Source organism: Salmo salar, chromosome 14, assembly GCF_965601325.2.
Source record: "Salmo salar chromosome 14, fSalSal1, whole genome shotgun sequence".
Classification (NCBI taxonomy): Eukaryota; Metazoa; Chordata; class Actinopteri; order Salmoniformes; family Salmonidae; genus Salmo; species Salmo salar.
The window spans coordinates 2,026,182-2,170,360 of record NC_138304.1 but is presented as its reverse complement, the minus strand read 5'-3'; the positions used below and the strand labels follow the sequence as shown (position 1 = coordinate 2,170,360).

At 43.9% G+C, this 144,179-nt stretch overlaps 1 protein-coding gene across 3 annotated transcripts; it reads right to left on the bottom strand.

Moving 5' to 3' along the window:
* Positions 1–60,916: 60,916 nt before the first annotated feature.
* Positions 60,917–117,329, bottom strand: fam49ba (family with sequence similarity 49 member Ba). 3 transcript variants are annotated; one of them, XM_045693790.2, is made up of 12 exons: positions 117,145–117,329; positions 90,107–90,225; positions 87,661–87,750; positions 85,649–85,770; positions 84,797–84,902; positions 77,309–77,445; positions 67,437–67,514; positions 63,548–63,664; positions 63,082–63,161; positions 62,669–62,795; positions 62,170–62,240; positions 60,917–61,411 (listed from the first exon to the last, which is right to left on the bottom strand). In XM_045693790.2, exons 3-12 carry the CDS (start codon positions 87,731–87,733, stop codon positions 61,342–61,344), a joined length of 981 nt encoding a protein of 326 aa, XP_045549746.1. In that variant the 5' UTR covers positions 87,734–87,750; positions 90,107–90,225; positions 117,145–117,329; the 3' UTR covers positions 60,917–61,341. The 3 variants fall into 3 exon arrangements, with proteins under 3 accessions (XP_045549746.1, XP_045549747.1, XP_045549745.1); XM_045693791.2 differs by having other exon boundaries at positions 90,130–90,225; XM_045693789.2 differs by lacking the exon at positions 90,107–90,225 and having other exon boundaries at positions 117,145–117,315.
* Between the last annotated feature and the right edge of the window lie 26,850 nt (positions 117,330–144,179).

Genomic DNA, 144,179 nt, shown 5'->3' with positions numbered 1-144,179 from the left:
TGACTGCCCATACAAGGCACTTCTGTCCTCAACAACTATTGTTCCGGTGCCAGTCCCTGCATAGACCAATGCCAGGAGAGGGCCGGAAATCACTAATCTATCTTGGCGATAAGGCACAACTGGCATCTTGGGTACACAAAGAACAAAGCCCAGGTGCCAACTTTGTTTCCTGTTTCTAAACTTATCTCTGCCATAACCCTTATCACCGACAGAGTGGTGGATTGCACACTTTTATCAGCATACACAATGCAGGTGGAGAGCAAACAAGCTACAGTTTGATCAGTGAAACTCAAACAGTATGCAGGTGTAGGAGCCAGGGTCTTAGGAGCGACTGACATTAGGGAAGAAACAATGTTTTTTTAAAATGGTTTTAAGCTTCAACATTGATAATCTTGTTCAGTACATGAGGGCATATTTACTCCACAGGTTTTTTTATACTCAGGACTTTACAGATTTTTGTTCCAGCCCTTCACTAACACCTAATTCAACTAATTGTGGTCTAAATTCAAGACTTTCCCACAGTGCTATCCCCTGGGACAGAAATCACATCATTATTTTAGAATGAGCTACAAGTTACAATGTCCTGACAAATCTACATGATAAACAATAACATGGGTAAATCTATTTATATCTAACATTGTGATGTTGCACACTTCAAATCAAATTGTATTAGTCACATGCGCCAAATACAACAGGTGTAGACCTTACAGTGAAATGCTTACTTACAAGCAGTTAAGAAAAATACAGATAAGAATAAGAAATAAAAGTAACAAGTAATTAAAGAGCAGCAGTAAAATAACAATAGCGAGACTATATGCAGGGGAGTACCGGTACAGAGTCAATGTGCGGGGGCACCGGTTAGTTGAGGTACATTGTACATGTAGGTAGAGTTATTATATTGACTATGCATAGATTATAACAACAGAGAGTAGCACTGGTGTAAAAGAGGGGGAGGGGGGGCAATGCAAATAGTCTGGGTAGCCATTTGATTAGATGTTCAGGAGTCTTATGGCTTGGGGGTAGAAGCTGTTTAGAAGCCTCTTGGACCTAGACTTGGTGCTCCGGTACTGCTTGCCGTGCGATAGCAGAAAGAACAATCTTTGACTAGGGTGGCTGGAATCTGACAATTTTTAGGGCCTTCCCTAAAGTAGTTCTAAACTTGTGACTGCCTCCTGCCTACTCCTCTCTACACCAGTGACAAATATGCTGAATAATATCCTGGGATATGGTGATTATCCTCGTGGCTGGGAGGTTCACAAGTTCTTTACATCTCTGTAGGCTGTCAGGGTGGGATGTCCTTCAACCTGGAACAAGCAGAGGCAAGGGAGGAGAAATAAACCTCACTGCTCAAATTTCAGTGCTGGTTCAAGTTGCTGAAGCCACAACTACCTTTTAATGTGCAATTGTTTTATAAACAGTTTTGCATATCTTTAGGCTTGGTCAAGTTGTAGAAGTAATAGTAGAACAACATCCTCTAATTTTAACTAGTAACAGCAACCCCAAAGGTGCAACAAATAAGGTGAAATAAATAAACATTTAACAGAGCACAGCATGGCTGCATTTCCTGCATTTTTCATCAGATGTTAAAATGTTTTACCTCCGAAAGAGTCGGGTAGGACTGTTTTCTCCTGCCAAGCCAGGTGCCAACTTTAGTCTCTGAAAACAAATGGGGAAAAACTATTTACTATATGTCTTCAACTGCAAGTTCCCCAATTCATGATTCACCAATTCATTGCTGAATCTACAATGAGATAGTTAAGTTGTTCATCTCTAAACAGCCAATAAGCAGGATGAAATCGCTGGCTAGCTAGCTATCGTGGCCGACGTGTTAAACACCACTTACTCAACATTTGAATTCACAATTCATATGAAAGTAATTTGTAGAAAATGTTTAGATAATTTGGTGAATAAATAAACGTTATACTTACGTTTCGCAATGTTATTGCTTATTCTTCTAGAAAATGGGACTTCTGTCAGCCATTAACTGTAATATTTGTTTTTCATTTTCACTGCGCCACAAGGTGTTATGGGATAGCCTCCCCAGCAAAGGTTACATGGAATTTGGACATGCCGATTTTGACGTCCTGCATAGACATTCTGCCTCAAAAGGCCTCATCCTTATTATCGCCAGCTGATGTCTCGTTAAACAAATTCACCCACACAGCTGATCTCAATTGCAACCATTATTGCTCACCTCATTACCGCTCACTAAAATGGCTACCCAGACTATTTGCATTGCCCCCCCATCCTCCCCTCTCAACACCACTGCCACTCTCTGTTGTCATCTATGCATAGTCACTTTAATTAACTCTACCCCCACACATTGACTCTGTACTTAGCTTTTATTACAGGAAAATAAACGGATTATTTCTGGCTGGGTACTCTGCTGACATAATCTAATGTTTTGCTTTCGTTGTAAAACCCAGAAGACAGCTAAATGCAGCACTAACCTTTGATGATCTTCATCAGATGACCCACCTACGACATTATGTTATACAATACATGCATGTTTTGTTCAATCAAGTTCATATTTATATCAAAAAACAGCTTTTTACATTAGCATGTGACGTTCAGAACTAGCATACCCCCCGCAAACCTCCGGTGAATTTACTAAACTACTCACGATAAACGTTCACAAAAAACATAATTATTTTAAGAATTATAGATACAGAACTCCTCTATGCACTCGCTATGTCCGATTTTAAAATAGCTTTTCGGTGAAAGCACATTTTGCAATATTCTAAGTAGATAGCCCGGCATCACAGGGCTAGCTATTTAGACACCCAGCAAGTTTAGCCCTCACCAAAGTCAGATTTACTATAAGAAAAATTTTATTACCTTTGCTGTTATTCGTCAGAATGCACTCACAGGACTTCTACTTCAATAACAAATGTTGGTTTGGTTCAAAATAATCCATAGTTATGTTCAAATATCCTCTGTTTTGTTCGTGCGTTCAAGACACTATCCGAAGTGTAAAGAAGGGTGACGCGCCGACGCGTTTCGTGACAAAAAAAATCTAAATATTCCATTACCGTACTTCGAAGCATGTCAACCGCTGTTTAAAATGCCATTTTTCTCGTAAAAAAGTGATAATATTCCGACCGGGAATCTGTGTTTTAGTACAAAGAGAGAGAAAATAAAAACATGGGGTCGCCTCGTGCACACACCTCAGTCTCATTGTCCTCTGATAGACCACTTACCAAAGGCGCTAATGTTTTTCAGCCAGGGGCTGCCTCGACATCATTCAGCTTTTTCCCGGGTTCTGAGAGCAATGGGAGCCGTAGGAAGTGTCACGTTACAGCAAAGATCCTAAGTTTTCAATAAAAAGAGTCAAGAAGCCCAAGGAATGGTCAGAGAGGGCACTTCCTGTACAGAATCTTCTCAGGTTTTTGCCTGCCATATGAGTTCTGTTATACTCACAGACACCATTCAAACAGTTTTAGAAACTTTAGGGTGTTTTCTATCCAAAGCCAATAATTATATGCATATTCTAGTTTCTGGGCAGTAGTAATAACCAGATTAAATCGGGTACGTTTTTTATCCGGCCGTGTAAATACTGCCCCCTAGCCCTAACAGGTTAAAGCTTGAACTGACATCCATTCCCTGTCGGATCGTTAGCAACGAACAGTATGTTGTGCCAGCGTATCAGCCTCATGTTTCCTGAGCTAGTTTGGTTGTTTTGTGCTTGTTACTGGTTACTCACTCCCGTTCACTCTGTCTACAGTCATTCTCCCGGAACATTCAACTCCCTTGCCTGGCCGTCGGTGGATACAATGACTTCATTGGATCAACCCATTTACTCTCATCAACTCACCTCCGCTGCCGCTCCGTCTCCTGGATCACTCAAATTACACATCAAGACTACCAATAAATACTCACCTTCATTTTACTCACCTTGTCCTGGTCTGCTTCTGGGTTCTGTCTTAGATAATCGTGACAGGTTATTTGTTATTGTAGTTTGGTCAGGGCGTGGCAGGGGGTGTTTGTTTTGTGTGTTTCGGGTTTTTGATTTATGTTATATATTTTCGATGTTTATTCTAATTTTCTATTTCTATGTTGTGTTTTTCAATGATCTCCAATTTGAGGCAGCTGGTTGTCGTTGTCTCTAATTGGAGGCCATATTTAAGTGTGTTCTTTTTTCACTTGTGTTTGTGGGTGGTTGTTTCCAGTATAGTCTGTGCACCTTATTGGACTGTTTTCATCGTTTGTTTTGTTTACCGTAATTTCCGGACTATTGAGCGCACCTTAATATAAGCCGCACCCACTGAATTTAATTTTGAATTTAATTTAAATTTTGAACATAAATAAACCGCACATGTCTATAAGCCGCAGGTGCCTACCGGTACATTGAAACAAATGAACTTTACACAGGCTTTAACGAAACACGGCTTGTAACAAAAATAAATAGGCTTTAACGAAACACGGCTTGTAACAAAAAATACTAAATTAGCAGTAAGCTTTAGTTGTCTTTTTGCACTGAGTCAATTCCTCACGCTACTGTTTCCTACGTCTTATCATCAACTCATTAAGACCAAGCTCCCGTGCAGCAGCTCTATTTCCTTTTCCAACAGCCAGATCAATCGCCTTCAACTTGAAAGCATATGCATTTCTCCGTGTCTTTGCCATGATGAGGGTGACAAAATGACTACCGTAATCAGAATGATGGGAAGTTTGAGAGCGCTCGATTGAATCTAAACAGTAAACAAAAAAGTTGTTTGACCTTAACCCGTTCGTCAATTTCATTGGTCTAATGAAAGCTTCATGCCGCCAAAAAACTGAGCACGTCACAGAATGTGTTTTTTTTTTGAAAAAAATTGGAAAGCAGGAAAAATCCATATATTAGCCGCGTCATTGTTTAACCTCTATGGGCTAGGTGGGACGCTTGCGACCGCTGTTTAAAATCAATTTTTACGCCATTTTTCTCGTAGAAAAGCGATAATATTCCGACAGGGAATCTCCTTTTCGGCAAACAGAGGAAAAAATCACAAAGGCGGGGGCGGTCGGGTCACGCGCCTAAGCCCAGTGTCCCTTGATCGGCCACTTGAGAAAGGCGATAATGTGTTTCAGCCTGGGGCTGGGATGACGACATTCTGTTTTTTCCTGGGCTCTGAGCGCCTATGGACGACGTAGGAAGTGTCACGTTAGAGCAGAGATCCTTAGTAAAAGATAGAGATGGAAAAGAAGTTCAAGAAATGGTCAGACAGGCCACTTCCTGTAAAGGAATCTCTCAGGTTTTGACCTGCCATTTGAGTTCTGTTATACTCACAGACACCATTCAAAGAGTTTTAGAAACTTTAGGGTGTTTTCTATCCATATGTAATAAGTATATGCATATTCTAGTTCTCTTTCCAAAACAAAGGATCTCTGCGGTAACGTGACACTTCCCACGGCTCCATAGGCTCTCAGAGCCCGGGAAAAAGCCCGGGAAAAAGCTGAATGTCGTCATTCCAGCCCCAGGCTGAAACACATTATCGCCTTTGTCAAGTGGCCGATCAGGGGACAGTGGGCTTAGGCGCGTGCACTGGTCGCCCCCGTCTTTCTTTTTTTTCCTCTATTTACTGAAACGCAGATTCCCGGTCGGAATATTATCGCTTTTTTACGAGATAAATGCATGAAAATTGATTTTAAACAGTGGTTGACATGCTTCGAAGTACGGTAATGGAATATTTAGAATTTTTTTGTCACGAAATGCGCCATGCTCGTAACCCTGATTTACCATTTCGGATAGTGTCTAGAACGCACGAACAAAACGCCGCTGTTTGGATATAACGATGGATTATTTGGGACCAAACCAACATTTGTTATTGAAGTAGAAGTCCTGGGAGTGCATTCTGACGAAGAACAGCAAAGGTAATAACATTTTTGTTATAGTAAATCTGATTTTGGTGAAGGCTAAACTTGCTGGGTGTCTAAATAGCTAGCCCGTGATGGCTGGGCTATGTACTTAGAATATTGCAAAATGTGCTTTCACCAAAAAGCTATTTTAAAATCGGACATATCGAGTGCATAGAGGAGTTCTGTATCTATAATTCTTAAAATAATTGTTATGCTTTTTGTGAACGTTTATCGTGAGTAATTTAGTAAATTGTTAGTAAATTCCCCGGACGTTTGCGGGGGGTATGCTAGTTCTGAACGTCACATGCTAATGTAAAAAGCTGGTTTTTGATATAAATATGAACTTGATTGAACAAAACATGGATGTATTGTATAACATAATGTCCTAGGGTTGTCATCTGATGAAGATCATCAAAGGTTAGTGCTGCATTTAGCTGTGGTTTGGGGTTATGTGACATTATATGCTAGCTTGAAAAATGGGTGTCTGATTATTTCTGGCTGGGTACTCTGCTGACATAATCTAATGTTTTGCTTTCGTTGTAAAGCCTTTTTGAAATCGGACAGTGTGGTTAGATAAAGGAGAGTCTTGTCTTTAAAATGGTGTAAAATAGTTATATGTTTGAGAAATTGAAGTAATAGCATTTTTAAGGTATTTCAATATCGCGCCACGGGATTAGACTGGCTGTTGCATATGTGGGACGATTTGGTGCCACCTACCCTAGAGAGGTTAAAAAGTTTTATATTGCAAAAGGTACATACTGTATACAGAGCAAAAGTTACGGTAATGTATGGCAGTTGGCTTGGAAGTATATTTGTCACTGGTGTAGAGAGGAGTAGGCAGTCGCAGGTTTAGAACTACTGCGTTTATTTAAACACCATAGAGCAAAGCAGAATGAAACCCAAATACTGTTGTGATCAAAATATATCTTCATAAACAAGAAGGCACAGGGCGAACCCAAAGTGCAAAGTATAAAGTACTCAGGAAGTAGTAGGAGCGATTCCTCTCAGGAAAACAAGTAACATTTACAATGACAAATGGCAGATGGAGTATATATACAGTGATAGACTGGGGATTGGTACCAGGTGTGTGTAATGATGACGAGACAAGTCCGGGGTTGATGAGTGAAGGGCCTTTGCCAGCAGTAGGTTTGGCAGCTTCTAGAAGGCCGGCGACGCCGAACGCCTGAGATGGACAGGAGGGGGAGCCAAAGCGAAGGCTGGTGTGACAGTACCCCACCCTGAGGCGCTGTCGACCTTGGGGGACGACCGCAGAGGCGCGGGTCGGTCGGGATGATGCCTGTGGAAGTCCCAAATTAGAGAACGATCCAGGACATCCCGCGCCGGAACCCAGCACCGCTCTTTGGGACCGTACCCCTCCCAGTCAACCAGGTACTGGAGAAGCCCCCAACGATGCTGTGAGTCCTACAGGCTGCGAATGGAGTACGCCGGGGCCCCTGTGATGTCCAAGGGAGGGGGGAGGTGCGTTGTGGGGTCCAGCACTAGCCAAGGGACCAGCTGCCACTGGCCTGAGGAGAGATGCATGAAAGGAGGGTGAGATATGGTAATTGACAGGGAGCTGTAATCTCTACATCACCTCATTGACTCTCCTCAGGACTTTGAACAACCCAACAAACTGCGGCCGCCGCTTCCGGCAGGGTAGGCGGAGAGATAGGTCCTTCGTGGGAAAGCCAGATCCTGTCACCAGAGTGAAAGACCGGGCCAACACTCGGTGACAATCGGCCTGCGCCTTCTGCCAGAGGACGACGCACTGGAGACGGGTGTGCGCGGTGTTCCATAGCTCCTCGGCACGCCAGAACCAATCGTCCACCGCAGGAGCCTCGATCTGACTCTGGTGCCAGGGCCGGCTGATAGCCTAGAACACACTAAAAGGGTGTGAGGTTAGTGGAGGAGTGACGGAGGAAGTTGTGCGTATTCTGCCCAAGGCAGGAATGCTGCCTTGGGTACCTGCCCATTTGATTGGGGACGGTACCCAGAGGTGAGGCTGACCATGACCCCCAGTCATTCCATGAAGGCCTTCCAGACACGGGAGGTGAACTGAGGACCACGGTCAGACACGATGTCCACCGGGATCCCGTAGTGCCGGAAGACGTGAGAGAAGATGGCCCTGCAGACTGCAGAGGCTATTGGGAGACCAGGCAGAGGAATCAAATGACAGGCTTTGGAAAACCAGTCCACAACAACCAGGATGGTGGTGTGCCCCTCCGAGCAGGGAAGGTCTGTGATAAAGTCCACAGAGAGATGAGACCAGGGTCCTTGTGGAACCGGTAGCGGTTGGAGTTTGCCATAGGGGAGGTGTCTCAGTGTCTTGCTCTGTGCACGGGTGGAGCAGGAAGAGACGTAAACCCGGAAGTCCTGGGTGAAGGTGGCCCACCCGTACTTGGCAGAAAGACAGTCAATAGTATGGGCTGTACCAGGGTAACCTGTCACAGGTGCTGTGTGTGCCCAGGTGAGGAGACAGTCCCGCCATCAGAGGGCACGTAGATACGCCCCTCGGGACAGTGGGCAGGTGAGGGATCCTGTCGCAGGGCTCGACGGATGTCTGCATCCACATTCCACACGACAGAAGCCACAATGCAGGACAGGGGAATAATGGGTGTCACTTTCTCCCTTCGTTCCTCTGTGTCATGCACCCGGGACGATGCATCGGCCTTATCGTTCTTTGATCCTTGCCAGTAGGAGATGGTAAAGTCAAACCTGGCAAAGAATATCGCCCACCTGGCCTGATGCGTATTCAGCCTCTTCGCTGCTTGAAAGTACTCCAATTTCCTGTGGTCCATCCAGACAAGATGTTTAGCACTCTCCAGCCAGTGCCGCCATGCTTTAAGCACCTTCTTGATGGCCAACAACTCACGATCCCCTACGTCGCACCAGGTTGTAGGCACTGCGTAAATCCAATTTAGTAAAGTACCTAGCACCGTACATCTGTTCGATATCAGTGGGATCACAGTGGGTATGAGAGGCAGGGTTGTGATCAAAATATATCTTCATGAACAAAAAGGCACAGGGCGAACCCAAAGTACTCAGGAAATAGTAGGCGCAATTCTTCTCAGGAAAACAAGTAACATTTGCAATGACCTACAAAGACTAATGGCAGAGGGAGTATATATACAGTGATAGAGTGGGGATTGGTACCAGGTGTGTGTAATGATAACGAGACAAGTCCTGGGTTTATGAGTGAAGGACTTTTGCCAGCAGTAGGTTCGGCAACAGCTAGAAGGCCGGCAACACCGAACGCCTGAGCTGGACAGGAGGGGGAGCCAAAGCGAAGGCTGGTGTGACAATTAATGTACTGACCTCACATTCACCCTTGTTTGAGAGGGTAAGAGAAAGTGTGTGTATGAATATGTTAGTGAATGAAGTGCATGAATGGTCATATTCATGTCATATATGAGCATTGATTACTACTCAGAGCAGCTGCCACCTGACCCCAGTGAAAACAAGATGAAACTATCTTATTGCTGAGGGCTCCTAACCGCGCCTTCAGCTCTGTCTGTGACATCAAGCTTGCTTTAACACCTCGCCTAGGGGGAAATGAACGTGGTTGAGGCTAAAACGTAGTGTTTCTCTGCTAAGACAGGTTAGCCCTTAGCACAGTGTGGACTAGAGAGGGCCTAGGTGGGGAAGAACGAGTATGTCGGCTTTCAGACTTTGACTGACAACCTGAGTTATACCCTTTTCACACACGAAAATCAAATGTTAAAATTATTTTCCAACCTTTTCTACAACAGCTTTTTTGTCTTTCTGAAAAGCTAGTCGGCTGCTTTTTCTGAGCTGGAGAGGGTCCGTAGATCTTCTGTCTGAATGCTGTGATAAAAAGTTCACAAATCGGAGGACCTCGATTAACAATTGCAATACAACAGTGTCCTGGAATGAAGAATATGTTTTGATGGATAATTCTATAGGCCTATACACTGAGCATTCCAAACATTAGGAACACCCTCCTAATATTGATTTGCAACCCACTTTTTGCCCTCAGAACAGCCTCAATTCATTGAGGAATGGACTCCACAAGGTGTTTGAAAGCAGCCTCTTAAATGGTACACATACACAATCCATGTCTCAGTTGTCTCAAGGCTTAACAATTATTATTTTACCTGTCTCCTCTACACTGTTTTGAAGTGGATTTAACAAGTGACATCAATAAGGGATCAAATCAAATTTATTTATAAAGCCCTTCTTCCATCAGCTGATATCTCAAAGTGCTGTACAGAAACCCAGCCTAAAATCCCAAACAGCAAGCAATGCAGGTGTAGAAGCACGGTGGCTAGGAAAAACTCCCTAGAAAGGCCAACACCTAGGAAGAAACCTAGAGAGGAACCAGGCTATGAGGGGTGGCCAGTCCTCTTCTGGCTGTGCCGGGTGGAGATTATAACAGAACATGGCCAAGATGTTCAAATGTTCATAAATTACCAGCATGGTCAAATAATAATAATCACAGAAGCTGTTGAGGGTGCAACAGGTCAGCACCTCAGGAGTAAATGTCAGTTGGCTTTTCATAGCCTATCATTGAGAGTATCTCTACAACTCCTGCTGTCTCTAGAGAGTTGAAAACAGCAGGTCTGGGACAGGTAGCACGTCCGGTGAACAGGTCAGGGTTCCATAGCCGCAGGCAGAACAGTTGAAACTGGAGCAGCAGCAGTTGTAAAGATGGAATGGGGACAGCAAGGAGTCATCATGCCAGGTAGTCCTGAGGCATGGTCCTAGAGCTCCGAGAGAGAGAAAGAGAGAAAGAGAGAATTAGAGAGAGCATACTTAAATTCACACAGGACACCAGATAAGACAGGAGAAATACTCCAGATATAACAGACTGACCATAGCCTCCCGACACATAAACTACTGCAGCATAAATACTGGGGGCTGAGACAGGAGGGGTCAGGGGACACTACTGTGGCCCCATCCGATGATACCCCGGACTGGGCCAAACAGGCAGGATATAACCCCACCCACTTTGCCAAAGCGCAGCCCCCACACCACTAGAGGGATATCTTCAACCACCAACTTACCATCCTGAGACAAGGCCGAGTATAGCCCACAAAGATCTCCACCACGGCACAACCCAAGGGGGGCGCCAACCCAGACAGGAAGACCACGTCAGTGACTCAACCCACTCAAGTGACGCACCCCTCCTAGGGAAGGCATGGAAGAGCGCCAGTAAGCCAGTGACTCAGCCCCTGTAATAGGGTTAGAGGCAGAGAATCCCAGTGGAGAGAGGGGAACCGGACAGGCAAAGACAGCAAGGGCGGTTCGTTGCTCCAGTGCCATTCCATTCACCTTCACACTCCTGGGCCAGACTACACTCAATCATAGGACCTACTGAAGATATGAGTCTTCAATAAAGACTTAAAGGTTGAGACCGAGTCTGCGTCTCTCACATGGGTAGACGATTCCATAAAAATGAAGCTCTATGGGAGAAAGCCCTGCCTTCAGCTGTTTGCTTAGAAATTCTAGGGACAATTAGGAGGCCTGCGTCTTCTGACCGATGTGTAGGTGTAGGTGTGTACGGCAGGACCAAATCGGAAGATAGGTAGGAGCAAGCAAATGTAATGCTTTGTAGGTTAGCAGTAAAACCGTGAAGTCAGCCCTTGCCTTAACCTCTCTAGGGCAGGTGGCACCAAATCGTCCCACCTACGTAACAGCCAGTGTAATCCTGTTGCGCGTTATTCAAAAACTTAAAAAATGCAAAAACTTCAATTTTTTAAACATATGACTATTTTGCACGATTTTAAAGACAATACTCTCGTTAATCTAACCACACTGTCCGATTTCAAAAAGGCTTTACAACGAAAGCAAAACATTAGATTATGTCAGCAGAGTACCCAGCCAGAAATAATCAGACACCCATTTTTCAAGCTAGCATATAATGTCACATAAACCCAAACCACAGCTAAATGCAGCACTAACCTTTGATGATCTTCATCAGATGACAACCCTAGGACATTATGTTATACATGCATGTTTTGTTCAATCAAGTTCATATTTATATCAAAAAACAGCTTTTTACATTAGCATGAACTAGCATGTGACTAGCATTCCCACCGAACACTGCCGGTGAATGTACTAAATTACTCACGATAAACGTTCACAAAAAGCATAACAATGATTTTAAGAATTATAGATACAGAACTCCTCTATGCACTCGATATGTCCGATTTTAAAATAGCTTTTCGGTGAAAGCACATTTTGCAATATTCTCAGTAGATAGCCCGGCATCACAGGGCTAGCTATTTAGACACCCAGCAAGTTTAGCACTCACCAAAGTCAGATTTACTATAAGAAAAATGTTATTACCTTTGCTGTCTTCGTCAGAATGCACTCCCAGGACTTCTACTTCAATAACAAATGTTGGTTTGGTTCAAAATAATCCATAGTTATATCCAAACAGCGGCGTTTTGTTCGTGCGTTCAAGACACTATCCGAAAGGGTAAATAAGGGTGACGAGCATGGCTCAATTCGTGACAAAAAAAATCTAAATGTTCCATTACTGTACTTCGAAGCATGTCAACCGCTGTTTAAAATAAATTTTTATGCCATTTTTCTCATAAAAAAGCGATAATATTCCGACCGGGAATCTGCGTTTAGGTAAACAGACGAAAGAAAATAAAGCATGGGTTCGACTCGGCCACGCGCCTAAGCCCATAGTACTCTGATCGGCCACTTGCCAAAAGCGATAATGTGTTTCAGCCAGAGGCTGCCTCGATATCGTTCAGCTTTTTCCCGGGCTCTGAGAGCCTATGGGAGCCGTAGGAAGTGTCACGTTAGAGCAAAGATCCTCAGTCTTCAATAAAAAGAGCCAAGATGAAACACAACTTGTCAGACAGGCCACTTCCTGCATGGAATCTTCTCAGGTTTTGGCCTGCCATTTGAGTTCTGTTATACTCACAGACACCATTCAAACAGTTTTAGAAACTTTAGGGTGTTTTTATCCAAAGCCAATAATTATATGCATATTCTAGTTACTGGGCAGGAGTAGTAACCAGATTAAATCGGGTACGTTTTTTATCCGGCCGTGTCAATACTGCCCCCTAGCCCTAACAGGTTAACAGGAAGACAGTGTGGGGAGGCTAGCACTGTAGTAATATGATCACATTTTTGGTTCTAGTCAGGATTCTAGCAGCCGTATTTAGCACTAACTGAAGTTTATTTAGTGCTTTATCCAGGTAGCCGGAAAGTAGAACATTGCAGTAGTCTAACCTAGAAGTGACAAAAGCATGGATTAATTTTTCTGCATCGTTTTTGGACAGAACATTTCTGATTTTTGCAATGTTACATAGATGGAAAAAAGCTGTCCTTGAAACAGTCTTGTGACTGTTAACATTATGTTTTCGAATGACATCGCCAAGAGGTAAAATATATAGTGAAAACAATAGTGGTCCTAAAACAGAACTTTGAGGAACACCGAAATTTGCAGTTGATTTGTCAGAGGACAAACCATCCACAGAGACAAACTGATATCTTTCCGACAGATAAATCTAAACCAGGCCAGAACTTGTCCGTGTAGACCAATTTGGGTTTCCAATCTCTCCAAAAGAATTTGGTGATCGACTGTATCAAAAGCAGCACTAAGGTCTAGGAGCACGAGGACAGATGCAGAGCCTCGGTCTGACGCCATTAAAAGGTAATTTACCACCTTCACAAGTGCAGTCTCAGTGATATGATGGGGTCTAAAACCGGACTGAAGCATTTTGTATACATTGTTTGTTTTCAGGAAGGCAGTGAGTTGCTGCGCAACAGCTTTTTTACATTTTTTTGAGAGGAATGGGAGATTCGATATAGGCCGATAGTTTTTATATTTTCTGGGTCAAGGTTTGGCTTTTTCAAGAGAGGCTTTATTACTGCCACTTTTAGTGAGTTTGGTACACATCCGGTGGATAGAGAGCCGTTTATTATGTTCAACATAGGAGGGCCAAGCACAGGAAGCAGCTCTTTCAGTAGTTTAGTTGGAACAGGGTCCAGTATGCAGCTTGAAGGTTTAGAGGCCATGATTATTTTCATCAATGTGTCAAGAGATATAGTACTAAAACACTTGAGTGTCTCCCTTGATCCTAGGTCCTGCAGAGTTGTGCAGACTCAGGACAACTGAGCTTTGGAGGAATACGCAGATTTAAAGAGGAGTTCGTAATTTGCTTTCTAATGATCATGATCTTTTCCTCAAAGAAGTTCATGAATTTATCACTGCTGAATTGAAAGCCATCCTCTCTTGGGGAATGCTGCTTTTTAGTTAGCTTTGCGACAGTATGAAAAATACATTTTGGATTGTTCTTATTTTCCTCAATTAAGTTGGAAAAATAGGATGATCGAGCAGCAGTGAGGGCTCTTCGATACTGCACGGTACTGTCTTTCCAAGCTATTCAGAAGACTTCGAGTTTGGTGTGGCGCCATTTCCGTTCCAATTTACTGGAAGCTTGCTTCAGAGCTCGGCTATTTTCTGTATACCAGGGAGCTAGTTTCTTATGACAAATGTTTTTAGTTGTTAGGGGTGCGACTGCATCTAGGCTATTGCGCAAGGTTAAATTTAGTTCCCCAGTTAGGTGGACTTTTGTCCTCTGACGTCCTTGGGTAGGCAGAGGGAGTCTGGAAGGGCATCAAGGAATGTTTTTGGTTGTCTGAGAATTTATAGCACGACTTTTGAGGATCCTTGGTTGGGGTCTGAGCAGATTATTTGTTGCAATTGCAGAATCTTTCACCTGTACTCACCTTGTCAGTCTATGTCATGGAAAGTGCGGTGTTCTTAATGTTTTGTATACTCAGTGCACGTCCCTTGCATATATACACCCATCATTGCTAGTTGAGCTCCAATGAGTGTATCTCTGCCTGACAGCTGCAACTGACGACTGTTTCTGAGGAGACATGCAGACTGACTGACTGACTGATTTGTTTTGACAGTTGTCACAGGCCGGCTCATAGCCTGTGGATAAAATGAGGGGACATGAACAACAGGTATAGGCCAATCAAAAGGTTCTTTATTGTAAGCCAAAAAACTATTAAATTTAAACAAAGAAAAATGATTGAGGTGTGGAAATATCATAATGTAGGGTGTATGTAAAGTGCATGGATACATGAATCTGTGTGTGTGAACATGACTGAATGGAAACTAAGTAAACCTACAAAGGAACAAACAAAACAGGATCATACCTGGAGGAGCAGGGAGAGAGAGAGAGTGGTTAGTGAAGCAGCAGGTTTAAATACCCTGAGCCCAGGTGGCTCCAATCACGCCAGCTCAAATCACTAACGACCCTCCTCTGCCTGCAGGAGGAACCGACCCTGCACTGCAGAGGAGGGGACGTGACACAGTCCTTGGAAAAGAGTTTACTGGAATGCGGATTCTGTAGCATCGTACTGACTAACGATTCCTTGGGTGCCGAAGTGACTATTAATTATTTATAATACACAATCATTTCACAACCTGTTTTCTTAACACAAATACACAAGCACACAACTATGGACCACATAATTATTGACCAAAACTACTGACCACAGCAACACATTTAGAGACCATAACTACTGATGACAACTACTGAACAAAACGAATCACAAATAATGACCACTATTTACCAAAACTACTGACCATTACTGACCACGACTACTGGCCAAAACGACTGACCACTACCACTCAACTGCTAACCACACAACTACTGAACCACACAACTAATGACCACAACCATACAACTACTGAAAACAACTACTGACGACAAATACTGACCACAACAACAAAACTACTAACCACAACGACAGAATCACAACAACTGACCACTATTAGTGAACCTACTTACCAAAACGACTGACCAGTACCTACCACAGCTACTGGCCACAACTACTGACTAAAACCACACAACTGCTGACTAGACAACTACTGAACTACACAACTACTGAGCACAACCACACAACTACTGACCACAACTAGTGAACCACACACCTACTTACCAAAACTATTGGCCATTACTGACCACAACTACTGGCCAAAACTATTGACCAAAACAAAACTACTGACCACAACTACTGAACATCACAACTATTGACCACAACCACACAACTACTAACACCAACTACTGACCACAATTACTGACCACAACAAACCAACTACTGCCCACACAACTAATGACCACAACCATACAACTTCTGAAACAGCTACTGACCACAAATACTGACCACAAACACCTATCTACTGACCACAACCAACCAACACAACAATGGTCAGTAGTTAGATCAGTGGTCAGTAGTTGTGTGGTCATAATATGTGGTTGTGGTCAGTAGTCATGTGGTTGTGGTCAATACATGTGGTCAGCAGTTGTGTGGTTGTGGTCAGTAGTCATGTGGTTGTGGTCAGAAGTTGTGTGGTTGTGGTCAGCAGTTGTGTGGTTGTGGTCAGTAGTCATGCGGTTGTGGTCAGAAGTTGTGTGGTTGTGGTCAGTAGTTGTGTGGTTGTGTTCACTAGATGTGGTCAGAAGTTGTTGTCAACAGTTGAATACCAGTAGTAGTGAGGTCAGAAGTTGTGTAGCTGTGTTCAGTAGTTGTTTGGTTATGGTCTAGTTGTGTTGTTGCGGTCAGTAGTGTTGTGGTCAGTTGTGGTCAGTAGTTGTGGTCAGCAGTGCTGTGGTTGTGGTAAGTATTTGTGTGGTTTAAGTCAGGCATTGTGTGGTTCTGGTCAGTAGTTGTGTGGTTGAGGTAATTATATGTGGTCAGCAGTTGTGTGGTTGTTGGCAGTAGTTGTGGTCAGAAGTTGTGGTCAGCAATAGAGTAGTCAATAGTTGTGTGGTCAGTAGTTGTGGGTTTACAGTCAGACATTGTGTGGTTCTAGTCACTAGATGTGGTCAGCAGTTGTATGGTTGATGTCAGACATTCTGTGGATGTTGTCAATAGTTGTGTGGTCAGAAGTTGTGTGGTTGTGATCAGTTGTTGATGTCAGTAGTTCTGGTCAGTAGTTGTGTGGTTATGGTATAGCTGTGCGATTGCGGTCAGTAGTTGTGTTGTGCTCAGTTGTTGTGTGGTCAGAACGTTACTTTGTTGTGTTCAGTAGTTGTGTGACTGTGGTCAGTAATTGTGGTCAGTAGTTGTGGTCAGTAGTTATGTGATTGCTGTCAGTAGTTGTGGTCAGTAATAGAGTAGTCAATAGTTGTGTGGTCAGTAGTTGTGGATTTGCAGTCAGACATTGTGTGGTTCAGGTCAGTAGATGTGTGGTTCAGGTCAGTGGATGTGGTCAACAGTTGAGTGGTTGTGGTCAGCAGTTGTGTGGTTGTTGCCTCAATAGTTTTATGATCAGAAGTTTTGTGGTGTTAGTCAGTAGTGGGGGTCAGCAGTTGAATGGTTGTGGTCAGTAGTTATATGGTTGTGGTCAGAAGTTGCATCCTTACAATCAGTCATTGTGGTCAGTCATTGTGGTCTGTTGTTATGTAGTCAGTAGTTGTGTGGTTATGGTATAGCTGTGCGATTGCGGTCAGTAGTTGTGTTGTGCTCAGTTGTTGTGTGGTCAGAACGTTACTTTGTTGTGTTCAGTAGTTGTGTGACTGTGGTCAGTAATTGTGGTCAGTAGTTGTGGTCAGTAGTTATGTGATTGCTGTCAGTAGTTGTGGTCAGTAATAGAGTAGTCAATAGTTGTGTGGTCAGTAGTTGTGGATTTGCAGTCAGACATTGTGTGGTTCAGGTCAGTAGATGTGTGGTTCAGGTCAGTGGATGTGGTCAACAGTTGAGTGGTTGTGGTCAGCAGTTGTGTGGTTGTTGCCTCAATAGTTTTATGATCAGAAGTTTTGTGGTGTTAGTCAGTAGTGGGGGTCAGCAGTTGAATGGTTGTGGTCAGTAGTTATATGGTTGTGGTCAGAAGTTGCATCCTTACAATCAGTCATTGTGGTCAGTCATTGTGGTCTGTTGTTATGTAGTCGTGGTCGGTAATTGTGGTCAGTAGTTATGGTCTGTAATAATGTGGTTGTGTTCAGTAGTTGTGGTCCATAGATGTGGTCTGCAGTTGAGTGCTTTGGTCAGTAGTGGTGTGGTTGTGGTCAGTACTTGTGTGGTTTTGGTAAGACATTGTGTTGTTGTGGTCAGTAGTTGTGTGGTTATTTACATTTACATTTACATTTAAGTCATTTAGCAGACGCTCTTATCCAGAGCGACTTACAAATTGGTGCATTCACCTTATGATATCCAGTGGAACAACCACTTTACAATAGTGCATCTAAATCTTTTAAGGGGGGGGGGTTAGAAGGATTACTTTATCCTATCCTAGGTATTCCTTAAAGAGGTGGGGTTTCAGGTGTCTCCGGAAGGTGGTGATTGACTCCGCTGTCCTGGCGTCGTGAGGGAGCTTGTTATACCATTGGGCTGCCAGAGCAGCGAACAGTTTTGACTGGGCTGAGCGGGAACTGTGCTTCCTCAGAGGTAGGGGGGCCAGCAAGCCAGAGGTGGATGAACGCAGTGCCCTTGTTTGGGTGTAGGGCCTGATCAGAGCCTGAAGGTATGGAGGTGCCGTTCCCTTCACAGCTCCGTAGGCAATCACCATGGTCTTGTAGCGGATGCGAGCATCAACTGGAAGCCAGTGGAGAGAGCGGAGGAGCGGGGTGACGTGAGAGAACTTGGGAAGGTTGAACACCAGACGGGCTGCGGCGTTCTGGATGAGTTGTAGGGGTTTAATGGCACTGGCAGGGAGCCCAGCCAACAGCGAGTTGCAGTAATCCAGACGGGAGATGACAAGTGCCTGGATTAGGACCTGCGCCGCTTCCTGTGTGAGGCAGGGTCGTACTCTGCGAATGTTGTAGAGCATGAACCTACAGGATCGGGTCACCGCCTTGATGTTAGTGGAGAACGACAGGGTGTTGTCCAGGATCACGCCAAGGTTCTTAGCACTCTGGGAGGAGGACACAAGGGAGTTGTCAACCGTGATGGCGAGATCATGGAACGGGCAGTCCTTCCCCGGGAGGAAGAGCAGCTCCGTCTTGCCGAGGTTCAGCTTGAGGTGGTGATCCGTCATCCACACTGATATGTCTGACAGACATGCAGAGATGCGATTCGCCGCCTGGTTATCAGAAGGGGGAAAGGAGAAGATTAATTGTGTGTCGTCTGCATAGCAATGATAGGAGAGACCATGTGAGGATATGACAGAGCCAAGTGACTTGGTGTATAGCGAGAATAGGAGAGGGCCTAGAACTGAGCCCTGGGGGACACCAGTGGTGAGAGCGCATGGTGCGGAGACAGATTCTCGCCACACCACCTGGTAGGAGCGACCTGTCAGGTAGGACGCAATCCAAGCGTGGGCCGCGCCGGAGATGCCCAACTCGGAGAGGGTGGAGAGGAGGATCTGATGGTTCACAGTATCAAAGGCAGCAGATAGGTCTAGAAGGATGAGAGCAGAGGAGAGAGAGTTAGCTTTAGCAGTGCAGAGAGCCTCCGTGACACAGAGAAGAGCAGTCTCAGTTGAATGCCCAGTCTTGAAACCTGACTGATTAGGATCAAGAAGGTCATTCTGAGAGAGATAGCAGGAGAGCTGGCCAAGGACGGCACGTTCAAGAGTTTTGGAGAGAAAAGAAAGAAGGGATACTGGTCTGTAGTTGTTGACATCGGAGGGATCGAGTGTAGGTTTTTTCAGAAGGGGTGCAACTCTCGCTCTCTTGAAGACGGAAGGGACGTAGCCAGCGGTCAAGGATGAGTTGATGAGCGAGGTGAGGTAGGGGAGAAGGTCTCCGGAAATGGTCTGGAGAAGAGAGGAGGGGATAGGGTCAAGTGGGCAGGTTGTTGGGCGGCCGGCCGTCACAAGACGCGAGATTTCATCTGGAGAGAGAGGGGAGAAAGAGGTCAAAGCACAGGGTAGGGCAGTGTGAGCAGGACCAGCGGTGTCGTTTGACTTAGCAAACGAGGATCGGATATCGTCAACCTTCTTTTCAAAATGGTTGACGAAGTCATCCGCAGAGAGGGAGGAGGGGGGGGGGAGGGGGAGGAGGATTCAGGAGGGAGGAGAAGGTAGCAAAGAGCTTCCTAGGGTTAGAGGCAGATGCTTGCAATTTAGAGTGTTAGAAAGTGGCTTTAGCAGCAGAGACAGAAGAGGAGAATGTAGAGAGGAGGGAGTGAAAGGATGCCAGGTCCGCAGGGAGGCGAGTTTTCCTCCATTTCCGCTCGGCTGCCCGGAGCCCTGTTCTGTGAGCTCGTAGTGAGTCGTCGAGCCACGGAGCAGGAGGGGAGGACCGAGCCGGCCTGGAGGATAGGGGACAGAGAAAATCAAAGGATGCAGAAAGGGAGGAGAGGAGGGTTGAGGAGGCAGAATCAGGAGATAGGTTGGAGAAGGTTTGAGCAGAGGGAAGAGATGATAGGATGGAAGAGGAGAGAGTAGCGGGAGAGAGAGAGCGAAGGTTGGGACGGCGCAATAACATCCGAGTAGGGGCAGAGTGAGAAGTGTTGGATGAGAGCAAGAGGGAAAAGGATACAAGGTAGTGGTCGGAGATTTGGAGGGGAGTTGCAATGAGATTAGTGGAAGAACAGCATCTAGTAAAGATGAGGTCAAGCGTATTGCCTGCCTTGTGAGTAGGGGGGGAAGGTGAGAGGGTGAGGTCAAAAGAGGAGAGGAGTGGAAAGAAGGAGGCAGAGAGGAATGAGTCAAAGGTAGACGTGGGGAGGTTAAAGTCACCCAGAACTGTGAGAGGTGAGCCATCTTCAGGAAAGGAACTTATCAAGGCGTCAAGCTCATTGATGAACTCTCCAAGGGAACCTGGAGGGCGATAAATGATAAGGATGTTAAGCTTGAAAGGGCAATGGTTATTACCACTAGATGTGGTAAGCAGTTGTGTGGTTGTTGTCAGAAGTAAAGTGGTTGTTGTCAGTAGTTGTGGTCAGATGTGGTAAGCAGTTGTGTGGTTGTTGTCAGTGGTTGAGTGATCAGAATTTGTGTGCTTGCTTTTGGTAGTTGTTTGGTTATGGTCTAGTTGTGCTGTTGCAGTCAGTAATTGTGTTGTGGTCAGTTGTGGTCAGCAGTTGAGAATTCAGTAGTTGTATGGTCAAAAGTTTTGTGGTTGTAGTAAGTGTTTTATTGGTTTAAGTCAGACATTGTATGGTTCTGGTCAGTAGTTGTGTGGTTGTGGTCATTATATGTGATCAGCAGATGTGTGGTTGTGCTCAGAATTATTTGATTGTGGTCAGTAGTTGTGTGGTTACGGTCAGTAATTGTGGTTAGTAGTTGTGGTCTGTAGTTATGTTGTTGTGGTCAGTAGTTGTGGTCCATAGATGTGGTCTGCAGTTGTGTTTTGGTCAGTAATTGTGTTTGTGGTAAGACATTGTGTTGTTGTGGTCAGTGTTGTGTGGTTATTGTCACTAGATATGGTCAGCAGTTGTGTGGTTGTGGTCAGTAGTTGTGGTCAGTAATTGTGTTCAGTGGTTTTGTGGATGTGGTCAGCAGTTGAGTGGTCAGAATTTGTGTGGTCAAAAGTTCTGTGGTTGTGTTTAGTATTTGTCTGGTTGTGGTCAGACATTGTGTGGTTGTGGTCAGTACTTGTGTGGTTGGGGTCAATAGTTGTGGTCTGCAGTTGAGTGGTCTGTAGTTGTGTAGTCAAAAGTGTGTCAAAAGGGGCGTTTGGACAATGATAGTTTGTTGATGATGTGGACACCAAGGAACTTGAAGCTCTCAACCTGCTCCACTACAGCCCCGTCGATGAGAATGGGGGTGTGCTCGGTCCTCCTTTCCTGTAGTCCACAATCATCTCCTTTGTCTTGATCACTTTGAGGGAGAGGTTGTTGTCCTGGCACCACACAGCCATTTCTCTGATCTCCTCCCTATAGGCTGTCTCATCGTTGTCGGTGATCAGAATCACCACTGTTCTGTCATCGGCAAATGTAATGATGGTGTTGGAGTCGTGCCTGGCCACGCAGTCATGAGTGAACAGGGAGTACAGGAGGGGACTGAGCATGCACCCCTGAGGGGTCCCCGTGTTGAGGACCAGCGTGGCGGATGTGTTGTTACCTACCTTTACCACCTGGGGGCCTTTCCGGAAGTCCAGGATCCAGTTGCAGAGGGAGGTGTTTAGTCCCAGGGTCCTTAGCTTAGTGATGAGCGTATGGTGTTGAATGCCCTCCGAGCATCACTACTCTGGACGGTTCTGACTTAGAATATGTGGACAACTATAAATACCTACGACTAGACCGTAAACTCTCCTTCCAGACTCATATTAACCTGTTGAGGACAGACGTTCCGCTAGCTGCGGAACCCCTAGCCAACAGCAAATGGCATCGCACGGCGCGAAATACAAAACCAACTAAAATACCACAATTACATTTTCTCAAACAATCAACTATTTTACACCATTTTAAAGATAAGACTCTCATTAATCTAACCACATTGTCCGATTTCAAAAAGGCTTTACAGCGAAAGCAAAACATTAGATTATGTTAGGAGAGTACATAGACACAAATAATCACACAGCCATTTTCCAAGCAAGCATATATGTCACATAAACCCAAACCACAGCTAAATGCAGCACTAACCTTTGATGATCTCCATCAGATGACACTCCTAGGACATTATGTTATACAATACATGCATGTTTTGTTCAATCAAGTTCATATTTATATAAAAAAAACAGCTTTTTACATTAGCATGTGATGTTCAGAACTAGCATACCCACCGAAAACTTCCGGTGAATTTACTAAATTACTCATGATAAACGTTAACAAAATACATAACAATTCCTTTAAGAATTATAGATACAGAACTCCTTTATGCAATCGCTATGTCCGATTTTAAAATAGCTTTTCGGTGAAAGCACATTTTGCAATATTCTGAGTACATAGCTCGGCAATCACGGCTAGCTGTTTTGACATGCGCCAACTTCGGGGTCACCTAAACTCAGAATTACTATTAGAAAAATTGGATTACCTTTGCTGTTCTTCATCAGAATGCACTCCCAGGACTTCTACTTCAACAACAAATGTGGTTTTGGTTCCAAATAGTCCATAGTTATATCCAAATACCTCCGTTTTGTTCGTGAGTTCAGGTCACTATCCGAAGGGTGACGCGCGAGTGCATTTCGTGACCAAAAAATTTGAAATATTCCATTTCCGTACTTAGAAGCATGTCAAACGCTGTTTAAAATCTATTTTTATGCGATTTTTCTCATAAAATTGCGATAATATTCCAACCGGGCAACGTTGTATTCATTCAAACACTGAAAGAAAAACATGGCGAGTTCTCGTGACCGCGCATCTCCAGTCTCACTGTCCTCAGGCTGACCACTTACAAACTCTGCTGCTGTACTTCGCCCAGAGACAGCAGACACCCCATTCCACTTTCTGGCGGCTTTAGAGAGCCAATGGAAGCCTTAGAAAGTGTCACATTACAGCACAGATGCTGTAATGTTGATAGAGATGCAACAGAAGGACAAGAAATTGTCAGACAGGGCACTTCCTGTATGGAATCTTCTCAGGTTTTGGCCTGCCATATGAGTTCTGTTATACTCACAGACACCATTCAAACAGTTTTAGAAACTTTAAAGTGTTTTCTATCCAAATCTACTAATTATATGCATATTGTAGTTTCTGGGCAGGAGTAGTAACCAGATTAAATCGGGTACGTTTTTTATCCGGCCGTGAAAATACTGCCCCCTATCCCAAAGAATTTAAGCATCTCCAATCCAAAATTAAATCTAGAATCGGCTTCCTATTTCGCAACAAAGCATCCTTCACTCATGTTGCCAAACATACCCTCGTAAAACTGACTATCCTGCCGATCCTTGACTTCGGCGATATCATTTACAAAATAGCCTCCAACACTCTGATCAGCAAATTGGACGCAGTCTATCACAGTGCCATCCATTTTGTCACCAAAGCCCCATATACTACCCACCATTGCGAGCTGTATGTTCTCGTTGGCTGGTCCTCGCTACATATTCATCGCCAAACCCACTGGCTCCAGGTCATCTATAAGTCTTTGCTAGGTAAAGCTATGCCTTATCTCAGCTCACTGGTCACCATAGCAACACCCACCCATAGCACACGCTCCTGCAGGTATATTTCACTGGTCATCCCCAAAGCCAACACCTCTTTGGCTGCCTTTCCTTCCAGTTCTCTGCTGCCAATGACTGGAACAATTTGCAAAAATCAATGAAGTTGGAGACTTATATCTCCCTCACTAACTTAAAGCATTGGCTGTCAGAGCAGCTTACTGATTGCTGCAGCTCTACACAGCCCATCTGTAAATAGCCCATCCAACCAACTACCTACCTCATCCCCTATTTGTTTTTGTTTTTTCTGCTCTTTTGCACACCAGTATTTCCCCTTGCACATCCTCATCTGCACATCTATCACTCCAGTGTTAATTGCTAAATTGTAATTACTTCGCCACTATGGCCTATTTATTGCCTTACCTCCTTACTTCACTTGCACACACTATACAGATTTTCTATTGTGTTATTGACTGTATGTTTGTTTATCCCATGTGTAACTCGGTTTTGTTGTTTTTGTCGCACTGCTTTCTTTTATCTTGGCCAGGTCGCAGTTGTAAATAAGAACTTGTTCTCAATTTGCCTACCTGGTCAAATAAAGGTGAAGATTTATATTTTTTTAAATGCTGAGCTGTAGTCACTGAATAGCATTCTCACATACACTACCGTTCAAAAGTTTGAGGTCACTTAGAAGTGTCCTTGTTTTTGAAAGAAAAGCACTTTGTTTGTTCATTAAAATAACATCAAATTGATCAGAAATACAGTGTAGACATTGCTAATGTTGTAAATTATTATTGTAGCTGGAAACGGCATATTTTAACCTCTTACATCTAGACGTTCCGCTAGCGGAACACCTTCTCCAATATCCAATGATGGGCGTGGCGCGAAATACAAACTCCTCGAAAATCCGAAAACTTCAATTTTTCAAACATATGACTATTTTACACCATTTTAAAGACAAGACTCTCCTTTATCTAACCACACTGTCCGATTTCAAAAAGGCTTTACAACAAAAGCAAAACATTAGATTATGTCAGGAGAGTACCCAGCCAGAAATAATCAGACACCCATTTTTCAAGCTAGCATATAATGTCACAAAAAACAAAACCACAGCTAAATGCAGCACTAACCTTTGATGATCTTCATCAGATGACACTCCTAGGACATTATGTTATACAATACATGCATGTTTTGTTCAATCAAGTTCATATTTATATCAAAAACCAGCTTTTTACATTAGCATGTGACGTTCAGAACTAGCATTCCCACCGAACACTTCCAGTGAATTTTTCTAAATTACTCACGATAAACGTTCACAAAAAACATAATTATTTTAAGAATTATAGATACAAAACTCCTTTATGCAATCGCGGTGTCCGATTTTAAAATAGCTTTTCGGTGAAAGCACATTTTGCAATATTCTGAGTAGATAGCTCGCCATCACGGGCTAGCTAATTTGACACCCACCAAGTGTGGTACTCACCAAACTCAGATTTACTATAAGAAAAATTGGATTACCTTTGCTGTTCTTCGTCAGAATGCACTCCCAGGACTTCTACTTCAACAACAAATGTTGGTTTGGTTCCAAATAATCCATAGTTATATGCAAATAGCGGCGTTTTGTTTGTGTGTTCAAGACACTATCCGAACGGTGACGAAGGGTGACGCGCGGACGCGTATCGTGACAAAAAATTTCTAAATATTCCATTACCGTACTTCGAAGCATGTCAAATGCTGTTTAAAATCAATTTTTTATGTGATTTTTCTCGTAAAATAGCGATAATATTCCGACCGGGAGTCGTTGTTTTCGTTCAAAGACTGAAAAAGTAAATTGGACTCTTCACGTGCACGCGTGCGCCCGTCTCATTGTTCTCAGATCGACCACTTACCAAATGCGCTACTGTTTTTCAGCCAGTAACTGCAGAGTCATCATTCAACGTTCTGGCGCCTTCTGAGAGCCTATGGGAGCCTTAGAAAGTGTCACGTTACAGCAGAGATCCTTTGTTTTGGATAGAGATGACAAAGAAGGCCAAGAAATGGTCAGACAGGGTACTTCCTGTACAGAATCTTCTCAGGTTTTGGCCTGCCATTTGAGTTCTGTTATACTCACAGACACCATTCAAACAGTTGTAGAAACTTTGGAGTGTCTTCTATCCAAATCTACTAATTATATGCATATTCTAGTTTCTGGGCAGGAGTAATAACCAGATTAAATCGGGTACGTTTTTTATCTGGCCGTGAAAATACTGCCCCCTATCTATAGCAAGTTAACGGTGTCGCTTCTTCACTGTTGACATTGAGACTGGTGTTTTGCGGGTACTATTTAATGAAGCTGCCAGTTGTAACTTACCCCTGGGTAGGTGTCTAGGAGCCTTGCACTGAGCGCACACTGAGCAGGAGGAAACATAAACCCTCACGTCCTTAGCTAAGGTGGGCCACCAGTACCTCCCACTAAGACAGCGCATTGTCCGACCAATCCCAGGATGACCAGAGGAGGGTGACGTGTGAGCCCAGTAGATCAATCAGTCGCGGACAGCGGATGGAATGTACATGGCCCACCTTGCCTGGCGAGGATTCAGATTTATAGACTGGATTAGTTTAGAAAAAGTTCGGTTATTTGTGTAGTATAAGATCAATTAATAAATAAATGTGCATCCTGAAATATAGATATTAAAACAAACTATTCTAAAAAGCAACCTGCAACAAAGTATGCTGGGAAATATGATAATGAGGCCTCTCCAATATCTTTTTCCCTCTGATAGAATTAATGGAAATTAACTGAACGCAGTCGAGTATCAACAACGCAATGTGGCGTTGATTCCACCGTGATTCAAAGAACACTTCATATATTCAACGCAGATGGCATCAATTTCAAGCCTACTGGTGTTAACCCCACTAGAATCAACACTCAGATATAACACTCACAACCCTTTTTACTTCAACATCGAGATTTTATTAATACCTGCAATTTTGTTATGTTACTTCAAGATGGCCAAAGTTGCTCCCCTCCTCAAGAAACCAACACTCAACCTCTCTGATGTCAAAAACTACAGACCGGTATCCCTTCTTTTCTTTCCAAAACACAAAAAACTTGAGTGTGCTGTTTTTGATCCACTCTCTTATTATCACTCTCAGTTCAATCTTCTTGACACTAACAAGTCAGCTCACTCAACTGAAACCGCTCTCCTCTGTTTCACGGAAGCTCTCCGCTCTGCCAAAGCTGACTCTGTTCTCATACTCCTAGATCTATCCGCTGCCTTTTACACCGTGAACCGTCAGAACCCGCTTCCCCCTGAAGCTAGAACAGTCCCTGCCTATCTTCTGAAAACATCTGAAACCTTACCCTCCGCCCACATAATAAAAAGCATGTTCCTACTAGCATTGACTTTGCTGATAACTACTTTATTGAGGGAAAATGTACTTGCTAAGACTGTGATATGTGGTTGTCTCACCCAGCTATCTTAAGATTATGGACTAATTGTAAGTTGCTCTGGATAAGAGTTGGGGCACGATACCAATACTACTCAGTGTCTTCTATTGTGTGTGCATGTGTGTGCACATGTATTACTTCCCAAAACTACACACATTGCAAAAATTGAGGATCACTTGCCGAAGCTGTTCATCTATGGCTCTGGCTAGACATCCTCAACATAACTGCACCGGAACTCTCAGCACATAAAAGGGGGTTTATGAGTAGCCATAAAATGTTGATCTTTAAAGGCTTTCGTTATCTGCGATAATATTAGCGTTACCTCTACTTACGGGCCCCATCAGTCTCTTAGCCATAAAAAACTAAGAGCTGTGCAATAAAGGTGAGAATCTAAGATGATACAATGTGATGCTTTTTATATAGTCTCAACTCAAAGTTGGTGAATTGCAAGAGGCCTTAAAGGGATAGTTTACCCAAATAACATCAAGCTGTTTTGTAGTTTGGTTGAACTATCACTTTAAGGTGATTAAAATAGTGTGACTGAGAAACAGTTGACATTAGGATGGGAGTCATTTCCATTTCAACTCAGTAAAGTCATGAAATTAACTATGATTATATTAATGAGTTGCAGAAATAGCTTGTTATTTTGGGGCGATTAGGAGAAAACATATTCAGATGATTTTTCCTTTAAAGGTATTAATATAAATAATAATTCATCACATCTCTAGACCTACAGGTAAGACCAATTAACAAGTGACCATGCTTACAGTCTGACTGCAGTGATTTAATTAATGCTGACTCAGAGAAAGAGAGTGAGTGTACAAGAATATACTAGACCATATGGTGAGATGCTGACTGAATAAAAGCTGATTTTGGGCCAGTAGATACAAAATGTCCTAAGAGAATATCTCAGCAGAAGCAGTATACTGCACAGACAAAATAGTTGTTATTACAGACAAGGGTGAGTGGCTGGCAACCTGACACAGAGTGAAATAGACTATTATGCAGTGAAAGGCCTGAGGGCTATAGAGAGTTGAGATGTGTGTCCTTGTCTTTGTCCATCGAGGGAAGAATCCAGAGCCATAGCTGATACTACTGCTCCACCTGCAGGATCTTGAGGGAACAAGAACATTGTGTACCTCAAGAATGAACACAGACCCCTAGTATAGTAGTAGTTATATAGTAATATAGTAGTAGCACAATATTTATAGTGCCTTCAAATATACAAATAACTTACAAATGTAAAACCTTATCATTAAAATTGGGTAATCTCAACAAATATTATCATTAAGATTGGGTAATCTCAACATATATTATCATTAAGATTGGGTAATCTCAATATATATTATCATTAAGATTGGGTAATCTCAACATATATTATCATTAAGATTGGGTAATCTCAACAAATATTATCATTAAGATTGGGTAATCTCAACAAATATTATCATTAACATTGGGTAATCTCAACAAATATTATCATTAACATTGGGTAATCTCAACAAATATTATCATTAAGATTGGGTAATCTCAACATATATTATCATTAAAATTGGGTAATCTCAACAAATATTATCACTAAAATTGGTAAAATTACCCAATATTATTCTCATATAGTTTATATATTTCCATTTTAAATATAATATATAAACTATAAGGTTTTACTTACTTGGTGAGCATAGGACATTGACTACTCCTCTCCATCACACTCTGGTCTGGGCAGACTTCTGAATAAACTTTTGCTTCTTTAAGAAAGGTTTAACAAACTGTGCCTGCATTTTAAGAGGGATTAATCAACATATAACCCCTCCCTTCTAAACGCGTTAATGAACTCGGTGTTGCATATCCAAACTCGGCAATCGCTTTGCATTAATTGATACATTGAATGTAATGGCCAATTAGAAACATTACAAGTACTGTAGTATTTCACTTCAGCTGAACTCTTACACCTCCTTTGTATGATTTTCATCCACAAACAGAATATTCTTTAACATCCTTACTCAAACATGGCACTAGTACACTGAATACACATATTTAATTTTGTCAAACATGGGTCTGAATGAATTTTCTTCTATATAAACATGTAGCGCTGTGACACAAAGTAATAGCAAGCTGAAGCACTATGTTAAATATAGATAACATAAATATATAAAAATAATAACATAAATATATACAAATAATAACATATGGAACATAGGTAATAAACCCTCACTAGACTAGATCATTCTCTCTTGGATGCTTGAGAGGACTTAGACATGCTCTGTACTCTGTATCTGTGATTCACTCATTAAGTGGGGCAATGGCAGCACTTACAGCATCATATCAAGTTAGATCCTAGACAGTGTTTTGACTGGATCAGAGTATCAGTGCCAGGTCCAGGACCTGATTACGGTAATACAATTACCAAACAACAGCTGCGATGGTAACCAGTCACTGCTCTGGAGCGGAATACATCAGTCCAAAATGTGCTCGCACGTTTTCCTGCCCCCAAAAAAACGTTCCCCTGGAACTCCTTGTAGTTGTTTTCAGGTACATATTGGACTGTGAACAAACAGAAAACTGAATGAATGTTCTGGGACCTAGTACGTTCTCACAGAGTTCAAGGTCCGCCAAATGGCATGGTGTCCTTGATGGAGAAAGTGAATGCTTCTCTCAAAGGGCAAGGCATGATTCTAAAGTTGTCTGTTATATTATAGGGGAAACTATCTGTGGTTGTGAGCAGTATGGTGACATCTAATCAATTAGGCTCTAAAATGTTATTCAGTAATTTTGTAAAGCAACTGAATGCAAAAAACAACCTAGTTGAAAACGGCCTATGTGGCATTGATATTAGTCAGAAACATATATTCCAGCGACAAAATTGACCAAAAATAGGAACTGAGATTTGTGAGATTTATATAACTGAGGTCGTCACGATTTACATTAGGATTGGGTTTGGATTACAATCATGCCCACTTGTGCACTAACATGAGATGAAACAGCTGGGCTGATTGCGCTCTATCCAAATGTAGCTCCAGACAGTGAATCAGACCTGTCCATTACACAGCGCCTCGGACTTGGACTTGTTTACATAAGACAACACGTCGCCAATGTCATGTTGAAAAAATACTTGGCCCCTAAGTAAACTCGCTCTCGAGTTTGCCACTGCTTTCGGCAAATGAGAATTGAGGCGATGTGCACTTGTTTTGTAACATGATTCCCTATGAACCACTGCTAGCCTCTCTGGGCTAGGTGGGACGCTTGCGTCCCACCTACTCAACAGCCAGTGGAATCCCGTGGCGCGATATTCAAATACCTTAGAAATGCTATTACTTCAATTTCTCAAACATATGACTATTTTACACCATTTTAACCTGTTATGGCTAGGGGGCAGTATTTTCACGGCTGGATGAAAAACGTACCCGATTTAATCTGGTTACTACTCCTGCCCAGTAACTAGAATATGCATATAATTATTGGCTTTGGATAGAAAATACCCTAAAGTTTCTAAAACTGTTTGAATGGTGTCTGTGAGTATAACAGAACTCATATGGCAGGCAAAAACCTGAGAAGATTTCATGCAGGAAGTGGCCTGTCTGACAAGGTGTCGTTCTTCTGGTCTCTGTTTATTGAAGAGTGAGGATCTTAGCTGTCCCGTGACACTTCCTACGGCTGCAATAGGCTCTCAGAAGGCGGCAAAACGCTGAATCGTGGCTTTGCAGGCTCTGGCTGAAACAAAGTAGCGCGTTTGGGTAGTGGCTGGTTACAGTACTGTGAGACTCAGGCTCGTGCCCGCGTCGACCGAAAGCTTTGTTTTCTTTCCTCTGTTTAGCTAAATGGACATTCCCGGTCGGAATATTATTGCTTTTTTACGAGAAAAATGGCATAAAAATGGATTTTAAACAGCGGTTGACATGCTCGATTGCACAAAGGAGTTCTGTATCTATAATTCTTAAAATAATTAATATGTTTTTTGTGAACGTTTATCGTGAGTAATTTAGTAAATTCACCGGAGGTTTGCGGGGGGTATGCTAGTTCTGAACGTCACATGCTAATGTAAAAAGCTGGTTTTTGATATAAATATGAACTTGATTGAACAAAACATGCATGTATTGTATAACATAATGTCCTAGGTGTGTCATCTGATGAAGATCATCAAAGGTTAGTGCTGCATTTAGCTGTGGTTTTGTTTTTTGTGACATTATATGCTAGCTTGAAAAATGGGTGTCTGATTATTTCTGGCTGGGTACTCTGCTGACATAATCTAATGTTTTGCTTTCGCTGTAAAGCCTTTTTGAAATCGGACAGTGTGGTTAGATAAAGGAGAGTCTTGTCTTTAAAATGCTGTGAAATAGTCATATGTTTGAAAAATTGAAGTTTTTGTATTTTAGAGGAATTTGTAATTCGCGCCACGCCTATCATTGGATATTGGAGCAGGTGTTCCGCTAGCGGAACGTCTAGATGTAAGAGGTTAAAATCAATTTTTATGACATTTTTCTTATAAAAAAGCGATAATATTCCGACCGGGAATCTGCGTTTAGGTAAACAGACGAAAGAAAATAAAGCATTCGGTCGACTCGGGCACGCGCCTAAGCCCATAGTACTCTGATCGGCCACTTGCCAAAAGCGATAATGTGTTTCAGCCAGAGCCTGCCTCGATATCGTTCAGCTTTTTCCCGGGCTCTGAGAGCCTATGGGAGCCGTAGGAAGTGTCACGTTATTGCAAAGATCCTCAGTCTTCAATAAAAAAAGCCAAGATGAAACACAATTTGTCAGACAGGCCACTTCCTGCATGGAATCTTCTCAGGTTGTGGCCTGCCATATGAGTTCTGTTATACTCACAGACACCATTCAAACAGTTTTAGAAACTTTAGGGTGTTTTCTATCCAAAGCCAATAATTGTATGCATATTCTAGTTACTGGGCAGGAGTAGTAACCAGATTAAATCGGGTACGTTTTTTATCCGGCTGTGTCAATACTGCCCCCTAGCCCTAACAGGTTAACCTGTCTCTTCTCTCTGGGGAGGTTCCCATTGCTTGGAAGGCAGCCACAGTTCGTCCTTTATTTAAAGGGGAAGATCAAGCTGATTCTAACTGTTGCAGGCCTAATTCAATGTTGCCCTGTTTATCAAAAGTGTTGGAAAAACTTGTCAATAATCAACTGACTGGCTTTCTTCATGTCTATAGTATTCTCTCTGATATGCAATCTGGTTTCCGCTCAGGTTATGGATGTGTCACAGCAAACTTAAAGGTCCTCAATGATGTCACCATTGCCCTTGATTCTAAGCAATGTTGTGCTGCTATTTTTATTGACTTGGCCAATGCTTTTGATACGGTATACCATTCCATTATTGTGGGCCGGCTAAGGAGTATTGGTGTCTCTGAGGGGTCTTTGGCCTGGTTTGCTAACTACCTCTCTCAAAGAGTGCAGTGTATAATGTCAGAACATCTGCTGTCTCAGCCACTGCCTGTCACCCCAAGGCTCGATCCTTGGCTCCACGCTCTTCTCAATTTACATCAACAACATAGCTAAGGCAATAGGAAGCTCTCTCAACCATTTATATGCAGATATTACAGTCTTATACTCAACTGGCCCCTCCCCAGATTTTGTGTTAAACGCTCTACAACAAAGCTTTCTTAGTGTCCAACAAGCTCTGTTCTGAACACCTCCAAAACAAAGGTAATGTGGTTTGGTAAGAAGAATGCCCCTCTCTGCACAGATGTCAAGCAAAGAGGCACTGAGTTTGAAGGTAGGCCTTGAAATACATCCACAGGTACACCTCCAATTGACTCAAATGATGTCAATTAGCCTGTCAGAAGCTTCTAAAGCCATGACATCATTTTCTGGAATTTTCCAAGCTGTTTAAGGGCACAGTCAACTTAGTGTATGTAAACTTCTGACCCACTGGAATTGTGATACAGTGAATTATAAGTGAAATAATCTGTCTGTAAACAATTGTTGGAAAAATTACTTGTGTCATGCACAAAGTAGATGTCCTAACCGACTTGCCAAAACTATAGTTTGTTAACCTCTATGGGCTAGGTGGGACGCTTGCACTCGATATGTCCGATTTTAAAATAGCTTTTTGGTGAAAGCACATTTTGCAATATTCTAAGTACATAGCCCAGGCTTCACGGGCTCGCTATTTAGACACCCGGCAAGTTTAGCACTCACCATAATCATATTTACTATTATAAAAGTTTGATTACCTTTTGTTGTCTTCGTCAGAATACACACCCAGGACTGCTACTTCAATAACAAATGTTGGTTTGGTCCAAAATAATCCATCGTTATATCCGAATAGCGGCGTTTTGTTCGTGCGTTCCAGACACTATCCGAAATAGTAAAGAAGTGTCACGCGCATGGCGCAATTCGTGACAATAAAATTCTAAATATTCCATTACCGTACTTCGAAGCATGTCAACCGCTGTTTAAAATCAATTTTTACGACACTTTTCTCGTAGAAAAGCGATAATATTCCGACAGGGAATCTCCTTTTCGGCAAACAGAGGAAAAAATCCCAAAGGCGGGGGCGGTCGGGGTCACGCGCATAAGCCCGTGTCCCTTGATCGGCCACTTGAGAAAGGTGATAATGTGTTTCAGCCTGGGGCTGGAATGACGACATTCTGTTTTTTCCCGGGCTCTGAGCGCCTATGGACGACGTGGGAAGTGTCACGTTAGAGCAGAGATCCTTAGTAAATGATAGAGATGGAAAAGAAGTTCAAGAAATGGTCAGACAGGCCACTTCCTGTAAAGGAATCTCTCAGGTTTTGACCTGCCATTTGAGTTCTGTTATACTCACAGACACCATTCAAACAGTTTTAGAAAATTTAGGGTGTTTTCTATCCATATGTAATAAGTATATGCATATTCTAGTTACTGGGTAGGAGTGGTAACCAGATTAAATCGGGTATGTTTTTTATCCAGCCGTGTCAATACTGCCCCCTAGCCCTAACAGGTTTTAAGATGGGAGCCGACGTTTTATGGATTCACGAACTGAGGGTCTCGAATGAGTGAACTTGATATGAATCGTAATGCACAAGTGCAGGCTTGCAATACACTGTGGAGAGATTAGATTGGAGGGGTGTGTGTGCGTGTATGTGTGTGTGCGTGAGAGAGTGTGTTCATGTCAATGAGTGTGTGTTTGTTTCTGAGCATGCACGCATGCTCCAGTGAGCATATCAAAGCTTTTCGTGGGCTGTCGGTGTATGCCATCACTATAGCACTGAGACTCATGACAGACGAATATGAACATAAATGCAGTCAGGGATCTGCAGGTGGCAGTAGACGCTTGTTAGTCTGGAGGCAGTCACATATTTAGCCCTGCAGTGGCTCTGGGTTGAAGTTTCCACCAGGTATAGATCTAGGATCTGCTTCCCCTTCTCCAATCCTAACCTTAACCATCAATGGGGAACATGCAAAACTGAACCAATGTCAGCGTCAAAGGCAACTTCTCCCTACACCCCCACAACGCAGACACTCTAGATGCCTCTTGATGTACAGAATCCCTTTCTAACACACTGACTGTACTTTTCTACTGCAAGTTAAAAATAATGTTTCTCACTTTGAACAGACTTTATACTCTCATATAATGAGTACATCTCTCTTCCCTATACAGTAACTTTGGTCACAGTTGAGCAACCTTGAGCTCTTATGCTTATGGAAAGTCTTTTGATGCACTATGGGGTGATAACAGGCACTAGAAGTACAATCATAATGATTCATAATGCATTATAAACAACCATATCACAGAAAGTGTTTCCATTATGTTTTTGTAAGACTACAGTGCCCATTTATTTTTACCTACCCATTCATTCCCTTTTCTGACCACAATACCATTCACATCAAGTGTCTGCTTTATAGAATGTGTAAAGACATTTCAATGAGAGGGTTAGTAAAGGTCTTATCTAGCTGTATCTATGAGGATAGCTGCCCACCTTAGAGCTATAGTTGATCCCCTACCTGCCATTGCAGATCTTTTCCCAGTCCATTATCTAAATTGCGTAATCTACCAGAAGGACCTCAGCAGACTATTTGGTAGGAAAATCGCTAGGTTCTCTATTTCCCCATTGAAATAACAACAAAGTAGGAGCATCAGAAACCTAAGCCTGATGAATGTAAACTGTAAGCAGTTAACTGTTAGTCTACACCTGTTGATTACGAACTATGTGACAAATAAACATTTGATTTAGACCTATACTTCATACAAACAGTTCACTTAACCTCTCTAGGGTAGGTGGCACCAAATCGTCCCACCTACGTAACAGCCAGTGTAATCCCGTGGCGCGTTATTCAAAAACCCAATAATGCAAAAACTTCAATTTTTCAAACAAATGACTATTTTACACCATTTTAAAGACAAGACTCTCGTTAATCTAACCACACTGTCCGATTTCAAAAAGGCTTTACAACGAAAGCAAAACATTAGATTATGTCACCATTTCAATAGAACTGTTGATAGACGTAGCTGGTAAATTCGCTCTGGCTATCTACTCCGATTTCAGAGCACTCTCATCTGAGTGTGCCAAAGCACAGAACAACTGATGAATTTACGACTGCTCAATACCTGTTGAATATGGCCAGTGTCACTAAACCTTGGCAAAAAAGCGTAATTAATTGTTACCAGCAGCAGAGTTGCAGCCACCAACGCTCTGGATAACATAAAAACAGCCTAACCAGCTCTGCTCGGGGGATTAAAATATTTGAATAATAACAATATTGACAATATTGATTTAAATAATTCATTGTTTATTTAGTGGCACTATAAATGTGAATTAATATTTACAAAACAATTTACTAAACAAAACACATCACAAAATTGCCTCATTTCTGTAGACGAAAATAAATAATACATTTACTTTGTATAGTGCTTTTCATTACAATTTCCAGCGAGACTATTCAAGCCATCGACTCACTGATGGTTGAAGATGATGGGCGATCGGCAAATGTCCTTGACTGTCCAACATTTACTAATTTTCCACCCCTTCTAATGTGACTAGCCCCGATGCTCCTCCCTCTTTTTCCCCTGCCCCGCTACAAAGTTTCTCCCTGCAGGCGGTCACTGAGTCCAAGGTGCTAAAGGAGCTCCTTAAACTTGACCCCAAAAAAGTCAGATGGTTTAGACCCTTTCTTCTTTAAGGTTGCTGCCCCTATACTCGCCAAGACTATCTCTGACCTTTTTAACCTCTATGGGCTAGGTGGGACGCTTGCGTCCCACCTACTCAACAGCCAGTGTAATCCCGTGGCGCGTTATTCAAATTCCTCAAAAATGCAAAAACTTCAATTTTTCAAACATATGACTATTTTACACCATTTTAAAGATAAGACTCTCGTTAATCTAACCACACTGTCCGATTTCAAAAAGGCTTTACAACGAAAGCAAAACATTAGATTATGTCAGTAGAGTACCCAGCCAGAAATAATCAGACAACCATTTTTCAAGCTAGCATATAATGTCACATAAACCCAAACCACAGCTAAATGTAGCACTAACCTTTGATGATCTTCATCAGATGACAACCCTAGGACATTATGTTATACAATACATGCATGTTTTGTTCAATCAAGTTCATATTTATATCAAAAACCAGCTTTTTACATTAGCATGTGACTAGCATGTGACTAGCATTCCCACCGAACACTGCCGGTGAATTTACTAAATTACTCACGATAAACGTTCACAAAAAGCATAACAATTATTTTAAGAATTATAGATACAGAACTCCTCTATGCACTCGATATGTCCGATTTTAAAATAGCTTTTCGGTGAAAGCACATTTTGCAATATTCTCAGTAGATAGCCCGGCATCACAGGGCTAGCTATTTAGACACCCAGCAAGTTTAGCACTCATCAAAGTCAGATTTACTATAACAAAAATGTTATTACCTTTGCTGTCTTCGTCAGAATGCACTCCCAGGACTTCTACTTCAATAACAAATGTTGGTTTGGTTCAAAATAATCCATAGTTATATCCAAACAGCGGCGTTTTGTTCGTGCGTTCAAGACACTATCCGAAAGGGTAAATAAGGGTGACGAGCATGGCGCAATTCGTGACAAAAAAATGCTAAATATTCCATTACCGTACTTCGAAGCATGTCAACCGCTGTTGAAAATCAATTTTTATGCCATTTTTCTCATAAAAAAGCGATAATATTCTGACCGGGAATCTGCGTTTAGGTAAACAGACGAAAGAAAATAAAGCATTCGGTCGACTCGGGCACGCGCCTAAGCCCATAGTAATCTGATCGGCCACTTGCCAAAAGCGATAATGTGTTTCAGCCAGAGGCTGCCTCGATATCGTTCAGCTTTTTCCCGGGCTCTGAGAGCCTATGGGAGCCGTAGGAAGTGTCACGTTAGAGCAAAGATCCTCAGTCTTCAATAAAAAGAGCCAAGATGAAACACAACTTTTCAGACAGGACACTTCCTGCATGGAATCTTCTCAGGTTTTGGCCTGCCATTTGAGTTCTGTTATACTCACAGACACCATTCAAACAGTTTTAGAAACTTTAGGGTGTTTTTATCCAAAGCCAATAATTATATGCATATTCTAGTTACTGGGCAGGAGTAGTAACCAGATTAAATCGGGTACGTTTTTTATCCGGCCGTGTCAATACTGCCCCCTAGCCCTAACAGGTTAAACGGCAGAATAATATAATCTGTCCCATTTTAAATAACTTTATTCAACATTATTTTCATTTGATAAAATGTTTAGATATATAACTCAATCACGATTGGCTTTATTTAGTTACACATTTAAAATATGGACAGTGCATAATGAGCATTGCTAGACAGCCATTTTCACTTCTTGCCATATATTTTCAAGCCGATTTAAGTCAAAACTGTAACTCAGCCACTCAGGAACATTCAGTGTCATCTTGGTAAACAATTCCAGTGTATACCATGATGTAGCCGCCACCATGCTTGAAAATATAAAGAGTGGTATTCAGGGATGTGTTAGATTTGCCCCAAACATAACACTTTGTAAGCAGGACATAATGTACATTTCTTTGCCACATTTTCTGCAGCTTTACTTTAGTGCCTTATTGCAAACAGGATGCATGTTTTGGAACATTTGTATTCTGTACAGGCTTCCTTTTTTTCACTTTGTCATTTAGGTTAGCATTGTGGAGTAACCACAATGTTGCTGATTCATCCGCATCCATTAAACTCTGTAACTGAGTGGTTTCCTTTCTCTCCGGTATCTGAGTTAGGAAGGACGCCTATATCCTTATAGTGAGTGTAATTAATAACTTCACCATGCTCAAAGGGATATTCAATGTCTGCTTTTTTTTATTTTTACCCATCTACCAGTAGGTGCCCTTCTTTGCGAAGCATTGGAAAACCTCCCTGGTCTTTGTGCTTGAATCTGTGTTTACAGTTCACTGCTCGACTAAGGGACCTTACAGATAATTGTATGTGTGGGGTACAGAGATGAGGTAGTCATTCAAAAATCATGTTTAACACTATTATTGCACACAGAGTGATTCCAACCAAAATTTTTTGTGACTTTTTTCTTCTTCTCCTGAACGTATTTAGGCTTGCCATAACAAAGGGGTTGAATACTTACTGACTCAAGAAATGTCAGATTTTCATTTTTTATTAATAAAAAAATTAATTGAAAACCATAATTCCATTTTGACATTATGGGGTATTATGTCTAGGCCAGTGACACAAAATCTAAATATAATCAATTTTAAATTCAGGCTGTAACACAACAAAATGTGGAAAAAGTCAAGGGGTGTGAATACTTTCTGAAGGCACTGTATATAATGGTGTGTATAGACAGTATGGACAGTGTCTGAATAGATAAGGTGTGTATAGCAGTAGTTATATAGGATGAGCCTTGACCGTCAGGAAGTTCTGGACCCACTTGCATAGGGAGGGATTCAGACCCAGGGCCCTGAGCTTAGTGATGAGCTTGGAGGGTACTATGGTGTTGAAGGCTGAGCCAATGTAGTCGATGAACTCACCCACCATTGGACCTTGTATCAAATGGTGGAATGAACAGCTACATTGGTATGTGTTCATATACAAAGCCCCTATTTACATCTTTAGCCTGCTCTCCTTCACCGCTAGCAGATACCAGACACAGTCTACTAGGTGGTTGCTACTTAATTGATGTTCTCTGTCCCGCATGCGGGATCAACATCCAGCGTAAAGTCATTTCGCCATGTTCATAACCGAACAATAGAAACATTTATTTTTATTTTTTTCAAATATAGGACTATTTTATATCGTTTTATAGATACACCTCTCCTGAATCGAACCACGTTGTCCGATTTCAAAAAGGCTTTACAGCAAAAGCAAAACATTAGATAATGTTAGAGGAGTATATCGTCAAAGTATTCACATAGCCATTTTCCGACCAACCACATGCATCACAAATAACCAAAAAACAGCTAAATGCAGCACTAACCTTTGACAATCTTCATCAGATGACACTCCTAGGACATCATGTTACACAATACATGCATTCTTTTGTTCGATAAAGTTCATATTTATATATAAAAACAGCATTTTACATCGGCGCGTGACGTTGAGAAACTATTTTCCCTCAAATGCATCCGGTGAAACAGTGCTACAATTTACTAAATTACTATTCGAAAACATTTTCAAAATGTAATATTGTCATTCTAAGAATTATAGATTAACATCTCGTGAAAGCACCCGCAATGCCAGATTTAAAAATAACTTTACTGGGTAATCACACTTTGCGATAAAAGGGGATGAGATACTCAGAAAAACAGGCTACCGTTATAGGTCAGTGCCATCTTGGAACAATCGCATATCAAATCTACTCTTGTATACTATTGTAAATATTCCCTTACCTTTGATTATCTTCATCAGAAGGCACTTCCAGGAATCCCAGGTCCACAACAAATGTATTTTCGTTCGAAATAGTTAATAATTTATGTCCCAATAGCTTCTTGTTGTTAGCGCGTTCTGAAGGCTGCTCCATATGTACCGTCGTGCGCGGGACTTCTCTCTCATCAAAATGCAAAAAAAAAATATTTAAGTTCGTTCAAACATGTCAAACGTTGTATAACATAAATCTTTAGGGCCTTTTTCAACCAGAGCTTCAATAATATTCAAGGGGGACGGTTGCATTGTCTTTCAAAACATTTCAAAAGGGGAGGGTAGCCAGGGGCACCCGCGTCACAATGGTGATGGCCCTCCCCATGTGACCAAGATCAACAGCCTCTCATTCAGTCAGTTTTCACAGTAGAAGACTCAAACCACTTTGTAAAGACTGGGGACATCTAGTGGAAGCCATAGGAAGTGCTCAATGAACCATAGCTCACGGTGTGATTTATAGGCAAAGTGCTGAAGTTGAGTCCGCAATTCAGAATTCCACATCCTGTTACGATCTGTCTCGGTGTTTTGACTGCCATATGAGTTCTGTTATACTCACAGACACCATTCAAACAGTTTTAGAAACTTTAGGGTGCTTTCTATCCACATCTATTAATTATATGCATATCCTAGCTTCTGAGTTTGAGTAGGAGGCCGTTTAAAATGGGCACTTATTTTTTTCAAAAATCGCTGTAGCGCCCCCTATCCTAGGCGAACTTCAAGAGGTTAATTAAAGCACCCAGGGCCGTTACCGAGTTAGGCAAGACTGCCTTCTCGTATTGTGCACCAGAAGCATGGAATTGTCTAGATAGTATGGCTCATCTAGACATATTAGTGCCCCTCAGTGTGTTTAAAACTCTGGTGCAAAATACTGTTCAGGAAAAGTGTAAATCTTTCCTGTAGGCTGGATTGTTTTGCTGTACTGATTGTACTGTATGTTTTACATTTTGTAATGTATTGCCTATTGCTGCCTTTGCCAGGTGTCCCTGCAAAATATACTTTGTCTCAATGCCAACTGTTTCGTGTTGGCGAAACAGTCTATGACTCTGTCATACAGTACACGCTTTTAGTTTTTTTGTTGTACTAGGTTACCTGGCTAAAATGCTTGCTCTCTAGGCTAACTTCCTTTCACACACAGGCAACGACGAGCCAGCTAGTTAACATTAGCCTACTACATCTAGCTACATATTGAACTTCCATCCTCTCAGACCAGGGGTACAATGTATGAATTGATGGTTGGATCAGAATCTCCGTTATAATCATTGATCACTACGGAGAATTAAGTAAAACCGCAAGTATAAATCCTTATCTCCAACAATTGACGTTTTTTTCTGTAAATTATGTTTCGTATTTGATGCGTTGTGATTGGTGTGAAGCCAAATCCAAACTGGCTTCCCTTGATACTTTTTTTTGGTGCGCTAGGTCCATTCACAGTTGAGCTCACTCAGTTTAGCTCAATGCTGATTGGATATTATTATTTTTAGTTTTTTTTATCAATGCTCGCTGGCTTCCCTTGCGTTCAATGCTACGGACAGCAACAACATCATACTCTTTTTGACTAGACAGAATCAGATAGATGGGCTACACATACAGAGACAGAGGGAGCGCTGTTTCTCACATTCGGATGCTTTCTCCGGTGAGATACATTCAGCGTCTTGTTGACGTGTTAGGGCTAGGGGGCAGTATTGACACAGCCGGATAAAAAACGTACCCGATTTAATCTGGTTACTACTCCTGCCCAGTAACTAGAATATGCATACAATTATTGGCTTTGGATAGAAAACACCCTAAAGTTTCTAAAACTGTTTGAATGGTGTCTGTGAGTATAACAGAACTCATATGGCAGGCCACAACCTGAGAAGATTCCATGCAGGAAGTGGCCTGTCTGACAAATTGTGTTTCATCTTAGCTCTTTTTATTGAAGACTGAGGATCTTTGCAATAACGTGACACTTCCTACGGCTCCCATAGGCTCTCAGAGCCCGGGAAAAAGCTAAACGATATCGAGGCAGGCTCTGGCTGAAACACTTTATCGCTTTTGGCAAGTGGCCGCTCAGAGTACTATGGGCTTAGGCGCGTGCCCGAGTCGACCGAATGCTTTCTTTTCTTTTGTCTGTTTACCTAAACGCAGATTCCCGGTTGGAATATTATCACTTTTTTATGAGAAAAATGGCATAAAAATTGATTTTAAACAGCGGTTGACATGCTTCGAAGTACGGTAATGGAATATTTAGATTTTTTTTGTCACGAATTGCGCCATGCTCGCCACCCTTATTTACCCTTTCGGATAGGGTCTTGAACGCACGAACAAAATGCCGCTGTTTGGATATAACGATGGATTATTTTGGACCAAACCAACATTTGTTATTGAAGTAGAAGTCCTGGGAGTGCATTCTGACGAAGACAGCAAAGGTAATAACATTTTTGTTATAGTAAATCTGACTTTGATGAGTGCTAAACTTGCTGGGTGTCTAAATAGCTAGCGCCTGTGATGCCGGGCTATCTACTGAGAATATTGCAAAATGTGCTTTCACCGAAAAGCTATTTTAAAATCGGACATATCGAGTGCATAGAGGAGTTCTGTATCTATAATTCTTAAAATAATTGTTATGCTTTTTGTGAACGTTTATCGTGAGTAATTTAGTAAATTCACCGGCAGTGTTCGGTGGGAATGCTAGTCACATGCTAGTCACATGCTAATGTAAAAAGCTGGTTTTTGATATAAATATGAACTTGATTGAACAAAACATGCATGTATTGTATAACATAATGTCCTAGGGTTGTCATCTGATGAAGATCATCAAAGGTTAGTGCTACATTTAGCTGTGGTTTGGGTTTATGTGACATTATATGCTAGCTTGAAAAATGGGTGTCTGATTATTTCTGGCTGGGTACTCTGCTGACATAATCTAATGTTTTGCTTTCGTTGTAAAGCCTTTTTGAAATCGGACAGTGTGGTTAGATTAACGAGAGTCTTATCTTTAAAATGGTGTAAAATAGTCATATTTTTGAAAAATTGAAGGTTTTGCATTTCTAAGGTATTTGAATAACGCGCCACGGGATTACACTGGCTGTTGAGTAGGTGGGACGCAAGCGTTGTTTGTTTTTGAGGGAATCCATTGGCTTCCACTGGCATCCATGAATACACGCCTCTGCTTCCACTGGGCAAAAATTGGTTGAATCAACGTTGTTTCCAAGTCATTTCAACAATTAATTCAATTTAATAACCTGGAAAACTGATTGGATTTGCAAAACGTCATCAACTTAAGGGAATGACATGGTGAAATGTTTTGTTGATTTCATGTTGAATTCACGTTAGTTGACAACTCAACTAAATGTTAATCAAAACTGTTGAAATTATGTCTGTACCCAGTGGGTTGTTGACAATTTTAAAATGGCACACGCTATAATGGCACAGATACAAAGATGAGTCCGCAATATATCTCTATGGCCTGTCTCATTGGCTAGAATGGTCCAGCCAGATCTCGCCTCCTCCCGTCTAACTTCCATCTTTGAGGACATCTATTTCCATTGTCAGAGCGGTCACTCGACTATCTTGTCAATATAATAGACAATCGTTGGCTTTAGGGAGTGGTAATAAGGTGGCCAATAATGGTTGCAATTGAGATCACCGGTGCTGGTGATCTTGGTGCATATTGATGGTTTATCATAAGATCACCTCGTTATAATACGGTGGCCAATATTGGTTGGAATAGGTCCCAACGTTTACTCTAACTGCCTTAGCAGTGCTGACAAGTAGGTTTGTTTTATTTGGGCCGAATTCAGGCATAGAATATCTATTCCTTTTTAATGTGCTTTGAATTAAGCACTTCTCAGTAGTTGGTATTCAGACATCCCGTATGCAGGTGCATAACAGGCTTTGCAGGTATTTTTCGACAACCTAGAATATACTGTACATGGAGATACAGTTGAAGTCAGAAGTTTACATACACTTAGGTTAGAGTCATTAATACTCGTTTTTCAACCACTCCACAAATTTCTTGTTAACTAGCTTGCACATCTTGGCCCATGAAAGGAAGTTAGGCGTGTGAGTAAGTGTTTTAGCCATGTAGCCTAGGACAACAAAAACTAAAAGTGTGTACTGTATGATAGCCACACACCGTTTCGGCAACATGAAAGAGAGGATGGCATTTGCGTTTCTCTACAAGTAGGGTGAGTCAACATGTTTTTCCCACTTGCACACACTCATGCGCACACACACAAAAATGAATACCATGGACAGCCACATCAGATTTAGCTTACACTGATTAGACAAAATATTTATTGGTATCTTTAAGTTGTCACTGAATGAGACTAAGCATAGGTGATTTGATTATGTTAAAATGTTGAAGTTTAAATGGTGCTGGAATAGTGGAGGCAGCTCCTGTTTTCTTTGTGACTTGTGGTAACTCTCAATCTAAATCAATAATTGTTTAGTAGTCCAAACATGTAGGAAACATTAACATACTTGACCATGCTGAAGGTCATTTAACTGTTTGTTACATGCAATATGCTTTGTGGACTTCACCGGACAGATGTTGCTCTACAATTTTGAAATGAAACAAATGTATGAAATAATTTATTCTGCCACTGTGTGATTGTTGCCTTCTTGTTTTCTCGGCCTTATATATCATGTTGGCATATGAACTAACAGGTTATCGATCAAACAACGCAATTATCACAACACATAATGTAGCTTGTAATTTGGTAATGTTTTCTGGCTTGGGTTCACCAGTGGTTTTATCCACGCACCGCTACTGGTCTGTGTGTGTGTACCTTACGCTTTTGTGTGTGTCTGTGTGCAGTTTCTCTGTGACTTTTTTTGTGTGCAGACAACAGACCTGTGACCTGGTTCTAACATGCGTCCTTTGTCCAGGTCTTGTCCACATTCTGATTGTGCCCACATTTCCAGACAGGTGTAAACTACGAAAATACGCATTGTGGTCTGATTGTGATCAGATCTTTCTGTCCACCTCCGGACATAGTTAAGCCTTGTTCACATTGGCAGTTTGAAGTGACTCAAATCCAATTATTTTTGTATACCCAATTAAAATCTGTAATTTTCCTGCTGTCTGAACAGTCAAAAAAGCACATGGAATCGGACATTGCAAGCCATGGATCTGGATATTTCAAGCAACATTTCAAACCACCTTCGTAGGTGGTTTGAAGTCAGATACAATTCTGATTCCAGGCCATGCGACTTGTGTCTGAACGGTCAAATCTGATTTATTTGTGGTTTTTAGACAGTTATTTGACATATATTGTTGTTTTCTCCTATCACAGCCATTAAACTTTGTAACCATTTTAAAGTCATCATTGGCCTCATGGTGAAATCCCTGAGTGGTTTCCTACTTCTCCGGCAAATGAGTTAGGAAGGACGCCTGTATCTTTGAAGTGACTGTGTGCATTGATACACCATCTACCAACAGGTGCCCTTCTTTGCGAAATATTGTAAAACCTCCCTGGACTTTGTGGTTGAATCTGTGTTTGAAATGCACTGCTCGACTGAGGGACAGATAATTGTATGTGTGGGGTACAGAGATGACAGAGTCATTAAAAAATCATGTTAAAAACTATTATTGATTTTTACTCCTGGACTTATTTAGGCTTGCCATAATTAAGGGGTTGAATACTTGTTGACTAAAGACATTTCTGCTTTTCACTTTCAATTATTTATTTATTTTTTAACAAATAAACTCCTCTCATTGTCAACAGTGTTAATTTTCAACAAACTTAACATGTGTAAATATTTGTATGAGCATAACAAGATACAACAACTGAGACATAAACTGAACAAGTTCCACAGACATGTGACTAACAGAAATTGAATAATGTGTCCCTGAACAAAGGGGGGGTCAAAATCAAAAGTAACAGTCAGTATCTGGTGTGGCCACCAGCTGCATTAAGTACTGCAGTGCATCTCCTCCTCATGAATTGCACCAGATTAGACAGTTTTTTTTCGATTAGTGGCCAGAGACTTTAATGCAGGGAAACTTAAATCAGTTTTAGCAAATTTCTATCAACATGTTAAATGTGCAAGCAGAGGGAAAAAAAATCTAGATCACCTTTACTCCACACACAGAGACGCATACAAAGCTCTCCCTCGCCCTCCATTTGGTAAATCCGACCACAACTCTATCCTCCTGATTCCTGCTTACAAGCAAAAATTAAAGCAGGAAGCACCCATGACTCGGTCTATTAAAAAAGTGGTCGGATGAAGCAGATGCTAAACTATAGGACTGTTTTGCTATCACAGACTGGAACATGTTCCGGGATTCTTCCAATGGCATTGAGGAGTACACCACATCAGTCACTGGCTTAATCAATAAGTGCATTGAGGACGTCGTCCCCACAGTGACTTTATGTACATACCCCAACCAGAAGCCATGGATTACAGGCAACATTCCCACTGAGCTAAAGGGTAGAGCTGCCGCTTTCAATTTGCGGGACTCTAACCCCGAAGCTTAGCAGGTTGAGAGCTTCAAGTTCCTTGGTGTCCACATCAACAACAAACTAGAACGCTCCCAACACACCAAGACAGTCGTGAAGAGGGCACGACAAAGCCTATTCCCCCTCAGGAAACTAAAAAGATTTGGCATCGGTCCTCAGATCCTCAAAAGGTTCTACAGCGGCAACATCGAGAGCATCCTGACCGGTTGCATCACTGCCTGGTACGGCAATTACTCGGCCGCCGACCGCAAGGCACTTCAGAGGGTAGTGCGTACGGCCCAGTACATCACTGGGGCTAAGCTGCCTGCCATCCAGGACCTCTACACCAGGCGGTGTCAGAGGAAGGTCCAAAAATTGTCAAAGACCCCAGCCACCCCAGTCATAGACTGTTCTCTCTACTACTGCATGGCAAGCGGTACCGGAGTGCCAGGTCTAGGACAAAAAGGCTTCTCAACAGTTTTTACCCTCAAGCCATAAGACTCCTGAACAGGTAATCAAATGGCTACCTGGACTATTTGCATTGTGTGCCCCTGCCAACCCCTCTATTACGCTACTGCTACTCTCTGTTCATCATATATGCATAGTCACTTTAACCATATCTACATGTACAGTGAGGGAAAAAAGTGTTTCATCCCCTGCTGATTTTGTACGTTTGCCAACTGACAAAGAAATGATCAGTCTATAATTTTAATGGAAGGTTTATTTGAACAGTGAGAGACAGAATAACACCAAAAAAATCCTGAAAAACGCATGTCAAAAATTTTATACATTGATTTGCATTTTAATGAGGGAAATAAGTACATACTATCTCAATCAGCCTGACTTACCGGTGTCTGTATGTAGCCTCGCTACTTTTATAGCCTCGCTACTGTATATAGCCTGTCTTTTTTACGTTGTTTTATTTCTTTACTTACTTATTGTTCACACAACATATTTTTTGCACTATTGGTTAGAGCCTGTAAGTAAGCATTTCACTGTAAGGTCTACACCTGTTGTATTCGGCGCACGTGACGAATAAACTTTGATTTGATTTGAGATGTTACCCCACTCTTCCACCAAGGTACATTTCTGGGGGGAATGGCCCTAGCCCTAGCCCTCACCCTGGTGAGGACCTGCCTTACAACAGGCCTACAAGGCCTCAGTCCAGCCTCTCCCAGTCAATTGCGGACAGTCTGAGCACCGATGGAGGGATTGTGCATTCCTGGTGTAACTCGGGCAGTTGTTGCCATCCTGTACCTGTCCCGTAGGTGTGATGTTCAGATGTACTGATCCTGTGCAGGTGTTATTACACGATCAGCTGTCCATCCTGTCTCCCTGTAGCGCTGTCTTAGTCGTCTCACAGTACGGACATTGCAATTTATTGCCCTGGCCACATCTGCAGTCCTCATGCCTCCTTGCAGTATGCCTGAGGCACGTTCATGCAGATGAGCAGGGACCCTAGGCATCTTTCTTTTGGTGTTTTTCAGAGTCAGTAGAAAGGCCTCATTAGTGTCCTCAGTGTTTAAACCCTTTACAATGAAGATCTGTGAAGTTATTTGGATTTTTACAAGGGATGTTTCGTTTTTTGCTGAGTTTTTGTAATAATTCCACTTTGACATTATGGGGTATTGCGTGTAGACCAGTGATGGAACAAATCACAATTTAATACATTTTGAATTCAGGCTGTAAAAACCAAATGTGGAAAAAGTCTAGGGGTGTTACTACTTTCTGAAGGCACTGTATGTCCATTTTATATATGATAATTACCAGATTTCATTTGTCCTCCCCCATCGACTCAAGATGACTGGTTTTGAGCTCTGGAAAGTTTTGCTTGTTTTGGTTCTGTGCAGTTAGAATGCACTAGTTGCCACACTGCTGTATAAAATAAAAATGCACCTGCAAAAGAAATGTTTATCTATTTTGTTGTGCTGTTCTTAAGTTTGTATCGTTGTTTCATGTCCGATGGTGTTGGTCCAATGGTGTTGTTACATATCATTTGAGCTGCGGGCACCACAAGCAAATTCATTCTGTCATTTCACTTTGACCATCAGAACCATGATGAGCACCGGTTTGTCTGATTAGGCTTCTCTGTAGCGCAGACTCTGATTCTGAGTAGCCTTCCATCAGCCTACCAAACGTTCCTGTAGCTCGCCGTCTGTCAATGAGTAGCTCGCAAATAGATACTGAGAAATAATCAGTAGGTCCATTATTACATGATTAAATCAGGGAAATATTTCCCCCCCAAGCTGTTTACAGGCATTTAACATCATACTACATTTTTGCCATCTATTTTCCCAACTTCAACAAGGTTAAATCATATTGTTAAAATGGTTTCATTCAGTTACAAAAGTAACAGTCCCGGCTGAGCCCCATATGCTCCATATTTACAATCTAGCCAAGCGGTGTCAGTAGGCACCAAATGAAAAAGCACTGGATATTTGTATCTCAATAAAACAGCTCTGCTTGGCTTGGTAAGTAATGTTGACCAAATAAGCAATTTCTAACCTCTTTGTATCCATTATGTAGAGTATGCTGCTGAGACAAGTTAATTTAAAACCTTTAAAACACTTCAAACAACAGAGCCAAAACAAATCATCAAATTTTGCCTATAAATTTAGAGGCTGTATATGTGTAGCTCGTGACTATTTATTTTGTATGACTTTATGAAAGAAAAGTTTGGAGACTCCTGCTCTAGCCCAAACTGTTCATATATGACCCGTATTACTGGACCTACATTTCATTATTTCTATTGCAGATTCAGGGCCGCAATTGATCGATATACTGTATTTGATGAATTTGACGATTTAATGATAATAATATTATTTTGATGACAACATAATCAATGACCAAATTTAAATGCAAAAAGTTTGCATTTTCAAGTTGACAGTTTTTGTGCAATGCCCTACCAGATAACACTGCCATATTGAGAAATAAAATTGATAAAAGCTCAATCGAAGTTCAGATTTGTAACTGTACTACATGACTGTGATCGCATTATTTCTGACAAACAAAGATGAAAACTTAATTTGTAATTTAACTATGTTTTTTCTTAATCTACCAAGTACAAAATTCTAATTAGAATCCTTTTGGGGTATATATTATTCCTCCCATTTTCGATTTAATTTCCTCATTGTCACAGATCCCTCCAGGACTTTCATTATCCACACCTGGCCCCTATTCCCAGTGATTCGTAATTGTATAAGTGTGGTTTACCAGTGTCCTGTCGATTATTGTTCCCATGTCCGTTGGTGGTGTGAGTACCTATGCATTGTTGCAGCTGTTATACTGCGAGCTATTTATATTGTGTATTACGGGTATCGTGTCGTTCAACGAGGTTTACCCTCGCTCTTTTGTTTGGGTACAGCCCAGTGTTTTTGTTTACCTGTTTGTTTTGGGTGTATTAAAAAACCCTATTGTGTATTCTAGCTCCTACAAATATTGAAATTTACATGGTTTTTAGAGTGAAGTACATCGGAAAAAGCAAAAGAAAACTGCAAGACTGAAGAGGAGAAAAAACAAGCAACAAACAAAGAAGATAGGCTTTTGAAAAATAACTATTTTTCATAACTACAATTTTATCTTAGCTAGCTGAATTGTTTACCAGTTGCTAAGCAGTTGCTAGGGACTCTTTTGGAAGAAGCTAGCTAGCTAACGAAGAACAACAAAGAATATCTAGTTAACAGAAGAAAAGAAAGAGAAAATCAGGACAGAAGAAAAAGGATATCAAAGTGAAACAGTTCTCTAAAGACACAAGAGACAATAATACAAGAAACAAGACTTCTGTAGCTTGTCAACTATGTGTCTGTCTATCCCTGTTCTCTCCCCTCTGCACAGGCCATACAAACGCTTCACACCGCGTGGCCGCTGCCACTCTAACCTGGTGGTCCCAGGGCGCACGACCCACGTGGAGTTCCAGGTCTCCGGCAGCATCTGGAACTGCCGGTCTGCAGCCAACAAGGCTGAGTTCATCTCAGCCTATGCTACCCTCCAGTCCCTAGACTTCCTGGCGCTGACGGAAACATGGATTACCACAGATAACACTGCTACTCCTACTGCTCTCTCCTCGTCTGCCCACGTGTTCTCGCATACCCCTAGAGCATCGAGCCAGCGGGGTGGTGGCACTGGAATCCTCATCTCTCCCGAGTGGACATTCTCTCTTTCTCCCCTGACCCATCTGTCTATCTCCTCATTTGAATTCCATGCTGTCACAGTTACCAGCCCTTTCAAGCTTAACATCCTTATCATTTATCGCCCTCCAGGTTCCCTTGGAGAGTTCATCAATGAGCTTGACGCCTTGATAAGTTCCTTTCCTGAAGATGGCTCACCTCTCACAGTTCTGGGTGACTTTAACCTCCCCACGTCTACCTTTGACTCATTCCTCTCTGCCTCCTTCTTTCCACTCCTCTCCTCTTTTGACCTCACCCTCTCACCTTCCCCCCTTACTCACAAGGCAGGCAATACGCTTGACCTCATCTTTACTAGATGCTGTTCTTCCACTAATCTCATTGCAACTCCCCTCCAAATCTCCGACCACTACCTTGTATCCTTTTCCCTCTTGCTCTCATCCAACACTTCTCACTCTGCCCCTACTCGGATGGTATTGCGCCGTCCCAACCTTCGCTCTCTCTCTCCCGCTACTCTCTCCTCTTCCATCCTATGATCTCTTCCCTCTGCTCAAACCTTCTCCAACCTATCTCCTGATTCTGCCTCCTCAACCCTCCTCTCCTCCCTTTCTGCATCCTTTGATTTTCTCTGTCCCCTATCCTCCAGGCCGGCTCGGTCCTCCCCTCCTGCTCCGTGGCTTGACGACTCACTACGAGCTCACAGAACAGGGCTCCGGGCAGCCGAGCGGAAATGGAGGAAAACTCGCCTCCCTGCGGACCTGGCATCCTTTCACTCCCTCCTCTCTACATTCTCCTCTTCTGTCTCTGCTGCTAAAGCCACTTTCTACCACTCTAAATTCCAAGCATCTGCCTCTAACCCTAGGAAGCTCTTTGCTACCTTCTCCTCCCTCCTGAATCCTCCTCCCCCTCCCCCCCCCCTCCTCCCTCTCTGCGGATGACTTCGTCAACCATTTTGAAAAGAAGGTTGACGATATCCGATCCTCGTTTGCTAAGTCAAACGACACCGCTGGTCCTGCTCACACTGCCCTACCCTGTGCTTTGACCTCTTTCTCCCCTCTCTCTCCAGATGAAATCTCGCGTCTTGTGACGGCCGGCCGCCCAACAACCTGCCCACTTGACCCTATCCCCTCCTCTCTTCTCCAGACCATTTCCGGAGACCTTCTCCCCTACCTCACCTCGCTCATCAACTCATCCTTGACCGCTGGCTACGTCCCTTCCGTCTTCAAGAGAGCGAGAGTTGCACCCCTTCTGAAAAAACCTACACTCGATCCCTCCGATGTCAACAACTACAGACCAGTATCCCTTCTTTCTTTTCTCTCCAAAACTCTTGAACGTGCCGTCCTTGGCCAGCTCTCCTGCTATCTCTCTCAGAATGACCTTCTTGATCCTAATCAGTCAGGTTTCAAGACTGGGCATTCAACTGAGACTGCTCTTCTCTGTGTCACGGAGGCTCTCCGCACTGCTAAAGCTAACTCTCTCTCCTCTGCTCTCATCCTTCTAGACCTATCTGCTGCCTTTGATACTGTGAACCATCAGATCCTCCTCTCCACCCTCTCCGAGTTGGGCATCTCCGGCGCGGCCCACACTTGGATTGCGTCCTACCTGACAGGTCGCTCCTACCAGGTGGCGTGGCAAGAATCTGTCTCCGCACCATGCGCTCTCACCACTGGTGTCCCCCAGGGCTCAGTTCTAGGCCCTCTCCTATTCTCGCTATACACCAAGTCACTTGGCTCTGTCATATCCTCACATGGTCTCTCCTATCATTGCTATGCAGACGACACACAATTAATCTTCTCCTTTCCCCCTTCTGATAACCAGGCGGCGAATCGCATCTCTGCATGTCTGTCAGACATATCAGTGTGGATGACGGATCACCACCTCAAGCTGAACCTCGGCAAGACGGAGCTGCTCTTCCTCCCGGGGAAGGACTGCCCGTTCCATGATCTCGCCATCACGGTTGACAACTCCCTTGTGTCCTCCTCCCAGAGTGCTAAGAACCTTGGCGTGATCCTGGACAACACCCTGTCGTTCTCCACTAACATCAAGGCGGTGACCCGATCCTGTAGGTTCATGCTCTACAACATTCGCAGAGTACGACCCTGCCTCACACAGGAAGCGGCGCAGGTCCTAATCCAGGCACTTGTCATCTCCCGTCTGGATTACTGCAACTCGCTGTTGTCTGGGCTCCCTGCCTGTGCCATTAAACCCCTACAACTCATCCAGAACGCCGCAGCCCGTCTGGTGTTCAACCTTCCCAAGTTCTCTCACGTCACCCCGCTCCTCCGCTCTCTCCACTGGCTTCCAGTTGAAGCTCGCATCCGCTACAAGACCATGGTGATTGCCTACGGAGCTGTGAAGGGAATGGCACCTCCATACCTTCAGGCTCTGATCAGGCCCTACACCCAAACAAGGGCACTGCGTTCATCCACCTCTGGCCTGCTGGCCCCCCTACCTCTGAGGAAGCACAGTTCCCGCTCAGCCCAGTCAAAACTGTTCGCTGCTCTGGCACCCCAATGGTGGAACAAGCTCCCTCACGACGCCAGGACAGCGGAGTCAATCACCACCTTCCGGAGACACCTGAAACCCCACCTCTTTAAGGAATACCTAGGATAGGATAAAGTAATCCTTCTAACCCCCCCCTTAAAAGATTTAGATGCACTATTGTAAAGTGGTTGTTCCACTGGATATCATAAGGTGAATGCACCAATTTGTAAGTCGCTCTGGATAAGAGCGTCTGCTAAATGACAAATGTAATGTAAATGTAATGTATTCCTGCACCTGTCTCTAAAATCCTTTATACCAACGTGACACTCTTTGTCATGTTGTATCCTGGCCACATTCTTAACAGTTTGGCCTGTCAATTGATCACTGTGGGTGGGATTGTCAGGGAGATGAAGGATATTAGTGTCTTGGATCAGAAAACCCATCAGTATCTGGCACGACCGCCATTTGCCTCATGCAGTGCGACGCATCTCCTTCACATAGAGTTGATCAGGCTGTTGATTGGGGCCTGTGGAGTGTTGTCCCACTTCTCTTCAATGGCTGTGCAAAGTTGCTGGATATTGGCGGGAACACAATGTGGTACATGTTGATCCAGAGCATCCCAAACATGCTCAATGGGTGACATGTCTGTTAAGCATGCAGGCTATGTGTAACGTCTGCTTCCAACTCACACTCTCAAACACATAGATCCCCTAAACGCAGATCACTTTTCAGCCCACTTTCCAGCTCACAATCTCAAACACATAGGTCCCATGAACGCAGCTCACCCTAGATCCCAATCACCTGAATTCTGATCACCTGTTCACACAACATTTAGTTCAGTTCTTTGCAGCCCATCATTGTGAGGTATTGTTTGTTTTGATACACATTCTATTCGGAGCTCTGTTTATTTCTATATTAGTCCTCCTGTGTATCGTAGTTTTTGGCCCTCCTCACTAACAACGTTTTTTGCCTATTCCCTGCCTGTACTTTTGCCTATCAGATTTCCTGTCATCAACCTCTTGCCTGATCTCCCGGACTACGTTATTAGCCTTTTTCCCTGCCTGTACTGTTACCTTTTTGGATTCCCCGTGTATGACCTTCTGCCTGTCCCTGGAACCTGCTACCTGCCTCCTCCTGTGGTCCTTTTCTAAACAAACACCTGCTGCGTCCTATGCTTGAAACCAGCACTCTGTCTCCCATCATACTTATTATAGAATACCTCACCAAAAACTACAGATGGATTCAGTGAGCTGCAGCTACGTCTAACCCGACAGGAGGAACGAATCGATGAACTCTGCAACCTCCTTCGCCAGTCCATTCCTGCTTCACCGATATCAGGTGCCACAGCCTCCTCTCGTTCATCTCTCTCCATATCCATGCCTAATAAATACGACGGCTCCCCAGGGAAATGTCAAGGATTTCTCATGCAATGTAACATGTACATAGACCATCACCCTGCTGACTTCACCTCTGACAAAGACAGGGTGGACTTCGACATCTCCCTACTCACAGGCAAAGCTCTGGATTGGGGCACAGCCCTGTGGACCGCTCAAAGTTCTGAACTGTCCTCTGAATCCCGTTTCCATGCCCTCTTCAAGGAGGTGTTCGACCATTGAGTTTCAGGTCGTCACATGCTTGTCATGTCAACACATCCATCAGTGCTACTGTGAACTGCATCACATGACACATGCTACATCACATGACACATGCTAAACGGAAGATGTATAAAACATGCTATTTCAATGTTGTTTGAGTTGCTTTGTGTATCACCAAATTTGCTTGAGATGATTTTACTGAAACACTTCTCACTGCATTCAAATTTCATGACATAGGTGTTTCAAAGAGCTGTCAGTCAAGGCTAGCTCATGAACATAAGCTCCCCACTTTTCAAACTTCTTGTAGTTAGACATGAAAGAAAAAGTACTTTAACAATTCTTTTTTGTATTTCTATCCCCAAAAAATATTATGAGTGACATTTTAGTCACTCAAAAGGCTATCTTACATGGGAATCAGAATGACTGTTAGGGACCTTTAAACTCTGGTTTTGTTACTTTTGTGAGAGAGAAATATGAAGAGAGAAAGAGACATCAACAAGAGATGGAGTTCTAGAAAAAGTTGAGGGGTCTGAATACTTTCCGAATGCACCGTATATAAATAAAATCACAGTCACTCTCTGTCCCTGGGACACAGGCTCACAAACTCTGACCTTCTAACTGTGGCAATGGCATGTCCAGGGGGTGGCCCAGGGTGGCCACAGTCCCCCATGAAATCTGATTGGCTACCCCAGCTACCCCAGTAGAAATTCTGAGATCTGATAGATCGTCTTTGAATATATGGATAATTTTGACCAAGACAGCAAGACTCATCAATTTCACTCGAGAAAGCATCCGAGCAAGCGAAACAGCGCCCCTCTGTCTTAGTATGTACAGCCCATGTATATAATGCTGTATGGTCAAAAAGAGTTTGACAGGTATTCAGACCCTTTACTCTGTACTTTGTTGAAGCCCCTTTGGCAGCGATTACAGCCTCGAGTCTTCTTGCGTATGACACTAAAAGCTTGGCACACCTGTATGTGGAGAGTTTCTCCCATTCTTCTCCGCAGATCCTCTCAAGCTCTGTCAGGTTGGATGGGGAGCATCGCTGCACAGCTATTTTCAGGCCTCTCCAGAGATGTTCGATCGGGTTCAAGTTCGGGATCTGGCTGGGCCACTCAAGGACATTCAGAGATTTGTCCCGAAGTTCCTCCTGTGTTGTCTTGGCTGTGTATTTAGGGTCGTTGTCCTGTTGGAAGATGAACCTTTGCGTCAGTCTGAGGTCCTCAGTGCTCTGGAGCAGGTTTCATTCAAGGATCTCACTGTACTTTGCTCCGTTCATCTTTGCCTCAATCCTGACTAGTCTCCCAGTCCCTGCAGCTGAAAAGTAGCATGATGCTGCCACCACCATGCTTCACCATAGGGATGGTGCCAGGTTTCCTCCAGATGTGATGCTTGGAATTCAGGCCAAAGAGATCAATCTTGGTTTCATCAGACCAGAGAATCTTGTTTCTCATGGTCTGAGAGTCTTTAAGTGCCTTTTGGCAAACTCCAAGCATGCTCTTATGTGCCTTTTACTGAGGAGTGGCTTCCTTCTGAAAAATCTACCATAAAGGCCTGATTGGTGGGGTGCTGCAGAGATGGTTGTCCTTCTGGAAGGTTCTCCCATCTCCACAGGGGAACTCTGAAGCTCTGTCAGAGTGACCATCGGGTTCTTGGTCACCTCCCTGACCATGGCCCTTCTCCTTCGATTGCTCAGTTTGGCCAGGCGGCCAGCTCTAGGAAGTCTTGGGGATACAAACTTCTTCCATTTATGAATGATGGAGCCACAGCGTTCTTGGGGACATTCAGTGCTGCAGACATTTTGTGGTACCCTTCCCCAGATCTGTGCCTCGCCACAATCCTGTCTCGGAGCTCTACGGACAATTCCTTAGACCTCATGGCTTGATTTTTGCTCTGACGTGCACTGTCAACTGTGGGACCTTATGTAGACAGGTGTGTGCCTTTCCAAACCATGTTCTATCAATTGAATTTACCACAGGTGGACTCCAATCAAGTTGTAGAAACATCTCAAGGATGATCAATGGAAACAGGATGCACCTGCGCTAAATTGCGATTCTCATAGCGAAGGGTCTGAATACATTTTTTTTATTTATTTTTTGCAAAAAAATCTATAAACTTGTTTTTGCGTTTTCATTATGGGATATTGTGTGTAGATTGCTGAGTAAAAAATATTGTATTAATTTTAGAATAACGTAAAAAGTCAAGGAGTCTGAATACTTTCCGAGGGGCACTGTACATGGGCTAAGACAGAGGGACACGGTTTGCCTCGCTCGGATGCTATTATGAAACACGGATAGAAACGAATGAGAAATAATTGTATGTTTGTTTATTTTTTTTTTTGTTAAACATTTCTGGGGAAGCCTGACTTCCCTTGGCACCCATGAATACTCACCACTGTGTAGTGTGTATTGATTTATGGGGAATGTACCAAACCTGAGCTGAAGCATTTAATGCATTGAACCATCAGAATTATATTGAAAAAATCCACCTTGCATCGACTAAGATTCAAATGTTATGGCCCCTCTAAACTGGGTCTGTGCCCCACCTTGGCTACCCCATTCAAAATGTTCTGGACACACCACTGATCTTTGGGACTTCTAACTTGACCAAGTAGGCGCCCCACCCCTGTGTTAGTACTTATACATTATCCATCGTGTTTTTAGTCATAACTATTATAGAACACAATAGAACACCACCCCTGTTGTTATACTGCTATTAGCCTACTATTACACTGTGTATTACTTAATTTGTTTTATTTAAATAGGCAAGTCTATTAAGAACAAATTCTTATTTACAACGACGGCCTACCAAGAGGCAAAAGGCCTCCTGTGGGGATGGGGGCTGGGATAAAAAAAAAAAAATAGGACAAAACACACATCACGACAAGAGAGACACCACAACACTAAATAAAGACAGAGTTAAGACAAAAACATAGCATGGCAGCAACACATGACAACAACACGGTAGCAACACAACATGGCAGCATCACAACATGGGGTACGCGCAATGCCGTCGGGGGTACGCCAAATAAAAATGTGATTCACATTTTCTTTTTTATTATAATAATAATACTTTTTTTCTTCACATTTTCAAACACTCAATTTAGATTTTCCAACGGGGCTATACATTTGGGTGAGGATTTTTTCTCGCCTGAGTGGCCTCGTTTCACTGCCAAAAATAAAATTAAACAATCTAGTGTTCAGCGAAATAACAACACAATGTTAAATACAGGTAGACTTGCCTATTTAAATATAACAAATTAAGTAATACACAGCCTAGTCAAATAATTAACATCCAATCACATTAACCGTTACTCTCTTGTAGGAATTCCACTAATGGTCCATATGTAGCCAAACGTAGCTGCTGCTCATTCCGTTTGCCCCGAAAAATGTATTATTGGTTAAAAAAAGTAAGGTCATAGAGACACATACCAGCTCTACTGGTAGTACTGCTACTACCAGCAGTACTACACCTGCACCTGTCAACGACACAAGTTGTTTTGCTTCCACGAGCACATCCAATGCTAGCATCAGGAATTCTACATTTTTTGTTAGCCCAGCCAGCACAGACAGCGACAGTTGTGAATCTGATGCAGCCGAAGAGCTACTGCCCCCTTACCCAGGAAAGCACCCGAACAACAGATAAGGACATTGGACCATCGAAGAGGCTCAAATATGATGAGAACTACATTGATTTGGGGTTCATTTACATTGGGAGTGCCTTTCCTCAGCCACAGTGTGTTATATGTGCAAAAGTACTATCTCACAACTCGATGAAACCTTCACTCTTGCGCCGACATTTAGAAACAAAACACGCCAATTTGAAAAATAAGCCATAGGAGTTTTTTTACGAGAATAAAGACGACTTTCGTGGAGTAAGACATGTATAAAAGCAACAGAAACGACCAATAAGAAGGGGCTAGAAGCGTCTTATATGGTGAGCTACCGAGTGGCTAGGACAGGCAAGCCCCATACTATTGTGGAGGACTTAATTCTTCCTGCTGCCGCGGATATGGCTGGGACAATAATGGGGGGAAAAGGCCCAAAGAACTACAAAGACAATGCCTTCATTAAACAACACTGTTTAACGACGCATCAGTGACATGGCTGAGAGATGTTTTGAAATAGTTACTGCTTCACATACAAGCCAGTGAGTTCTATGCGTCCCAGCTGGATGAGTCAACAGACGTGGCAGGCCTGGCACAGATCGTGGTATATTCCGAGCTGGTCATGGGTGCACCTCAGGTCCTAAACGATATCATAACAGCCATCGATAAAAGACAGGACTGTGCAGCCGTCTTCATCGACCTGGCCAAGGCTTTCGACTCTGTCAATCACCGCATTGTGATCGGCAGACTCAACAGCCTTGGTTTCTCAAATGACTGCCTCGCCTGGTTCACCAACTACTTCTCAGATAGAGTTCAATGTGTCAAATCGGAGTGCCTGTTGTCCGGACCTCTGGAAGTCTCTATAGGGGTGCCACAAGGTTCAATTCTCGGGCCGACTCTTTTCTCTGTTTATACCAATGATGTCGCTCTTGCTGCTGGTGATTTTCTGATCCACCTGTATGCAGACGACACCATTCTGTATACTTCTGGCCCCTCTTTGGACACTGTGTTAGCTAACCTCCAGACGAGCTTCAATGCCATACAACAGTCCTTCCGTGGCCTTCAACTGCTCTTAAATGCTAGTAAAACTAAATGCATGCTCTTCAACCGATTGCTGCCCTCACCCGCCCTGCTGCTTTCATTTACAACTGCGACCTGGCCAAGACAAAGCAAAGCATATGTACATATTTACCTCAATTACATTATACCCCTGCAGATGGACATGGTAGTGGTGACCCGTGCATATAGCCACATTATCGTTACTCATTGTGGATTTATTTTTGAAAAAAATGTACTATATATACTTTTCTTCTCTCTGCATTATTGGGAAGGGCTCGTAAGTAATCATTTCACTGTTAGTCCACACCTTTTGTTTGATTTGAATTGATTTGAAAATAACATCTTGCTCTGGCTAAGGAGACTTCAAGACTGCATACTGTTTTTGATGCGACCATTCTAAATGACAAAGGGGATAATCCAGGGTGTTCTACGAGACTGGGCTCCTCTACAGTAGCTCCTGAGGATACTACCTTGGACCACTTTCCTTTATTAACACATCCTACCGATGAGAATCGGAAAACTACTGCGTCTTGCTCTACATCATCGGAGGCAAAGTGGAATCGAGTTAGAGGTAGGAGAGGATTTTGTGACATGGAAAGCCGCTGGAGAGACGAAGCAGGTACGGGGAGTAAAACATTTAATAAATAACGGACAAGGAACGATACAGGAACAGCGTCAGCAAACAGGTAACACAAACAAAAAACAATTAATGCAGAAGCGGGGAACAGAGCTGGGGAACTGACAAATTTAGGGGAGGTAATAACAGGTGATGAGTGAGTCCAATATCGCTGATGTGCATGACGAGGGAAGGCAGGTGTGCGTAATGGATGATAGGAGTGCGTGATGCAGGGCAGCCTGGCGCCCTCAAGCGCAAGGGGGGGAGAGCGGAAGCAGACGTGACACATTTGCGGTTCTCTAACTGTTTTACAGCTCTGAGGCCCAGCGCTGAGCCCCAAGCAGATCTTGTCTGCTAAATGAAGTAGTGTAGCCCACAGATCAGGACCTAACAGAAGGACAACTCAAAAGTATGCTATTCTGTTCTTTTGAAATAGACTACATTTTCTTCATATAATGTTTCTTTAGACCTGTCTAAAATAAATAATGGATGTATTGTGAAGGTGTATGCTATATTACATGGATTGATTAGACTTCGTAAAATGTAGATGTTCTAAAGGTCTGCATTAGTGACTTGTTATGCTATGTGTGGAAGCCAGGAGATGCTAAATGTGTTTGTTAATTAATGGTCAATTACAGTGAGACTGACAGTTATTTGCTTGACAATCACCGGCTGACTAAATTTTGTGAACGCCACAGCCCTAGTTGTGTCAATGCCAGGCTGTAAAATAAAGTGTTACCAAATGATCCATTAATCCTACATCATTTCATAAGAACTACTAAATGGCCTAGGACTGCGTTTCCGAGAAAGTGTTTCCCATGATCCTAGGCAGGAGGGAGAATTTAGAAGGGAGGAGGTGGTTCTAGGGTGGGGTATTCGTAAGGCAAATAGTTTGGACTTAAATAGTGAGATAAGAGCCAGTAATGGTGACACATTCTTTGAACCTGTAAATCTATTAAGAAATAAATGATCAGAGAAAAGCTTTAGAAAAATCACAAAAGCTTTATTTTCCCTCTAACATGAATTGTCATTAAAAAATAACTTGACATTATATTATACAAATACTAACTGTAAAAAATCTAATACAAGATTTATGCTGCCATATATAAAATGAAGTCCCTTGAGCAGTATCTTCTTCAATAAAGTACCTCATACTGTGACATTATTACAAATGATTATTGTTTCAGTCAAAATGTTCCAGTGAAATGACTTTTCTTACTGATACAAAACTGTCCAAACATCCAGCTGATGAGACACTAAGTCAGTAGCTGCTACTTGATATGGCCTTGTTTCATTAATGATTTCTTTACAACAGTACCAAACATGGTGCCTTAACTCTCACTGGAAATAGAAGATCATCTTATTCCAGAAACTACAGAGCGCTGGATGCTATTTAAACACATTCTCTCAGTTAACTTGCAACATATTTTTGATTTGCTTGGAGGTAGTCTCGTCATTGAGATGTTTTGTTGTGTACCTGAATGTGAAGAGAGTACAGTCAGAACATCTATCCAAAACAACACTAGTATTACCTAAAAACAATATTAACATTAGATTGCAGCTAAATGGTTTAAATCATCTTAACATCCACATATTTGCTCTGAAGAATTGCTGAGTAATTTGATGTACTGATGGAAAGGTCTGGACTCTAGGCTAAGACAACATAGATAAGAAAGCATTTTATTGTCTGCTTCACAGAAATGTGCCTCATAAATAAACCCCTTACAGGACATAAAAATAGATAACATACAACATACAAAAACATATGGCAGGCAGGGGAATGAACAGAGTAGCTTAGTCGGTGTAAAATATCATCACTTCTGGCAAAACAGTGTTCAAGGACAAATCAACAACATGCTAGTATAGTAGTGGCCTGAGGGCACACACTTCATGTGTTATAGCTGCTGCCTTCCCAGGAACTAATGGGGATCCTTAATAAATACAAATACAAACACAAACAATGTAATATAACATGGGTGGACAACTTCAGTCATGGGTGGCTGCAATGCCAAACTCTTACACATCTGATTAATCTAATCATGGTCAACTTTGAAGACCCATAAATTGGTTGATTACATGAGTCAGGTGTGTTAGTGTGGCCGTTTAGGACTGAAGTTGTGACCCCTGTCATTGAAAAGTAATTTAACATGTAGTTAGCATGTAAGTACAAACATGCTATTATACATTCAAGTTGGCTTCTAACCACAGCATGTATAGGAAAAAGAAGCCACTTACCTGAGAGCGTTTAGCAGGCCTTCCACACTGCTTTGAGGCTGATCCTTTAAGACTTTGATGCACCCTTTCATCTATATCAAAACAAAGTCAGTTACATATTTATGGTTCCATATGTCAGTGTCCCTGTATGTATTCCTTTGGGATCCCTAGGAGGTGCACATTTTTGTTTTAGCCCAGCAGTAACACACCTGATTCAACTAATCATGGGCTGGCTGTTAGTGGATTATTTAATTTGTGTTGTTGGACTAGAACAATGTTTCCCCTCCCTGGTGATACAACAGTGATATATTACGTCGCTTTTCAGGTATGACAACGTCTGGGGCTGTATGTATTAAGCATCTCAGAGAAGGAGTGTTGATTAAGGATCAGTTTGGCCTTTTAGATCACAATGAATCAGATTACATAGACAGGGGAGACCTGATCCTAGATCAGCAGTCCTACCCTGAGACGCTTGATACATACGGCCACAATAAATGTCATAAGAACTCTGTTAACGCACCTCGATCTTGGAGGACTTGACGAAGGCTCCAGCAGGGTGAACATAGTCATAAAGAATGATCACTCCTACCATCACACGCAAACAGAAGGACACAGTATCCTCGCTGGCAAAACGGCTACGGTATTCCCTGTGGACGCACACACGCACACAAACACGTGTGCGCAAAGACACGTGTGTAGACACACAAGCGTACACATGCAGTCACATGCACGCCCCCAAACACACAGACAAACCAAAACACAAACAGCATTTTTAGATCATGTTTAGTGTTCAAAGAAATAAAACCTCAAAGCAGATGCAACAAAGCAGACAGACTTCATGTTACAAAGTACAGTACAGAATCATTTGTGATCTGACTTTCTGAATGTCACAGAGGGGAAAATAAATTAGATTAGAAAAGAGGTCTGTCTCACGGCGTTTCCAGCATGACTTTGCATACGCTGGCCATCGTGCACAAGCAGTCCGTTGTGTTTTCAATGGGTAGATCTGTGTTCTGGTCAAATCAACAGAAAACACCATCTTATTGACACAGCTTTTGTTACCATTTTCATTGATGTTTTCCTAAAGCAAAACAGCATTAAACGGTGCAATTTTATTTGACTGTGCGATACTGTTTAAAGAAAAACTGCTGTACGATAAGCCAGAAGATGAGAATAAACTACGTAGATAACATATTTTGCAATGTCTGTTTTCCATGATCACTGTCAAAGAAACTGATACTGTAGCTCCCTCTTTATCTGTATCAGAGACAGATGCTGCCCTGTTCCATGACATTTGGCAAATTACAATTCAAGTTGTCCAGCGAACTGCCTATCCAGGACTTTCACACTATGAAATAGGAGTTATTATTCTTAATCAATGTAATGCTTTTTCACTTACATCTGAAACAAACTTTGTTGTAGCGTCGCTTAGCGTTTTCAGCATGGGCGTGGCATTCGCGTAGAACAGAGACATCCGATTGGCCAGCTCATTGTTGACTTCGTTCTCCTCCTCTGCCTGAAAGCAAAAGAGTTGGGCCAGGATTTAATCAGATCAGCGGTAACCCGTGTTAGCAGACAAACACGTAGCTTTTGTTTCGGCGGTGTCTGAGATGTAACTGCGTTAGAGCTGTCAAATCGGTGACCGCATGGCTGCTCTTATGGTCATTGTCACAAAACCACACCGTCCTTATAACCCACAAGAGTTACAAGTTCTAAACAAGAAAGTCAGGCTATCTAGAAATAATGACACTCAAATGTAAAATCATTAAAGAAACTAATAGGGATTTCTATCAGCCTAATTGAGGTGTAGAGTACATCATGCATTCCTGTGTTCATTACATTTACATTTAAGTCATTTAGCAGACGCTCTTATCCAGAGCGACTTACAAATTGGTGGATTCACCTTATGATGTCCAGTGGAACAACCACTTTACAATAGTGCATCTAAATCTTTTAGGGGGGGGGTTAGAAGGATTACTTTATCCTATCCTAGGTATTCCTTAAAGAGGTGTAACTTGTAATGTGGCTGCATGGGATTTCTACTAATGCGTCTCAGTGAATCCAATGGCAATGTCCGCGATAAGTAACATAAGGGGCCACTTGTGTATATGACAGCTCTAATGTAGTTACACCTCAGACACCGCCTAAACAACAGCAATGAAAAGCTATGTGTTTGTCGGTTAACATGGCTTACAGCTGATCTAATTGAATCCTGGCCTTGGTGTCTTTCAAACAAAAATAGAATTGAAAGAAGTATACATAGGATTAGTGCTGTTAGAATGTTATAAATGTTTTATCATTCTTTGAAAAGTACTTTTAAAAGTGTTAATATAACACCATACTTCACAAGAAGGCCGGACGGAAAAACACCAGCATCAAAACCTATGGCTAATATCTTTAAATATTGCACTTTTGAAAAAACTTTTTTTTTTTTTACAAATATACTGCTAAAAAAAATAAAGGGAACACTTAAACAACACATCTTAGATCTGAATGAAAGAAATAATCTTATTAAAGACTTTTTTCTTTACATAGTTGAATGTGCTGACAACAAAATCACACAAAAATAATCAATGGAAATCCAATTTATCAACCCATGGAGGTCTGGATTTGGAGTCACACTCAAAATTAAAGTGGAAAACCACACTACAGGCTGATCCAACTTTGATGTAATGTCCTTAAAACAAGTCAAAATGAGGCTCAGTAGTGTGTGTGGCCTCCACGTGCCTGTATGACCTCCCTACAACGCCTGGGCATGCTCCTGATGAGGTGGCGGATGGTCTCCTGAGGGATCTCCTCCCAGACCTGGACTAAAGCATCCGCCAACTCCTGGACAGTCTGTGGTGCAACGTGGCGTTGGTGGATGGAGCGAGACATGATGTCCCAGATGTGCTCAATTGGATTCAGGTCTGGGGAACGGGCGGGCCAGTCCATAGCATCAATGCCTTCCTCTTGCAGGAACTGCTGACACACTCCAGCCAAATGAGGTCTAGCATTGTCTTGCATTAGGAGGAACCCAGGGCCAACCACACCAGCATATGGTCACACAAGGGGTCTGAGGATCTCATCTCGGTACCTAATGGCAGTCAGGCTACCTCTGGCGAGCACATGGAGGGCTGTGCGGCCACCCAAAGAAATGCCACCCCACACCATGACTGACCCACCGCCAAACCGGTCATGCTGGAGGATGTTGCAGGCAGCAGAACATTCTCCACGGCGTCTCCAGACTCTGTCACGTCTGTCATGTGCTCAGTGTGAACCTGCTTTCATCTGTGAAGAGCACAGGGCGCCAGTGGCGAATTTGCCAATCTTGGTGTTCTCTGGCAAATGCCAAACGTCCTGCACGGTGTTCGGCTGTAAGCACAACCCCCACCTGTGGACGTCGGGCCCTCATACCACCCTCATGGAGTCTGTTTCTGACCGTTTGAGCAGACACATGCACATTTGTGGCCTGCTGGAGGTCATTTTGCAGGGCTCTGGCAGTGCTTCTCCTGCTCCTCCTTGCACAAAGGCGGAGGTAGCGGTCCTGCTGCTGGGTTGTTGCCCTCCTACGGCCTCCTCCACGTCTCCTGATGTACTGGCTTGTCTCCTGGTAGCGCCTCCATGCTCTGGACACTACACTGACAGACACAGCAAACCTTCTTGCCACAGCTCGCATTGATGTGCCATCCTGGATGAGCTGCACTACCTGAGCCACTTGTGTGGGTTGTAGACTCCGTCTCATGCTACCACTAGAGTGAAAGCACCGCCAGCATTCAAAAGTGACCAAAACATCAGCCAGGAAGCATAGGAACTGAGAAGTGGTCTGTGGTCCCCACCTGCAGAACCACTCCTTTATTGGGGGTGTCTTGCTAATTGCCTATAATTTCCACCTGTTGTCTATTCCATTTGCACAACAGCATGTGAAATGTATTGTCAATCAGTGTTGCTTCCTAAGTGGACAGTTTGATTTCACAGAAGTGTGATTGACTTGGAGTTACATTGTGTTGTTTAAGTGTTCCCTTTATTTTTTTGAGCAGTGCATTTCATTTAGTATATAATTTCAAATTCGCATGCAAAATACAGTTGAAGTTGGAAGTTTACTTAGGTTGGAGTCATGAAAAATATTTTTTATGTTTGGAGAAAAAAGGGGGAGGCTTGCAAGCGGAAGAACACCATCCCAACCGTGATGCACGGGGGTGGCAGCATCATGTTGTGGGGGTGCTTTGCTGCAGGAGGGACTGGTGCACTTCACAAAATAGATGGCATCATGAGGCAGGAAAATGATGTGGATATATTGAAGCAACATCTCAAGACATCAGTCAGGAAGTTAAAGCTTGGTCGCAAATGGGCCTTCCAAATGGACAATGACCCCAAGCATACTTCCAAAGTTGTGGCAAAAGGCTTAAGGACAGCAAAGTCAAGGTATTGGAGTGGCCATCACAAAGCCCTGACCTCAATCCTGTAGAAAATTTGTGGGCAGAACTGAAAAAGCGTGTGCGAGCAAGGAGGCCTGCAAACCTGACTCAGTTACACCAGCTCTGTCAGGAGGAATGGGCCAAAATTCACCCAACTTATTGTGGGAAGCTTGTGGAAGGCTACTCGAAACGTTTGACCCAAGTTAAACAATTTAAAGGCAATGCTACCAAATACTAATTGAGTGTATGTAAACTTCTGACCCACTGGGAATGTGATGAAAGAAATAAAAGCTGAAATAAATCATTCTCTCTACTATTATTCAGAAATGTCACATTCTTAAAATATAGTGGTGATCCTAACTGACCCAAGACAGGGAATTTTTACTAGGATTAAATGTCAGGAATTGTGAAAAACTGAGTTTAAATGTATTTGGCTAAGGTGTATGTAAACTTCTGACTTCAACTGTAACTTGTGAAGTTTGGGCAATTCATTCTATCAAAACTGTAATAAGACATTACACAGTCAGCACACTATTTGCTGTGCTGTTCTGCATGCATTTTACATGGCATTTTACATGCGCTCTTCTGCCTCATTACATAGGCCCTCAAGTAATTATTCCCCAGCCGCAGGGGCTCTTAATTGGAGACACAAGGTCAATGATCCCCCTGTTTCGTCAACGCCCATGGGGCTTTTCCTTTGATCAATTGGAGGATGAGGTGACTAATGTACTACTGTTAGAATCCATTTACTGTGGGTATGTTTAACTGTGTGTGTGTGTGTGTTTATACAGTACCAGTCAAAAGTTGATATGAAAATGTATGCACTCACAAATGTAAGGCGCTCTGGATAAGATCATCTGCTAAATGACTTAAATGTAAATGTACACTCACGGCAACATTGTTGATGCGCATGCGGTTGAGTGTTCTCCTGTAGTAGCTGAAATCATTCTGGATGGCAGGGTTCGTCATCTGTAATAGAGGGTCCAAATGTCAACACAAAATCACTCATGCTAATCTTCAATGTCCCACAGTGGGGAGTTGAGGAGGGATTGTGCCAATTTGAAATCCAGTTATTAGTACTTAGGCTAGTACGACAGGCTATCTCCTGAAATCTGACTGTCTTGATGGTTAGTTGACTATTTAAAACAGGTGTGTTCATGCTGCGCTGGAACAAAAGTGTGACAGCAACACTTAGCTTGCTTAAAAATATATCTTTCTTGTTCACAATTCATTGCATCCTATGTCTCACAAACAAACATGAACGCCCTCTTGACAACACCTTAGCCAGCTGCACCAACGAAATATAGCAATTTGATGGCATTTCAAGCTGAGGAGTGAGATTACCAATCAATCTAGAATGGGTAACTACTAATAGGCTGGTGCTATTTATCTCCAAAACTAAAAGCTTCGCTCAACCCTAAACCTCATCTGGATCTATTATTGAATAATGTGGCTATTGAGCAAGTTGAAGAGACTAAACTGCTGGGTTTCATCCTAGATAGCCAACTGTCATGGTGAAAACATATAGCCTCAATGGTACTAAAATGGGAAGAGGTCTGTCTACGATAAGGCGTTGCTCTGCTTTCTTGACATCTCAATCAACCAGACAGGTCCTACAGGCCCTAGTTTAGTCGCACCTGGACTACTGTCCAGTTGTGTGGTCATGTGCTGCAAAGAAGGACATAGGCAAATTGCAGTTGGTCCAGAACAGAGCAGCACTTAGTTGTACACGTGTTGCACTTAGATGTACACGACTGTCAATGACATGCATGTCAATCTCTCCTTGCTCAAAGTTGAAGAGAGATTGACTGCATCACTATTGGTCTTTGTGCGATGTGTTGATGTGTTGAAGGTACCGAACTGTCTGTTCAAGCAGTTGGCACACAGTTTGGACACTAACCGGTATCACACATGCAACCAGAGGTCTACTCACAGTCCCCAAGTCCAGAACAGAGGCTGGGAAACACAATATTAAATAGAGCCACGACTACATAAAACGCTCTTAGCAATAAAAACAGAAAAAGACTGATAAAAGAACACCTTACGACACAATGGGGACTGTGAAAAGACACACATTTTGATATATTTTGTATTGTATTTTTAATGGTATTATGTATTGTAATGTATATTATGTATAGTATTATGTAGTGTTATGTACTGTATATTATGTATTGTATTATGTATTGCTATGTATATTATTTATTGTATTATGTATTGTTTTATATATTGTCATGTATATTATGTAATGTATTATGCATTGTATTATGTTGTGCTATGTATATGATGTATTGTATTATCATGTAGTGTATTATGTAGTGTATAATGTATTGTATTATGTATTGTATTATGTTGTGCTATGTATATGATGTATAGTATTATCATGTATTGTATTATGTATTGTATTATGTTGTGCTATGTATATGATGCATTGTATTATCATGTAGTGTATTATGTAGTGTATAATGTATTGTATTATGCATTGTATTATGTTGTGCTATGTATATGATGTATTGTGTTACGTATTGTATTATCATGTAGTGTATAATGTATTGTATTATGTATTGTAGTATGTAGTATTATGTATAATATGTAGTGTATTATGTGTTGTATTATGTAGTGTTATGTATATTATGTAGTGTTGTATGTATTGTATTATGTATGGTTATGTATATTATGTATTGTATTATGCATTATGTATATTATGTATTGTATTATGTAGTGTTATGTATATTATGCATTGTATTATGTATTGTTGTATATATTGTTATGTATATTATGTAGGGTATTATGTATTGTATTATGTTGTGTTATGTATATGATGTATTTGTAAGTCGCTCTGGATAAGAGCGTCTGCTAAATGACTTAAATGTAAATGTAATGTATTGTATTAAGTATCGTATTATTATGTAGTGTGTACTGTATTGCATTATGTAGTGTTATGTATATTATGCAGTGTATTATGTGTTGTATTATGTAGTGTTACGTATATTATGTATTGTGTTATGTTTTGTATTATGTAGTGTTATGTGTGTTATGTATATTATGCATTGTATTATGTAGTCTATCATGTATTGTATAATATGTAGTGTTATGTACTGTATAATATGTATTGTATTATGTAGTGTTATGTATATTACGCATTGTACTATGTAGTGTATTATGTATTGTATTATGCAATGTTATATATTATGTATTGTATTACATATTGTATGTTATATATTATCTATTGTATTGTATTATGTAGTTTTATGTATATTAGGTATTGTATTATGTAGTGTTTTGTATATTATGTATTGTATTATGTCATGTATTCTGTAGTGTTTTTTATTTTATATCTATTTTTTTATTTCACCTTTATTTAACCAGGTAGGCTAGTTTAGAACAAGTTCTCATTTACAACTGCGACCTGGCAGTGTTATGTATATTATGTATTGTACCATGTAGCGTTATGTATATTATGTATTGTATTATGTACCGTTATGTACTGTATATTATGTATTGTATTATGCTGTGTTATGTATTATATTATGTAGTGTATTATGTACTGTTATGTACTGTATATTATGTATTGTATTATGTAGTGTTATGTATATCATGTATTGTATTATGTAGTGTTATGTACAGTTATGCACTTTATGTACAGTTATGCATTGTATTATGTAGTGTTATGTATATTATGTATTGTATTATGCAGCATTATGTATATTATGTACTGTATTATACATTGAATTATGTAGGGTTATGTATATTACGTATAGTATTATGTATTGTATTATGTATTGTATTATATTATGTAGTGTTACGTATATTATGTATAGTATTATGTATAGTATTATGTATTGTATTATATTATGTATTGTATTATGTAGTATTACGTATATTATGTATAGTATTATGTATTATATTATGTAGCGTTACGTATATTATGTATAGTATTATGTATTGTATTATGTATTGTATTATATTATGTATTGTATTATGTAGTATTACGTATATTATGTATAGTATTATGTATTGTATTATGTAGGGTTATGTATATTATGTATAGTATTATGCATTGAATTATGTATTGTATTATATGATGTATTGTATTATATTATGTATTGTATTATGTATTATATTATGTATTGTATTATATTATATATTGTATTATATTATGTAGTGTTACATATATTATGTATAGTATTATGTATTGTATTATGTAGGGTTATGTATATTATGTATTGTATTATATTATGTAGTGGTATGTCCAGTGCATTCAGAAAGTATTCAGACCCCTTCACCTTTTCCACATGTTGTTACATTACAGCCTTATTCTAAACTGGATTAAAACAAATATTTACCTCAATCTACATACAATACCCCATAATGACAATCAAAAAAACATGTTGTTTTATGTTTGTGCAAATCTGTTCAAAATAAACAGAAATATCACATTAACATAAGTATTCAGACCCTTACATGCTGACCAGACCGGACATGTCGCGTGTGCGAGCGTCACACAATAAATTTAGAAATCCATGTTATTCAATTATTGCACCCACACTGCACGTGCGCCAACGAGCGTCCGCGTTGCCAAGGGCTAAAATAGAAGTAATTCCTATTTCTGACGCAGATCGCGCTGCAAGTCCTGCCTCTCCCATCTCCTCATTGGTTTATAGAAGCAGGTACCCACGTGCCATCTCCTCATTGTTTATACCCACGTGGGTAATTGAAAGACTAAATGTTTTGCCGGTCATCGTGGTAATACTATGAAAGTGTAGATGCCAATCACCATATAAGTTCAAAGATGAAAAAGCCTGGAAGGAGGAGAGATGACTAGAAACGATTCAGTTGGCCGTTTTATGTGTGGATTAATTGTCGGAGTAGAGGACCTTGTGCATTTCAGGTAAAATAACAAATCAATGTTTATATCCCAGGACAAATTAGCTTGCAACAGCAAGCTAGCTAAATAGGACAAATTAGCTAGCAAGTGCAAGCTAACTAGCTAAATTGCCATACATGTTTAATGCTTTTCGACCTGTCCCAAATGAATGTCATTGGTTCAGAGTTTTTTTCAATATATTAACCTGCGTGTTGTGATCGCGTTTGGTGTAGGGGGACAAAATAAATGTATGCATGATAGCCCACGTGCGTAGCCGGTTTGGGTTCCTTGTTTCTCAGTACTTTGTTGAAGCACCTTTGGCAGCGATTACAGCCTCGAGTCTTCTTGGGTATGACGCTACAAGCTTGGCACACCTGCATTTGAGGAGTTTCTCCCATTCTTCTCTGCAGATCCTCTCAAGCTCTGTCAGATTGGATGGGGAGTGTTGCTGCACAGCTATTTTCAGATCACTCCAGAGATCTTTGATTGGGTTGAAGTCCGGGCTCTGGCTGGGCCACTCAAGGATATTCTGAGATTTTGTCACGAAGCAACTCGTGCATTGTCTTGGCTGTGTGGCCTGATTGGTGGAGTTCTACAGAGATGGTTGTCCTTCTGGAAGGTTCTCCCATCTCCACAGAGGAACTCCAGAGCTGTCAGAGTGACCATCGGGTTTTTGGTCACCTCCCTGACCAAGGTCCTTCTCCACCAATTGCTCAGTTTGGCGGCCAGCTCTAGGAAGAGTCTTGGTGGTTCCAAACTTCTTCCATTGAAGAATGATGGAGACCACTGTGTTCTTGGGGACCATCAATGCTGCAGAAAAGTTTTGGTAGCCTTTCCCAGATCTGTGACTTGACACAATCCTGTCCCGGAGCTCTACGAACAATTCCTTCGACCTCATGGCTTGGTTTTTGAACTGACATGCACTGTCAACTGTGTAACCGATCTTCCCCCCTCACAGGGTAACACTGCGATCCTGGTCATTGAAGTCCTGTTGTCTCCTCCCTCTGCCCGGTCTCCCTACGGCCCTACAGACTGCAGAGGCCTTGTTTACGCGCATCTTCCGGCACTACGGGGTGCCTGAGGATATAGTGTCTGATCGAGGTCCCCAACTCACATCTAGGGTCTGGAAGGCGTTCATGGAACGTCTGGGGGTCTCGATCAGCCTTACTTCAGGGTTTCACCCCGAGAGTAATGGGCAGGTGGAGAGAGTAAACCAGGATGTGGGCAGGTTTCTGCGGTCCTATTGCCAGGACCAGCCGGGGGAGTGGGCAGCGTTCGTGCCCTGGGCCGAGATGTCACAGAACTCGCTTCGCCACTCCTCCACTAACCTCTCTGCCTTCCAGTGCGCACTGGGGTACCAGCCAGTTCTGGCACCGTGGCATCAGAGTCAGACCGAGGCTCCTGCGGTGGACGACTGGTTCAGGCGCGCGGAGGAGACATGGTAAGCTGTCCATGTTCACCTTCAGCGGGCCGTGCTGCGCCAAAAAGAGAACGCGGACCGCCACCGCAGTGAGGCCCCAGTGTTCGCACCGGGGGACCGAGTCTGGCTCTCGACCCGAAACCTGCCCCTCCGCCTGCCCTGCCGGAAGCTGGGTCCGCGGTTTGTGGGGCCATTTAAAGTCCTGAGGAGAGTAAACGAGGTTTGTTATAGGTTACAGCTTCCCCCCGATTACCGTATTAACCCCTCGTTCCATGTGTCTCTCCTCAGGCTGGTGGTGGCTGGCCCGCTCCAGGAGTCTGAGGTGCGGGAGGTTCCTCTGACCCCTCTGGAGATCGAGGGGGCCCCGAGGTACTCCGTTCGCTCCATATTGGATTCGAGGCGTCGGGCGAGGGGCCTTCAGTATCTCGTGGAGTGGGAGGGGTACGGTCCGGAGGAGAGGTGCTGGATTTCGGTCAAGGACGTGTTGGACCCTTTAATGCTGCAGGAGTTCCACCGTCTTCGTCCGGATCGCCCTGCGCCTCGCCCTCCGGGTCGTCCCCGAGGCCGGTGTCGACGTGCGTCAAGGGGGGGTACTGTCACGACTTCCTCTGAAGTCGGTCCCTCTCCTTGTTCGGGCGACGTTCGGTGGTCGACGTCACCGGTCTTCTAGCCATCGCCGATCCACCTTTCATTTTCCTTTTGTCTTATCTTCCCACACACCTGGTTTAAATCCCATATATTACATGTTGTGTATTTAACCCTCTGTTCCCCCCCCCCCATGTCCTTGTCCGGTATTGTTTATCCTCTTACATCTAGACGTTCCGCTAGCGGAACACCTGCTCCAATATCCAATGATAGGCGTGGCGCGAATTACAAATTCCTCAAAAATACAAAAACTTCAATTTTTCAAACATATGACTATTTCACAGCATTTTAAAGACAAGACTCTCCTTTATCTAACCACACTGTCCGATTTCAAAAAGGCTTTACAGCGAAAGCAAAACATTAGATTATGTCAGCAGAGTACCAAGCCAGAAATAATCAGACACCCATTTTTCAAGCTAGCATATAATGTCACAAAAACCCAGAAGACAGCTAAATGCAGCACTAACCTTTGATGATCTTCATCAGATGACACACCTAGGACATTATGTTATACAATACATGCATGTTTTGTTCAATCAAGTTCATATTTATATCAAAAAACAGCTTTTTACATTAGCATGTGACGTTCAGAACTAGCATACCCCCAGCAAACTTCCGGGGAATTTGCTAACAATTTACTAAATTACTCACGATAAACGTTCACAAAAAGCATAACAATTATTTTAAGAATTATAGATACATAACTCCTCTATTCACTCGATATGTCCGATTTTAAAATAGCTTTTTGGTGAAAGCACATTTTGCAATATTCTAAGTACATAGCCCAGGCATCACGGGCTAGCTATTTAGACACCCGGCAAGTTTAGCACTCACCAATATCAGATTTACTATTATAAAAGTTTGATTACCTTTTGTTGTCTTCGTCAGAATGCACTCCCAGGACTGCTACTTCAATAACAAATGTTGGTTTGGTCCAAAATAATCCATTGTTATATCCGAATAGCGGCGTTTTGTTAGTGCGTCCCAGACACTATCCGAATGGTAAAGAAGGGTCGTGCACATGGCGCAATTCATGACAAAAAAAATCTAAATATTCCATTAACGTACTTCGAAGCATGTCAATCGCTGTTTAAAATCCATTTTTATGCCATTTTTCTCGTAAAAAAGCGATAATATTCCGACCGGGAATGTCCATTTAGCTAAACAGAGGAATGAAAACAAACCTTTCGGTCGACGCGGGCACGAGCCTGAGTCTCACAGTACTGTAACCAGCCACTACCCAAACGCGCTACTTTGTTTCAGCCAGACGCTTTTTGCCGCCTTCTGAGAACCTATGGCAGCCGTAGGAAGTGTCACGGGACAGCTAAGATCCTCACTCTTCAATAAACAGAGACAAGAAGAACGACACCTTGTCAGACAGGCCACTTCCTGCATGAAATCTTGTCAGGTTTTTGCCTGCCATATGAGTTCTGTTATACTCACAGACACCATTCAAACAGTTTTAGAAACTTTAGGGTGTTTTCTATCCAAAGCCAATAATTATATGCATATTCTAGTTACTGGGCAGGAGTAGTAACCAGATTAAATCGGGTACGTTTTTTATCCAGCCGTGAAAATACTGCCCCCTAGCCATAACAGGTTATTGTAAGTGCTTGTGTACGTTATGTTCTGGTGTGCATCGGGTTATATACCCATTTATTATTGTTCTGTATCTGGTGGGTTTTTATTATTAAACTGAGCCGTTGGAAACACAGTTTTTGCTCTCCTGCGTCTGACTTCTCCGCCATCAGTACGCACCCCTTACAATTACCATGGTAGTACAGAATTGAGCAGATCATGATTGATCGTACATTCCAGCACAGTAGGTGGCGGCTAGCACTTAAATGACTGTTTGCGGACATCCATGATATCATAGAAGAAGAAGAATGGGGAAATGTTTGAAAACGTTTCAATTAAAATAGTTCAGTAATTGTTCTGTTAAAACCTGTTCCACTGGGCTATTTGCCTGGAAAAAGGGAATTACTGGACACATAAGCACTTATATTGAACACCAAGGAGTAGAGAGCCTATCAGGTTGCATGTTGCACTGTTGAATGTCTCTCCAGCTCTTCCCATTGGATAATAATGTCCCATTGGATAATAAAGTCCCTTTTTTGCGTATATGCCTTTTTGGGGAAATAACTCTTAAGAACTGAATTTAATTATTTTAGCGAATCTTGGATTGAAAGACATTTTTGGTTGAACTGAATATCTTTCTGTCTTTGACCATTGAACTTCAGACTATTGACTTTGATTTGATTGCTGGATATTTCCAGTACAAAAAAGCCTCATTGCATCAATTTTGAGTTGGTTTATGATTGCTGTTGCTGATCTATTGCTGCTTTATCAAAGCTTTAATATGATGCTTTAAAGCGGCAATCAGCAGTAGAAACAATAACAAAGCGGCCTCCCCACCCCTGGTTCGGTAAAAAGCTGAGGGATGGGGCTAGAGAAATGTAACCACTCTCAAATTCATTAGCGCAGCGATGGATGCAAGGACTGAACATCCATGATATCACAATATATATCTTAACCATGTTTTGAGGCTATATGATGTTTGTTTACATTTCCTTTGTTTAGAAACATTGGAGTAAAATAAGTTATATTCTTCAAGGATCAGTGGGTAATATTAATTTCTAAGTAAAAAAAAAATGGCTGTAGCAACTGCTTATTGCCCCTTTAAAGTAGCCAGCAGATTCCGAACCTACCGTTACACTTGTTTACGCTGAGCTGCACTGGGATCGGAATTCAATCATGGTTAGATTAAGACACTGCAGAGCCGGCACGAGATATGGCTCGGAATATATACCTCAATCCAGGGATGAGAAATTGCGTTGTACTCCGGATTGTCCCATTATACAACCTGTTACACCGGAAAGATTGAACAACTACTCGTTTTTACGGAAAGTTTCCCTTTTCTTCGTCATGCTAGCTAGCAATAGACACAGAAGCCATAATATATATAATGGTACGTCACGTTGAACAACAAAGAAGCTGATTGGCTGACACTGCCATTCCACAATGGCGGCATTGGCTACTGCTAGCTAGCATGTGGACAAAAAAATTACAATTTTCAGGATAAACTAGCAGTATTTCAATCTTCGCGATTAATCAGTTTGGATATGGGTAAAACATGTAGTACGGTGGCTTTTCCCATCCCTGCAATGAGGTACGTTTTCCAAGCCATATCTCGCGCTGGTTCTGCTGTGGCTTAATCTAACCATGATTGCGTTCCGACCCCAGTGCAGCTCGGTGTAAACAAACGTAAAGGTAAGGTTGGAATCTGCTGGCTAACATTAAAGGTGTGTTGCTTTTTGTTGGGGTTGTGCATATTTTTACTTTCTCTAAATTGCAAATAGGTCTAGGGGTCAAGCTATTGCTTATAAGTGAACAGGGTGAGTGAAGGGCAATGCTTCCTTGCTGTGTATTCACCAGGTACTACTTAGACTGACCAAACTAACGAAAATCTGTACATTTCAACACAAAAAAGTCAGACATCCATACATTTGTTATCGACTAAGAGTTGTGGCAGCATTGGATGTTGTTACAGGGAGGAGTATCCTGGGGAAGGTAAAAGGCTACAAATTGCCACAATCACTTCTCACCTCTCCGGTGTGATAATTGATATGTGGTGATCATTCTGATGCAAACCTTCACCTTCATTTACTCTCATCATTTAAAGCTTTTTTGAGTGTAAGAAAAAATATTTTATTATTTACTTTACATTTTTATTTTAAGTGTATATTTAAGATAAATGATAAGGAGATTATTTCATAAAAACAAAGAAGGAAGAAGCACTATGCATATCTTGCTCATTGGAGGGGGTAGAAGTACCTTGAGCTCATCGAAGCGCAGGGTGAAATGCAGGATCTCTGCAAACTGTCTAGCCAATGCCTGCTCCTGCTCCAGATGCTGGGTGGGACTGCAGCGAGCGCTCGTCAGAGCCTTCAGGAGACCATGCAATGACCCCTCTGTATCAAAAAGATGGGGGGATGGAAGAGGGGAAGAGAGAGAAAGAAGGGAGAAAGGGAATGAATGGAGAAAGAGATAATGGAGGGTGAATGGCGAAAGGGAGGGAGAGAGAGAGTAAGGGAAGAAAATAGGGGGTATAATGGATAAATATAGAGGGGGAGAGCGGAAAATAGAGGGTAGAGAGGGAGGGAGACCAGGTGAAAGAGAGGGGCAAGTGGGAGATAGAGAAATGACATGGAGGGATTAGAATGAGCATATGCAGGTCAGATGGGATGAATGTGATCAGGATAGATGGACAGAGGAGGTGGAGGAATAGATGGAGGGACGTAGCCAAGGAGGGGTAAAAAGAGGGGAAGATGCAAGTTAAATGAGAACTTGGAGAGGTGGATTAGAGATGGAGGGAGAGTGAGATGCAGAAATGGATAGAGGGATAGGCGAAAGTAAAACTAGGACATGGAGGAGTGTAACAGGAAATTATAAATATGAGAAGGAGAGATGAAGCTACAGTAAAGGAGAATGGAAGGATGGAGGAGAAGTGAAATAGAGCGGTAAAGCTAGAGAGGGCAAGATAGTGCAAATTATGCTGTCAGTGAAAGTTGTCAAACATTGTAGGCAATAAGTAGGCAGTTCAACTTCATGGGAATTAACTGCAATTCAACATAATTACCATTGACCACCAATGACCATTATTCTGTTCTCAGAATTACAATGGAATTGACTCAATCCCTTTCAAAATGCTGCAAAAGATTCTGAGAATATTTCATTGTCCCTATAAAATAGTAATGGGTAAGAGAAAAGACTTGATCCTAGCTGCTAGCTAGACTATACTATTGGTCTTTGAGGAATGACGTAAATGTGCTCCCTACAATGGGTGGTACTGCCTTTACCAAGCTGTCAATCATTTGCTTATTTGACTCAATGACCTAATCAAGCTCATTTTGATGTAGGAAGCAAATGGCTTCTTTTGGATGAAAGTAACAACCGTATGCAACAATGGACAGTGCAAGGTAAACCCATTGACTCAGTGGCCTCATCTGAACTGTGAAAAAGAGGAGGGACATCAGACACTTGAGATCTGTTAATGAGTATTGCCACGTTGAGTTTTGTTTGAGTGCTCTTTCGTTAGGTAGAGGAGGTTCCATTGGTCCTTTCTTTGAATTAATGTCTGATTTAGACCTGGAAACCCGTTTTTTTATAGATTTCCTATAGAAGCAATGACCTTAATTTATAAACAACCAGTGGACCCTCCTCTACCTAATGAAAGAGAACTCAGCTAAAAGTCCAGACTATTACATTGCAGACTATGCATTGCATCAACCAATTGTTGTGTGCCACGTCATCGGCTGCGTGGTCAGGCTTCATATTGCAATATCTTATCTGATATCGTTAGCTGATATGTTAAACAACTATCCAGGTGTTGTGAGATCTGGCAGGTGTCTACAATTTAGTCAGCCTGAAACTAGGCCATAAAGGCACTGAAGAACAGTCAAGGGCTTTCACTTTTTAGCAATAGTTTTATGTGTAAATCCAACATACTACAGCCCTAGCTACATACCTAAAGTTTTTTTTTTTTACCCCCTTTTTCTCCCCAATTTCATAGTTACAGTCTTGTCCCACCGCTGCAACTCCCGTACGGACTTGGGCGAGGCGAAGTTCAAGAGCCATGCGTCCTCCGTAACACAACCCCGCCCAGCCGCACTGCTTCTTGACACAATGCCCGCTTAAGCTGGAAGCCAGCCGCACCAATGTGTCGGAGGAAACACCGTACAGCTGGCGACCGTGTCAGCGTGCATGCACCCGGCCCGCCACAGGATTCGCTAGAGAGCGATGGGACAAGGACATCCCGGCCGGCCAAACCCTCCCCTAACACGGACGATGCTGGGCCAATTGTGCGGCGCCTCATGGGTCTCCCGGTCTCAGCCGGTATCGAGGATCTGTAGTAACGCAGCTTGCGCTGCGATGTAGTGCCTTAGGCCGCTGCGCCACTCGGGAGGTCTATACCTAAAGTTGTTTTAACAGTCAATAACTATGAAAAGCCCCCACCAAAATAGTGCCTCGGCTGAGGATCGTAAACGAGATAAACAACCCAACTATCGGGGACTCTATATTTTTAATGCCCCTGTCTCGGCACTGGCATTGCAACACAAAATTCTGGAACTCTTGTGAGAGACTAGCTCCGAGATGCCGCTCATCTGCGCAGTGGCTTGATCTCCAGAGAGTCGCACAGTTGGACGGCGTTTAGACTTGATCATACCATGTGTCACAGTTAATTAGGTCATGGCCTAGTTCTTCAATGTTAGTGTAACCCCTTTCTTTCAATCTATTGCAGTTGGTGAGTGTCTTTCCTCGAGGCCAAGTAATAAGACTGCGGCTGGGATTCAACAGAGCAGTGTAACTGACAGCCAACAATGCACCTTTTTAGAGCTGACCCCATTTAGTCGACTGGTTGATTGTTTGGTCGATAGGCTGTTCGTGTACCCCAAAAAGAAAATGTTGAGAGGTCGCACGAGACACCTGCCAGATTGGTGCCAGTCTCCTCGGACCCAATTTTTGCGGTAGAGGACTTGATAACGTTGCCAGCGGAATGGACGGTGAGAGACAACCCTCCCTCCAGACTGAACATCAGATGGACGGTGAGAGACAGCCCTCCCTCCAGACTGACCATCAGATGGACGGTGAGAGACAGCCCTCCGTCCAGACTGACCATCAGATGGATGGTGAGAGACAGCCCTCCCTCCAGACTGACCATCAGATGGATGGTGAGAGACAGCCCTCCCTCCAGACTGACCATCAGATGGACGGAGAGAGACAGCCCTCCCTCCAGACTGACCATCAGATGGACGGAGAGAGACAGCCCTCCCTCCAGACTGACCATCAGATGGACGGTGAGAGACAGCCCTCCCTCCAGACTGACCATCAGATGGATGGTGAGAGACAGCCCTCCCTCCAGACTGACCATCAGATGGACGGTGAGAGACAGCCCTCCCTCCAGACTGACCATCAGATGGACGGTGAGAGACAGCCCTCCCTCCAGACTGACCATCAGATGGACGTAGAGAGACAGCCCTCCCTCCAGACTGACCATCAGATGGACGGTGAGAGACAGCCCTCCCTCCAGACTAACCATCAGATGGACGGAGAGAGACAGCCCTCCCTCCAGACTGACCATCAGATGGATGGTGAGAGACAGCCCTCCCTCCAGACTGACCATCAGATGGACGTAGAGAGACAGCCCTCCCTCCAGACTGACCATCAGATGCAGACCATAGTGTTTTTATTTTATTTACTTTTCTGCTCTTTTGCACACCAGTATTTCTACTTGCACATCATCATATGCTGATTTATCACTCCAGTGTTAATCTGCTAAATTGTAATTATTCGCTCCTATGGCCTATTTATTGCCTACCTCCTCATGCCTTTTGCACACACTGTATATAGACTTTCTATTTTTTCTACTGTGTCATTGACTTGTTTATTGTTTACTCCATGTGTAACACTGTGTTGTTGTCTGTGTCACACTGCTTTGCTTTATCTTGGCCAGGTCGCAGTTGTAAATGAGAACTTGTTCTCAACTTGCCTACCTAGTTAAATAAAGGTGAAAAAAAATAAAAATAATAATAATTAAAAATACAAGTTTCAAAATTTCGACCAATCGATTCTTTGAAAGAACAGACCGTTTTGGGTCAAGAGAAATCCCGAAAAGCACTTCAAAGACGAGCTGTTTGTTTTCGACTCCTTACATCTAAGGGGGTTCTGTTTTAGATATGGAATTAGATGGGAATTATTCTATAATATAGTTGAATATTTGTATTTACAGTGCCCCAGTTGCAGCAAACAAATTATGAAAAGGTATCTACTGTATTACATAAAATATACATAATATTGATATAATGAAAAGGTCTCTACTGTATTACATAATATACAGTACCAGTCAAAAGTTTGGACACACCGACTCATTCGGTGGTTTTTCTTTATTTTTACTCTTTTATATCACAACTATAAAATAACAGATATTGAATCATGTAGTAACCAAAAAAGTGTCTCTCTGCACTTTTAGTAACCAAAAAATGTAGTAACCAAAAAAGTGTCTCTCTCTCTGCAGTCCAACGCATCCCAAAACATCTCAATTGGGTTGAGGTCAGGTGATTGTGGAGGCCAGGTCATCAGATGCAGCACTCCATCACTCGCCTTCTTGAGCAAACAGCTCTTACACAGCCTAGAGGTGTGTTTTTGGGTCATTGTCCTGTTGAAAAACAAATGATAGGCTCACTAAGCCCAAACCAGATGTGATGGCGTATTGCTGCGGAATTGCTGTGGTAGCCATGCTGATTAAGTGTGCCTTGAATTCCAAATAAATCCTAGACAGTGTCACCAGCAAAGCACCCCCACACCTCCTCCTCCATGCTTCATGGTGGGAACCATACATGTGGAGATCATTCGTTCACCTACTCTGCGTTTCACAAAGACACAGCGGTTGCAACCAAAAATCTCAAATTTGGACTCACCAGACCAAAGGACAGATTTCCACCGGTCTAATGTCCATTGCTCGTGTTTCTTGGCCCAAGCAAGTCTCTTCTTCTTATTGGTGTTGATTAGTAGTGGTGTCTTTGCAGCAATTCGACCATGAAGGCATGATTCATGCAGTCTCCTCTAAACAGTTGATGTTGAGATGTGTCTTTTACTTGAACTCTGTAAAGCATTTATTTGGGCTACAATCTGAGGTGCAGTTAACTCTAATGAACTTATCCTCTGCAGCAGACGTAACTCTGGGCCTTCCTTTTTTGTGGTGGTCCTCATGAGAGCCAGTTTCATCATAGCTCTTGTTGGTTTTTGCAACTGCAGTTGTATAAACTTTCAAAGTTCTTGAAATGTTCCGCATTGACTGACCTTCATGCCTTAAAGTAATGATGGACTATAATTTCTCTTTGCTTATTTGAGCTGTTCTTGTCATAATATTGACTTGGTCTTTTACCAAATAGGGCTATCTTCTCTATAACACCCCTAACTTGTCATAACACAACTGATTGGCTGAAACGCATTAAGAAGGAAAGAAATTCCACAAATTAACTTTTAACACGGCTGGTTGAGAGAATGCCAAGAGTGTGCAAAGCTGTCATCAAGGCAATGGGTGGCTACTTTGAAGAATCTCAAATATAAAATATATTTAGATTTGTTTAACAGTTTTTTGGTTACTACATGATTCCATATGTGTTATTTCAGAGTTTTGATGTCTTCACTATTATTCTACAATGTAGAAAATAGTAAAAAACAAATAAAAACCCTGGAATGAGTAGGTGTCCCCAAACTTGTGACTGGTATTGTATACATATTATTTATATAATGAAAAGGTATCTTTTGTATTACATTATATATACATAGTACATCATATTATTATTATAACAATGTCATCTTCCAGTCACGCATAAAGACTCAACACTTTTTTTCTCACCCATCTACACACAATACCCCCTAAACATGTTTTTAGACATTTTTGCTAATTTATTGAAAATGAAATTCAGAAATATCTCATTAACATAATTATTCACACCCCTGAATCAATACTTTATAGAATCACCTTTGGCAGTGATTACAGCTGTGAATCTTTCTGGGTAAGTCTCTAAGAGCTTTGCACACCTGGATTATACAATATTTGCACATTATTCTTTAAAAAACTCATAAAGCTCTGTCAAGTTGGTTGTTGATCATTGCTAGAAAAAAAAGTAGATTTCCCCCAAACATAACACTGTATTCAGGGCAAAAAGTCAAGGGGTGTGAATACTTTCTGAAGGCACTGTACATGGGCTCCGATACAATACAGGAATTTTAGTTAGAAATTATTCGGTGCGATTCGGGTTTATTAGAGGAACGAATCAATGCGGTTCAATATGATATGATGCACATTTGTTGCATAAGCACATTCATTTTTCATTCTAAATTTAAATCTGCTGCTGATGGACCTCTCTGTGCTCTGTGTGTGTGTGTGTGTGTGTGTGTGTGTGTGTGTGTGTGTGTGTGTGTGTGTGTGTGTGTGTGTGTGTGTGTGTGTGTGTGTGTGTGTATGTGTGTGTGTGTGTTGAGAATTGTGTAGCACAAATGGAGTCACTACAATGTTGTTGATCCATCCTCAGTTTTCTCCCATGACAGCCATTGAACTCTGTAACTGTTTTAAAATCACCAATGGCCTCATGGTAAAATCCCTAAGCAGTTTCATTCCTGTCCTGCAGCTCAGTTCAGAAGGATGACTGTGTCTTTGATGTGTCTGGGTGGTTTAATACATCATCCATATAATAATTATTAACGTGACCATGCTTAAAGAGATATTCAATGTCTGATTTGTTATTGTTACACATCTACCAATCACTGCCCTTCATTGATGCTTTTGAAAAGCTCCCTGGTCTTTGATGTTGATTCTGTGCTTTAAATTCAATACTTGACAGATGTTGTATGTATGGGGGACAGATAAATAGTTAGTCATTCAAAAATCATGTCAACCCCTATTATTTCACACTGAGTGAGTCCATATAAATTATTATGTGATTTGATATGCCACATTTTTGTCCTGAAGTAATTTAGGCTTGCCTAAACAATGGAGATGAATACTTATGCAAAGACAATATTTTAGTTATCATTTATATTCATCTTAAAAATATATATATAATTATACTTCTACTTTGAATATTACAGAGTATTTTGTGTACATGGTTGACCAAAAAATGACAATTAAACCCATTTGAATCCCACTTTGTAACACAATAAAATGTATGAATACTTTTGCAAGGCACTGTAACTAGAGTGCTGATGTGCACCTTGTGTATTCTATATACTATCCTAACTCACAACAGTAAGTTGAGACCCCAACTGAGTCCCTCCCCAAAATAATAATAATTTGGAAGTTGATCCGAGGGTCTTAAAAGGGGGAACGGAGTTACCCATCCCTGCCCTAGATGCTGTCAATTGCCCAACTTATAGGCATGCCCAATTACGGCATATCTTTTAACAACGTGATGTTGTGCTCCAAAGGAATAACTTGAAATAACATGTAGGTTGATCAAATAATCAAAATAAAAAGATGATTATGTATTAGCCTAGTGGTCATAAGTATTTAGGCACATCATGTAAATTAAGTCGCAATGGATAGCCTACTGTTGCATGTAACTGGTTAGAACAGCTCATGAGGTGTCCTAAATATCTGTCGACTAGGTGTGACTATTATGACTAAAGAGGCTTCATGCATAGATTTTATTTTTACCCATAAAAGTAGGAGTAAAATGTCTCTATTCTCAGCACTTATGACTGCTTTGTGGATATGGCCCCTGATCACAGCATTCAGGGTTGTCAAGGCATACGTACCCAACCTCAGAGAGAACTCATAGAACTTCTTTAGTTTCCCGACCAGTGGGACCACAGCAGCCCAGGCTCGCTCCTGTACCTGGTCCTCACTTGGGTTCTGTATCGCCTGGATGAGGGTGAATGAGTGAGTGGATTAAAATGTCAGATGAAACTCCACAATAGCCCCTCTTTACACACAATGGGACGTTTTGATCAACAACAACAACAAAAAACATTTGTAAGAAGAATTCAAAACATTTGCACAGAAAAAAAAGTGATCAGTAGCTGAAAGCAAACTGGCTCCCCTGTTTCCATGGCAACCCTGTACAGTAGTAGCCTGTATCAAGCCAAAATTGCCTACTGGTAACAAAAGCCATAGAGTTTGGCAAAGTTGTCATAACATTTCTAAATGTCCTTTGCATTTAATTCAGTTGTATTAAAATGTTGTGCAAAGCGGCGACCCAGGGACCCACATCATATGTTAGCAAAATGTCCATGTCAAGAAAGCTAACCAGCTGCCAGCGGCACTTGCCGTGACAGGTACTCGTGTGTGCTTTTTCAAAGCCTGGCAGATACTCCAATGAGTAATTTTCTCAATTTTAGAAATTGAGAAATAAAGTTCACATCTTAAAAAATATTAATACTGAAGGTACATAAAATGAAGGTACATTCATAAAATATATTAAACTTTTTTTTAAACCTACTTTAAAAAAAATATTGCGGACCAACTGCAGTACCTCGGGGCCTCGGACCTCAGGTTGAATACCTCTGCAGTAGAATGCTAAAATATTCCAGTGTTCTTTCCAGAACATTTGCTAAAATTGAGGAAATTTAACCAAACTCTGGTGTTTATTAACTTAACCCTTAACCCACCTGTCGTATCTCTTCTCCTGCTCCGTTGTAGGATTGCAGGTCATCTAGGATAGCCAGAGCCTCCATCAGTACCTCGTTCACCTGCTCCCATACTGCCCTCTCTGCCTCTGTAGGCTGGGCATCTGGAGTAGGTCAGAAAGCAATTCAGAGCAAACATTGATACAACTTTTATAGTATGTTGAACCAAAGTGGCGCAGAGTACCAGTATTCAGTGCATCAGTGAGAGCATTGGGCATTTTTTGGTGTGATTCCTTTTTAGTTGTTAATTATCTCTACATGCAAAACAGACAAAAACAGTGCAGGGTAGTACTTAATAATAACGTCATGTAATAAAGCATTTATAATGGATTAGTGAATAGTTTACTCATCATTTAGTAATCATTACTCCCAAATTTGAAAAGTAAATTTGTAAAGTTAGTAACCTAGTTATTCACATTTATAAACAACTTTTTTATAGTGTTTAAAAATGATTCCATTTATAAGATGTTTAATATAGGTTCTTATAAACCATTCACTAATCATTAGTTGAGTATTTTTGCGTGACCTCATCTAAATTGTGGGCTATTTATGAATACCTAATAAATGTATTGAGTGCCCAGTGTAATTTCTCACAAAACGATGGACATGCCATTTGTAGACATTCCAGCAGTACCTGATGCTCCTTAAGGATTTATTTTGAGTCCCGGAATGTCTACCAATGGCATGTCCATCTTTTTGTGAGAAATTACACAGGGCACTCAATACATTTATAAAGTATTTATAAAGTATAGATAGCCCACACTTTAGATGAGGCCATGCAAAGACTTAACTAATGATTAGTAAATGGTTTATAAGGATATTAAACATCTTAAAAATTGAGTAATGATTACTAAATAATGAATAAACTATTTACTAATCCATTATACAGTACATGCTTTATTAAGTGGAGATATTATTAAGTGCTGCAAAATAAACGTATTACTTGATTGTCTGTACATTAGAAATAGTGTGTATGATTTCCCACCCAAGCTTGTCCCCTCACCCCAACGGGCATGGCTACTCCCTCATCTCCAAAGAAAGAAAAACAGTATATTTATAGAGAGCTTTTTCCAAAAATATCAAAATGATGGCTTTTTTACTAGGGATCATCTTTATTTTTTCTCAAGCCCATGTTTGCCAGATTTCTGAATTTCAGGTAGCTCTTTTCTTCTCTGTATCCTACCTATGCGGGCCTCCTAAAGTTTATTTGATCCATTCTACCATATTTTTTAATCCCAACTCGCTTCTCTGCATTTCTCCCTCTCTCGCCCTGCTAAATCCCGTAAACTAACCCTCAGCTGATTCCAAATTCTGACCTAAGCTGCAAATTCCAAGATGAGGGAGAGAGGGGGGAATAGAGAGAGCTGGGAGAGGTTTTTGAAGGCACAATCTGATCTTCCAATCAGATTTCATGCCAGGTAGCATTTCCAGACCCTGCTGTGCCTTCGAAGCCCTTAAAAATATTTGATCTAAATTTGATAGGTAAGCCTGACGCTCCTATGCCTTTAGCATCCCATCCAATAGGTTCACCAGATACTCTGTGAGGAAAAGAACTCCAGTTGTTATGGAAACATGGATTAATAGGACAGACTGGTAATTTAGCCTTACCATGAACTGCTGCCTTAAGTGAACTATGCAAATCAAAGATCTGAATTGAACCGAATGGAAGTCATAGGGGGTCTCCAACATGTTGGACCAGAATACCATTAAGAGGAAAAAGAGGGCCATGGATTTGATATTTTGTTAATGACATGGTTGAGTTTGTACAGGGACGAGCCGAATGCATGGAAAGCAATCTTTTAGACAACTTCGCCCGGGCTGAGGATATTTTAGGCTTGGGGACAATTTGTAGTTTAGAGTTCAGTTCAGGAAATAAAATGAAACTAACAAGTTGGTTTTAAATATAATTTCACCCCAAAACACTACTTTTTTCTTTGGAGGAATCAGTGACGCTATAGATGTGGTGTGTGCATGAATGCATGTAAATCACTTACTCTCAAAGTCCAGGAAGAAATTCCCTGCATTGTTGTCTATGTCCCTGGTCAACACCTTGATCAGGTTCCCCATACTGGCAAATCAAGAACCTAAACACAGGGGGGATGGGTAACATTAGACATGCATGACAGGCTCATCCTTATTTAGTACCCTCACCATTCCTGTGGGCATTGCGGGGCATGTACGTCTGTGTGATTGTGTGAGACCATCTGTCCAGAAAACGTGCATATTGCATGACGATTTCAAGATTAACATACAACAGAGTTTGCTTGTCTGAGTGTGTAAAATGTGTGTGTGTACATGCCTGCCTAACCCTCTCTCAACCACCTGCTCAGTCACGATGGACACATCTGGTCGCCACAGAGAGCGTCACAGAAAACAGCTGCCACTTGGGGACTGACAGGAACAGGGGGAGAGGAGTGTGTGTGCATATGTTTGTCGTGTGTGTGTGTGTGTGTGTGTGTGTGTGTGTGTGTGTGTGTGTGTGTGTGTGTGTGTGTGTCAAGCGTTCGTGCGACACCACATTAACTCTTCCCTCAACTGCCACCTATAACAGGCTTACCCTGACTAATTCATCGTAAGCACAGGGCTATACTACAAAGAAGGATCAATGAGTTAGCCAGCTAACTTGCCTAAATATTCTGATATAACTTTTAATTTGAAGAAGGATAAGCTTGAAACGGGCATGGTCTAATTGATGTAACAAACGAAAAGACATACAGTTGAAGTCAGAAGTGTAAATACACCTTAGCCAAATACATTTTAACTCAGTTTTTCACAATTCCTGACATCTAATCCTAGTACAAATTCCCTGTCTTAGGTCAGTTAGGATCACCACTTTATTTTAAGAATGTGAAATGTCAGAATAATAGAAGAGAGAATGATTTATTTCAGCTTTTACTTCTTTCATCACATTCCCAGTGGGTCAGAAGTTTACATACACTCAATTCGTATTTGGTAGCATTGCCTTTAAAATGTTTAACTTGGGTCAAGTGTTTCGGGTAGCCTTCCACAAGCTTCCCACAATCATTTGGGTCAATTTTGGCCCATTCCTCCTGACAGAGCTTGTGTAACTGAGTCAGGTTTGTATGCCTCCTTGCTCGCACACACTTTTTCAGTTCTGCCCATACATTTTCTATAGGATTGAGGTCAGGGCTTTGTGATGGCCACTCCAATACCTTGACTTTTCCTCCCTCATGATGCCATCTATTTTGTGAAGTGCACCAGTCCCTCCTGCAGCAAAGCACCCCCACAACATGATACTTCCACCCCCGTGTTTCACAGTTGGGATGGTGTTCTTCAGCTTGCAAGCGTCCCCCTTTTTCCTCCAAACATAATGATAGTCATTATGGCCAAACAGTTCTGTTTTTGTTTCATCAGACCATAGGACATCTCTCCAAAGAAGTATGATCTTTGTCCTGATGTGCAGTTGCAAACCATAGTCTGTCTTTTTTATGGTGGTTTTGGAGCAGTGGCTTCTTCCTTGCTGAGCGGCATTTCAGGTTATGTCGATATAGGACTCGTTTTACTGTGGATATAGATACTTTTGTACCCGTTTCCTCCAGCATCTTCACAAGGTCCTTTGCTGTTGTTCTGGGATTGATATGCACTTTTCGCACCAAAGTACGCTCATCTCTAGGAGACAGAACACGTCTCCTTCCTGAGCGGTATGACGGCTGCGTGGTCCCATGGTGTTTATACTTGCATACTATTGGACAGATGAACGTGGTATCTTCAGGCATTTGGAAATTGCTCCCAAGAAAGAACCAGACTTGTGGAGGTCTACAATTTTTTCTCTGAGGTCTTGGATGATTTCTTTCGATTTTCCTATGATGTCAAGCAAAGAGGCACTGAGTTTGAAGGTACGCCTTGAAATACATCCACAGGTACACCTCCAATTGACTCAAATTATGTCAATTAGCCTATCAGAAGCTTCTAAAGCCATGGCATCATTTTCTGGAATTTTCCAAGCTGTTAAAAAGGCACAGTCAACTTAGTGTATGCAAACTTCTGACCCACGGGAATTGTGATACAGTGAATTATAAGTGAAATAATTTCTCTGTAAACAATTGTTGGAAAAATTACTCGTGTCATGCACAAAGTAGATGTCCTCACCGACTTGCCAAAACTATAGTTTGTTAACAAGAAAATTGTGGAGTGGTTAAAAAACAAGTTTTAATGACTCCAACCTAAGTGTATGTAACCTTCCGACTTCAACTGTATATAAATGTAGCGTTTTTAATGGACCAGAAAATCTGTAGTTATTTCTAGTTGTTTTTACAAAATCATACCTCGTTCCGAATTATCCTTAAGGTATATATTTTGGAGGGGAAACTTTATTTTACCAGTAAATGTAGGAAATTGAATGACTGTTTTTTTATTAGAGTATGACAAAGTGTCAAATAACACTTTTTAGTCATATTTCTTATTTTATAAAGGGCTTACAGAGCTTGTTTTGCCACTCACACCTGTCCTCCAGTGTTTGTTATGAAGTTGATGATGAAGTGCCGCAGTATGCTGCAACTTTTAAAGGACGGACCACTGTACTTCTCTGCTATTCAAATCTGAAAATTGGAACAAAAATATATTTTATCGATCAAACGATACAGCTGTTTTACTAACCACATCAACAACATTTCCTTTAACTTTTTATAAACTGAAATTTCGACCACTTTCCCAACAAGTTAGACAAAAACTTAGAGGGTGTGACATCTTGGTCTACCTCTGAGAACAGAATGATCTGCTACCAATCAAAGGTTACAGCTGATTGTCATAGTTTAGAGTGATGAAAAGTAGCTAGCTAATGTCACCTAACAGCTCTACCATGTGTCGTCATTGAGCAGCCCAAACGAAGCCATTGCTATGGATACTCACACACGCAGATGAACATATGGGCGAGCGCATGCAAAAATGATGAAGAGGGTGAAGAGAGTGATTGAATTTAGAACAATAGCATAATGATGAAGAAATGTGAACACCAAGAGAGCAGCCACTGCTGCCAAGGAGGCAGCTAAGGCAACATCGTGTCGTCCTCCTTCTCAGTATCGTACACCGTGCTCTAAATAAATAAACTGGCTAGTTTGCCTGTCTGTAAAAGAGAAGGGTGCGCTGTAAATTGATCCTGCTGCTATGATTTAATAGCGCGAACTGTCTCTATTCACTCGCTTCAAATTTCACACGATCACTTCTGATTGCATACTTAGGTCTGACCATTTACAGTTTCCAGAAACTTTACTTATTCCATATTTTGTTGTGTTACAGCCCATCTACACCCAATACCCCATAATGACAAAGTGAAAACATGTTTTTAGATTTTTTAGGAAATTTAGTGAAAATTGCATTTATATAAGTATTCGCACCCCTGAGTCAATACATGTTAGAATCACCTTTGGCAGTGATTACAGCTGTGAGTCTTTCTGGGTAAGTTTCTAAGAGCTTCGCACACCTAGATTGCACGTTATTCTTTTCAAAATTCTTCAAGCTCTGTCCAATTGGTTGTTGATCATTGCTAGACAACCATTTTCAAGTCTTGCCAAAGATTTGGAAGCATTCTTAAGTCAAAATTGTAACTAGGCCACTCAGGAACATTCACTGTCTGCTTGGTAAGATGTGGCCTTGTATTTTAGGTTATTGTCCTACTAAATGGTGAATTCATCTCCCAGTGTCTGTTGGAAAGCAGAGTGAACCAAGTTTTCCTCTAGGATTTTGCCTGTGCTTAGCTCCATTCTGTTTATTTTTTTGTACTGAAAAACTACCCATTCTTTAACGATTACAAGCATACCCATAACATGATGCAGCCACCACTATGCTTGAAAATATGGAGAGTGGTACACAGTAATGTGTTGTATTGGATTTGCCCCAAACATAACATTTTGTATACAGGTCAAAAAGTGAATTGCTTTGCCACATTTTTTGCAGTATTACTTTTGTGCCTTGTGGCAAACAGGATTCAGGTTTTGGAATATTTTGATTCTGTACAGGCTTCCTTATTTTCACTCTGTCATTTAGGTTAGTATTGTGGAGTAACTATACAGAACAAAAATATTAAAAAAACATGTAAAGTGTTGGTCCCATGTTTCATGAGCTGAAATAGAAGATCCCAGAAATGTTCCATACATAGAAAAAGCTTATTTCTCTCAACTGTTCACATCCCTGTTAGTGAGCATTTCTCCTTTGTCAAGATAATCCATCCACCTGACAGGTGTGGCATATCAAGAAGCTGATTAAACAGCATTATCATTACACAGGTACCCCTTGTTCTGGGGACAATAAAAGGCCACTCTAAAATGTGCAGTTTTGTCACACAACACCATGCCAGAGATGTCACCATTTTTATGGCAGTATATCCAACCGGACTAATAACCGCAGACCACGTCTAACCATGCAAGCCCAGGACCTCCACATCCGACTTCTTCACCTGCGGGATTGTCTGAGGCCCAGCCCAGTCATGCAAAATCCATAGATTAGGGCCTAATGAATTTATTTCAATTGACTGATTTCCTTATTTGAACTGTAACTCAGTAAAATCTTGAAACTGTTGAATGTTGAGTTTATATTTTTGTTCAGTATACAATGTTGTAGATCCATCCTCAGTTCTGTAAGAATATGTCAAAGATAAAAACACAACGAAGAGGATGAGGACGAGAGTACTAAAACAGAGTCCTAATGGTCAATGAGGAATTTTAAATAGGAGTTGGGCTTCAATTCAACAGCTGTTTAGAATCTGTGGAATGTCACTCCTGAACTCAGAGCTACATGTGCTACGTTTTCATTGGTCTGTACATTGAGTCGGGGGCAGGATACTTGTTATTTGGCCATTGGCCAAGTTGTACTGCAAGTAATTCTGATTTGTCAACCCCAGGCTAGGGTGGGGGGTTATAAATGGCATCCTGTTTCTTTGTTCTGTGGGGAAAAGCTGAGGACAGGAGAGACTGAACATCTGAACATCTACCTCCCAGCATAACATCTTGATTTGTCCTTCTCAAATAAACCAATTTTTCTCCCACTGATTTGCTTTGGAGTTTGTGTATGTGAAGAATAACATAAATTGCAAACAGTTCTCTCCCATCACAGCCATTAATTAAGCTCTATAACTATTTAAAAGTCACCATTGGCCTCATGGTGAAATCCCTGAGCGGTTTTGGTCCTCTCCAGCAACTGAGTTAGGAAGGACGCCTGTATCTTTGTAGTGACTGGGTGCATTGACACACCATCCAAAGTGTAATTAATAACTTCACCATGCTCAAAGGGTTTTACCCATCTACCAGTAGGTGACCTTTACGAGGTTTTGGAAAACCTCCCTGTTCTTTGTGGTTGAATCTGTGTTTGAAATTCACTGCTCGACTGAGGAACCTTACAGATAATTTTATGTGTAGGGTAAAGAGATGAGGTAGTCATTCATAAATCATGTTCAACAAGTCCACCCAACGTGTTAAGTGAGTTATTAACCTTACATTATTACATTTTACTACTGAACTGCCATAACAAAGGAGTTGACTGGACATTTCAGCATTTCATTTTTTATGAATTTATAAAAAATAAAAAAAAATGTATTCCACTTTGACGTTATGGGGTATTGTGTATAGGCCAGTGACACAAAATCTCAATTTAATCAATTTTAAATTTAGTGTATAACACAACAAAATGTGGAAAAGTCATGGAGTGTTAATACTTTCTGAAGGCATTGTATATATGAGATGGGACTACACCTTTAGTGTGTTCTACTGGTGAAAGGGGGGCGGACAGGCCACCTGCAGTGAGTAATGTATACTGACAGGGTGTGTGTGTGTGTGTGTGTGTGTGTGTGTGTGTGTGTGTGTGTGTGTGTGTGTGCGTGCATGTGTAAGAAGGCCACTATCCGTCATACACATCTTTAAGGTAAACACTTCAACTACTGTTGCTTGGGGAGAACAGTATAGCTAGATTAAGGTCAAAGTAAACCCCACCTCTCAATCTCACCCACACACACTCAGCCCCACTCACGACCCATCGGTAGGGGGTTATTGTGGGATAAAGGGGTTTGACTGAGGGCCACTCATTCGACTACAACTCCCCATTCCTATGCTCTCATTGGCTCAGATGGGAACTCAGCATTCTACTGTATCCATGGAGCCCAAAAAGCTGCTACTGCTGCTACTACTACTACTATGCCAAGCCCATCCAATGAAAAAACAACCCACCCCTTTCTCCCTTTCCTCCTCCTCACACACAAACACAAGTAGTTGAGGAGTCACATGGTGCTCGGCAAGGAAGGCAGCAAGGCTAGGGAGCTGCAGCAGCAGACTTGACCCAGATTTGCCCAGTGACATCGCACCAGAAGTAGGGTGAAGTTGCCCCCTTAGACACAGGTCTAAGGTCAGCTACAGTATGGTTTCTCGCCATAATAGTTAGGGAATGAATCGGGGGTGGGTACTGGGTACTGGTACTGTTAGTACCAGTACCCAGTACTGTTAGTTCCTGTATTTCCTTTGTTAGTCTAATCTCTTTTGACAGAAAAAAGTCAGTTATAAATTATTTTGTCTAGGTTAAGAACAGATTTGAATCCAGTAGGCTTTAATTCAATTTCCAATATCCCCACCCATGTGGACATTTGGTAAGAGTTATGGGGATGCCAATTAGAGAGCGGTCCAATCGCAATCTGTCTCCTATCAAAACAACTTTTAGTGCCAGCGAGGTACAAGAAATTAGTCAAGAAGACTAGCTTGATTAAGCCTCCTCTATGTATATCTCACTAGTTGTAATGTGTCAAAGAGGTTAAAACTTGGTGGAAGCACCTCAGAAATTACAGCTGTAAATCATATATACATTGTTGTATGGATTTCACTTTGTGCACAGGGGCAATGTCATGCTGAAACAGGAAAGGGCCTTCCCCAAAATGTTGCCACAAAGTTGGAAGCACAGAATCGTCTAGAATGTCATTGAATGTTGTAGCGTTACGATTTTCCTTCACTGGAACTAAGGGTCCTAGCCCAAACCATGAAAAACAGCCCCAGACCATTATTCATCCTCCACCAAATGTTACAGTTGGCACTATGCATCACTAAGCTAGGACCCTGGGAGTAAACACCTCCCTTTGCAACTGGATCCTGGACTTCCTGACGGGCCGCACCCAGGTGGTAAGGCTAGGTAACAACAGATCCGCCACGCTGATCCTCAACATGGGGGCCCCTCAGGGGTGCGTGCTAAGTCCCCTCCTGTACTCCCTGTTCACTCATGACTGCATGGCCAGGCACGTCTCCAACACCATCATTAAGTTCGCTGATGACACAACAATGTTAGGTTTGATCACCGACAACGATGAGACAGCCTAGACCTGGCTGTGTGGTGCCAGGACAACAACCTCTCCCTCAACGTGATCAAGACAAAGGAGATTATTGTGGACTACAGGAAAAGGAGGACAGAGCACGCCCCCATTCTCATCAACAGGACTGTAGTGGAGTAGGTTGAGAGCTTCAAGTTCCTTGGTGTCCACATCAACAAACTGTCATGGTCCAAGCACACCAAGACAGTCGTGAAGAGGGCACGACAAAATCTACTCCCCCTCAGGAGACTGAAAAGATTTGGCATGGGTCCTCAGATACTCAAAAAGGTTCTACAGCTGCACCATCGAGAGCATCCTGACTGGTTGCATCACTGCATGGTACGGCAACTGCTCGGCCTCCGACCACAAGGCACTACAGAGGGTAGTGCGTACGGCCCAGTACATCACTGGGGCCAAGCTTCCTGCCATCCAGGACCTCTATACAAGGCGGTGTCAGAGGAAGGCCCTAAAAATTGTCAAAGACTCCAGCCACCCTAGTCAGACTGTTCTCTCTGCTACCACACGGCAAGCGCTACTGTAGCACCAAGTCTAGGTCCAAAAGTGAGTGACCTATTCAAATAAATAGTCGCTATTGACGATAATGAAAAACCATTGCAATGCTTTTCGCAAATACCCCTGTATACCGCCCAAGCTTAGTGGGGGGGTGGGGGTGTGTAGAGATATGGGGCGGGGGGGGGTTGGACGGAGACATGTTGGACTTTGGGGAATGGGATGGGGAGTTGGGGGTGTAGGCCTGCCTCTTTTTGTTCCTTTTTTTTTTAAATAGCAATTTTACTATTACAAAATCCTTATTGATTAATATTATAATTCTCTGTAAGTATTTCTTACTTTTATTTTTATTTTGAGTGGCAGACCATGGGTACATATTATATAAACTGAATATATCAATTGAAATTGATATTGTTCCTGTTTACCCCAACAACTAAAAATGACAAAACAAAGAAAACTTGGTCAATTATTCATTTATTTTATATAAAAGTGGGTTGGTCTAAATCGGATGTTCGGTATTATATTTAATGAATATTATATGAATCCTAGTAATTGAAAAGGCCAATTGCAGGAATGATATTCTTATCTGTTTCTAACTACAGCAAATATTTCAGAACAATCTGAGATGGTGTCATGGCTTGCTGAAATGAAACGGAACTACCCATGGTCCTCTATAGCTCAGTTGGTAAAGTATGGTGCTTGCAACACCAGGACAGTGGGATTGATTCCTGGGACCACCAGTACATAAAATGTATACACGCTTGACTGTAAATCACTTTGTATAAAAGTGTCCGCTAAATGGCTTATATTATTGAGTAAAACTACATTACTTTTCTATATCAGCTTAATATCTGACGGTGATAGAAAAAAACTACTCTCGAAAGTGGACAAAATCGTATAAAATAGCATATTTAGAAAGCATTATAACTACACTGAACAGAAATATAAACGCAACAATTCCAACGATTTTGCTGAGTTACAGTTCATATAAGGAAGTCAGTCAATTGAAATACATTCATTAGGCCCTAATCTATGGATTTCACATGACTGGGAATACAGATATGCATCTGTTGGTCACAGATACCTTTAAAAAAAAGTATGGGCGTGGATCAGAAATCCAGCCAGTATCTGGTGTCACCACCATTTGCTTCATGCAGTGCGAAACATCATCGCATAGAGTTGATCAGGCTGTTAATTGTGGCCTGATCAATAAGCTTTTTATGTGTATGTAACATTTCTGGGATCTTTTATTTCAGCTCATGAAACGTTGGACCAACACTTTACATGTTGTGTTTGTATTTTTGTTCAGTATAGATACTTGTTATGTCAAATGTGTATCTTTTGGATTTATCAATCCATATCTATCTGCAAGATATAAGTGTTTTCCTAACGCCAATTCTGCTTTGCTTTCATGCTTCTTTACTGAGACTAGGTCATCAAATCCAGGGCAAGTTTCTTAGAGATGTCCTGGGGTACAGAGCACACAGTAGAGAGGTGCAGCCCAGTCAAGCACTGCATAGGTTTATGATACCCCCTGGTGGAGCCACAGTGAGTGACCTGCAGGTTAAAAACCACTGCATGCATAGAAATCACCCTGTATGCACACTGGGATTTTGTGTCAGAGAATTTCAGATGGAGCCAATGCTTTTCATTAGGAATCATCCATTTCCGGATAAATAACAACGGATGACAATTGTCTAACAAAACCGTCAAAATTGTTGAGTCTTTTTACATATGCAACCTGTCAGACAATAGTTGACTTTATGCTTTTGACGGACAAAAATGGACAAAGATGTAGGCCTTCAGTGCCTACAGAAAGTATTCATACTCATTGACTTATTCTACATTTTATTGTGTTACAGCCTGAATTCAAAACGGATAACATTTATACTTTTCTCACCCATCCGCACACAATAACCCATAATGAGAGTGGAAACATGTTTAACATTTTTGCAAATGTATTGAAAATGAATACATAAAGATCTAATTTACATAAGTATTCAAACCCCTTTGCTATGAGACTCCAAATTTTGCTCAGGTGTATCCAATTTATTTTGATCATCTTCGATATGTCACTATAACTTGATTGGAGTCCACCTGTGGCCAATTCAATTGCTAGGACATGATTTAGAAAGAAACACACCTATCTATATAAGGTCTCACAGTTGACAGTGCATGTCAGAGCAAAAACCAAACCATGAGGTTGAAGGAAGTGTCCGTAGAGCTCAGAGACAGGATTGTTTCAAGGCACAGATCTGGGGAAAGGTACCAAAAAATGTCTGCAGCATTGAAGGTCCCCAAGAATACAGTGGCATCCGTCATTCTTAAATGGAAGAAGTTTGGAACCACCAAGACTCTTCCTAGAGCTGGCCGCCTGGCCAAAATGAGCAATCGGGGGTGAAGGGCCTTGGTCATGGAGCTGACCAAGAACCGATGGTCACTCTGACAGAGCTCCAGAGTTCCTCTGTGGAGATGGGAGAACCTTCCAGAAGGACAACCATCTCTGCAGCACTCCACTAATCAGGCCTTTATGGTAGAGTGGCCAGACGGAGCCTGGCCTTGAACCCGATCAAACATCTCTGGAGAGACCTGAAAATAGTTGTGCAGCGACGCTCCCCATCCAACCTGACAGAGCTTGAGAGGATCTACAGAGAAGAATGGATGAAAGCACCATAATACAGGTGTGCCAAGCTTGTAGCGTCATACACAAGAAGACTAGAGTCTGTAATCGCTGTCAAATGTGGTTCAACAAAGTACTGATTAAAGTTTCTGAATACTTAAGTAAACGTGATATTTCCTTATTTTATTTATAGACATAAAGTTGAAGTCAGAAGTTTACATACACCTTAGCCAAATACATTTAAACTCAGTTTTTCACAATTCCTGACATTTAATCCTAGTAAAAATTCCTTGTCTTAGGTCAGTTAGGATCACCACTTTATTTTAAGAATGTGAAATGTCAGAATAATAGTAGAGAGAATGATTTATTTCAGTTTTTATTTCTTTCATCACATTCCCAGTGGGTCAGAAGTTTACATACACTCAATTAGTATTTGGTAGCGTTGCCTTTAAATTGTTTAACTTGGGTCAAACGTTTCGGATAGCCTTCTACAAGCTCCCACAATAAGTTGGGTGAATTTTGGCTCATTCCTCCTGACAGAGCTGGTATTACTGAGTCAGGTTTGTATGCCTCCTTGCTCGCACACACTTTTTCAGTTCTGCCCACAAATTTTCTATAGGATTGAGGTCAGGGCTTTGTGATGGCCACTCCAATACCTTGACTTTGTTGTCCTTAAGCCATAACTTTGGAAGTATGCTTGGGGTCATTGTCCATTTGGAAGACCCATTTGCGACCAAGCTTTAACTTCCTGACTGATGTCTTGAGATGTTGCTTCAATATATCCACATAATTTTCCTACCTCATGATGCCATCTATTTTGTGAAGTGCACCAGTCCCTCCTGCAGCAAAGCACCCTCACAACATGATGCTGCCACCCCCGTGCTTCACGGTTGGGATGGTGTTCTTCAGCTTGCAAGCCTCCCCCTTTTTCCTCCAAACATGACGATGGTCATTATGGCCAAACAGTTATATTTTTGTTTCATCAGACCAGAGGACACTTCTCTAAAAAGTATGATCTTTGTCCCCATGTGCAGTTGCAAATCGTAGTCTGGCTTTTTTATGGTGGTTTTGGAGCAGGGGCTTCTTCTTGCTGAGCGGCCTTTCAGGTTATGTCGATATAGGACTCGTTTTACTCTGGATATAGATACTTTTGTACCTGTTTCCTCCAGCACCTTCACAAGGTCTTTTGCTGTTGTTCAGGGATTCATTTGCACTTTTCATTTGCACAAAGTACGGTCATCTCTAGGAGACAGAACGCGTCCCCTTCCTGAGCGGTATGACGGCTGCTTGGTCCCATGGTGTTTACACTTGCGTACTATTGTTTGTACAGATGAATGTGGTACCTTCAGGTGTTTGGAAATTGCTCCCAAGAATGAACCAGACTTGTGGAGGTCTACAATTTATTTTCTGAGGTCTTGGCTGATTTCTTTTGATTTTCCCATGATGTCAAGCAAAGAGGCACTGAGTTGGATGGTAGGCATTGAAATACCTCCACAGGTACACCTCCAATTGACTCAAATGATGTCAATTAGCCTATCAGAAGCTTCTAAAGCCATGACATCATTTTCTGTTTAAAGGCACAATCAACTTAGTGTATATGTAAACTTCTGACCCACGGGAATTGTGATACTGTGAATTATAAGTGAAATAATCTGTCTGTAAACAATTGTTGGAAAAATTACTTGTGTCATGCACAAAGTAGATGTCCTAACCGACTTGCCAAAACTATAGTTTGTTAACAAGAAATTTGTGAAGTGGTTGAAAAACGAGTTTTAATGACTCTAACCTAAGTGTATGTAAACTTCCGACTAAAAAATAGTTTTTCTTTTGTCATTATGGAGTATTGTGTGTAGATTGATGAGAAAAAATACAATTGAATCAATTTTAAAATAAGGCTGTAATGTAACAAAATGTGGAAAAAGTCAAGGGGTCTGAATACTTTCCCTAGACTGTACGTGACAGTGTGTGTCATTTCACAGTCCCTATTGTGCAAAGGGATGATGTTATTGTGCTCTTTGGGAGAGGAAACACAGAGCAGTAGACACCTCTATGGAAACAAACATTTGTACATTCACTTAAGTCAATCATTTGTGCTAATAACTAAGAATAATTTGCACTAAGAGGCAATGTATCAAAATCATGTGCCAAAGATACATTCTCAGAATCCACTGTGCTTATAGTGTTTCAATATTACATTGCACCACAGGTACTTTTACATTTTACACATGCAATGCAGCCCTGGCAATGCCCTAAAAAAAACGGTGATATTCTAAATAGACAGGATGCAGCTCGTGACTACGGCATGTAATGCTTCTTCGTGCTATTGACCTCATGTCCACATCCATATTGCATCTACACATGGAAATTATTAAAAGGAAAGTTGAGAATATTAAGGTTTTTTAAATGCTGCCCAGACAGTAATACAAACACACAGTATTTTAGATATGTTTGTAGCATACAGTAAATCCAAAATGATTGATTTTATACATGTACAGTACCAGTCAAAAGTTTGGACACATCTACTCCCATTCAAAGGGTTTTCTTTCTTTTTAAAATGCTCTACATTGTAGAACAATAGTTAAGACATCAAAACTATGATATAACACATATGGAATCATGTAGTAACCAAAAAAGTGTTATATTTTATATTTCAGATTCTCCAAAGTAGCCACCATTCGCTTGATGACAGCATTGCACACTCTTGGCATTCTCTCAACCAGCTTCATGAGGTAGTCACCTGGAATGCATTTCAATTAACAGGTGTGACTTGTTAATTTGTGGAATTTCTTTCCTTCTTAATGCATTTGAACCAATCAGTTGTGTTGTGACAAGGTAGGAGTGGTATACAGACGATAGCCCTATTTGATAAAAGACCAAGTCCATATTATAGCAAGAACTGATCAAATAAGCAAAGAGGAATGACAGTCCATCATTACTTTAAGACATGAAGGTCAGTCAATCCGGAACATTTTAAGAACTTTGAAAGTGCAGTCGCAAAAACCATTAAGCACTATGATGAAACTGGCCATCATGAGGACCGCCACAGGAAAGGAAGACCCAGAGTTTCCTCTGCTGCAGAGGATCAGTTCATTAGAGTTACCAGCGTCAGAAACTGCAGCCCAAATAAATGCTTCAGAGTTCAAGCAACAGACACATCTCAACATCAACTGTTCAGAGGAGACTGCGTGAATCAGGCCTTCATGGTCGAATTGCTGCAAAGAAACCACTACTAAAAGGACACCAACAAGAAGAGACTTGCTTGGGCCAAGAAACACGAGCAATGAACATTAGACCGGTGGAAATCTTTGAGAATGTGGGGGTGCTGTGCTGGTGACACTGTCAGTGATTTATTTTGAATTCAAGTCACACTTAACCAGCATGGCTACCACAGCATTCTGCAGCGATACGCCTTCCCATCTCATTGGCGCTTAGTGGGACTATCATTTGTTTTTCAACAGGACAATAACCCAACACACCTCCAGAAGGAGAGTGATGGAGTGCTGCATCAGATGACCTGGCCTCCACAATCATCCGACCTCAACCCAATTGAGATGGTTTGGGATGAGTTGGACCGCAGAGTGAAGGAAAAGCAGCCAACAAGTGCTCCGCATATGTGGGAACTCCTTCAAGACTGTTGGAAAAGCATTCCAGTTGAAGCTGGTTGAGAGAATGCCAAGAGTGTGTGACGCTGTCATCAAGGCAAAGGGTGGCTACTTCGAAGAAACTCAAATATAAAGTATATTTTGATTTGTTTAACACTTTTTTGGTTACTTCTTGATTCCATATGTGTTATTTCATAATTTGAATGTCTTCACTATTATTTGTCAATGTAGAAATTTGTTTAAAAAAATGTAAAAGCCGTTCAATGAGTTGGTTTGTCCAAACTTTTGCCTGGTACAGCACAAACGGAGTAGAAATCAGCGACACAGTTGTCTTTGTATCAAAGATAAAGGTAAGATAAAGGTAAACGCAGCCATTGCTAGCTAGCCAACTCTAGCAGCTAGCAGTACTGTATCATTTTTAGTCAATAAGATTTTTGCAATGTAAGCTTAACTTTCTGAACTTTCGAGACGTGTAGTCCACTTGTGTAGCTAGCAGGACTGACTTTGTGTTAGCTAGTCAATGTTTAATCACGTCTGCGTTATGAAAGGAACTAGACACGGACACGTATGAGCCATTGGTAGTTTGTTGTAACCAAGTATTGGTGCTAACATTGTGTATTGGTGCTAACCGTGTGTTGTTGGATGCTAGCATGCTAGTTAGCTACGACGTCATAGGATACGGTGCACTGGAAGAAGCTGGAAGAATACTGTACCAAGTTTTCTAGCTGAATAAACTAAGTTTGAGCCTATTCCTGGAAACATTGAACCACTGTAGTTTACATCAATTATATTTCTAAAGTGGAAGTTGGAAAAGTTATATGAGTGTTTCAGTGAATGGTTAGTGAGGGAGGCCCTGCGCTCTCGCTTCCCCAGTTGTTTAGTTAATTTTCATTCCAATCTCCTTTGCATTAGCGTAGCCTCTCCTGTAGCCTGTCAACTATGTGTCTGTCTATCCCTGTTCTCTCCTCTCTGCACAGGCCACACAAACGCCTCACACCGCGTGGCCGCTGCCACTCTAGCGTGGTGGTCCCAGCGCGCACGACCCACGTGGAGTTCCAGGTCTCCGGCAGCCTCTGGAACTGCCAGTCTGCGGCCAACAAGGCAGAGTTCATCTCAGCCTATGCTACCCTCCAGTCCCTCGACTTCTTGGCGCTGACGGAAACATGGATTACCGCAGAAAACACTGCTACTCCTACTGCTCTCTCCTCTTCTGACCACGTGTTCTCGCATACCCCGAGAGCATCTGGTCAGCGGGGTGGTGGCACTGGAATCCTCATCTCTCCCAAGTGGACATTCTCTCTTTCTCCGCTGACCCTTCTGTCTATCCCCTCATTTGAATTCCATGCTGTCACAGTCACTAGCCCATTCAAGCTTAACATCCTTATCATTTATCGCCCTCCAGGTTCCCTTGGAGAGTTCATCAATGAGCTTGACGCCTTGATAAGTTCCTTTCCTGAGGATGGCTAACCCCTCACAGTTCTGGGTGACTTTAACCTCCCTACGTCTACCTTTGACTCATTTCTCTCTGCCTCCTTCTTTCCACTCCTCTCCTCTTTTGACCTCACCCTCTCACCGTCCCCCCTACTCACAAGGCAGGCAATACGCTTGACCTCATCTTTACTAGATGCTGTTCTTCTACTAATCTCACTGCAACTCCCCTCCAAGTCTCCGACCACTACCTTGTATCCTTTTCCCTCTCGCTCTCCTCCAACACTACTCACTCTGCCCCTACTCAGATGGTATTGCGCCGTCGCAACCTTCGCTCTCTCTTTCCTGCTACTCTCTCCTCTTGCATCCTATCATCTTTTCCCTCTGCTCAATCCTTCTCCAACCAATCTCCTGATTCTGCTTCCTCAATCCTCCTCTCCTCCCTTTCTGCATCCTTTGACTTTCTATGTCCCCTATCCTCCCGGGCGGCTCGGTCCTCCCCTCCTGCTCCGTGGCTTGACGACTCATTACGAGCTCACAGAACAGGGCTCCGGGCAGCCGAGCGGAAATGGAGGAAAACTAGCCTCCCCGCGGACCTGGCATCTTTTCACTCCCTCCTCTCTACATTTTCTTCCTCTGTTTCTGCTGCTAAAGCCACTACAACTCTAAGTTCCAAGCATCTGCCTCTAACCCTAGGAAGCTCTTTGCCACCTTCTCCTCCCTCCTGAATCCTCCTGAATCCTCCTCACCCCCCCCCCCCTCCCTCTCTGCGGATTACTTTGTCAACCATTTTGAAAAGATTTTGACGACAAAAGAGGTTGACGACATTCGATTCTCGTTTGTTAAGTCAAACGACACCGCTGGTCCTGCTCACGTTGCCCTACCCTATGCTTTGACCTCTTTTCTCCCCTCTCTCTCCAGATGAAATCTTGCGACTTGTGACGGACGGCCGCCCAACAACCTGCCCGCTTGACCCTATCCCCTCCTCTCTTCTCCAGACCATTTCCGGAGACCTTCTCCCCTACCTCACCTCACTCATCAACTCATCCTTGAACGCTGGCTACGTCCCTTCCGTCTTCAAGAGAGCGAGAGTTGCACCCCTTCTCAAAAAACCTACACTCGATCCCTCTGATGTCAACAACTACAGACCAGTATCCCTTCTTTCTTTTCTCTCCAAAACTCTTGAGCGTGCCGTCCTTGGCCAGCTCTCTTGCTATCTCTCTCAGAATGACCTTCTTGATCCAAATCAGTCAGGTTTCAAGACTGGTCATTCAACTGAGACTGCTCTTCTCTGTGTCACGGAGGCTCTCCACACTGCTAAAGCTAACTCTCTCTCCTCTGCTCTCATCCTTCTAGACCTATCTGCTGCCTTTGATACTGTGAACCATCAGATCCTCCTCTCCATCCTCTCCGAGTTGGGCATCTCCGGCGCGGCTCACTCTTGGATTGCGTCCTACCTGACAGGTCGCTCCTACCAGGTGGCGTGGCGAGAATCCGTCTCCGCACCACGTGCTCTCAACACTGGTGTCCCCCAGGGCTCAGTTCCAGGCCCTCTCCTATTCTCACTATACACCAAGTCACTTGGCTCTGTCATATACTCACATGGTCTCTCCTATCATTGCTACGCAGACGACACACAATTAATCTTCTATTTTCCCCCTTCTGATAATCAGGTGGTGAATCGCATCTCTACATGTCTGGCAGACATATCAGTGTGGATGATGGATCACCACCTCAAGCTGAACCTCGGCAAGACGGAGCTGCTCTTCCTCCCGGGGAAGGACTGCCCTTTCCATGATCTCGCCATCACGGTTGACAACTCCATTGTGTCCTCCTCCCAGAGTGCTAAGAGCCTTGGCGTGACCCTGGACAACACCCTGTCGTTCTCCGCTAACATCAAGGTGGTGACCCGATCCTGTAGGTTCATGCTCTACAACATTCGCAGAGTACGACCCTGCCTTACACAGGAAGAGGCGCAGGTCCTAATCCAGGCACTTGTCATCTCCCGTCTGGACTACTGCAACTCGCTGCTGGCGGGGCTCCCTGCCTGTGCCATTAAACCCCTTCAATTCATTGAGAACGCCGCAGCCCGTCTGGTGTTCAACCTTCCCAAGTTCTCTCACGTCACCCCGCTCCTCCGCACACTCCACTGGCTTCCAGTTGAAGCTCGCATCTGCTACAAGACCATGGTGCTTGCCTACGGAGCTGTGAGGGGAACGGCACCTCCGTACCTTCAGGCTCTGATCAGTCCCTACACCCAAAGAAGGGCACTGCGTTCATCCACCTCTGGCCTGCTCGCCTCCCTACCTCTGCGGAAGCACAGTTCCCGCTCAGCCCAGTCAAAACTGTTCGCTGCTCTGGCACACCAATGGTGGAACAAGCTCCCTTATGACGCCAGGACAGCGGAGTCAATCACCACCTTCCGGAGACACCTGAAACCCCACCTCTTTAAGGAATACCTGGGATAGGATAAAGTAGTCCTTCTAACCTCCCCCCCCCCCCCCCCCAAAAAAAAGATATAGATGTACTATTGTAAAGTGGTTGTTCCACTGGATATCGTAAGGTGAATGCACCAATTTGTAAGTCGCTCTGGATAAGAGCGTCTGCTAAATGACGTAAATGTAAATGATATGATCTGGTCTGTCTGTTGGTCTTAGAGAATAGCTTGATTTATACTGAACATATACTCTATCATATATAGACCTACTAGACCAAACCAGAATCAATGAGTTAGCCAGCTAACTTTGATAAGCAACCACAATGAACTACAGATGTTCTGGTTCATTAAGAAAGCTTAACTTCAATATGTGTTTTTGGTTGTTGTATCAATTAGATCATGCCCATTTAAAGCTTACCTTTCAAAAATGTAATTCATAATATTCAGGAAAGTTTGCTGGCTAACTCCTTGATCATGCTTTGTAGTTTACCCCTCTAGTCTACTGCATACCCATGTCTCTGTGCCATGGAATAAAAGGGGAACGAGAGAGCACAGAAAAATGCCAAGAGCAGGAGAGGTGTGACCCGCAACTTGGGGGAAACCTGTGTGAACTTGCCACCCGTCACGTGACTGTCTGACTGAAACATGCATCTGAATGAACATACTTTGCAAATCTAGTTCAATGCTTTAGTGGGATCCACAATAAAACATTGTGACATACTAGACAGAATGAACATTTTGTAGAGGTGTACTTTTTACGCATAGCAGGTGTGGGCCTATGTACTTGTGTGCTTGAAGTACAACTCAATGCCTCATTTCACCAGTTATTCAATGAGGGAGAGGCCTACATACAGTATTGTTTATTCCACCAAGGCATGCTGCCACCAACTACTGAATCTGAGCGGTAGCCTCCTTTTGCTGAGGCAGGCCTGCTATGCAGCCTCTGTGTCTTGAGCTCATGTACACACACACATACACATATACACGCACACATGTACACACTAGAGGTCGACCGATTATGATTTTTCAACGCCGATACCGATACCCATTATTGGAGGTCCAAAAAAAGCCGATACCGATTAATCGGCCAAGTTCTATAAATATATTTGTAATAATGACAATTACAACAATACTGAATGAACAGTGAACACTTTTATTTAAACTTAATATAATACATAAATAAAATGAATTTAGTGTCAAATAAATAATGAAACATGTTCAATTTGGTTTAAATAATGCAAAAACACAGTGTTGGAAAAGAAAGTAAAAGTGCAATATGTGCCATGTAAAAAAGCTATCGTTTAAGTTCCTTGCTCAGAACAGGAGAACATATGAAAGCTGGTGGTTCCTTTTAACATGAGTCTTCAATATTACCAGTTAAGAAGTTTTAGGTTGTAGTTATTATAGGAATTATAGGACTATTTCTCTCTATACCATTTGTATTTCATATACCTTTGACTACTGGATGTTCTTATAGGCACTATAGTATTGCCAGCCTAATCTCGGGAGTTGATAGGCTTGAAGTCATAAACAGCGCTGTGCTTCAAGCATTGCTAAGAGCTGCTGGCAAACGCAGGAAAGTGCTGTTTGAATGAATTCTTACGAGCCTGCTGCTGCCTACCACCGCTCAGTCAGACTGCTCTATCAAATATCAAATCATAGACTTAATTATAGTATAATAAACACACAGAAATATGAGGCTTAGGTCATTAATATGGTCAAATCCGGAAACTATCATTTCGAAAACAAAATGTTTATTCTTTCAGTGAACCATTCCGTATTTTATCTAACGGGTGGCAACCCTAAGTCTAAATATTGCTGTTACATTGCACAACCTTCAATGTTATGTCATAATTATGTAAAATTCGGTCAAATTAATTACGGTCTTAGTTAGGAAGAAATGGTCTTCACACAGTTCGCAACAAGCCAGGCGGCCCAAACTGCTGCATATACCCTGACTTTGCTTGCAAAGAACGCAAGAGAAGAGACACAATTTCCCTAGTTAATATTGCCTGCTAACATGAATTTCTTTTAACTAAATATGCAAGTTTAAAAATATATACTTGTGTATTGATTTTAAGAAAGGCAATGATGTTCATGGTTAGGTACATTGGTGCAATGATTGTGCTTTTTTCACAAATGCGCTTTTGTTAAATCAATCACCCGTTTGGCGAAGTTGAAGTAGGCTGTGATTCGATGATAAATTAACAAACACCGCATTGATTATATGCAATGCAAGACAAGCTAGTTAACCTAGTAATATCATCAACCATGTGTAGTTAACTAGTGATTATGTTAAGATTGATTGTTTCTTATAAGATAAGTTTAATTCTAGCTAGCAACTTACCTTGGCTCCTTGCAGCCACAAGGTCCTTTTGATGCTTCACTCGCGTAACAGGTGGTCAGCCTGCCAAACAGTCTCCTCATGGATTGCAATGTAATCGGCCATAATTGGCGTCCAAAAATGGCGATTACCGATTGTTATGAAAACTTGAAATCGGCCCTAATTAATCGGTCGACCTCTAGTACACATGCCCACATGCACAAACACATTTTCTTTTTTTTTACCATGGTCACTTCTACAAAGGTTTTGTAAAGGGTTTATAAAATGGTAAAATGCAACTACAAAAGGAGCTACTTTAGCTTCATGGCCAATTTGAATGCTTGCCAAATATTGAACCTCAGCAAAAATAAAGCATTCACAAAAGATTATGACGCAAACATGAAGCAAAGCATGCATGTAACAAAAATTTTTAGGAACTGTGTACATTATGTACAGATAATATCTAATTAATATCTATAAACAACAGAAATCTCTTTAGAAAACTACATCTTATTGACCAAACACAGTGTTTAGAATTTTCTTCCATTCTCATAAATCTAGGAGCTCTGAGAAGGTGTAATGTTAGGCATTGTTATTGCCTAGGAGTTTAAACTCAGTGATGCACAACATTCTGACTGCAGATACCACATTTTACAATAAGTATTATGGTAAACACATTAAAGGGCACCCTCCTACTGTTTTAGTACAACACTGAGGGATGGGGCTGGGGAAATGTAAAGACTCTCAAATTCATAGACAGAGCTATGGATGCAAGGACTGACCATCCATGGGATACAAATGATAGTTGTATCCTTGTTTTGAGGCTAGACAGTGTTTGTTTACAAACAATGGAGTAGAACATGCTTATATGTTGGATTCTGATGGGTTAGACATTTGAACTAAACTCAAGAGGCATTTAAGTTGTATTCTATTCTGAATTAAATAATAAAATATCATCATTTAAAAGTCCAAAAACGGATGTACCAATCACAGATTGGCACTGTAAATGGATACATTTCAGAAGAATGTAATTTTACTAGAGCCAAGCTGGGATTCAATCCGATCGTACTTGTAGACAATGTGTATTTTAAAGAAAATGTTACGGTTTCTGCAGAGATCGCATTCAAGGTAAATGCTGCAGATATTGGCTCAATTGAAAATTACCTTTAAAGCCACAATATGTAGAAATGTCTCTGCCATTTCCTGGTTACTAAAATTCTAACACATTCGCCTAATTTCAGTTTGTGACAAAACAAGCAATGTATAGTGTAGACTAGAGAATCATTGTACAATCTAAATCGCTGAGAAATAGCGCACACAGAAGGGATCTACCGCTTGCTGTCAATGAGAATGACAGATCTATAAACACACATTTCTTTGTGCATTTGGTCAGGTCGCCCACAAAGCTACATACTGGAACTTTAAAATGTCAAGCATGCTATAGCGTAATTTCGGATTGAACCCCGGCCTAAGTGTTACCCTCAATTAAATGTATCATGCTGTTTCTAAAGGAGGGTAAGACGACGAAAAAGACAACTCAAAATATGTTGCGGGCTTCTGGGGACTAGTTCACATTGTTTTAGTCCTGCAGGGTGTTGCAGAGTGTTAAAAGACGGATGTGTCAATTTCATAGTGTGGCAAATGTGCAACATCAGACACAAGCCACCCAGGAAGTTACAAAGTATCAGACTGGCATTTCCTCTGTATTTGTATTTGGCTGTCTCTCTTCAATTCTCTTTTTGGCAATGTGTCAGTGTCTAGCTTCAGTCTGTCAAACAGACATGCCAAGCTTAACAACACATTGAACAAACTGTAGCCAACTAACAAAGGTAACCGCTACATCTGTTGGCGACATACACCAGAGACAAACTCCAATGTCTCTTTCAGACCAGCAATAGACCAGTAGTAGAGCAGCAATGTGGTCTAGGAAAATCCAGACGTTTACTTCAAACATTTACCTTTAAATTGGATTCAGGTCACTAAAAGAATTTACAGATGTGAAATGCAGTGTATGATTGTGATAACATGTTGTTGTATTCATCATGCTACATTCATGTTAAGTTGTCTGCAACTTTATGTAAAAAATGATATCACAGGTAAACCTAAAACATTCAAGGAAGGAATAAAAATGTCATAACACCAGTACAAGCAGTGCATCTTCATTACCAAAACACTAGCATCCATAAATGACCCCTGGCATACAGGAGAGAGACAACAGGCCAAACACAAATCAACACTTACAGAGCTAGCTAGTCACACAAGTATCTTTGCCTTAAGGCTATGTCAAGCAGCACTTAAGTTACGCTGCAGCACATAGGAATGCACACCCAAAGCCTAGACTTTCACTGACACAATAATGGCCACCTTCTGGTCCTGCCCTACGCAGACTAAACCTACACTTTGCTCTCCTATCATTTTGATTTCCATAACACTTCTTAGGCTCAACATTATACTATTCACACACCAGAGATACAGTTACCTCTACATACAGTACCTTGAACTCCTTGAAAACGTATACATTCTTCTGCTGCAAGGTAAATGTTAAGGCAGAATCTACAGTTGAAGTCAGAAGTTTACATACACCTTAGCCAAATACATTTAAACTCAGTTTTTCACAATTCCTGACATTTAATCCTAGTACAAAAACCCTTTCTTAGGTCAGTCAGGATCACCACTTCATTTTAAGAATGTGAAATGTCGGAATAATAGTAGAGAGAATGATTTATTTCAGCTTTTATTTTTTTCATCACATTCCCAGTGGGTCAGAAGTTTACATACACTCAATTAGTATTTGGTAGAATTGCCTTTACATTGTTTGACTTGTGTTAAATGTTTCGGGTAGCCTTCCACAAGATTCCCACAATAAGTTGGGTGAATACTGGCCCATTCCTCCTGACAGAGCTGGTGTAACTGAGTCAGGTTCGTAGGCCTCCTTGCTCGCACACGCTTTTCAGTTCTGCCCACAATTTTTCAACAGGTTTGAGGTCAGGGCTTTGTGATGGGCACTCCAATAGCTTGACTTTGTTGTCATTAAGCCATTTTGCCAAAATGTTGGAAGTATTCTTGGGGTCATTGTCCATTTGGAAGACCCATTTGCGACCAAGCTTTTAACTTCCTGACTGATGTCTTGAGATGTTGCTTCAATATGTCCACATAATTTTCCCCCCTCATGATGCCATCTATTTTGTGAAGTGCACCAGTCCCTCCTGCAGCAAAGCACCCCCACAACATGATGCTGCCACCCCCGTGCTTCACAGTTAGGATGGTGTTCTTCAGCTTGCAAGCGTCCCTCTTTTTCCTCCAAACACTGGTCATTATGGCCAAACAGTTCTATTTTTGTTTCATCAGACCTGAGGACATTTCTACAAAAAGTACAATCTTTCTCCCCATGTGCAGTTGCAAACCGTAGTCTGGCTTTTTTATGGTGGTTTTGGAGCAGCTGCTTCTTTCTTGCTGAGCGGCCTTTCAGGTTGTGTCAATATAGGACTCGTTTAAGTGTGGATATAGATACTTTTGTACCTGTTTCCTCCAGCATCTTCACAAGGTCCTTTGCTGTTGTTCTGGGATTGATTTGCATTTTTCGCACCAAAGTACGTTCATCTCTAGGAAACAGAACGTGTCTCCATCCTGAGCGGTATGATGGCTCCATGGTCCCATGGTGTTTATACTTGCGTACTATTGTTTGTACAGATGAACGTGGTACCTTCAGGCATTTCGAAATTGCTCCCAAGGATGAACCAGACTTGTGGAGGCCTACAACTTTTTTTCTTAGGTCTTGGATGATTTCTTTCGATTTTCCTATGATGTCAAGCAAAGAGGCACTGAGTTTGAAGGTAGGCCTTGAAATACATCCACAGGTACACCTCCAATTGACTCAAATTATGTCAATTTGCGTATCAGAAGCTTCTGAAGCCAACACTAAATACATGACAAGCGTACCAGAGAGTCTGTCATAATGTTTTTTGTAAAGCCTTTATTACAGCGAAGACAAAAAAAACTGTCACATTCATTCGTGAATGCAATTTCCAAAATGGAACGGTTCATTTTTTGTTTATGCTAATTCTCCAAGTGTCGCTTTATTTTATTTGAAAACTAAAACGCTTGATTGCATTTCAAATCATGAACGACTCTGCTGTGTGATGACATGAACAAATGAATGACTGACTGATACAGTAGCCTATATAAGTATTCAAATATAGGCCTAAGTGACTTACGGTTTTAAGACTAAACAGGATGCGCTCGTTGGCCTACACCTCGATGGTGGTTATACAAGGCTGCTATACTAAGCCTACTAATGATATCAACGTAATAATAACGATACGTAGATCAAGAAAAAGGAGGGTTACTATTATTCTAAATATTACTTTTCTGACAATTTGGAAGAGTGTAAACAACACTAAATAAATTATAAGTTATACCAGAGAGGCTGTTCTAAAGAACAAAAAGTGTAAAGCCTTTATTACAGCTTCGCAAAGATTAAAAACAGACACATTTGTGAAATTGTTAAACCGACATGTGGTTGTGTGAAGCTTGGTGCTAACTGAAACAGTTAGGCTATTAAAAAAAACACTCAAACAGAAACAGGACCTGTCTTATTTCTGTAGATATATATGGATGATTTATAAGGCCAGGCACATATAACAGTTAGGCTATTGAATACAGACCTAATTAAGTTGGGGTTTCCACTCTCCTCACTTTTCTTAGACAATAGGCAGGCACTGTTTTCTTGTCTCCTAACTCCGCTTCTCCCTCTACCGCATTGTTCTCAACACCAATATGCTGGCCAACTTTGCTATTATGCACATAGCAACATGGTGTAGGAAAAGGCGCAATTCAACAGCGCACTGATGTTTCAGAACCGCAGACAATGACCGCTATCCAACGCAGGAGAAAGTGCATTTGTTATAAAATAATAAAATGTTTATTAGTATTGCACCATTGTTCTTACATAATAAAACAATATACAATTTCAGTAGCACATGTCTTAGTGATGGACTGTGCCATCCTCCACAATGGATTAGTCCACTCAGACAGGAACCAATCAGACTGGTGTCCTGTACACCATTCAATAATTTAATTGTTTTGCTACTGCTCGAAATCTCAGTCAACAAACAGCCTATCGACCAAACAATCAACCAGTCAACGAAATGGAGACAGCCCTATTTAAAATGATGTCAGTCTTTACATCTATGAATTTGAAAGTGGTTACATTTCTCTAGCCCTGTGACAGGGCTGCCGTTGGGCTGATACATCTAGAATACCATGATGTGTAAACATTCTGTCAGAGCAGATGTAGAAGTACAAACAAACTCCATCAGTATGTTACTACTCATAATCATTCCAATATTAGGAACTCCATCAGTATGTTACCACTCATAATCATTCCAATATTAGGAACTCCATCAGTATGTTACTACTCATAATCATTCCAATATTAGGAACTCCATCAGTATGTTACTACTCATAATCATTCCAATGTTAGGAACTCCATCAGTATGTTACTACTCATAATCATTCCAATATTAGGAACTCCATCAGTATGTTACTACTCATAATCATTCCAATATTAGGAACTCCATCAGTATGTTACTACTCATAACCATTCCAATGTTAGGAACTCTATCAGTATGTTACTACTCATAACCATTCCAATGTTAGGAACTCCATCAGTATGTTACTACTCATAATCATTCCAATGTTAGGAACTCCATCAGTATGTTACTACTCATAATCATTCCAATATTAGGAACTCCATCAGTATGTTACTACTCATAATTATTCCAATATTAGGAACTCCATCAGTATGTTACTACTCATAATCATTCCAATGTTAGGAACTCCATCAGTATGTTACTACTCATAATCATTCCAATGTTAGGAACTCCATCAGTATGTTACTACTCATAATCATTCCAATATTAGGAACTCCATCAGTATGTTACTACTCATAATCATTCCAATGTTAGGAACTCCATCAGTATGTTACTACTCATAATCATTCCAATATTAGGAACTCCATCAGTATGTTACTACTCATAATCATTCCAATATTAGGAACTCCATCAGTATGTTACTACTCATAATCATTTCAAGTTGAACTGGGCTGACCACTTGCTCAGATTCTCTGCACCTTGGCACACATGCACCCACTCATCCACACACAACCACACACACACACACCACACACACACACACATCACACACACACACATCACAACTGCTGCTACCAGACTCTTATTAAACTGCTGAATTTAAACACTTGTCCCCCATCCCCAATACACGTGTATATATTGGACTATAAATTGTGCCTTCCTGTATAATACTTATGCTAAAATGTGTATTCTATTCCACTGAGCCATTTACTTTATGTTCGTATTCTTATCTTTTATTATTTATTAGTGTTGTTGCAATGTCTAGAAGGAACCTGCAAGTAAGCATTTCGTTGGACAATGTATACCATGTGTATCCTGTACATAAGACTAATAGAACTTGAACTTAATTTAGCAAAAGGTTGACTCTAAAACATGAATTCTTACTTAGAGAAATCAATTACAATAAAAGTTACATCTCCCAAGAAGACTTCCACTATTTGCTGGCTGTTCCAAATGTAGACAGACCTGAAAGGATGGCACAAACTGAGAAGAGCCAATAGCGGCAGTCTTGGTTGATTTGAAGGAAGACACCTTGTTGTGGATCTCATGTAGCTGAGAAATAACTCTAACCACAAAGTGGTCCCACTTTGAAATGGAATTACAGTGTAGTATATTACATACACCAATATAGTACTTATAATTGCAATACCTGTTTGCAGCATGCACAATTTCAAGGGTTTGCAAATAAACAGACAATAGCTGAACATGAGGTGTTTACTCTACCCACAAGTAACTGACACCACAGCAAAGAGATTGAGAGGTTCATCTCATTACAAAGGATTTATACCAAAAGATAGCATTGCAGTAGAGTCAGACATCAACTCCCACACCGACTCAACTCCCTTGTGTCCTCCTCCCAGAGTGCTAAGAACCTTGGAGTGACCCTGGACAACACCCTGTCGTTCTCCACTAACATCAAGGCGGTGACCCGATCCTGTAGGTTCATGCTCTTCAACATTCGCAGAGTACGACCCTGCCTCACACAGGAAGCGGCGCAGGTCCTAATCCAGGCACTTGTCATCTCCCGCCTGGATTACTGCAACTCGCTGTTGGCTGGGCTCCCTGCCTGTGCCATTAAACCCCTACAACTCATCCAGAACGCCGCAGCCCGTCTGGTGTTCAACCTTCCCAAGTTCTCTCACGTCACCCCGCTCCTCCGCTCTCTCCACTGGCTTCCAGTTGAAGCTCGCATCCGCTACAAGACCATGGTGCTTGCCTACGGAGCTGTGAGGGGAACGGCACCTCCGTACCTTCAGGCTCTGATCAGGCCCTACACCCAAACAAGGGCACTGCGTTCATCCACCTCTGGCCTGCTCGCCTCCCTACCTCTGAGGAAGCACAGTTCCCGCTCAGCCCAGTCAAAACTGTTCGCTGCTCTGGCACCCCAATGGTGGAACAAGCTCCCTCACGACGCCAGGACAGCGGAGTCAATCACCACCTTCCGGAGACACCTGAAACCCCACCTCTTCAAGGAATACCTGGGATAGGATAAAGTTATCCTTCTAACCCCCCCCCCCCCTTAAAAGATTTAGATGCACTATTGTAAGTGGTTGTTCCACTGGATATTATAAGGTGAATGCACCAATTTGTAAGTCGCTCTGGATAAGAGCGTCTGCTAAATGACTTAAATGTAAATGAAGCTTTCAGTAAGTTCTCTGCATAGGTTTTTAACTCACATATAGTATGATCTGTGAAGTACAAGGCAATACACAACTCCAGCAAGCAGAACTAACAGACAAAGATCATTCTTAGTATGATGAAGCCTTTAAAGCTGCAATATGTAACTTTTTGGGCTGCCCGACCATTTTACATAGAAATTAGAGTTATAGATCTGTCATTCTCATCGAAAGCAAGTCTAAGAAGCGGTAGATATGTTCTATGTGCGGTATTTCTATACTTCCCGTTCTTAAGTTTCGTTTTTTGCATCTTGTACTTTCGGTTTTGTACACCAGTTTCAAACAGCTGAAAAAAATCAATATTTTTGGTTCTAGAAAATATATTTCGCAGCTGTTTAGATGGTACAATGACTCTCTACACTATACTTTCTTGTCTTGTCACATAAACCGAAATTAGGCTAACTATTAAAATTTTAAGAACCAGGAAATGGAGGAGCGATATCTGCATAGCGCATCTCAAGTCCTTTAATTTACATGCAGAATCATCAACCTTGTTCTTACAGTTGAAATGCATGTCAAAGCACAGGTGACAGACAGTGTCCTTTCTGTTTCATCACTGGCTATTTCTTCCTAAAATCTGCTAAACGTCCTTCTGCATATATTGTAGTATCATTCAAGTGAATGCCTATAAGACCTTTTCTCTCTGCATATATTGTAGTATCATTAAAGTGAATGCCTATAACACCTCTTCTCTCCTGCTGCCTCTTCTTCTGCCTCTCCTGGGAAATCTTATCAAGGCTGAATAACTGTTTTGTAGTCTACTTGTAACCTTCAATAAAAAAAATCTATTGTATTGTATCGTTACACAAAATTACGTTGTTGCACAAAATAACACATCTCAAACTATAAGTAACAATGCAAAAGATCGGCAAAGCAAATGAGAGAACTTGGCGAATTAAATGCGTGTTTTGAATAAACAAAATGAGGAAGTGGTATGATTACTTTGAAAAGCTGCCTTCACATTGAGGAAGTATGAGAATAGTTGTGTTTTTTCCTTTCAATTTGTAAAGACTGTCTCTATTCTCACACCAGCAGAACATCAGTTCTGTGTTCAACTATAACCACTTTGCTAATTATTTGACATAAGCATGATTATTCTTTGAGATGAGAATTTAAATAAACCAATCGCTTTCTCTTAGGCTATGCAATTTTCAACCGTCGAGTTTATATCGGAGTTTGCTTTATCAGTTTATAACAATTTGAAGGATATAGGCCTAGGCTATCACTCAGGCGCCCAACTTCATTTGTTTACAGGCAAAAGTGTTTCAACATGCTACAACCAAAACATGAACACATTTTTTAGTCATGATACCTGTTGCTAATGCCTGAAATTATGCTGCACGTTTGTAGTAACCCTACACAGATGAATTGAAGACACTTTAGTACCTTCAAAGTGAAAGCACAACAGTAGATTAGAGTCCAGATAAACACATACCTTCAAGATCGAGAAAGTATAGGTCTACACCTGGAATCGATAAGGAAATCTTCGTATTAACACGTAGAACTCAAAACAACCAGGTACGCGGTCCCGTGTGCCTCCTTTTACATGACAGGCCAACCCGGAAAAATGATGGTTGTCAGTTGCATAGGTTCCTTCTAGTACTGCGGATTATGTGTGTGACGTCACCAGCCATAACCGAGAGGGCTGTACGGAGGTAAAGTAGGTTTTATATCAGACATTCAACAGACATTCAACAGACATTTGACGTTAAATCTCTTGCTCACAATAACCTTTGCATTGTCATAGAAGCATCAAAACGAGTGCTAATTATTAAAAAAATGTCTGGCCTACTTTTACAACCTTTGATTTGCATAAAAAGCTGTGTTGATTTGATAGAAATGATCAAATCATATAAAAATGCCTTTTAATCTCTTGTTCGCAATAACCTTTTCATTGATTGTCATAGAAATATAAAATGAGTGCTAATTATTCTGAAAAGGCCTCGCCTACTTTTTACAACCTTTGATTTGTGTAAACAGTCAAGTGTTGATTTGATAGAAATAATCAAATCATATAAAAATGCATTTTAATCTTTTATCCTCAATACATTTTTCATGGATCATCATAGAAGCATCAAACTAAATCTAAATGATTCAAACCATCAATGGAACTGACACAAGTCATCACCGCCATACAAGTTTTGGTTTCGCTAATTGTGTTACAGAATTACCTGCCGGTGACTCTTAGCACACCATCTCACAGCCCTCTCTCAGAGACAAAATATGTAAGTGGCCCTTCCCACCTCTGGCCCTAACCAAACCGATTGGTTGCTAGGGACCAGGTTGCCAGGTGCCTTATCATACCGTGGAGTCAGATCCCCAATTCTTGCCACCCCCTCTCAGCCTTCTTCAAGCAGTTGCCGAGAGAGCATCAAGCTCCTACACCTCTTCCCTGCCCAACACAACTAGACTCATATCTTGACATGTGAGATGGTGTGTAAAGTAAGTAGAGGGAGGGACATTGTATTTGTGTATATTACTGCTGGTTGGTCAGTAATAGTAGAGGGAGGGACATTGTGGTTTTGTATATTACTACAGGTTGGTCAGTAGTAGTAGAGGGAGGGACATTGTATTTGTGTATATTACTACTGGTTATTCAGTACAATATTAGCTTTTAGTTCTGTACAGTTCTTTGCCATTTGTTTCTCCTCTATTCAGGTAAAGTTCTGTATCTGTACATTCTTGCCCTGGTGTATTCATTTGGTATGTGAATATTCATTGTCTCTATTTTTTCCTGTTAAACATTTTTACATTTACATTTTAGTCATTTAGCAGACGCTCTTATCCAGAGCGACTTACAGTAATGAATGCATACATTTCATAAATGTTTTCTCCGTACTGGTCCCCCGTGGGAATCGAACCCATAACCCTGGCGTTGCAAACACCATGCTCTACCAACTGAACCACTACCATTCTACTTTCCATGGCTGCCTGTGAATGTCAATAAAGTATCCCTGTGTGTAACTCTGAGGTTGAATCATTCCCCATATCCTCTGACCGGGGACAGTGATAGCGGGTAACAGACCAGCAAAATACGGAGAATGGTGTATATTACTGAGCACAATGGTGTGCAATTATTGATGTACTTAATTACATAATGTATAGGTCCCCTTGTCTGTCCAGTGCCCTGACCACTGTTTTGTTTCAATGTACTTATGGAGACAACACTGAGTGACCTGTTCCTACCAAAACAACACCACAACCCTGAAGACCTCCACCTGGCTGCCACAGAACAAGCTGAAGAAGTCAAGATTCATTTGGATAAGTAGTAAATGCTGTATCCCACATGCAACAAGTTGCACTGTGCCAGGGTGTCTGTAGACCAGGGTATCTATAATGGGATTTGGTTTGTTAGGTTGATGTGAGGACTGTTAATGATGTTTGTTGTACTAATGATTCTGATGTGCTGCTTGAAACATGAAATCTGTTAAGTCAAGCAAAGGAAACCCAGTGCCTAAATTATGGTCAAAATGCAAACGCTCAACCCAGCTACAGTATATATAGATACTGTAAGTACTGGGTATGTCATGGTTGCATCAACGCCGGTATGAGGCAACGTTTCCCCTGTCCCCTCTCCGTCTGTCATGGCCCGGTATGTTTCTACTCGCCTGTCAGAAGGGGCCCATTTCATAATGGAGGATTTGTGGGACTTTTAAAGTTTATGAATTGATGTTCTTATTTGAATGGCATCTCATTTCTGCTATATGAATAGCTGTTATTGGAAGATGTTAAACTACTATATGAATCTGTTACTTTGAGGTTCTGATCCTGTAAAACAAATTGTCAATTTCTCTCTGTGGACTAAGAAAGAGGAGACAGTGCCCTGCCCTATAACTCCCTAGACTCTAAGGGCACGGGGCTGGGTTTCTACTAAGCTAACATATTGACATATTTTAAGTTGGTCATACCAAGGATAGTTTAGCCATTAGATTTATAATTGTAGGACCCCTGTAGGTATAAAACGAATATAAAAAAAATATAACAAAAATATTTATTTAAATGTATTTGATGAAACTTACTGCTATTATCCCTTCGAAACACATTGAATAACAGATTCATACATGGAAAAGCAGATAGTCAAAAAATAAATCAAAAGGACTTTTGTTTTGAAGTGTCTGTCCTATCTATGTGGTAGATCTACATCTCTTGTGTTTGTTAGAGTCTCATCTTTCGATAGAGTGGTCATAATAGTTTGTAGCACAAACTGTTTGGCGTACAGATGTTTTCGTGAGAAGACCAAATTTCGTAATGTCTCCTGGACTTTGAAACACCTCCATAGCTCTGCCACTTTTCACCGCAAATGCGGAAGACCGATATCGGCAGATGCGGAGGATTGAGACTTGGCCCATAGCTTAAACTGACAGATTTTGATGGGGATTGTATTAATATGCTAATTCGATTTTCGCACAGGTGCATGCATTGACTCCATCTTTTAAAATGAATGGTGTGTGAATGTGTTGGAGTGTCAGTGTCAGCATGTGTGAGTGTATGGGTAGAGTCCTGTGTGTGTGAATGTGTTGGAGTGTCAGTGTCAGCATGTGTGAGTGTAAGGAAAGAGTCCAGTGTGTGTGTACAGAGTCAAAAAATAGTAAAAGGGTCATTGCAGATAGTCCGGGGATCTATTTGGTTAACTATTTAGCAGTCTTATGGCTTAGGGGTAGAAGCAGTTCAGGAGCCTTTTGGTCCCAGACTTGAATGGCTGGAGTCTGACAATTTTTAGGACCTTCCTCTGACACCGCCTGATATAGAGGTCCTGGATGGCAGGGAGTTCGACCTCAGTGATGTACTGGGACGTATGCACTACCCTTGCGGACGGATGCAGAGCAGTTGCCATACCAAGTGTTGATGCAGCCTGTCCAGACACTCTCCATGGTGTTGCTGTTGAACATTTTGAGGATCTGAGGGCCCATGACAAATCTTTTCAGCTTCCTGAGGGAGAAGAGGCGTTGTCGTGCCCTCTTCGCGACTGTGTTGGTGTGTTTGGACCATGATAGGTCCTTAGCGATGTGGACACGAGGAACTTAAAGCTCTCGACCCACTCCTGTACAGCCCAGTCGATGTGAATGGGGGCGTGTTTGGCCAGGATCCTTTACTGTGATTCATGGACCATAGCTGCAGCCAACACTTCCAGTCAGCCACCTCTTCCAGTCAGTCACCTCTTCCAGTCAGCCACCTCTTCCAGTCAGTCACCTCTTCCAGTCAGTCACCTCTTCCAGTCAGCCACCTCTTCCAGTCAGTCACCTCTTCCAGTCAGCCAGCTCTTTCAGTCAACCACCTCTTCCAGTCAGCGACCACTTCCAGTCAGCCACCTCTTCCAGTCAGTCACCTCTTCCAGTCAGTCACCTCTTCCAGTCAGCCACCTCTTCCAGTCAGTCACCTCTTCCAGTCAGCCACCTCTTCCAGTCAGCCACCTCTTCCAGTCAGCCACCTCTTCCAGTCAGTCACCTCTTCCAGTCAGTCACCTCTTCCAGTTCATCTTGAGTTAGTGATTTATTGAAAATATTTAAAAATAAATGTTGAAAATGTTTGAGAAACTGCCCTGTCAGTGGATTATAAGATGAATTGTTGACATTCAACATTTTTTAATTGGAGAGGGATGACATTCCTCAGCTGTATACCTATGATGCACATTGTCAAAAGGCACATGGGTGTCCTCTTCCTTTTCCACAAAGCTTTGAAAATGAGCTATGTGAGTGTATTGCCTAATGCAGATTTAATGCGGCCTACTGTTTAAGCAATTGAGATTCAGTAGATACTGTTGATAAATGGTTTACAGAACTAAAGCTAACTTAGAAGGTCGACATTTTTTAAGAAAGAGACAAGGTTTTTCGATATAATAAGAGGGTGAAGCCATGAAGATAGGATTAATCATGAAATGTTTTAAATATTCTCTGCATTCTGTTATCCTCTTTTTGATCTCAGTCCTTCCTGTTTCTCCAATTAAAGTATTTGTCTCTTCTTTGAACTTCTTTCCCAGATGTTTTTAGAATATTTTGCACTTGTTTTGACGTTTCTATCACAATCAATGCAAAAGTTATTGCGAAAAGAGATTTAAATGCATTTTTACATGATTTCATTATTTCTATCAAATCAACACATACATTTTTAAGCAAATCAAAGGTTGTATCTGGTGTAATTCTCCTGTCTTATCCGGTGTCCTGTGTGAATTTAAATATGCTCTCCCTCTCGGAGGACCTGAGCCCTAGGACTATGCCTCAGGCCTGATGACTGATTGCTGTCCCCAGTCCACCTGGTCGTGCTGCTGCTCCAGTTTCTACCATTCTGCCTGAGGCTATGGAACCCTGACCTGTTCACCGAACGTGCTACCTGGTCCCGGACCTGCTGTTTTCGACTCTCCTTCTCTCTCCCTCTCTCTCTCTCCCTCGTCTCTACCACACCTGCCGTCTCGACCTCGGAATGCTCGGCTATGAAAATCCAACTGACATTTACTCCTAAATTACTGACTGACCTGTTGCAACCTCTACAACCACTGTGATTATTATTTGACCCAGCTGGTCATCTATGAACGTTTGAACATCTTGAAGAACAATCTGGCTTTAAATGGCCATGTACTCTTATAATCTCCACCTGGCACAGCCAGAAGAGGACTGGCCACCCCTCAGAGCCAGGTTCCTCTTTGGGTTTCTTCCTAGGTTCCTGCCTTTCTAGGGAGATTTTCCTTGCCACCGTGCTTCTACATCTGAATTTCTTGCTGTTTGGGGTTTTAGGCTGGGTTTCTGTATAGCACTTTGTGACATCAGCTGACGTAAAAAGGGCTTTATAAATACATTCGATTTGATTTATAAATGTAGGCCAGACATTTTTTGAATAATTAGCACTTGTTTTGATGTTCCTATGACAATCAATGCAAAAGTTATTGCGAACAAGAGATGTAAAGGTGAATGTCTGATATAAAACCTACTTTACCTCGGTGAGGGACCTCATAACTATAAAAGGAATTGATTTTGCAAGTAGGAAGTGACACTTTTGTGACAGCAGCAATCTGAATGCAGATGCTGTGGCCAATTGCATTCAATGTGTGATGGCTTTTGACATTGATATACTGTAGGCCAAGCCCATCTTTCACATTCACTTATTTTGGCCACTAAGTAATAGAGCACTGCATGGGAAGGTGTACATGGATATTCTTATTTCTGGAGACACTTAAGCATAGATTGCTCAGTATTGAATGAAAATTAACCAGGCCCAGGGGCGTAGGAGCAACTGTGACATTGGGGGAGGACACATTTTGCTACTGTAGTCTACTTGTTTTAAATACTAATTTCTAGTAACTTTTAGAAAAGGATTCAGACAAATCTTAACTTGCAAAGGAGGATAAGGGGGGCCTTGCAGCGGGGCACTTACTCTGGTACAGTCCAATCATTCTTAGGGGCCATGGCCATTCATACTATATTGAATACTGGTGTGACTGTAATGTGGATGTATTCAAGTAAACTACCATTTTGTACTCTTTCTCTGCTACTGTATGAATAATTTCCCAGTATTTTTCTCACTTCCCCTATTTCAGGTTGTTACTACTGCTGCTCTACACACTGTATGGTTTGAAACTTAACAAAAATGTTCAATGTATAATAGAGTTACTTTACTGTAATAATAAACAGCAACATACGGTTGAAAACCGTTTAAAAAAAAATTGGTATGGCAGGTCAAACTCAAATCCACTCTACAAAATTATCAAAAATAAAATATCATCATGTCTGCCTCTCTCCTGCATGAAGTTAACACATGCAAAGTGTTAACACTACTAAAGATCATCAGTCAATAAACTCTATGAGCTTGGAGAGGCACTTACCGGTTGGTTTTGTGGCTTCTCTCTCTCTCGCTCTCCCTCTCTGTCTGGTCAAGGCTGCCACTCTCCTGCCAAGACCATGATAGCGTCAAACAATGTCTTAACACATGGAACTCACCTTTATGACACGTAATCGCTGTGATGAAGTGGTAGTGGTGGAGGCCTCCAATGGTTATGGCAACCATGTCAACCCACTCCACCTGCCGTGGTGGAGACCTTTGCTGGTTATGGCTACCTGTCCCACTCCACTGGAAGTGGTGGAGGCCTCTGCTGGTTATGGTTACCTGTCCGACTCCACTGGTAGTGGTGGAGGCCTCTGCTGGTTATGGTTACCTGTCCCACTCCACTGGTAGTGGTGGAGACCTCTACTGGTTATGGTTACCATGTCAACCCGCTCCACCTGCCATGGTGGAGACCTCTGCTGGTTATGGTTACCTGTCCTACTCCACTGGTAGTGGTGGAGGCCTCTGCTGGTTATGGTTACCTGTCCCACTCAACTGGTAGTGGTGGAGGCCTCTGCTGGTTATGGTTACCTGTTCCACTCCACTGGTAGTGGTGGAGGCCTCTGCTGGTTATGGGTACCTGTCCCACTCCACTGATAGTGGTGGAGGCCTCTACTGGTTATGGTTACCTGTTCCACTCCACTGGTAGTGGTGGAGGCCTCTGCTGGTTATGGTTACCTGTCCCACTCCACTGGTAGTGGTGGAGGCCTCTGTTGGTTATGTATACCTGTCCCACTCCACTGGTAGTGGTGGAGGCCTCTGCTGGTTATGGTTACCTGTCCTACTCCACTGGTAGTGGGGGAGGCCTCTACTGGTTATGGTAGTGGTGGAGGACTCTACTGGTTATAGTTAGCTGTCCTACTCCACTGGTAGTGGTGGAGGCTTCTGCTGGTTATGGTTACCTGTCCCACTCCACTGGTAGTGGTGGAGGCCTCTGCTGGTTATGGTTACCTGTCCCACTCCACTGGTAGTGGTGGAGGCCTCTGTTGGTTATGGTTACCTGTTCCACTCCACTGGTAGTGGTGGAGGCCTCTACTGGTTATGGTTACCTGTTCCACTCCACTGGTAGTGGTGGAGGCCTCTGCTGGTTATGGTTACCTGTCCTACTCCACTGGTAGTGGGGGAGGCCTCTGCTGGTTATGGTTACCTGTCCTACTCCACTGGTAGTGGTGTAGGCCTCTGCTGGTTATGGTAGTGGTGGAGGCCTCTACTGCTTATGGTTACCTGTCCCACTCCACTGGTAGTGGTGGAGGCCTCTGCTGGTTATGGTTACCTGTCCTACTCCACTGGTAGTGGTGGAGGCCTCTGCTGGCTATGGGAACCTGTCCCACTCCACTGGTAGTGGTGGAGGCCTCTTCTGGTTATGGTTACCTGTGTCACCCCACTCCACTGGTAGTGGTGGAGACCTCTGCTGGTTATGGTTACCTGTCCTACTCCACTGGTAGTGGGGGAGGCCCCTACTGCTTATGGTTACCTGTCCCACTCCACTGGTAGTGTTGGAGGCCTCTAATGGTTATGGTTACCTGTCCCCCTCCACTGGTAGTGGTGGAGGCCTCTACTGGTTATGGTTACCTGTCCCACTCCACTGGTAGTGGTGGAGGCCTCTACTGGTTATGGTTACCTGTGTCACCCCACTCCACTGGTAGTGGTGGAGGCCTCTGCTGGTTATGGGTACCTGTCCCACTCCACTGGTAGTGGTGGAGGCCTCTGCTGGTAATGGCTACCTGTCCCACTCCACTGGTAGTGGTGGAGGCCTCTACTGGGTATGGTTACCTGTGTCACCCCACTCCACTGGTAGTGGTGGAGGCCTCTGCTGGTTATGGTTACCCGTCCCACTCCACTGGTAGTGGTGGAGGCCTCTGCTGGTTATGGTTACCTGTCCCACTCCACTGGTAGTGGTGGAGGCATCTGCTGGTTATGGCTACCTGTCCCACTCCACTGGTAGTGGTGGAGGCCTCTGCTGGGTTATGGTTACCTGACCCCCTCCACTGGTAGTGGTGGAGGCCTCTACTGGTTATGGTTACCTGTTCCACTCCACTGGTAGTGGTGGAGGCCTCTGCTGGTTATGGTAGTGGTGGAGGCCTCTACTGCTTATGGTTACCTGTTCCACTCCACTGGTAGTGGTGGAGGCCTCTGCTGGTTATGGTTACCTGTCCCACTCCACTGGTAGTGGGGGAGGTCTCTGCTGGTTATGGTTACCTGTTCCACTCCACTGGTAGTGGTGGAGGCCTCTACTGGTTATGGTTACCTGTTCCACTCCACTGGTAGTGGTGGAGGCCTCTGCTGGTTATGGTTACCTGTCCTACTCCACTGGTAGTGGGGGAGGCCTCTGCTGGTTATGGTTACCTGTCCTACTCCACTGGTAGTGGTGTAGGCCTCTGCTGGTTATGGTAGTGGTGGAGGCCTCTACTGCTTATGGTTACCTGTCCCACTCCACTGGTAGTGGTGGAGGCCTCTGCTGGTTATGGTTACCTGTCCTACTCCACTGGTAGTGGTGGAGGCCTCTGCTGGCTATGGGAACCTGTCCCACTCCACTGGTAGTGGTGGAGGCCTCTTCTGGTTATGGTTACCTGTGTCACCCCACTCCACTGGTAGTGGTGGAGACCTCTGCTGGTTATGGTTACCTGTCCTACTCCACTGGTAGTGGGGGAGGCCCCTACTGGTTATGGTTACCTGTCCCACTCCACTGGTAGTGGTGGAGGCCTCTAATGGTTATGGTTACCTGTCCCCCTCCACTGGTAGTGGTGGAGGCCTCTACTGGTTATGGTTACCTGTGTCACCCCACTCCACTGGTAGTGGTGGAGGCCTCTGCTGGTTATGGGTACCTGTCCCACTCCACTGGTAGTGGTGGAGGCCTCTGCTGGTAATGGCTACCTGTCCCACTCCACTGGTAGTGGTGGAGGCCTCTACTGGTTATGGTTACCTGTGTCACCCCACTCCACTGGTAGTGGTGGAGGCCTCTGCTGGTTATGGTTACCCGTCCCACTCCACTGGTAGTGGTGGAGGCCTCTGCTGGTTATGGTTACCTGTCCCACTCCACTGGTAGTGGTGGAGGCATCTGCTGGTTATGGCTACCTGTCCCACTCCACTGGTAGTGGTGGAGGCCTCTGCTGGGTTATGGTTACCTGACCCCCTCCACTGGTAGTGGTGGAGGCCTCTACTGGTTATGGTTACCTGTTCCACTCCACTGGTAGTGGTGGAGGCCTCTGCTGGTTATGGTAGTGGTGGAGGCCTCTACTGCTTATGGTTACCTGTTCCACTCCACTGGTAGTGGTGGAGGCCTCTGCTGGTTATGGTTACCTGTCCCACTCCACTGGTAGTGGGGGAGGTCTCTGCTGGTTATGGTTACCTGTCCAACTCCACTGGTAGTGGGGGAGGCCTCTGCTGGTTATGGTTACCTGTCCTACTCCACTGGTAGTGGTGGAGGCCTCTGCTGGTTATGGTTACCTGTCCCACTCCACTGGTAGTAGTGGAGACCTCTATTTGTTATGGTTACCATGTCAACCTGCTCCACCTGCCGTGGTGGAGGCCTCTACTGGTTATGGTTACCTGTTCCACTCCACTGGTAGTGGTGGAGGCCTCTGCTGGTTATGGTTACCTGTCCTACTCCACTGGTAGTGGGGGAGGCCTCTGCTGGTTATGGTTACCTGTCCTACTCCACTGGTAGTGGTGTAGGCCTCTGCTGGTTATGGTAGTGGTGGAGGCCTCTACTGCTTATGGTTACCTGTCCCACTCCACTGGTAGTGGTGGAGGCCTCTGCTGGTTATGGTTACCTGTCCTACTCCACTGGTAGTGGTGGAGGCCTCTGCTGGCTATGGGAACCTGTCCCACTCCACTGGTAGTGGTGGAGGCCTCTTCTGGTTATGGTTACCTGTGTCACCCCACTCCACTGGTAGTGGTGGAGACCTCTGCTGGTTATGGTTACCTGTCCTACTCCACTGGTAGTGGGGGAGGCCCCTACTGGTTATGGTTACCTGTCCCACTCCACTGGTAGTGGTGGAGGCCTCTAATGGTTATGGTTACCTGTCCCCCTCCACTGGTAGTGGTGGAGGCCTCTACTGGTTATGGTTACCTGTCCCACTCCACTGGTAGTGGTGGAGGCCTCTACTGGTTATGGTTACCTGTGTCACCCCACTCCACTGGTAGTGGTGGAGGCCTCTGCTGGTTATGGGTACCTGTCCCACTCCACTGGTAGTGGTGGAGGCCTCTGCTGGTAATGGCTACCTGTCCCACTCCACTGGTAGTGGTGGAGGCCTCTACTGGTTATGGTTACCTGTGTCACCCCACTCCACTGGTAGTGGTGGAGGCCTCTGCTGGTTATGGTTACCCGTCCCACTCCACTGGTAGTGGTGGAGGCCTCTACTGGTTATGGTTACCTGTTCCACTCCACTGGTAGTGGTGGAGGCCTCTGCTGGTTATGGTTACCTGTCCCACTCCACTGGTAGTGGTGGAGGCCTCTGCTGGTTATGGTTACCTGTCCTACTCCACTGGTAGTGTGGGAGGCCTCTGCTGGTTATGGTTACCTGTCCTACTCCACTGGTAGTGGTGGAGGCCTCTGCTGGTTATGGTTACCTGTCCCACTCCACTGGTAGTTGTGGAGACCTCTATTTGTTATGGTTACCATGTCAACCTGCTCCACCTGCCGTGGTGGAGGCCTCTGCTGGTTATGGTTACCTGTCCTACTCCACTGGTTATGGGGGAGGCCCCTACTGGTTATGGTTACCTGTCCCACTCCACTGGTAGTGGTGGAGGCCTCTGCTGGTTATGGTTACCTGTCCCCCTCCACTGGTAGTGGTGGAGGCCTCTGCTGGTTATGGTTACCTGTTCCACTCCACTGGTAGTGGTGGAGGCCTCTGCTGGTTATGGTTACCTGTCCCCCTCCACTGGTAGTGGTGGAGGCCTCTGCTGGTTATGGTTACCTGTTCCACTCCACTGGTAGTGGTGGAGGTCTCTGCTGGTTATGGTTACCTGTCCTACTCCACTGGTTATGGGGGAGGCCCCTACTGGTTATGGTTACCTGTCCCACTCCACTGGTAGTGGTGGAGGCCTCTGCTGGTTATGGTTACCTGTCCCCCTCCACTGGTAGTGGTGGAGGCCTCTGCTGGTTATGGTTACCTGTCCCACTCCACTGGTAGTAGTGGAGACCTCTATTTGTTATGGTTACCATGTCAACCTGCTCCACCTGCCGTGGTGGAGGCCTCTACTGGTTATGGTTACCTGTTCCTCTCCACTGGTAGTGGTGGAGGCCTCTGCTGGCTATGGTTACCTGTCCCACTCCACTGGTAGTGGTGGAGGCCTCTGCTGGTTATGGTTACCTGTGTCAACCCACTCGACTGGTAGTGGTGGAGGCCTCTGCTGGTTATGGTTACCTGTCCTACTCCACTGGTAGTGGGGGAGGCCTCTGCTGGTTATGGTTACCTGTTCCACTCCACTGGTAGTGGTGGAGGTCTCTGCTGGTAATGGCTACCTGTCCCACTCCACTGGTAGTGGTGGAGGCCTCTGCTGGTTATGGTTACCTGTCCTACTCCACTGGTAGTGTTGGAGGCCTCTGCTGATTATGGTTACCATGTCAACCTGCTCCACCTGCCGTGGTGGAGGCCTCTACTGGTTATGGTTACCTGTCCCACTCCACTGGTAGTAGTGGAGACCTCTATTGGTTATGGTTACCATGTCAACCTGCTCCACCTGCCGTGGTGGAGGCCTCTACTGGTTATGGTTACCTGTTCCACTCCACTGGTAGTGGTGGAGGCCTCTGCTGGTTATGGCCACCTGTCCCACTCCACTGGTAGTGGTGGAGGCCTCTGCTGGTTATGGTTACCTGTTCCACTCCACTGGTAGTGGTGGAGGCCTCTGCTGGTTATGGATACCTGTCCCACTCTACTGGTTGTGGAGGAGGCCGCTGCTGGTTATGGTAGTGGTGGAGGCCTCTACTGCTTATGGTTACCTGTCCCACTCGAACTGGTAGTGGTGGAGGCCTCTGCTGGTTATGGTTACCTATCCCACTCCACTGGTAGTGGTGTAGGCCTCTGCTGGTTATGGTAGTGGTGGAGGCCTCTACTGCTTATGGTTACCTGTCCCACTCCACTGGTAGTGGTGGAGGCCTCTGCTGGTTATGGTTACCTGTCCTACTCCACTGGTAGTGGTGGAGGCCTCTGCTGATTATGGTTACCATGTCAACCTGCTCCACCTGCCGTGGTGGAGGCCTCTACTGGTTATGGTTACCTGTCCCACTCCACTGGTAGTAGTGGAGACCTGTATTGGTTATGGTTACCATGTCAACCTGCTCCACCTGCCGTGGTGGAGGCCTCTACTGGTTATGGTTACCTGTTCCACTCCACTGGTAGTGGTGGAGGCCTCTGCTGGTTATGGCCACCTGTCCCACTCCACTGGTAGTGGTGGAGGCCTCTGCTGGTTATGGTTACCTGTTCCACTCCACTGGTAGTGGTGGAGGCCTCTGCTGGTTATAGTTACCTGTCCCACTCCACTGGTAGTGGTGGAGGCCTCTGCTGGTTATGGTTACCTGTTCCACTCCACTGGTAGTGGTGGAGGCCTCTGCTGGTTATGGATACCTGTCCCACTCGAACTGGTAGTGGTGGAGGCCTCTGCTGGTTATGGTTACCTGTCCCACTCCACTGGTGGTGGTGTAGGCCTCTGCTGGTTATGGTAGTGGTGGAGGCCTCTACTGCTTATGGTTACCTGTCCCACTCCACTGGTAGTGGTGGAGGCCTCTGCTGGTTATGGTTACCTGTCCTACTCCACTGGTAGTGGTGGAGGCCTCTGCTGGCTATGGGAACCTGTCCCACTCCACTGGTAGTGGTGGAGGCCTCTTCTGGTTATGGTTACCTGTGTCACCCCACTCCACTGCTGGTTATGGTTACCTGTCCTACTCCACTGGTAGTGGGGGAGGCCCCTACTGGTTATGGTTACATGTCCCACTCCACTTGTAGTGGAAAAGGCCTCTAATGGTTATGGTTACCTGTGTCACCCCACTCTACTGGTAGTGGTGGAGGCCTCTGCTGTTTATGGGTTCCTGTCCCACTCCACTGGTAGTGGTGGAGGCCTCTGCTGGTTATGGTTACCTGTCCCACTCCACTGGTAGTGGTGGAGGCCTCTACTGGTTATGGTTACCTGTGTCACCCCACTCCACTGGTAGTGGTGGAGGCCTCTGCTGGTTATGGTTACCTGTCCCCCTCCACTGGTAGTGGTGGAGGCCTCTGCTGGTTATGGTTACCTGTCCCACTCCACTGGTAGTGGTGGAGGCCTCTGCTGGTTATGGTTACCTGTTCCACTCCACTGGTAGTGGTGGAGGCCTCTACTGGTTATGGGTACCTGTCCTACTCCACTGGTAGTGGGGGAAGCCTCTGCTGGTTATGGTTACCTGTCCCACTCCACTGGTAGTGGTGGAGGCCTCTGCTGGTTATGGTTACCTGTCCCACTCCACTGGTAGTGGTGGAGGCATCTGCTGGTTATGGTTACCTGTCCCACTCCACTGGTAGTGGTGGAGGCCTCTGCTGGTTATGGTTACCTGTCCCACTCCACTGGTAGTGGGGGAGGCCTCTACTGGTTATGGTTACCTGTCCCACTACACTGGTACTGGTGGAGGCCTCTGCTGGTTATGGTTACCTTTCCCACTCCACTGGTAGTGGTGGAGGCCTCTAATGGTTATGGTTACCTGTCCCCCTCCACTGGTAGTGGTGGAGGCCTCTGCTGGTTATGGTTACCTGTCCCACTCCACTGGTAGTGGTGGAGGCCTCTATTTGTTATGGTTACCATGTCAACCTGCTCCACCTGCCGTGTTGGAGGCCTCTACTGGTTATGGTTACCTGTTCCACTCCACTGGTAGTGGTGGAGGCCTCTGCTGGCTATGGTTACCTGTCCCACTCCACTGGTAGTGGTGGAGGCCTCTGCTGGTTATGGTTACCTGTGTCACCCCACTCCACTGGTAGTGGTGGAGGCCTCTGCTGGTTATGGTTACCTGTCCTACTCCACTGGTAGTGGGGGAGGCCCCTACTGGTTATGGTTACCTGTCCCACTCCACTGGTAGTGGTGGAGGCCTCTGCTGTTTATGGTTACGTGTCCCCCTCCACTGGTAGTGGTGGAGGCCTCTGCTGGTTATGGTTACCTGTTCCACTCCACCATGTCAACCTGCTCCACCTGCCGTGGTGGAGGCCTCTACTGGTTATGGTTACCTGTGTCACCCCACTCCACTGGTAGTGGTGGAGGCCTCTGCTGGTTATGGGTACCTGTCCCACTCCACTGGTAGTGGTGGAGGCCTCTGCTGGTAATGGCTACCTGTCCCACTCCACTGGTAGTGGTGGAGGCCTCTACTGGTTATGGTTACCTGTGTCACCCCACTCCACTGGTAGTGGTGGAGGACTCTGCTGGTTATGGTTACCTGTCCCCCTCCACTGGTAGTGGTGGAGGCCTCTGCTGGTTATGGTTACCTGTTCCACTCCACTGGTAGTGGTGGAGGCCTCTGCTGGTTATGGTTACCTGTTCCACTCCACTGGTAGTGGTGGAGGCCTCTACTGGTTATGGGTACCTGTCCTACTCCACTGGTAGTGGGGGAAGCCTCTGCTGGTTATGGTTACCTGTCCCACTCCACTGGTAGTGGTGGAGGCCTCTGCTGGTTATGGTTACCTGTCCCACTCCACTGGTAGTGGTGGAGGCATCTGCTGGTTATGGTTACCTGTCCCACTCCACTGGTAGTGGTGGAGGCCTCTGCTGGTTATGGTTACCTGTCCCACTCCACTGGTAGTGGGGGAGGCCCCTACTGGTTATGGTTACCTGTCCCACTACACTGGTACTGGTGGAGGCCTCTGCTGGTTATGGTTACCTTTCCCACTCCACTGGTAGTGGTGGAGGCCTCTAATGGTTATGGTTACCTGTCCCCCTCCACTGGTAGTGGTGGAGGCCTCTGCTGGTTATGGTTAGCTGTCCCACTCCACTGGTAGTGGTGGAGGCCTCTATTTGTTATGGTTACCATGTCAACCTGCTCCACCTGCCGTGTTGGAGGCCTCTACTGGTTATGGTTACCTGTTCCACTCCACTGGTAGTGGTGGAGGCCTCTGCTGGCTATTGTTACCTGTCCCACTCCACTGGTAGTGGTGGAGGCCTCTGCTGGTTATGGTTACCTGTGTCACCCCACTCCACTGGTAGTGGTGGAGGCCTCTGCTGGTTATGGTTACCTGTCCTACTCCACTGGTAGTGGGGGAGGCCCCTACTGGTTATGGTTACCTGTCCCACTCCACTGGTAGTGGTGGAGGCCTCTGCTGGTTATGGTTACCTGTCCCCCTCCACTGGTAGTGGTGGAGGCCTCTGCTGGTTATGGTTACCTGTTCCACTCCACTGGTAGTGGTGGAGGCCTCTGCTGGTTATGGCTACCTGTCCTACTCCACTGGTAGTGGTGGAGGCCTCTGCTGGTTATGGTTACCTGTCCCACTCCACTGGTAGTAGTGGAGACCTCTATTTGTTATGGTTACCATGTCAACCTGCTCCACCTGCCGTGGTGGAGGCCTCTACTGGTTATGGTTACCTGTTCCACTCCACTGGTAGTGGTGGAGGCCTCTGCTGGCTATGGTTACCTGTCCCACTCCACTGGTAGTGGTGGAGGCCTCTGCTGGTTATGGTTACCTGTGTCAACCCACTCGACTGGTAGTGGTGGAGGCCTCTGCTGGTTATGGTTACCTGTCCCACTCCACTGGTAGTAGTGGAGACCTCTATTTGTTATGGTTACCATGTCAACCTGCTCCACCTGCCGTGGTGGAGGCCTCTACTGGTTATGGTTACCTGTTCCACTCCACTGGTAGTGGTGGAGGCCTCTGCTGGCTATGGTTACCTGTCCCACTCCACTGGTAGTGGTGGAGGCCTCTGCTAGTTATGGTTACCTGTGTCACCCCACTCCACTGGTAGTGGTGGAGGCCTCTGCTGGTTATGGTTACCTGTCCTACTCCACTGGTAGTGGGGGAGGCCCCTACTGGTTATGGTTACCTGTCCCACTCCACTGGTAGTGGTGGAGGCCTCTGCTGGTTATGGTTACCTGTCCCCCTCCACTGGTAGTGGTGGAGGCCTCTGCTGGTTATGGTTACCTGTTCCACTCCACTGGTAGTGGTGAAGGCCTCTGCTGGTTATGGCTACTTGTCCTACTCCACTGGTAGTGGTGGAGGCCTCTGCTGGTTATTGTTACCTGTCCCACTCCACTGGTAGTAGTGGAGACCTCTATTTGTTATGGTTACCATGTCAACCTGCTCCACCTGCCGTGGTGGAGGCCTCTACTGGTTATGGTTACCTGTTCCACTCCACTGGTAGTGGTGGAGGCCTCTGCTGGCTATGGTTACCTGTCCCACTCCACTGGTAGTGGTGGAGGCCTCTGCTGGTTATGGTTACCTGTGTCAACCCACTCGACTGGTAGTGGTGGAGGCCTCTGCTGGTTATGGTTACCTGTCCTACTCCACTGGTAGTGGGGGAGGCCTCTACTGGTTATGGTTACCTGTCCCACTCCACTGGTAGTGGTGGAGGCCTCTGCTGGTTATGGTTACCTGTCCCCCTCCACTGGTAGTGGTGGAGGCCTCTGCTGGTTATGGTTACCTGTTCCACTCCACTGGTAGTGGTGGAGGGCTCTGCTGGTAATGGCTACCTGTCCCATTCCACTGGTAGTGGTGGAGGCCTCTGCTGGTAATGGCTACCTGTCCCACTCCACTGGTAGTGGTGGAGGTCACTGCTGGTAATGGTTACCTGTGTCACACCACTCAACTGGTAGTGGTGGAGGCCTCTGCTGGTTATGGTGACCTGTCCTACTCCACTGGTAGTGGGGGAGGCCCCTACTGGTTATGGTTACCTGTCCCACTCCACTGGTAGTGGTGGAGGCCTCTGCTGGTTATGGTTACCTGTCCCCCTCCACTGGTAGTGGTGGAGGCCTCTGCTGATTATGGTGACCTGTCCTACTCCACTGGTAGTGGTGGAGGGCTCTGCTGGTAATGGCTACCTGTCCCATTCCACTGGTAGTGGTGGAGGCCTCTGCTGGTAATGGCTACCTGTCCCACTCCACTGGTAGTGGTGGAGGCCTCTACTGGTTATGGTTACCTGTGTCACCCCACTCCACTGGTAGTGGTGGAGGCCTCTGCTGGTAATGGCTACCTGTCCCACTCCACTGGTAGTGGTGGAGGCCTCTACTGGTTATGGTTACCTGTGTCACCCCACTCCACTGGTAGTGGTGGAGGCCTCTGCTGATTATGGTTACCTGTCCCACTCCACTGGTAGTGGTGGAGGCCTCTACTGGTTATGGTTACCTGTCCCCCTCCACTGGTAGTGGTGGAAGACTCTGCTGGTTATGGTTACCTGTCCTACTCCACTGGTAGTGGGGGATGCCTCTACTGGTTATGGTTACCTGTTCCACTCCACTGGTAGTGGTGGAGGCCTCTGCTGGTTATGGTTACCTGTCCCACTCCACTGGTAGTGGTGTAGGCCTCTGCTGGTTATGGTTACCTGTCCTACTCCACTGGTAGTGGGGGAGGCCTCTGCTGGTTATGGTTACCTGTCCTACTCCACTGGTAGTGGTGGAGGCCTCTGCTGGTTATGGTTACCTGTCCCACTCCACTGGTAGTAGTGGAGACCTCTATTTGTTATGGTTACCATGTCAACCTGCTCCACCTGCCGTGGTGGAGGCCTCTACTGGTTATGGTTACCTGTTCCACTCCACTGGTAGTGGTGGAGGCCTCTGCTGGCTATGGTTACCTGTCCCACTCCACTGGTAGTGGTGGAGGCCTCTGCTGGTTATGGTTACCTGTGTCACCCCACTCCACTGGTAGTGGTGGAGGCCTCTGCTGGTTATGGTTACCTGTCCTACTCCACTGGTAGTGGGGCAGGTCCCTACTGGTTATGGTTACCTGTCCCACTCCACTGGTAGTGGTGGAGGCCCCTACTGGTTATGGTTACCTGTCCCACTCCACTGGTAGTGGTGGAGGCCTCTGCTGGTTATGGTTACCTGTCCCCCTCCACTGGTAGTGGCGGAGGCCTCTGCTGGTTATGGTTACCTGTTCCACTCCACTGGTAGTGGTGGAGGGCTCTGCTGGTAATGGCTACCTGTCCCACTCCACTGGTAGTGGTAGAGGACTCTGCTGGTAATGGCTACCTGTCCCACTCCACTGGTAGTGGTGGAGACCTCTATTTGTTATGGTTACCATGTCAACCTGCTCCACCTGCCGTGGTGGAGGCCTCTACTGGTTATTGGTTACCTGTCCCACTCCACTGGTAGTGGTGGAGGCCTCTGCTGGTTATGGTTACCTGTTCCACTCCACTGGTAGTGGTGGAGGCCTCTGCTGGTTATAGTTACCTGTCCCACTCCACTGGTAGTGGTGGAGGCCTCTGCTGGTTATGGTTACCTGTGTCACCCCACTCAACTGGTAGTGGTGGAGGCCTCAGCTGGTTATGGTTACCTGTCCTACTCCACTGGTAGTGGGGGAGGCCCCTACTGGTTATGGTTACCTGTCCCACTCCACTGGTAGTGGTGGAGGCCTCTGCTGGTTATGGTTACCTGTCCCCCTCCACTGGTAGTGGTGGAGGCCTCTGCTGGTTATGGTTACCTGTTCCACTCCACTGGTAGTGGTGGAGGGCTCTGCTGGTAATGGCTACCTGTCCCATTCCACTGGTAGTGGTGGAGGCCTCTGCTGGTAATGGCTACCTGTCCCACTCCACTGGTAGTGGTGGAGGCCTCTACTGGTTATGGTTACCTGTGTCACCCCACTCCACTGGTAGTGGTGGAGGCCTCTGCTGATTATGGTTACCTGTCCCACTCCACTGGTAGTGGTGGAGGCCTCTACTGGTTATGGTTACCTGTCCCCCTCCACTGGTAGTTGTGGAGGCCTCTGCTGGTTATGGTTACCTGTCCTACTCCGCTGGTAGTGGGGGATGCCTCTACTGGTTATGGTTACCTGTTCCACTCCACTGGTAGTGGTGGAGGCCTCTGCTGGTTATGGTTACCTGTCCCACTCCACTGGTAGTGGTGTAGGCCTCTGCTGGTTATGGTTACCTGTCCTACTCCACTGGTAGTGGGGGAGGCCTCTGCTGGTTATGGTTACCTGTCCTACTCCACTGGTAGTGGTGGAGGCCTCTGCTGGTTATGGTTACCTGTCCCACTCCACTGGTAGTAGTGGAGACCTCTATTTGTTATGGTTACCATGTCAACCTGCTCCACCTGCCGTGGTGGAGGCCTCTACTGGTTATGGTTACCTGTTCCACTCCACTGGTAGTGGTGGAGGCCTCTGCTGGCTATGGTTACCTGTCCCACTCCACTGGTAGTGGTGGAGGCCTCTGCTGGTTATGGTTACCTGTGTCACCCCACTCCACTGGTAGTGGTGGAGGCCTCTGCTGGTTATGGTTACCTGTCCTACTCCACTGGTAGTGGTGGAGGCCCCTACTGGTTATGGTTACCTGTCGCACTCCACTGGTAGTGGTGGAGGCCTCTGCTGGTTATGGTTACCTGTTCCACTCCACTGGTAGTGGTGGAGGGCTCTGCTGGTAATGGCTACCTGTCCCACTCCACTGGTAGTGGTAGAGGCCTCTGCTGGTTGGTAGTAGTGGAGACCTCTATTTGTTATGGTTACCATGTCAACCTGCTCCACCTGCCGTGGTGGAGGCCTCTACTGGTTATGGTTACCTGTTCCACTCCACTGGTAGTGGTGGAGGCCTCTGCAATGGCTACCTGTCCCACTCCACTGGTAGTGGTGGAGACCTCTATTTGTTATGGTTACCAGGTCAACCTGCTCCACCTGGCCGTGGTGGAGGCCTCTACTGGTTATTGGTTACCTGTCCCACTCCACTGGTAGTGGTGGAGGCCTCTGCTGGTTATGGTTACCTGTTCCACTCCACTGGTAGTGGTGGAGGCCTCTGCTGGTTATAGTTACCTGTCCCACTCCACTGGTAGTGGTGGAGGCCTCTGCTGGTTATGGTTACCTGTTCCACTCCACTGGTAGTGGTGGAGGCCTCTGCTGGTTATGGATACCTGTCCCACTCTACTGGTTGTGGAGGAGGCCGCTGCTGGTTATGGTAGTGGTGGAGGCCTCTACTGCTTATGGTTACCTGTCCCACTCGAACTGGTAGTGGTGGAGGCCTCTGCTGGTTATGGTTACCTGTCCCACTCCACTGGTAGTGGTGTAGGCCTCTGCTGGTTATGGTAGTGGTGGAGGCCTCTACTGCTTATGGTTACCTGTCCCACTCCACTGGTAGTGGTGGAGGCCTCTGCTGGTTATGGTTACCTGTCCTACTCCACTGGTAGTGGTGGAGGCCTCTGCTGGCTATGGGAACCTGTCCCACTCCACTGGTAGTGGAAAAGGCCTCTAATGGTTATGGTTACCTGTCCCCCTCCACTGGTAGTGGTGGAGGCCTCTGCTGGTTATGGTTACCTGTCCCCCTCCACTGGTAGTGGTGGAGGCCTCTGCTGGTTATGGTTACCTGTTCCACTCCACTGGTAGTGGTGGAGGGCTCTGCTGGTAATGGCTACCTGTCCCACTCCACTGGTAGTGGTGGAGGCCTCTGCTGGTAATGGCTACCTGTCCCACTCCACTGGTAGTGGTGGAGGCCTCTACTGGTTATGGTTACCTGTGTCACCCCACTCCACTGGTAGTGGTGGAGGCCTCTGCTGATTATGGTTACCTGTCCCACTCCACTGGTAGTGGTGGAGGCCTCTGCTGGTTATGGCTACCTGTCCCACTCCACTGGTAGTGGTGGAGGCCTCTACTGGTTATGGTTACCTGTGTCACCCCACTCCACTGGTAGTGGTGGAGGCCTCTGCTGGTTATGGTTACCTGTCCCCCTCCACTGGTAGTGGTGGAGGCCTCTGCTGGTTATGGTTACCTGTTCCACTCCACTGGTAGTGGTGGAGGCCTCTGCTGGTTATGGTTACCTGTTCCACTCCACTGGTAGTGGTGGAGGCCTCTGCTGGTTATGGTTACCTGTGTCACCCCACTCCACTGGTAGTGGTGGAGGCCTCTGCTGGTTATGGTTACCTGTCCTACTCCACTGGTAGTGGGGGAGGCCCCTACTGGTTATGGGTACCTGTCCCACTCCACTGGTAGTGGTGGAGGCCTCTACTGGTTATGGTTACCTGTCCCACTCCACTGGTAGTGGTGGAGGCCTCTGCTGGTTATGGTTACCTGTCCCACTCCACTGGTAGTGGTGGAGGCCTCTGCTGGTTATGGTTACCTGTGTCACCCCACTCCACTGGTAGTGGTGGAGGCCTCTGCTGGTTATGGTTACCTGTCCTACTCCCTGGTAGTGGGGGATGCCTCTACTGGTTATGGTTACCTGTTCCACTCCACTGGTAGTGGTGGAGGCCTCTGCTGGTTATGGTTACCTGTCCCACTCCACTGGTAGTGGTGTAGGCCTCTGCTGGTTATGGTTACCTGTCCTACTCCACTGGTAGTGGGGGAGGCCTCTGCTGGTTATGGTTACCTGTCCTACTCCACTGGTAGTGGTGGAGGCCTCTGCTGGTTATGGTTACCTGTCCCACTCCACTGGTAGTAGTGGAGACCTCTATTTGTTATGGTTACCATGTCAACCTGCTCCACCTGCCGTGGTGGAGGCCTCTACTGGTTATGGTTACCTGTTCCACTCCACTGGTAGTGGTGGAGGCCTCTGCTGGCTATGGTTACCTGTCCCACTCCACTGGTAGTGGTGGAGGCCTCTGCTGGCTATGGTTACCTGTCCCACTCCACTGGTAGTGGTGGAGGCCTCTGCTGGTTATGGTTACCTGTCCTACTCCACTGGTAGTGGGGGAGGCCCCTACTGGTTATGGTTACCTGTCCCACTCCACTGGTAGTGGTGGAGGCCTCTGCTGGTTATGGTTACCTGTCCCCCTCCACTGGTAGTGGTGGAGGCCTCTGCTGGTATGGTACCTGTCCCACTCCACTGGTAGGGTGGAGGCCCTCTGGTTATGGTTACCTGTCCCACTCCACTGGTAGTGGTGTAGGCCTCTGCTGGTTATGGTTACCTGTCCCCCTCCACTGGTAGTGGTGGAGGCCTCTGCTGGTTATGGTTACCTGTTCCACTCCACTGGTAGTGGTGAAGGCCTCTGCTGGTTATGGCTACTTGTCCCACTCCACTGGTAGTGGTGGAGGCCTCTACTGGTTATGGTTACCTGTGTCACCCCACTCCACTGGTAGTGGTGGAGGCCTCTGCTGGTTATGGTTACCTGTCCTACTCCACTGGTAGTGGGGGAGGCCTCTGCTGGTTATGGTTACCTGTCCCACTCCACTGGTAGTGGTGGAGGCCTCTGCTGGTTATGGTTACCTGTGTCACCCCACTCCACTGGTAGTGGTGGAGGCCTCTGCTGATTATGGTTACCTGTCCCACTCCACTGGTAGTGGTGGAGGCCTCTGCTGGTAATGGCTACCTGTCCCACTCCACTGGTAGTGGTGGAGGCCTCTACTGGTTATGGTTACCCGTCTCACCCCACTCCACTGGTAGTGGTGGAGGCCTCTGCTGATTATGGTTACCTGTCCCACTCCACTGGTAGTGGTGGAGGCCTCTACTGGTTATGGTTACCTGTCCCACTCCACTGGTAGTGGTAGAGGCCTCTGCTGGTAATGGCTACCTGTCCCACTCCACTGGTAGTGGTGGAGACCTCTATTTGTTATGGTTACCATGTCAACCTGCTCCACCTGCCGTGGTGTAGGCCTCTACTGGTTATTGGTTACCTGTCCCACTCCACTGGTAGTGGTGGAGGCCTCTGCTGGTTATGGTTACCTGTCCCACTCCACTGGTAGTGGTGGAGGCCTCTGCTGGTTATGGATACCTGTTCCACTCCACTGGTAGTGGTGGAGGCCTCTGCTGGTTATGGATACCTGTCCCACTCTACTGGTTGTGGAGGAGGCCGCTGCTGGTTATGGTAGTGGCGGAGGCCTCTACTGCTTATGGTTACCTGTCCCACTCGAACTGGTAGTGGTGGAGGCCTCTGCTGGTTATGGTTACCTGTCCCACTCAACTGGTAGTGGTGTAGGCCTCTGCTGGTTATGGTAGTGGTGGAGGCCTCTACTGCATATGGTTACCTGTCCCACTCCACTGGTAGTGGTGGAGGCCTCTGCTGGTAATGGCTACCTGTCCCACTCCACTGGTAGTGGTGGAGGCCTCTACTGGTTATGGTTACCTGTGTCACCCCACTCCACTGGTAGTGGTGGAGGCCTCTACTGGTTATGGTTACCTGTCCCACTCCACTGGTAGTGGTAGAGGCCTCTGCTGGTAATGGCTACCTGTCCCACTCCACTGGTAGTGGTGGAGACCTCTATTTGTTATGGTTACCATGTCAACCTGCTCCACCTGCCGTGGTGGAGGCCTCTACTGGTTATTGGTTACCTGTCCCACTCCACTGGTAGTGGTGGAGGCCTCTGCTGGTTATGGTTACCTGTCCCACTCCACTGGTAGTGGTGGAGGCCTCTGCTGGTTATGGATACCTGTTCCACTCCACTGGTAGTGGTGGAGGCCTCTGCTGGTTATGGATACCTGTCCCACTCTACTGGTTGTGGAGGAGGCCGCTGCTGGTTATGGTAGTGGCGGAGGCCTCTACTGCTTATGGTTACCTGTCCCACTCGAACTGGTAGTGGTGGAGGCCTCTGCTGGTTATGGTTACCTGTCCCACTCAACTGGTAGTGGTGTAGGCCTCTGCTGGTTATGGTAGTGGTGGAGGCCTCTACTGCTTATGGTTACCTGTCCCACTCCACTGGTAGTGGTGGAGGCCTCTGCTGGTTACGGTTACCTGTGTCAACCCACTCGACTGGTAGTGGTGGAGGCCTCTGCTGGCTATGGGTACCTGTCCTACTCCACTGGTAGTGGGGGAGGCCTCTACTGGTTATGGTTACCTGTTCCACTCCACTGGTAGTGGTGGAGGCCTCTGCTGGTTATGGCTACCTGTCCCACTCCACTGGTAGTGGTGGAGGCCTCTGCTGGTTATGGTTACCTGTCCTACTCCACTGGTAGTGGGGGAGGCCTCTGCTGGTTATGGTTACCTGTCCTACTCCACTGGTAGTGGTGGAGGCCTCTGCTGGTTATGGTTACCTGTCCCACTCCACTGGTACTAGTGGAGACCTCTATTTGTTATGGTTACCATGTCAACCTGCTCCACCTGCCGTGGTGGAGGCCTCTACTGGTTATGGTTACCTGTTCCACTCCACTGGTAGTGGTGGAGGCCTCTGCTGGCTATGGTTACCTGTCCCACTCCACTGGTAGTTGTGGAGGCCCCTACTGGTTATGGTTACCTGTCCCACTCCACTGGTAGTGGTGGAGGCCTCTTCTGGTTATGGTTACCTGTCCCCCTCCACTGGTAGTGGTGGAGGCCTCTGCTGGTTATGGTTACCTGTTCCACTCCACTGGTAGTGGTGGAGGGCTCTGCTGGTAATGGCTACCTGTCCCACTCCACTGGTAGTGGTAGAGGCCTCTGCTGGTAATGGCTACCTGTCCCACTCCACTGGTAGTGGTGGAGACCTCTATTTGTTATGGTTACCATGTCAACCTGCTCCACCTGCCGTGGTGGAGGCCTCTACTGGTTATTGGTTACCTGTCCCACTCCACTGGTAGTGGTGGAGGCCTCTGCTGGTTATGGTTACCTGTCCCACTCCACTGGTAGTGGTGGAGGCCTCTGCTGGTTATGGTTACCTGTTCCACTCCACTGGTAGTGGTGGAGGCCTCTGCTGGTTATGGATACCTGTCCCACTCTACTGGTTGTGGAGGAGGCCGCTGCTGGTTATGGTAGTGGTGGAGGCCTCTACTGCTTATGGTTACCTGTCCCACTCGAACTGGTAGTGGTGGAGGCCTCTGCTGGTTATGGTTACCTGTCCCACTCAACTGGTAGTGGTGTAGGCCTCTGCTGTTTATGGTAGTGGTGGAGGCCTCTACTGCTTATGGTTCCCTGTCCCACTCCACTGGTAGTGGTGGAGGCCTCTGCTGGTTATGGTTACCTGTCCTACTCCACTGGTAGTGGTGGAGGCCTCTGCTGGCTATGGGAACCTGTCCCACTCCACTGGTAGTGGTGGAGGCCTCTTCTGGTTATGGTTACCTGTGTCACCCCACTCCACTGCTGGTTATGGTTACCTGTCCTACTCCACTGGTAGTGGGGGAGGCCCCTACTGGTTATGGTTACATGTCCCACTCCACTGGTAGTGGAAAAGGCCTCTAATGGTTATGGTTGCCTGTCCCCCTCCACTGGTAGTGGTGGAGGCCTCTACTGGTTATGGTTACCTGTCCCACTCCACTGGTAGTGGTGGAGGCCTCTACTGGTTATGGTTACCTGTGTCACCCCACTCCACTGGTAGTGGTGGAGGCCTCTGCTGGTTATGGGTACCTGTCCCACTCCACTGGTAGTGGTGGAGGCCTCTGCTGGTTATGGTTACCTGTGTCACCCCACTCCACTGGTAGTGGTGGAGGCCTCTGCTGGTTATGGTTACCTGTCCCCACTCCACTGGTAGTGGTGGAGGCCTCTGCTGGTTATGGTTACCTGTTCCACTCCACTGGTAGTGGTGGAGGCCTCTGCTGGTTATGGTTACCTGTTCCTACTCCACTGGTAGTGGTGGAGGCCTCTGCTGGTTATGGTTACCTGTCCACTCCACTGGTAGTGGTGGAGGCCTCTGCTGGTTATGGTTACCTGTCCCACTCCACTGGTAGTGGTGGAGGCCTCTGCTGGTTATGGTTACCTGTCCCACTCCACTGGTAGTGGTGGAGGCCTCTGCTGGTTATGGTTACCTGTCCTACTCCACTGGTAGTGGGGGAGGCCCCTACTGGTTATGGTTACCTGTCCCACTCCACTGGTAGTGGTGGAGGCCTCTGCTGGTTATGGTTACCTGTCCCCCTCCACTGGTAGTGGTGGAGGCCTCTGCTGGTTATGGTTACCTGTTCCACTCCACTGGTAGTGGTGGAGGCCTCTGCTGGTTATGGCTACCTGTCCTACTCCACTGGTAGTGGTGGAGGCCTCTGCTGGTTATGGTCACCTGTCCCACTCCACTGGTAGTAGTGGAGACCTCTATTTGTTATGGTTACCATGTCAACCTGCTCCACCTGCCGTGGTGGAGGCCTCTACTGGTTATGGTTACCTGTTCCACTCCACTGGTAGTGGTGGAGGCCTCTGCTGGCTATGGTTACCTGTCCCACTCCACTGGTAGTGGTGGAGGCCTCTGCTGGTTATGGTTACCTGTGTCAACCCACTCGACTGGTAGTGGTGGAGGCCTCTGCTGGTTATGGTTACCATGTCAACCTGCTCCACCTGCCGTGGTGGAGGCCTCTACTGGTTATGGTTACCTGGTCCCACTCCACTGGTAGTGGTGGAGGCCTCTGCTGGTTATGGTTACCTGTCCCACTCCACTGGTAGTGGTGGAGGGCCTCTGCTGGTAATGGGCACCTGTCCCACTCCACTGGTAGTGGTGGAGGCCTCTACTGGTTATGGTTACCCGTGTCATTCCACTCCACTGGTAGTGGTGGAGGCCTCTACTGGTTATGGTTACCTGTCCCCCTCAACTGGTATTGGTGGAGGCCTCTGCTGGTTATGGTTACCTGTCCTACTCCACTGGTAGTGGGGGATGCCTCTACTGGTTATGGTTACCTGTTCCACTCCACTGGTAGTGGTGGAGGCCTCTGCTGGTTATGGTTACCTGTCCCCCTCAACTGGTAGTGGTGGAGGCC

Bases quoted from the DNA above. Each gene is read 5' to 3' on its own strand.
- fam49ba (XM_045693790.2), bottom strand. From the start codon at position 87,733: ATGGGGAACCTGATCAAGGTGTTGACCAGGGACATAGACAACAATGCA. The intron at 63,665-67,436 runs GTGAGTGTACAT...TTTTGCTTTCAG, and splicing joins TGCGCATCAACAATGTTGCC to GCAGAGGAGGAGAACGAAGT. The intron at 62,796-63,081 runs GTGAGACAGACC...GTGCGTCCACAG, and splicing joins AAAGTCATGCTGGAAACGCC to GGAATACCGTAGCCGTTTTG.